The 131,810-nt window shown below is 52.9% G+C and overlaps 53 protein-coding genes across 53 annotated transcripts; 26 read left to right on the forward strand and 27 right to left on the reverse strand.

The window, feature by feature from the left end:
* Positions 1-102: 102 nt before the first annotated feature.
* On the reverse strand, positions 103-2,970 carry Z520_09393 (uncharacterized protein; the record flags this gene model as incomplete). The annotated part of the gene is made up of 1 exon (XM_016779887.1): positions 103-2,970. One exon carries the CDS (start codon positions 2,968-2,970, stop codon positions 103-105), a length of 2,868 nt encoding a protein of 955 aa, XP_016628826.1.
* Positions 2,971-3,906: 936 nt separating this feature from the next.
* On the reverse strand, positions 3,907-4,767 carry Z520_09394 (uncharacterized protein; the record flags this gene model as incomplete). Its single annotated transcript, XM_016779888.1, has 3 exons — positions 3,907-4,506; positions 4,577-4,604; positions 4,664-4,767. 3 exons carry the CDS (start codon positions 4,765-4,767, stop codon positions 3,907-3,909), a joined length of 732 nt encoding a protein of 243 aa, XP_016628827.1.
* A 1,226-nt stretch (positions 4,768-5,993) lies between these two features.
* Z520_09395 (uncharacterized protein) lies at positions 5,994-7,094 on the reverse strand (the record flags this gene model as incomplete). Its single annotated transcript, XM_016779889.1, has 1 exon — positions 5,994-7,094. One exon carries the CDS (start codon positions 7,092-7,094, stop codon positions 5,994-5,996), a length of 1,101 nt encoding a protein of 366 aa, XP_016628828.1.
* A 731-nt stretch (positions 7,095-7,825) lies between these two features.
* Z520_09396 (uncharacterized protein) lies at positions 7,826-8,185 on the reverse strand (the record flags this gene model as incomplete). Its single annotated transcript, XM_016779890.1, has 1 exon — positions 7,826-8,185. The coding sequence occupies one exon, from the start codon at positions 8,183-8,185 to the stop codon at positions 7,826-7,828; it is 360 nt and encodes a 119-aa protein (XP_016628829.1).
* A 2,314-nt stretch (positions 8,186-10,499) lies between these two features.
* Z520_09397 (uncharacterized protein) lies at positions 10,500-11,447 on the forward strand (the record flags this gene model as incomplete). Its single annotated transcript, XM_016779891.1, has 1 exon — positions 10,500-11,447. One exon carries the CDS (start codon positions 10,500-10,502, stop codon positions 11,445-11,447), a length of 948 nt encoding a protein of 315 aa, XP_016628830.1.
* Positions 11,448-11,757: 310 nt separating this feature from the next.
* On the reverse strand, positions 11,758-13,736 carry Z520_09398 (uncharacterized protein; the record flags this gene model as incomplete). Its single annotated transcript, XM_016779892.1, has 8 exons — positions 11,758-11,913; positions 11,978-12,156; positions 12,235-12,324; positions 12,384-12,450; positions 12,511-12,641; positions 12,711-13,180; positions 13,258-13,525; positions 13,592-13,736. The coding sequence occupies 8 exons, from the start codon at positions 13,734-13,736 to the stop codon at positions 11,758-11,760; spliced, it is 1,506 nt and encodes a 501-aa protein (XP_016628831.1).
* Positions 13,737-14,567: 831 nt separating this feature from the next.
* Positions 14,568-16,483, forward strand: Z520_09399 (uncharacterized protein; the record flags this gene model as incomplete). The annotated part of the gene is made up of 2 exons (XM_016779893.1): positions 14,568-16,035; positions 16,125-16,483. The coding sequence occupies 2 exons, from the start codon at positions 14,568-14,570 to the stop codon at positions 16,481-16,483; spliced, it is 1,827 nt and encodes a 608-aa protein (XP_016628832.1).
* Positions 16,484-16,862: 379 nt separating this feature from the next.
* Positions 16,863-18,714, reverse strand: Z520_09400 (uncharacterized protein; the record flags this gene model as incomplete). The annotated part of the gene is made up of 5 exons (XM_016779894.1): positions 16,863-17,377; positions 17,433-17,825; positions 17,905-18,159; positions 18,230-18,557; positions 18,655-18,714. 5 exons carry the CDS (start codon positions 18,712-18,714, stop codon positions 16,863-16,865), a joined length of 1,551 nt encoding a protein of 516 aa, XP_016628833.1.
* Positions 18,715-19,521: 807 nt separating this feature from the next.
* On the reverse strand, positions 19,522-20,412 carry Z520_09401 (uncharacterized protein; the record flags this gene model as incomplete). Its single annotated transcript, XM_016779895.1, has 3 exons — positions 19,522-19,705; positions 19,773-20,059; positions 20,131-20,412. 3 exons carry the CDS (start codon positions 20,410-20,412, stop codon positions 19,522-19,524), a joined length of 753 nt encoding a protein of 250 aa, XP_016628834.1.
* Positions 20,413-21,516: 1,104 nt separating this feature from the next.
* Positions 21,517-23,978, forward strand: Z520_09402 (uncharacterized protein; the record flags this gene model as incomplete). The annotated part of the gene is made up of 6 exons (XM_016779896.1): positions 21,517-22,216; positions 22,288-22,613; positions 22,691-22,773; positions 22,824-23,524; positions 23,641-23,832; positions 23,899-23,978. 6 exons carry the CDS (start codon positions 21,517-21,519, stop codon positions 23,976-23,978), a joined length of 2,082 nt encoding a protein of 693 aa, XP_016628835.1.
* A 606-nt stretch (positions 23,979-24,584) lies between these two features.
* Positions 24,585-25,760, forward strand: Z520_09403 (uncharacterized protein; the record flags this gene model as incomplete). Its single annotated transcript, XM_016779897.1, has 1 exon — positions 24,585-25,760. The coding sequence occupies one exon, from the start codon at positions 24,585-24,587 to the stop codon at positions 25,758-25,760; it is 1,176 nt and encodes a 391-aa protein (XP_016628836.1).
* A 1,563-nt stretch (positions 25,761-27,323) lies between these two features.
* On the forward strand, positions 27,324-29,406 carry Z520_09404 (uncharacterized protein; the record flags this gene model as incomplete). The annotated part of the gene is made up of 2 exons (XM_016779898.1): positions 27,324-27,590; positions 27,700-29,406. 2 exons carry the CDS (start codon positions 27,324-27,326, stop codon positions 29,404-29,406), a joined length of 1,974 nt encoding a protein of 657 aa, XP_016628837.1.
* A 757-nt stretch (positions 29,407-30,163) lies between these two features.
* Z520_09405 (uncharacterized protein) lies at positions 30,164-33,778 on the reverse strand (the record flags this gene model as incomplete). The annotated part of the gene is made up of 3 exons (XM_016779899.1): positions 30,164-30,536; positions 30,581-31,919; positions 31,963-33,778. 3 exons carry the CDS (start codon positions 33,776-33,778, stop codon positions 30,164-30,166), a joined length of 3,528 nt encoding a protein of 1,175 aa, XP_016628838.1.
* A 728-nt stretch (positions 33,779-34,506) lies between these two features.
* On the forward strand, positions 34,507-35,835 carry Z520_09406 (uncharacterized protein; the record flags this gene model as incomplete). Its single annotated transcript, XM_016779900.1, has 1 exon — positions 34,507-35,835. One exon carries the CDS (start codon positions 34,507-34,509, stop codon positions 35,833-35,835), a length of 1,329 nt encoding a protein of 442 aa, XP_016628839.1.
* Positions 35,836-35,883: 48 nt separating this feature from the next.
* Positions 35,884-37,059, reverse strand: Z520_09407 (uncharacterized protein; the record flags this gene model as incomplete). The annotated part of the gene is made up of 1 exon (XM_016779901.1): positions 35,884-37,059. The coding sequence occupies one exon, from the start codon at positions 37,057-37,059 to the stop codon at positions 35,884-35,886; it is 1,176 nt and encodes a 391-aa protein (XP_016628840.1).
* Positions 37,060-37,837: 778 nt separating this feature from the next.
* Z520_09408 (uncharacterized protein) lies at positions 37,838-38,365 on the forward strand (the record flags this gene model as incomplete). The annotated part of the gene is made up of 1 exon (XM_016779902.1): positions 37,838-38,365. One exon carries the CDS (start codon positions 37,838-37,840, stop codon positions 38,363-38,365), a length of 528 nt encoding a protein of 175 aa, XP_016628841.1.
* Positions 38,366-38,664: 299 nt separating this feature from the next.
* Z520_09409 (uncharacterized protein) lies at positions 38,665-39,316 on the reverse strand (the record flags this gene model as incomplete). The annotated part of the gene is made up of 2 exons (XM_016779903.1): positions 38,665-38,951; positions 39,037-39,316. 2 exons carry the CDS (start codon positions 39,314-39,316, stop codon positions 38,665-38,667), a joined length of 567 nt encoding a protein of 188 aa, XP_016628842.1.
* Positions 39,317-40,844: 1,528 nt separating this feature from the next.
* On the forward strand, positions 40,845-42,881 carry Z520_09410 (uncharacterized protein; the record flags this gene model as incomplete). Its single annotated transcript, XM_016779904.1, has 6 exons — positions 40,845-41,130; positions 41,187-41,472; positions 41,527-41,855; positions 41,916-42,147; positions 42,197-42,265; positions 42,320-42,881. 6 exons carry the CDS (start codon positions 40,845-40,847, stop codon positions 42,879-42,881), a joined length of 1,764 nt encoding a protein of 587 aa, XP_016628843.1.
* Positions 42,882-43,450: 569 nt separating this feature from the next.
* Z520_09411 (uncharacterized protein) lies at positions 43,451-44,791 on the forward strand (the record flags this gene model as incomplete). Its single annotated transcript, XM_016779905.1, has 1 exon — positions 43,451-44,791. One exon carries the CDS (start codon positions 43,451-43,453, stop codon positions 44,789-44,791), a length of 1,341 nt encoding a protein of 446 aa, XP_016628844.1.
* Positions 44,792-45,065: 274 nt separating this feature from the next.
* Z520_09412 (uncharacterized protein) lies at positions 45,066-45,853 on the reverse strand (the record flags this gene model as incomplete). Its single annotated transcript, XM_016779906.1, has 2 exons — positions 45,066-45,624; positions 45,684-45,853. 2 exons carry the CDS (start codon positions 45,851-45,853, stop codon positions 45,066-45,068), a joined length of 729 nt encoding a protein of 242 aa, XP_016628845.1.
* Positions 45,854-46,555: 702 nt separating this feature from the next.
* On the forward strand, positions 46,556-48,622 carry Z520_09413 (uncharacterized protein; the record flags this gene model as incomplete). The annotated part of the gene is made up of 3 exons (XM_016779907.1): positions 46,556-46,936; positions 47,028-47,138; positions 47,219-48,622. 3 exons carry the CDS (start codon positions 46,556-46,558, stop codon positions 48,620-48,622), a joined length of 1,896 nt encoding a protein of 631 aa, XP_016628846.1.
* A 736-nt stretch (positions 48,623-49,358) lies between these two features.
* Z520_09414 (uncharacterized protein) lies at positions 49,359-51,090 on the forward strand (the record flags this gene model as incomplete). The annotated part of the gene is made up of 4 exons (XM_016779908.1): positions 49,359-49,797; positions 49,903-50,165; positions 50,222-50,343; positions 50,394-51,090. 4 exons carry the CDS (start codon positions 49,359-49,361, stop codon positions 51,088-51,090), a joined length of 1,521 nt encoding a protein of 506 aa, XP_016628847.1.
* Positions 51,091-52,153: 1,063 nt separating this feature from the next.
* Positions 52,154-52,502, forward strand: Z520_09415 (uncharacterized protein; the record flags this gene model as incomplete). The annotated part of the gene is made up of 2 exons (XM_016779909.1): positions 52,154-52,287; positions 52,349-52,502. 2 exons carry the CDS (start codon positions 52,154-52,156, stop codon positions 52,500-52,502), a joined length of 288 nt encoding a protein of 95 aa, XP_016628848.1.
* Positions 52,503-54,104: 1,602 nt separating this feature from the next.
* Positions 54,105-54,799, reverse strand: Z520_09416 (uncharacterized protein; the record flags this gene model as incomplete). The annotated part of the gene is made up of 2 exons (XM_016779910.1): positions 54,105-54,689; positions 54,755-54,799. 2 exons carry the CDS (start codon positions 54,797-54,799, stop codon positions 54,105-54,107), a joined length of 630 nt encoding a protein of 209 aa, XP_016628849.1.
* Positions 54,800-57,301: 2,502 nt separating this feature from the next.
* Z520_09417 (uncharacterized protein) lies at positions 57,302-58,505 on the reverse strand (the record flags this gene model as incomplete). The annotated part of the gene is made up of 2 exons (XM_016779911.1): positions 57,302-57,733; positions 57,801-58,505. 2 exons carry the CDS (start codon positions 58,503-58,505, stop codon positions 57,302-57,304), a joined length of 1,137 nt encoding a protein of 378 aa, XP_016628850.1.
* A 1,353-nt stretch (positions 58,506-59,858) lies between these two features.
* Positions 59,859-60,980, forward strand: Z520_09418 (uncharacterized protein; the record flags this gene model as incomplete). Its single annotated transcript, XM_016779912.1, has 1 exon — positions 59,859-60,980. The coding sequence occupies one exon, from the start codon at positions 59,859-59,861 to the stop codon at positions 60,978-60,980; it is 1,122 nt and encodes a 373-aa protein (XP_016628851.1).
* A 386-nt stretch (positions 60,981-61,366) lies between these two features.
* On the forward strand, positions 61,367-63,350 carry Z520_09419 (uncharacterized protein; the record flags this gene model as incomplete). The annotated part of the gene is made up of 2 exons (XM_016779913.1): positions 61,367-61,727; positions 61,822-63,350. The coding sequence occupies 2 exons, from the start codon at positions 61,367-61,369 to the stop codon at positions 63,348-63,350; spliced, it is 1,890 nt and encodes a 629-aa protein (XP_016628852.1).
* Positions 63,351-63,664: 314 nt separating this feature from the next.
* On the reverse strand, positions 63,665-65,985 carry Z520_09420 (uncharacterized protein; the record flags this gene model as incomplete). The annotated part of the gene is made up of 10 exons (XM_016779914.1): positions 63,665-63,775; positions 63,841-64,116; positions 64,200-64,360; positions 64,421-64,927; positions 64,980-65,044; positions 65,146-65,176; positions 65,238-65,412; positions 65,469-65,520; positions 65,579-65,655; positions 65,716-65,985. 10 exons carry the CDS (start codon positions 65,983-65,985, stop codon positions 63,665-63,667), a joined length of 1,725 nt encoding a protein of 574 aa, XP_016628853.1.
* A 432-nt stretch (positions 65,986-66,417) lies between these two features.
* Positions 66,418-68,439, forward strand: Z520_09421 (uncharacterized protein; the record flags this gene model as incomplete). Its single annotated transcript, XM_016779915.1, has 6 exons — positions 66,418-66,539; positions 66,597-66,665; positions 66,730-67,155; positions 67,206-67,418; positions 67,479-67,759; positions 67,811-68,439. 6 exons carry the CDS (start codon positions 66,418-66,420, stop codon positions 68,437-68,439), a joined length of 1,740 nt encoding a protein of 579 aa, XP_016628854.1.
* A 1,053-nt stretch (positions 68,440-69,492) lies between these two features.
* Positions 69,493-71,060, forward strand: Z520_09422 (uncharacterized protein; the record flags this gene model as incomplete). The annotated part of the gene is made up of 4 exons (XM_016779916.1): positions 69,493-69,708; positions 69,788-69,942; positions 70,066-70,193; positions 70,252-71,060. The coding sequence occupies 4 exons, from the start codon at positions 69,493-69,495 to the stop codon at positions 71,058-71,060; spliced, it is 1,308 nt and encodes a 435-aa protein (XP_016628855.1).
* A 1,365-nt stretch (positions 71,061-72,425) lies between these two features.
* Z520_09423 (uncharacterized protein) lies at positions 72,426-74,133 on the forward strand (the record flags this gene model as incomplete). Its single annotated transcript, XM_016779917.1, has 2 exons — positions 72,426-73,264; positions 73,323-74,133. 2 exons carry the CDS (start codon positions 72,426-72,428, stop codon positions 74,131-74,133), a joined length of 1,650 nt encoding a protein of 549 aa, XP_016628856.1.
* A 400-nt stretch (positions 74,134-74,533) lies between these two features.
* On the reverse strand, positions 74,534-75,160 carry Z520_09424 (uncharacterized protein; the record flags this gene model as incomplete). The annotated part of the gene is made up of 1 exon (XM_016779918.1): positions 74,534-75,160. One exon carries the CDS (start codon positions 75,158-75,160, stop codon positions 74,534-74,536), a length of 627 nt encoding a protein of 208 aa, XP_016628857.1.
* A 437-nt stretch (positions 75,161-75,597) lies between these two features.
* On the reverse strand, positions 75,598-77,948 carry Z520_09425 (uncharacterized protein; the record flags this gene model as incomplete). Its single annotated transcript, XM_016779919.1, has 2 exons — positions 75,598-76,294; positions 76,357-77,948. The coding sequence occupies 2 exons, from the start codon at positions 77,946-77,948 to the stop codon at positions 75,598-75,600; spliced, it is 2,289 nt and encodes a 762-aa protein (XP_016628858.1).
* A 2,954-nt stretch (positions 77,949-80,902) lies between these two features.
* Z520_09426 (uncharacterized protein) lies at positions 80,903-81,817 on the forward strand (the record flags this gene model as incomplete). The annotated part of the gene is made up of 2 exons (XM_016779920.1): positions 80,903-81,025; positions 81,098-81,817. The coding sequence occupies 2 exons, from the start codon at positions 80,903-80,905 to the stop codon at positions 81,815-81,817; spliced, it is 843 nt and encodes a 280-aa protein (XP_016628859.1).
* A 557-nt stretch (positions 81,818-82,374) lies between these two features.
* Positions 82,375-83,297, reverse strand: Z520_09427 (uncharacterized protein; the record flags this gene model as incomplete). Its single annotated transcript, XM_016779921.1, has 2 exons — positions 82,375-82,900; positions 82,957-83,297. The coding sequence occupies 2 exons, from the start codon at positions 83,295-83,297 to the stop codon at positions 82,375-82,377; spliced, it is 867 nt and encodes a 288-aa protein (XP_016628860.1).
* Positions 83,298-83,763: 466 nt separating this feature from the next.
* Positions 83,764-86,636, reverse strand: Z520_09428 (uncharacterized protein; the record flags this gene model as incomplete). The annotated part of the gene is made up of 12 exons (XM_016779922.1): positions 83,764-83,856; positions 83,938-84,176; positions 84,283-84,383; positions 84,463-84,962; positions 85,013-85,219; positions 85,276-85,571; positions 85,599-85,823; positions 85,871-85,889; positions 85,941-86,129; positions 86,252-86,289; positions 86,347-86,475; positions 86,537-86,636. The coding sequence occupies 12 exons, from the start codon at positions 86,634-86,636 to the stop codon at positions 83,764-83,766; spliced, it is 2,136 nt and encodes a 711-aa protein (XP_016628861.1).
* A 1,364-nt stretch (positions 86,637-88,000) lies between these two features.
* On the forward strand, positions 88,001-89,017 carry Z520_09429 (uncharacterized protein; the record flags this gene model as incomplete). Its single annotated transcript, XM_016779923.1, has 1 exon — positions 88,001-89,017. The coding sequence occupies one exon, from the start codon at positions 88,001-88,003 to the stop codon at positions 89,015-89,017; it is 1,017 nt and encodes a 338-aa protein (XP_016628862.1).
* A 317-nt stretch (positions 89,018-89,334) lies between these two features.
* Z520_09430 (uncharacterized protein) lies at positions 89,335-90,174 on the reverse strand (the record flags this gene model as incomplete). Its single annotated transcript, XM_016779924.1, has 1 exon — positions 89,335-90,174. The coding sequence occupies one exon, from the start codon at positions 90,172-90,174 to the stop codon at positions 89,335-89,337; it is 840 nt and encodes a 279-aa protein (XP_016628863.1).
* Positions 90,175-91,352: 1,178 nt separating this feature from the next.
* Z520_09431 (uncharacterized protein) lies at positions 91,353-92,962 on the reverse strand (the record flags this gene model as incomplete). Its single annotated transcript, XM_016779925.1, has 3 exons — positions 91,353-92,481; positions 92,540-92,689; positions 92,739-92,962. The coding sequence occupies 3 exons, from the start codon at positions 92,960-92,962 to the stop codon at positions 91,353-91,355; spliced, it is 1,503 nt and encodes a 500-aa protein (XP_016628864.1).
* Positions 92,963-94,326: 1,364 nt separating this feature from the next.
* Positions 94,327-95,636, forward strand: Z520_09432 (uncharacterized protein; the record flags this gene model as incomplete). Its single annotated transcript, XM_016779926.1, has 4 exons — positions 94,327-94,368; positions 94,427-94,574; positions 94,662-94,806; positions 94,853-95,636. 4 exons carry the CDS (start codon positions 94,327-94,329, stop codon positions 95,634-95,636), a joined length of 1,119 nt encoding a protein of 372 aa, XP_016628865.1.
* A 1,431-nt stretch (positions 95,637-97,067) lies between these two features.
* Positions 97,068-98,644, forward strand: Z520_09433 (uncharacterized protein; the record flags this gene model as incomplete). The annotated part of the gene is made up of 5 exons (XM_016779927.1): positions 97,068-97,107; positions 97,158-97,314; positions 97,424-97,803; positions 97,852-98,134; positions 98,209-98,644. The coding sequence occupies 5 exons, from the start codon at positions 97,068-97,070 to the stop codon at positions 98,642-98,644; spliced, it is 1,296 nt and encodes a 431-aa protein (XP_016628866.1).
* Positions 98,645-99,063: 419 nt separating this feature from the next.
* Positions 99,064-101,304, reverse strand: Z520_09434 (uncharacterized protein; the record flags this gene model as incomplete). Its single annotated transcript, XM_016779928.1, has 1 exon — positions 99,064-101,304. The coding sequence occupies one exon, from the start codon at positions 101,302-101,304 to the stop codon at positions 99,064-99,066; it is 2,241 nt and encodes a 746-aa protein (XP_016628867.1).
* Positions 101,305-102,701: 1,397 nt separating this feature from the next.
* Positions 102,702-104,662, reverse strand: Z520_09435 (uncharacterized protein; the record flags this gene model as incomplete). Its single annotated transcript, XM_016779929.1, has 5 exons — positions 102,702-103,346; positions 103,412-104,007; positions 104,058-104,170; positions 104,241-104,459; positions 104,523-104,662. The coding sequence occupies 5 exons, from the start codon at positions 104,660-104,662 to the stop codon at positions 102,702-102,704; spliced, it is 1,713 nt and encodes a 570-aa protein (XP_016628868.1).
* Positions 104,663-105,946: 1,284 nt separating this feature from the next.
* On the reverse strand, positions 105,947-108,410 carry Z520_09436 (uncharacterized protein; the record flags this gene model as incomplete). The annotated part of the gene is made up of 2 exons (XM_016779930.1): positions 105,947-107,539; positions 107,601-108,410. The coding sequence occupies 2 exons, from the start codon at positions 108,408-108,410 to the stop codon at positions 105,947-105,949; spliced, it is 2,403 nt and encodes an 800-aa protein (XP_016628869.1).
* Positions 108,411-110,807: 2,397 nt separating this feature from the next.
* Positions 110,808-115,070, forward strand: Z520_09437 (uncharacterized protein; the record flags this gene model as incomplete). Its single annotated transcript, XM_016779931.1, has 1 exon — positions 110,808-115,070. The coding sequence occupies one exon, from the start codon at positions 110,808-110,810 to the stop codon at positions 115,068-115,070; it is 4,263 nt and encodes a 1,420-aa protein (XP_016628870.1).
* Positions 115,071-117,443: 2,373 nt separating this feature from the next.
* Positions 117,444-119,036, forward strand: Z520_09438 (uncharacterized protein; the record flags this gene model as incomplete). The annotated part of the gene is made up of 2 exons (XM_016779932.1): positions 117,444-117,507; positions 117,592-119,036. The coding sequence occupies 2 exons, from the start codon at positions 117,444-117,446 to the stop codon at positions 119,034-119,036; spliced, it is 1,509 nt and encodes a 502-aa protein (XP_016628871.1).
* Positions 119,037-119,150: 114 nt separating this feature from the next.
* On the reverse strand, positions 119,151-120,125 carry Z520_09439 (uncharacterized protein; the record flags this gene model as incomplete). Its single annotated transcript, XM_016779933.1, has 1 exon — positions 119,151-120,125. The coding sequence occupies one exon, from the start codon at positions 120,123-120,125 to the stop codon at positions 119,151-119,153; it is 975 nt and encodes a 324-aa protein (XP_016628872.1).
* Positions 120,126-121,051: 926 nt separating this feature from the next.
* Z520_09440 (uncharacterized protein) lies at positions 121,052-121,723 on the forward strand (the record flags this gene model as incomplete). Its single annotated transcript, XM_016779934.1, has 2 exons — positions 121,052-121,472; positions 121,503-121,723. 2 exons carry the CDS (start codon positions 121,052-121,054, stop codon positions 121,721-121,723), a joined length of 642 nt encoding a protein of 213 aa, XP_016628873.1.
* A 262-nt stretch (positions 121,724-121,985) lies between these two features.
* Positions 121,986-123,322, reverse strand: Z520_09441 (uncharacterized protein; the record flags this gene model as incomplete). The annotated part of the gene is made up of 2 exons (XM_016779935.1): positions 121,986-123,123; positions 123,174-123,322. 2 exons carry the CDS (start codon positions 123,320-123,322, stop codon positions 121,986-121,988), a joined length of 1,287 nt encoding a protein of 428 aa, XP_016628874.1.
* A 1,201-nt stretch (positions 123,323-124,523) lies between these two features.
* Z520_09442 (uncharacterized protein) lies at positions 124,524-124,904 on the reverse strand (the record flags this gene model as incomplete). The annotated part of the gene is made up of 1 exon (XM_016779936.1): positions 124,524-124,904. The coding sequence occupies one exon, from the start codon at positions 124,902-124,904 to the stop codon at positions 124,524-124,526; it is 381 nt and encodes a 126-aa protein (XP_016628875.1).
* A 914-nt stretch (positions 124,905-125,818) lies between these two features.
* On the forward strand, positions 125,819-126,807 carry Z520_09443 (uncharacterized protein; the record flags this gene model as incomplete). The annotated part of the gene is made up of 3 exons (XM_016779937.1): positions 125,819-126,371; positions 126,430-126,520; positions 126,582-126,807. The coding sequence occupies 3 exons, from the start codon at positions 125,819-125,821 to the stop codon at positions 126,805-126,807; spliced, it is 870 nt and encodes a 289-aa protein (XP_016628876.1).
* A 662-nt stretch (positions 126,808-127,469) lies between these two features.
* On the reverse strand, positions 127,470-128,939 carry Z520_09444 (uncharacterized protein; the record flags this gene model as incomplete). Its single annotated transcript, XM_016779938.1, has 2 exons — positions 127,470-128,408; positions 128,547-128,939. 2 exons carry the CDS (start codon positions 128,937-128,939, stop codon positions 127,470-127,472), a joined length of 1,332 nt encoding a protein of 443 aa, XP_016628877.1.
* Positions 128,940-130,182: 1,243 nt separating this feature from the next.
* Z520_09445 (uncharacterized protein) lies at positions 130,183-131,793 on the forward strand (the record flags this gene model as incomplete). Its single annotated transcript, XM_016779939.1, has 3 exons — positions 130,183-130,597; positions 130,657-130,962; positions 131,018-131,793. 3 exons carry the CDS (start codon positions 130,183-130,185, stop codon positions 131,791-131,793), a joined length of 1,497 nt encoding a protein of 498 aa, XP_016628878.1.
* Between the last annotated feature and the right edge of the window lie 17 nt (positions 131,794-131,810).

Consider the following 131,810-nt stretch of genomic DNA (forward strand, 5'->3'; position numbering starts at 1 on the left):
CCCCCCCCTCCCCCTCCCTTCTTCGAGATTCCCTTTCCAGTTCGAACATACCTTTGATGCGATCTTCTAATATGTGCTAACGTGATTTGATAGGAATGTTTTTCAAACGGTTGGTGGTATCGGCGGTGGTGGTGGCGGAGGATTCACACCGGCTGGAAGAGGCGGAACCGCGAGCTCGAACGGCCTGATCTCTCTCCAGGTATACATCTGATTGTTTCCGCCATAGGCCCAGCCGTAGACAATCAGTTGGAATTTCTGGGTGATGCCCGTCCCCGTCGTCCTGTCACCTTTCAGATCGTCGTCGACGAAGAAGAGCTGTTCGGTCTGCAGGTCGATCGTCGTGGCGCCGACTAGCGTGTTGCTGCTGAAGTCGAAGCGGTACATGGCGTCCTGCACGAAGCCGTACATGGAGCTCATGTCCGTGACCTTGACCGCGGGCACCTCGGTGGTCTTGCTGGAGGAGAAACTCGCGCTGCCGCTTATGCTGCCGGTTCCTGAGGCGTCGAAGAATCCCCAGTTGCCGGTCACGCTGTAGTCGACGCCCGTGGTGAGCTGCGTGGTTTCCTGCGTCGTCTGCGGGGACGAGCTCTGCACGATAAAAGTCCGCGGCCCGTTGAAGATGTTGCGCACCTGCAGGCCCGGGTAGCAGAAGAACCGCTCGTTGAGGTCCATGACGGCCAAAAAGTCCTGGTCCGTGCCACTGAACCCCGTGCTCGACTCCACCATTGCCGGGTATATGTCGTTCGCGGTGCAGATGTATGGGTCTGGCGCTGCGGGATCGATGATGGACGTGCGCAGCACGTACCCGCCCATGGTTAGCTGCGGGTTCGGCGCCAGCTCGACGGCATGGCTGACGTAGTAGATGTCCTTGACGTTCGTCGAAATGCTCGCGGGCGTCCACGTCACGCCGAAGCCGATGGTCGTGACGGCGATCTTGCCGAATCGGATGCCATTCTGGTTGGAATTGGGGTTTGTGATGTCGATGAGTTGCCCCATGGGCGCGATGTCGGGCCACAGGTCGCTGAACTGCGAGACAATGTTCATCAGATCCGTCGGCGTGTCGTCGTCGGCTTGCACAGTGCCTTGGACCTGGGCTGTCCCCTTAACCTGGGCTTCCGGCGCGTCGCGATAGTACAACGGAATGACCTGTGGCGTTGTGCTAGTGTCGAAGGCGCGCTTGCTGTGCTTACTGAGAGGATGCCAGCCGTAGTTGAAGTGCAGCAGCCACCTGTGCAGGCGATCCCGTTCTGTTCGCAATTTCGCTTCCTCACTGGCCGCATCCGTGGTGTTGCACCGATCAGTATAGATCACTGTGCCCTTGTACGGCTTGACGTTTCGGTCCTCGTAGAAGCGATTCGGGGGCTTCACGTAGTGGTAGTAGGACACGCGGCTGATAGTCTCCGCCGGTGCGCTGCTCAGACGACGTGTTCCGATGAGCGCCTCGACGTCGGTGAGTGTTTTCGCGTCGGCCGGCGTCAGCACGGAGACGGTGCAAGGTCCCGTGCGGAATTGCTGGCTCAGCTCGTCCTTTTCTTCCTTGCTCAAGCTGGCGATCCCGCTGGACCCAAGGACATAGTGCTGAACTGGCTGGTAGTGAAGTCTCTGCTTCCTCCTCTGCAAGGCAGGACTCCTTTCCTTCAGAATCTTGGCTTCGGTTGCTCCAAGCCCACTAGTCAGCGTGAGTGCAAGGTTCTGGTCATTCGCCTTGCTCGCAGGATCCACTGGCTCTTCCGGCGGCAGGCCAGTGTCCGGGTCGTCGGCCCATACTCCGTCAGCAAAGCCTTCAGCATCAATGACCGACGAGGTACCGCCCATCAAACTGTTGAGGCTGGCCACCGTTGCCGGCATCTCCGGTCTCGTCGGGATGCTCGCTGTGGCGGTTTCAATCACGCTTGTGGTGGCACCGGTCTCTTCGTCTTTCATGGTGATGACTTGGCTCCCGGGGACGCGCGTGAACGTCTCAGCCAGCAGAGCCCCTTGCGCGAACCCGTGAGCTTGCAACAAGTTTTCTCCCAGGATCTGCGAAGCCTGGGTGGCCTGCTGGGTATCGATGTAGCTGTAGTGGCTGAGAGGGGCGAAATTATCGACTTTCTGCCAGGTGCCTGTGCCACCCTTCATGACCTGTGTGATGTGTTGATCTGCCGTGTCGGCCACCATGACGACGGAGCTCAGTCCATTGGACCAACTCTCTCTGGCTGGGGCGCCCAGCGCCGGACAGAGAACGATATCAGGAGGGCGCAACTCGGTCGCTTGGTCAAAGGGCGTGTCCTGTGTCGCGTCCAAGCAGATGCGGATCGAGAGCATGACGGATTTGCTGTCGGTTGCGCCGCCGCCGAGGATGTCGCTGACGGAAAATACCTTGGTCGTCTGTGCTGAGCCCGTCGTGTCCACCATCACCCAATTGTCGTAGCCGTCAATCTGACTCGGAATGCCCTTGTCGACCGACCATGCCTCGTTATTCTCGGAACACACCAGGATGGAAGTATTCGACAGGGTCGGCTTTCCGTTGGCATCATTGACGCCTAGGTCGTAGGTCGTCGTCATCGAGCAGCCGATGGTCTCGTGCGTGTACATGGCGATGTACTGTGCGCAGTCGAGCAGCGTTTCGCGGATCGCGGGCTGCCAGCTGAGCGGGACCGTGTTCTTGCCTGGGAACTCCCACGTCGTCCCGTCGGCCATGGTTTGGCCACAGAGGGCGTTTTCGCCCGTCATGAAGATGGTCAGCCGCCCGCTGTCGGCCGTGTTGAAAACTGCCTTGAGCATGTCCGGGTTGGTGAATGCCGTTTCAATTTGTGTTCGCGCGAATGCTAGCCGCTCCTCGTCGCTGTCCGTGGTGGATGGGTAGATGAAGCCCGGGATGCCAATCACGCGGACCCGCTGAACGGAACCTGTTGTGTAGGTGTATGTAGGCACGGCGCCTTGAACGATGTGGTTGAAGCGGGCGAGAAGCCCGGGATCTTGGCTGGCCATATTATTGTTCTTGCTGCTCTGGTATTAGGGATGATGGTAAGATGGTATTTCCTTACTGGGGCATGAGTCCTCAAGGGAGCCCCTGTTCGACCTTTGTTGAAGTAGCAAGCACACAAAGTAGAAGGGCTTCATGGAGTGATCACAGAAGCATTTTGTATCAACTCTCCTTGTCTAGACTCGGTATACAGACCGACATAGGAGACCAAACTAACGGGGCTGAGCTCTAGTGGAGTAGACAGCTGAACTCAGCTGAAGTACGTACCTACTAGGCACATACTTGGATCATGCTAGGTGCATACGGCTGACGTTGATTAGTTCATCTAGCATACCTTTGCCTCTCTGCTCTTCATCTTCTCGCGTCGTTCTGACGATTGAGCTTCTCTTGAGAGAAATGGAGGGGTACGTAGGAGAAGCCAGGGCAAGCTCTCCTGCCACTGGCGAATCAGAGCTGAATAATATCCACATCCTCCAGGTGCTCGGGCCTAGGAGCGCGGTCACCTGTCTGAGTATGAACAAACGCCTTCCTAAAACAGAGGTCCAGACCCTGAGTTCTGCTGAAAGTATCTGATTCTGGATTTGATCAAGATGTAAAGAGGGATAGCTGATCGATGTAGAGAAGAGGGCATGCCGCGGCAGATCCTCGGTGCCGTCAAGACACGGAAAACAAGAATGGAAGGTTGGTGAGTTGCCTCTTTTTGCAAAGGGGAATGGTACTTCTCTGGCTGTCGTGCATAGGAATTTCCCGATTTGATTTATTAATGAATTTGATAGATGAGGCAGGACGAGAGAGTGTCTATGGCAGATTTCTGCCGAGGAGACATCTTCCTTGTCTTAGCCAACAAGCTGTGCGGAATGGGCCATCGTGCCGAACAAAATCCCCCTCATAGCCATTTGTCCTACTCCTTCTTCTCCGTTCGCTGTGCCTCTCGCACTGTGTCAGAATTTCCCAGCAGGGGTCTGATGATTCCCATCCTCGCCGCTCTTTGGCCCATAGCATCTCTGTCCCGATTCTCGCTGGCTAATCAACTGTCCGGGATGCATCAAGTGCCATGCCGCACTATACAGGACCAAGGGTGCGACTACAAACCCCCAGAACCACCCCTCGTTTGTCCACAGTCGCGAAGTTGGCTTGGCGTAGATTTGGCCCGTGCGGAAGACATTCGTCAGGATGATCAATCCAAGCAGGAAAACGAGCACGGCTACCACCTTGCCCACGTCGCGCGGCAGGCCATGCATTTCCCGGGCTCGCTGACGGCGCCGGATGCATAGCCTTATCAGCCAGACCTTGAGAATTATGACGAGGAGCAGGTTGAGAAATAGCTGAAGAAAGAGGGCTGCCTTAATGAGACGCAGTCCCGAGGCGAGGTCGTCCGGTGACCGACCCTCGGGGGAGAGGTACGTCGCACAGCCCTGGGCGGTGCAAGTGATGACGGCCGAGGTGAAGATAGAAATGAGGAGAAAGTACAATGGCGGACGGATTCGGGGGATCAGGGACGGTGGCGTATCGGCGAGATTGTAATCCAGGTGAAGGATGAGCTAGGTGGCTTGTCAGACAGAGAGGCGATGCAATCGCAGGACACAACAGGTTGGGAATAGATTCGCTTACAGCATAGAGCGGAATGGTGAAGATGTATCTGTTCGAAACCCCGTCAGTCGAATGCCAGCCAGCACAGAAGCCAGAAGCTATGCTCACGTAGCAGTATAAAAGAGCCCCTCGACAGCGCTGACTTGATCGGAACCATTGAAGGCCGAAACCTCACGACAGATGAACCCACCCACCATCAGGCCGGCTGCCATGGGGAGACACAGGGTGTAGTGCCATGACTTGTACTTGCTGTACACGATTCCGCAGCGTCAGTGACGTGCGGGATGGTGCAGGTTTTCAGTGAGCAATCTCTTTGATCAGACTTGCCTGCTTTGATAAACATGTAAGAGCAACGATAAGAAGAAGAGAACGGCAAAGGCGGATGAGGCGCCCTTTGCCACATGGTGCAGGTACGGGTTGACGCTGGCTGATGCGTTTGTTAAGAGGAGAAGCAAGAATTAGTCCAGTGAACCGCGAAAACATGAGTAGTACAGAAGGAAGACATACTCTGTTCGGACATTGTGAATGATAGATCAACTTAGTGCGGAATATGGAAGGCTGTTGTAGAAAGAGAAGTGGAGAGCAGTGGGAAACATGTGGAGGGTTTGTTAAAGTCCTTGATTTTCCAATATATGTTTTCCTGGCTACTCAGAGGTGGTCGGTATATCTTGCAAGCTCTTGTCGAAGTCGCCTGACTTTCTGGACAGCCCAGGCAAGGCGGTTCGCCTTTCACACCATCAACGAGTCCGCGATGGACGTCGCGTGGACACGACAAGCGCCTCGAAATCCCCGCGTGTCAGGGATGGTTGCTGTGCATCAGGGTCGCTCTGATTTGCGGGAGGGCGCATGGCCACGTAAACACGAATCCGAATACGAGATTGCGCCCAATACCTAGGTAGCCTTATCCCAGTCGCGAAGTCTGCCTTGCCGGAAGATGCGGCACCAGCAAACCCTCTATATTAATAACGGGATATATTTCGACCGATTCGATAGAAAACAGGGGAAGGCGTTGGTGGTCTCTGGGTCAGTAGGATATGAGAAGTTTGCGAGCTCTGTCCTGGGACATGCAGAGGGTGAGAAGGTGAAGTTCTGTCAGTCGAACAACCTTTAAGCTTAATTCGCCCAGTCTGTCCTTCAAGTTTCCCACAGCCTTACCCAGCTTGGCATACAACTTCCTTCACTCACCTCCTGTCAGCCTTGCAAGGGACGAATGCTCCTCTTGCTACAGCAGCCATGACGCTCTGAATAGTTCCTACACAAGACAACGGGGAGTACACTCGCATCTACGACCCGTCCATTCTTCCCGCCATGCGTGGTCCACTCACTCTGTGCCCTCAATGTTGAATCTCCAGGATATCCTACGACCATATCCAAGTAGATTTTTGGAAACTCCTTCAGTGAAGCACGACAGAACTTTCGAGTCCATCTGGGATCAGTGTTAGGGCACAGACCCATCTAGCTCCGTCAGCAGAATGCCCAGCAGCCGTCCAGCCATCACAGCAAGGATTATCCACACCACCCTGGGGATCTTCCAGAAGAGTCTCCCGAGTATTGAGACCGGTGGCATGAATACTCTTGGCTCTGTGATTTTCCTCCCTGTAGCGATGTTTGGAGTCGGGACAGCCATGAAACTGATCTTGGAATCTAGTTGACCTTCTGGACCTGCCAGATCTTCGGAACATGTAGGGTTGTCGCTGTTCAATAGTTTCATCCCGGATTCTTGGCTCAGAGTCCCGCCATAGCTTTCCTGGGCGTCGTGGTAGACATCTTCGCTCTGGACATGCGTACCGCCTACTTGTGCGACAACGGTTTCATGAGGACTGTCTCCGAAGACGTCATCTTGATCCCCACTCCAGGACAGAAGGCCTTGGCCAGCAATTTGACTGTGAGTGCTTTCTGTCCCGTCATCTGACTCTGCTTCCAAATTGTTAGTGGCTATATCCATCAAGTGCGTGGGTTTAGGTGTCTCATCACGATCCGAAAGGGCACTGCACAGCTTGTCTCCACTGAAGACTGTCGTTGGGACGGAAGAGAAGAAAGCGTGGATTTCTTCGTCCAGAACGCTGGGAGCATCTCTGGCCGATACACCGAAGCTCGCCATGTATTGAATCAACTCGTTCGGATCCATGTCCATGTCTTTCGCGATCTGGGCCGCGTCCACTCCGTTTGCAACTATCCTGGAGATGATGTCGAGAATTGCATGCTGGTGGGACCGAGGTCGATCGCGGAAGTGATGGGTGGGATATTTGCCTCCGTCTCTCGTCTCATTACAACGCTCGGCTTGCCAGGTGTCAAGGGTGGCACTCCCAAGGGCAGCAGGAGCTGAGACGTTTCTAGTCTGCTTCCGGATGGTAAGCGGTCTCGGCACGAGGGATGGATCTGGTGCAAGGTCGTATATGTATTTCGTTGTCAGCAATTTGAGAAACGGTCTCGGAGCAGTCTTCCCTTGCCCAAAGACGAATGTGGAAGTGCCAGGTTGAGTAGGTGTTACCACAGGACTGATAGTTGGCGGATTTGGATGGGTCTGCTCCGTGGTCATGACTTCAATTGATAGTGGCTTCCGGCAATACTGGTCAAAGAACGCCACTCAATCCTCTTCACCTTTGATGGATTCAGAAACTTGCCGAGAGTTTTCTGTCAGCGATAACCCCTATTCATATACTTGACTTTCAGTCCTCGAAAATATGAAACGAACCTGGAGAGTAGACCGTGTGGTTTGGTGGAACCGCAGTAACTGCAACGCGTATCTTCTGGACAGAGTTCAGTTTTCAGCGGTGGGAACAGAAGAAATGTGACTGTTGGAGTGATCTGGGTGAGATAGAGTTATTTTTTTTAGGTGCGATGAGAGACGAAGATCTTGGGTTTATAAAAGATGGAGAAAAGAGATCCAGCGAGGCAGCGGACGCGTACTGCCTCGCAGCTAGGCAGGCACTCCATCCTTCGTGGAGCTGTGGCAGTTGAAATTGCGTGGAGAAATAAGGACTCAGGATGGAAGTAGCAAAGGGTATTGTTATTGGTCATCGAGACTTTGATGTTGAGATACATGACATATCTCCCGAACAATGAAATTTATTTTTCGTATGCAGCAAGGGTTCAAAGAAGTCAGCATTGTAACAAAGTCACTCAAATATGGGATCCTCATTGTTAGACTTGACGGAGTTTACCTCCTTGGATTGCTGTGGGACAATGGATGTATTGTATGCAGGATTTCCCTTTCTCGTACTCCTCTTTGTTCTGGATCTTCGCGTAGCTGTCTAGCGTTCTCCCAGATCAAGCTGTACTATGTAGTCTGTAGATCGCAATGACGAGCACGACCACGAAGGCAGTAGCAACGACATCCCACACGTTCAGCGAATGCACCTCTTGCTGTGATCCGTTCCGAGATAGATCTTGAGCAACTCCCTCACCAGGCCTGGCAATCACTTCATCGAGGTCGCCGAGGTTCATTCGTTCAACATCCACCAGAGCCATCAGCAAGTTGTGATACTCAGCGAGTTGTTGTATCAGATGGGCACCGTCGGTGTTCAGCTCACGACTCACCCGCTCCAGGCTCAAACCATCCCCGAGATCATCGAAAGCATCCTCCAGCCCAGGATTGTTGCGACGGTATGCAAAGAATATGTCAGCCATCGCCGTGTTCAACATAATGTTGCCTCCCGTCTTATTCTGCTTTCGGTGTGTGAGAGACCAAGTTTCGAGAGTGAGGATTCAGACTGTTTTGTTCTGTTTTTGCGGTGTATGAGAGAAAATACTTGACTTCGAGACTTTAGGAGAGACATTTTATGTCATAACATGTACGCCACTCTTCTGACGCAGTGTAGCTTGCTTATCAGTAAGGCAGTTCCCTATTGCCTTCACCTGTTTTCCTTCCTGCCTCAGCGACACAGCACAGGCGCCACTGCCTACTCAACGGTTACAAGTACAAGTCGAAGAAGAACAAAGGATACAAAGGAGCATAGACAAAGAACGCCAGGTATTTGGCACTCCCTAGGGAGACTCAGCAGGAGTGAATCATATTCAGAACCGGCAGTAGCGTGCAGAAGCGTGAGCTGTCCCAACTACACATTGGCCACCTCACAGCGCGACGCTGTCTCGAGGAGCCGCCTTTTAGTGAAGCCAATAGATTTCGCGCGGGAGGATTATTCACTCCAGGTATAGCAAATAGAACGGCTGCTATGGGCGCGAGAAAAAGAAGTAACTACATACTACAACATCAGTGAAGAAAATATACCTAGTGAAGTCCGCGGTTACGCGCCAAAGCTGTTATACAGTCCTCTGCACTTAAAAGGAAACCTCAGAAGGCTCTTGACTCAGAAAGCTCATGACCACAGTCGCACACCCCTAGTTCTGTGAGACGCATCAGTCAATGACTTCTTATGCCCGAAAACAACATGGATTCAAACAAGGCTTTGTCCACCACTGAAAAGGTACCTATTTCAAAAAGGACCCTCCGTTTTCATTGTGCGCGCAGGATGCTGACTCTTGCGTCGACACAAAGAGTGCCAACACAACGAACAACACCAATGTGCCCGACATGATCAACAAAAGCTTTGCGGCCCGTACCAAGCTTGCTCAGTCGCTGGCGGAGCGAGTGGCGAACGGAGCAAGTTTGCAACAGGTCGCCTTCCAGAACAATATGACGGCGGACCAGGCAGGGCGGCTAATCTCTGAATTTGCGGTCCGGAAATCTGGGTGAAGCAATTCAGATGTTGATCTGCAAACTGCAAAGTAAACCTCGGCCATCGAGGTCGCTCTTTCGACGAGGTGACCACTGCAAAACTTCAACGCCAACGATATCCTTCCATGAGTGTGCACATGGGCTTGCGAGAGAATAAAAAGCATATCTTTGTCCTGGCAATCACTAAACAGAGGAGGTGAAAAACAAGAAAGCATCATTACTCACACGGACTCATCACCAGCACCACTGTCTCCTCAGGAATGAGATGATTAGCAGGGAGTAAAGGGGCTGGCTGACTGAGCAGAGGGGTATTGCACGATTACGATAAATGTGATCCGGCACATTTGCCGACTTCGCTCGTGATCAGGTGTCCCCTACAGGCTGCGGACGCTCCTAGGTAGCAAGGAATGTTGAATACCTAGATAATGCCATGCTTTGACACACCGAGTTCTCCTTTTCTCATGAGGTCGTGACATTCAATGGCCACCACCAAAGATAGCCCGAAAAGGTTTGATATCACGAGGTCTGATATTGTCAAGCTTCTTTCGTTGTCCGCTTTCCGTTTCCAGGCAAGGCAAGGCTTCCATAAGCAAAACTACGAGCCTCTGTCACGGGCAGAGGGCACCAAGTTGGGTGCAGCTGGTCCATTTTCGACGAGGTTACGAACCTCCGATCGGCAGTCCTCTATGTGCTTCGCGCCTCACCTAGAGGAGGCCAGGCCCGAGATCGCAGGTATTCATCCGTATTCGCACCCTCCGATCGCTCGTCCGTCGATCTTCAGTCACCGGTACCCGGGGGAGAGGTCGAGGCGCCGGGAATCGAAATCCTCAAGGCAATTCCGCGCCGCGAAGTACCTTGTGCTATGCTCATAGCGAGATCTGTGGCTTCGATTGGTTCACAACCACAAACCCCACTGAACTCCACCTTCACCCACCCGGTGGGGAAATCAACTTCTTCAGTTCGTCCTGCGGTAAGCGGAGCTTTGGAGACGATGATATTGGTGCAAGTTGCATAAAATCAATCCCTCACAGTGGTGGTGGTTGTTTGTTGCCCTCAGGTGATTGCCGCTCGGTCCTCGTATGCGTGTTTCGGACTCGTGCAGCCTAGCGGCCCATGCCTACACCAACGAAAGCATTCTTTCTGAGGCACTAATATAAATTTCAATGAGCTTCGATTAACGACGAGAGGCTGCTTGGTGTGGACATTGTAAAACGTGCAAGCAGGACCTTTTCCTTTTGGCTCCGCTCACATATACAAGCACGCATTATGACGACGAGAACCGCCCAGCAGAATGGCGAGGGCAAAAAGCCGTGGCGACAAGCCGCAACCATCCTGCGCGAGATGATCAACGACCCGGAGAAAATCGTCGTTTGCCCCGGTGTATACGACGGCTACACAGCGCGCATAGCCCTGGATATGGGCTTTGACGCGCTGTACATGACGGGCGCGGGGACGGCAGCGTCTCGGATAGGAGCACCGGACTTGGGAATCATCAACATGATCGAAATGGCCGGCAACGCCAGCATGATCGCCGGTTTAGACTGGAGAGTGCCCGTGATCGCTGACGCCGACACCGGGTTTGGCTCGTCGTTATCCGCAGCGCGGACGGCAAAGACCTACATCGAGGGAAACGTAGCGGCGCTGCACATCGAAGACCAGGCGTTCATCAAGCGCTGCGGCCACCTGCGCAACAAAGAACTCGTCTCCCTGGACACCTACCTGACGCGCATCCGCGCCGCCAGCATGGCGCGCGAGGCCTCGGGCCGCGACCTCGTCATTATTGCGCGCACCGACTCTCTCCAGTCACTGGGCTTCGACGAGGCGATTCGCCGATTAAAGGCCGCCCACGAGGCCGGCGCCGACGTCGCGTTCTTCGAGGGCCTTGTGTCCAAAGAACAGGCTCGCGAGGCGGTGAAAGCCCTGCACCCGATCCCCTGTCTGCTGAACATTGTTACCGGCGGGGTCACGCCGGTCATGAGCGCGCAGGAGGCCAAAGAAATCGGCTTCAAGATCGTCATTTGGTCCATTCTGTCCCTTACTGAGGTCTATAATTCGACGCGGCGCGCGATGAAGGAGCTTCGCGATACCGGCATCGTGACCGAGAGGGAAGACAAAGCGGGGGGTATCTATGACATCTTTAAAGTTGTGGGGATCAACGAAAGCGCAGAGTTTGATGCTGCCGCCGGAGGTGTTACTCTCAAAGGCGGGTTTTGAGTGGAAATGAGTGGATGCGCCGATGCTGCTTTATTGCAACTCAGGGCATGGTGTAGCTAGAGGGAAGGATTGCATGGAGAGAGAGACACACAGAGAGAGAGCGCTCTGGTCGTACAGCACTAACGCCATTAGTTGGTAGTTTAAAGTAGCAACCTTTAGAAAACTGTGCTACCTGCTTCCTCGCCAAACCATGGACTCTGGAACAACGGTCGCAGCAGAGTATAGCTCTTGTATACTTGCTACATCTGTTCTGTCATACAGCTCAACAGAATCTCCCACAGCTGTCTCCATCGCCTTCTTCTTATTCAAATCAACCACTCGCAACGTTTAAGAACATGCTCTTGAGAATGAGGTACTCATTGATACCTTCACGTCCACCTTCCCTGCCGAAGCCGGATTGCTTCACGCCACCGAAGGGATTCTCCGCGGCTGAAAGAAGGCCAATGTTCACGCCAACGACGCCAACCTAAGTCATTCGTGGTCAGCAAAAATCTCCACTGGGCGAAGTCTGCACAGGGTGGAAAACTTACCTCCAGAGCTTCGGTAACACGCCACTGTCTGGGCATGCTGGACGTAATGACAAAGGCTCCGAGCCCTACGTCGACATTGTTCGCGAGTTCGATGACTTCCTCCTCGGTATGAAATCTATACAGGGGAAGGACGGGACCAAAGACTTCGTCTTGCTCCGTGATAGTACCGCGCGGCATATCTGTTCACAGTATGTGGTTTGGTTAACAGCTTGTGAGACGGAATGACAGCGAGTAGGTGGTTCCGGGGCAAAACAGACCTGCTATAATAGTCGGCTGAACATAATAACCTTTGGTTCCGTCAACCCGATTGCCGCCCAAGATGATCTTGCCTCCGTTGCTCTTTGCCTCTGAAATTATGTCAGTATCGATCTGGGCGGTCGCGAGGCTTTACGGAATGAATCCAGACCTTCGATATGGGTCAACACCTTTGACAGAACGTTTTCATGAGTCAAAGGTCCAACGAAGACGCCATCCTGTAATCATCATGAGTATACAAGTTCTTTGCTCAGAATCGTCACAGAGGGGTATGGTACCTGGGTTCCTGGACCAATCTTGAATGTCGAGATCGTGTTGGACAAAGCTTTGGCAAACTTGTCATAGATTCCATCTTGGACGAAGATGCGGTTGGCGGCCACGCACGTCTGACCAGTATTTCTGAACTTTGCTGTCATATCGGTCAGCAAATGAGGGATTCCACACCCCTTGGCAGACACCTTCCGAGAACACTACTGACCCATAACGGCCGCCTCGACAGCCACGTCAACATCTGCGTCGTCAAAGACGATGAAAGGACTGTTTCCACCGAGTTCCAAGCTAAGTTTCTTCACTGTCGGGGCACATTGTTCCATCAATAGCCTACCGACTCTCGTACTGCCCGTAAAGCTGACTTTCTTCACCAGCTTGTTGGTGCAGATCTCCTTGCCTACCTCGGCGACAGTTGTCAAGCTGGTGATGATTTGAATCACCCCAGCGGGAATGCCCGCCTCCATAGCAAGGACAGCCATAGCGCCAGCAGAGAGAGGGGTCTCGCCGGCCGGCTTCCAGATAGTGGTACAGCCTGCAGCAATGGCAGCACTAGCCTTGCGGGTGATCATAGCCATCGGATAGTTCCAGGGCATCAGACATCCAACCACTCCGATCGGCTGCTTCATGGTGACGAGTCTCTGATTTCTGTTGGCGGTATAGATGTTTTCACCGTGAGTCCTGAGTTTGATCAGAGTTGTCAGCATGACTTAACGTGCATTGGGGTTTGCCGCGAAATGAAGCAGAGCAAGTCGCACCTCTCAGCCTCGCCTGCAAACCACTCAAGAAAGCTGCAGGCGTAGATTACTTCGGCTCTCGCTTCGTAAAGCGGCTTGCCTGTCTCCAAGGTGATGATCAAGGCGAAGTCCTCTGTGTTTTCCAAGCACAGATCATTCCACTTCCTCAGCATCCGCGCACGCTCCCGCCCTGAGGTATTCTTCCATGTTTTAAATTCTTTGGAAGCACTCTCAATAGCTCGGGCCGTATCTTTCGCCCCCATTTCAGGGAAAGTGGCGAGTTTTTCACCTTTCAGTGTAATTGGTTAGATCTGCATGTTCTTCCACGCCGCAAGAAAAGTTTCGTTCATGTTACCTGTGCCTGGGTCGATTAAATCGAAGGTCTTGCCAGAAGCTGCATCGGCCCATTGTCCATCAATGAAGCCTTTATAATGCAGCAGCTTCTTGTTTTTCACATCGGAAAGCGTCTTGGTCTGCTGAAAAGAACCGAGAGAACCCATGGTTGACGAAAGTAGACGATAAATTGAGCTGATGTCGAGTATTGGAAAGTAAGAGCTATTAGGAGACGAACAATATTAACCCTGAGGATGAATATTTGTGCAAACAAGAAGCGGAGGCAGGACAAGTATCAGTCACATCTATGGGTTCAGAGCCTGTTGACTCGTGCCGCCAAAACCCCCACCGGTGTGGCAGGCCTGGCCATTGTCGAGACCTATCGAGGTCCACCCAGTCTCGAACCGCGGTCGACTTGAGGGGAATTTTCCCCAAGCCGCTTCTAGCTGTGGAACACAAGGAACAAGGTCACATGCTGACACCTCTGTTGCTTGGTGTCTCGGTACATTCGAGCGGAGGGTCGGACCCGGGGTACGAATTCTGGGGTTGATACAAGCTTCAACTTTCCCAGTGGGAGGTTGGAGTGGGGAAGGCTGGGGAACATGGTGGTGAGATGCGAGGACCACGGAACAGCCCAGTGGGGAGACCAAGTAAATCGCATAGAAATGAGCTTTGGTGTTGAACCTGCTCTCCGAACCTATCCCGATCGACACGAGTAAGGTGAAGGTTGCCCTCTCTGCCTAGACCGGTGTCGGGGAACGCAAGGCTGAGGCCGTCCGATCTCGAACGGCGCTGATCCATAGACACTCATCGGCACCCTTTTTCAATCTCTCCGACAGCGGAGGGAGAGCGGCCCGAAAGCGCCACGGATGGGTCTGCCGTATTGATACGTCCCTTCAATTCGAGCCTTACAAACACTCGAAAGCAGGAACATATGGGAGTACCATCGTCGTTTCCTTTGTGAACAGAGAAGGCGACTTTGACAAGCGACCGTCAGAATGATTGCCAAATCTTATCCCGTCAAAATCTTCGCGCCGGTGCCCATGCTGGGCTATGGCTACGACCACGTCGACTTCTGGACAACCATCATGGATGAGAGCACCCGTCCCGACGCCATCATCATGGACAGCGGCTCCACCGACCCGGGTCCGTACATGCTTGGTAGTGGCCGGACAATTGTCAGCAAGCAAGCCTTTACGCATGATCTTACCCCTGTACTTGAGGCATGCGCCGAATTTGGCATCAAAGTGCTTATTAGCAGTGCCGGTGGCGCGGGGACCAACGAGCAAGTTGACTTCATGGTCGGAGTTGTACGCGAGATCAGTGAGAAAAAGGGATGCAGATTCAAGGTCTCTACTATCAAGTTCAAGGACGATCGACAGGCCATTTTGAAACAACTCCAGGCAGGCGCTGTAACGCCCTGTGGACCAGGTCCCGCGTTAAAAGAGGGAGATGTATCGGACGCTGTCGCTGTCGTCGCGCAGATGGGGGCAGAACCATTTATGAAAGCATTGGAAGATCCGGAAGTTGACATCATCATCGCCGGACGATCGTATGATCCAGCACCTCTGGCAGCATACAGCATGCACCGCGGCGTACATCGAGATCCGGCGTGGCATATGGGCAAGATTGTCGAGTGTGGCGGACAGTGCGCGGTCCCGAAGGGTCGTTCGATCCTGGCAACCATGTATCAGGATAGCTTCGTGCTCACACCCGTCACTCCAGGCCAGAGATGCATCCCTCGTTCCGTCGCCGCACACACTATGTATGAGAAGACTCGACCAGACAGACTTCCTGGGCCGGGCGGTGTCCTCCATCTGGACAACGTGGAGTTCAAGCAGCTAGAGGACAATAAGTCGATCCTCATCCAAGGGGCCAACTTCGTCCCTACCCCAACATATCAGATCAAACTCGAGGGGGCCACACAGATCGGCTTCCGTTCCGCCTTCATCGGAGGGATCCGGGATCCGATTCTTATTCGAGGCATTGATGACTTTCTCGAACAGACGGTCCGGGCCAGGACAAAAGCAGCTTTTCCATCCCTCGGGGAACCGGGGGGCCCACAACTGATATATCACATATATGGAAGAAATGCTGTTATGGGTCGACTGGAACCGGCCACCACAATCCCTCATGAAATTGGTATCTTGGGTGAGGTGGTTGCTGATACCCAAGACGAGGCCGACGCAATAGCAGGTCTTGCCAGAGTGATGGTTCTCCATGCTGAATATCCAGGACAGCTGGCAACCGCGGGCAACTTTGCTTCTCCATTGACACCTTTGGAGCAGTCCGTGGGACCAGTATACAAGTTCAGCATCTATCATCTTATGGACGTGGAAGATCCGCTCAGCTTCTTCCCGATCGAGACTTTCTCTATTGGCAACCCAGATGCTGCGAAGACAAAGCCGATCCCCTCTGCACGACCAGTCCGTCGGGCTGAAGACTCGATCGTCACATATCCAGAAGGTAAGCTCAGAGCTTGTTGCGTGGCAGTGGAAAAGACGTCAACCCAGAAATGAACTTTAAAGCTAATGGAGCATCATTGCATTTCACAGCTCCGAGACACAACGTGATGAGTTCGAAACCCAGGATCTCTGACCTCGCAGCGGTCGTCCGGTCAAAGAACTCCGGTCCGTACGAGATCACGCTCGACATTTTATTCGACGATGCCGCGCTCTGGAAGCATGTCCGTGACAGCAACGTGCTCACCCCAAATGTGATGAAGACGCTGTACGGTTTGACTGACGACGACATTTTGACGTGTATGTTTTTTGAACCGGCTCTTGGATGGAAATGCACTTTTAAACGGCCCATCAACCAGTTGCAGGGCAGTGTTGGCGAGAGGGATACTTTCGGGACACAGCAGCATGCACCCTTGTTGGACATTGAGGTTCCGGCTTTGAATGCCACCTAAGCATGGTCGATAAGTAGATACTTTGCGCGAAATGGGTTTTTGACAGCTTCGAAGTTTGAGGATATGACCACAAGGCGGACACAAGCTCGCTTCAAATGTAACTTCCACCTGCCTTTTTCTGTGTTGTAATTAAAAGTGGAAGAGTAGAAGGAGGAAAACCAAGGAAAAAGAAGACAAAGACTTTTGAAATTGTAATGGGCCAACCCAGTGCCTTTCTTGGCATGCCGGCTTCCCATATGACAATTTCCCATCGAAATATCTATCATGCCTTTCACAATGTTTCCCCTTGGGTCCATCCCATCCACACTACCAATTCCAGAACTCTAGTTATCAGATGTAACATTCTGGGTTTGGGCACGTTGTAGGAAGAGGCAGACCTTTAGGCCTTCTCAGGCGGGGCAACACTGGCGCCCTCGATCTGCTGCGCAAAGATCTTCTCGTCGAGCGCCTCCCTCTGCTCCTTTGTCATGTGTGCAACATCGACTGCGACCTCGTCGCCGAACAGCGCGTTGATCTCCTCGAGGGACAGACCTTTGGTCTCTGGCCACCAGAGCACGACCGCGACGATGGTCATGGCGGTCGTAACGGCAAAGACAATGTAATACCTCCAGCCGATATTGGCGAAGGCGGTGGGCGCGGCGCAGGTGTAAATGACGGTGGCGAAGAAGAGGCCGCTCACTGAAATGGACGTACCCCTGGCGCGGAGGTGGTTGGGGAAGATCTCGGTGCAGTAGATGTAGGTCACGGCGTCGACGCAGGAGCTGTAGAAGGCCACGTGGATGAAGAGGAAGGATACCGCTGCGGCAAGCCCGGCCTTGTTGGTCGTGCCCTTGTAGGTTGCCAACAGTGCCATCTCGACGATGAGAGCCATGAGGCACCCGGAGAAACCGATTACTGTTGTTATCAATGGTAAGCAGAAGAAATGTTCTTTTTGCAAGGAAATACTCACTCAACAGCCTCACACGTCCCACTCGATCAACAATCAGCGCGGAGAGAGCATTTCCACCGACTCCCACTGTAACCCAGCCGGCTGTGAACGCAAGAGTGGTCGGTGCCACATACCCCAGGGCCGTGTACAAAATGACACCGTAGTTGTTAATGACAATGGTAGCGGTGCACTGGCCGCCGAAGACGGTGAAGAAGCCCAAGAGCAGACGCTTTCGATTCGGCCAGCCGGTGAACAACTCCTTGTATCCTCCAGCACCGCGCAGTTTCTCGAGTTCGAGCTGTTTCAGCAGGGCGTACCACTCTTCCTTGACGAGGATGCCTTCTGGATCAAGAGGGTCGCGGTGGAGCCACTCCATGACTTTGTAGGCTCGATCGTGCTTGTCGTGGAGGACCACTGTGCGACACACATACTTGGTTAGGCCCATAAAGTGTCCCGTGCTCCAATCTTCTTGGGTGAAAGAGCCAAAACTTACGCCAACGAGGACTTTCTGGAATAAAGAACAATCCACACAGCACCATCAAGGGCGCAAAACACTGCACAGCAAGCGGGAAACGCCACTGGAACTGTCCCGTGTAGCTGAAACAGCCATAGCCGACCCAGCCAGCGACTGAATAGCCGGTGCAGAGCAAGGCGCCGTGAACGCCAACAACGAGTCCACGGGTATGAGGTGGAGCGACCTCGCTTTGGTAGAGCGGCACTCCACACACGATCATGCCAGTTCCAATACCTACCACAGAGTTAGCCGCTCTGCTCACTTTGACAGTCCTTATGTACGTGGTGGATTGGTGTGGTCACACCTGTCAAGAATCTTGCAAATAAGAACATGCCGACGTCGACAGATCCGCATTGCAGAGCTCCGCCGACCAAACAGGTCGCAGCTGCAATGCCAATGCCGCCTCGTCGTGAGAAATAGTCGCAGAGTGGGCCGATAGAGAGCGATCCGAACAAGCCACCGGCCTGAAAGAGACCGTTCATAGCACCAGTTATGGCATTGGTATGAGACAAGCCGGGGCCTTCAGTAGCAAGGTTCAGGTAATTGAAGAAATCAGGTTGGCCCAAGGTGGTAGCGATGATAGAACTACAGTAGCCATAGGTGAAAGACCCCAGTGAAACGAAGATGGTGATCTGTCCGAATGAAATGTTAAACCACTGGAGCCCATGTACTTCTTGGAAGTCCACCATCCGACTGTTTGAACCTGGCTTTGGGATTTGTCTCACATACCCCAATGGTCACGAGTCTGAGCTGGTCCTTGAACCAGCCCTTGTGCTCCCCTGCCGCCATCTTGTTGAGAAGATAGGTGCACGGCGTCAATCGAGTATGAGAGTGTAGGAGATCGTTCCCCAGCAGCGAGCTGACACTACCAGGTAGAAGTGATCATATAGAAAAGCACGGTATAGTCGGCACAAGCCCACGCACGCCGCCAACAGAGTCCGGAACGTGAAGGAGAGATAGGAGGAAGGGCTTCCTTGCGAGACATATTTCTATCCTGGCAGTCGGGCAATATGCCTCCATTGGACCCACTTGTATCAACCAAGCAGCGCCGATCGGCATTGCGAAAAGTCCGCTACATGTTCACAGCCAAGCTTCCAGCCACTCACCGGTAGCTCCTCTGTGCTCTGGATGTACTCATGATTCTGAATGTACACCGTTCTTATCACCTCATACCGCGGTGGTGATGTGTTCGAGTGGGGAAAAGAGGGAGGCGGAGCGGAAAGTGGCCGGAAACTGCACAAATCAGAAGAAAGACCACCATGCCATGTGCCAGTTGCGCCAGTTGTGCCTTGGTGTCTTGGTGCCTTGGTTCCTTTTGGGAAGCAGTCAGAGACCACTAAGTTTCTGCAGAAAGACAGTCGTGGACAGAGCTTGCCATGTGCGCAGATGTTTTATGCCCATTAGGCATTCGGGAGTCTGTTGGTCCGCCGTAAGAGCTCAACTTTCAAGCGGTCTGCGGCCATTTCCTGCTATGAAGTGAAGTAGGACAGATCATACACATAGTCAAATAGACAAGTCAATTTCGGCACCTCCGTTGGAAGGTCATCATTTTATCTCAACATTTTGTTTGTGTATATTGTGCACAGTCCAGTGCCTCTAGGCACTTCGACCACCGTCGATGATCAACTCGGTTCCGGTAATGAAGCTCGCCTCATCACTTGCCAGATAGCAGCAACCATTGGCAATGTCCGTCACGTCAGTCAATCTTCCCAAGGGAATCAAGGATACGAAATAGGCGCGGTTTTCGGGGGTATTTTCCTTTCCGAGGAATTTGTGAGACCTGTATGTTTTAGAGGATGTATGTTAGCCAGAATGGTCAACCACAGCTGGGAGTCTACCGTCCTTACAGTCCTGTGCTGGCGAATTGCGGGCATATCGAATTGAATCGGATGTTGTTAGGGGCATATTCCTGTGCCAGCGACCTGGTGGCACAACAAACTGCAGCCTTGGTCCCATTGTACCATGTGAGCCGTGGTTTTGGTCTGGTGGCCCCCGTGGATGCGATATTGATGAATGAACCGCCGCTCTTGTGCTCCTTCATCCACGGTATAATCACAGCGACTGACAGATAGATCGACTTGAAATTGACGGCGCAGACGAGATCAAACTCTTCATCGGGAACCCCTTCGGATGGCTAGCAATCTCACTGTCAGAATGGCCTTGCCAACAGCGCTATGCCGTTTGACTGTCTCTTGACGCGCTTACCTGGTTCGAGTAGCTTGTTCCGGCATTATTGACGACAATATCAGGGCCACCATATAGCTCAACGCACTTCTCCAAGACCTTCTTCCAATCTTCGCGACTAGTTACGTTGGCCTTCACCGACTCGCACCCGAGCTCTTTAGCGACTGCCTGACCGCTCTGCTCGTTCATTTCCGCGATGAGGACTTTCGCGCCTTCATGGATAAACTTGGTCGAGATGGCCTTTCCGAACCCGCTTCCACCACCGGTGACAATCGCAACTTTACCTTCGAGTCGGCCGGGCATCTTGGACAGAAACACAATGAAGAGCTTGAGAATTTGACTTTATCGAGCGCGCGGCAATGGACTGTCTAGTAGACACGTACCTGGCGGTCAAGTCTGTGAAGAAATGGATGTCTGCCACTCTCAGGGAAAGTCTCCTAGTAATATGCCCTGGATCTTCAACCTTCTATCAACAAACGCGACCCCTCCTCGTGTTAACCGACAGGATACCCCTCGACCCCAAGGGTCTTGGTGGGGGAAGCCTTGAGCATGAGAGAGTTTCTTGTGAGCTCCAAGCAGCCGACCGGAGCAGCAGCAGCAGCGACGACGGAGGAGGAGGATCCACCTGGCAAGCACGAGTCAGCCAAATACGAGTTACTATTGCATGACATCTCTTCGATTTCGGTACAATTGACACACCAACCTCCACAGAATGCAAACGGCGCGCCAACATGAAAATATCCCCCACTCGGCAAACTCCAGGGTCCAAGTTTCCCCCGCAAAAAAGGGTCCGCTACTCCATGTCTACTCCGAGCAGGGCGATGAACTAACACCAAATAGGGACTGGGTTATCACTGTCACAGGGCCACTCTAGCCTGCCCAGCCCTGTCCGTGCTTGCGTGCTTCTCCAGCTCTTGATCTCCTTTGGGAGAATGGGCGGCCTGGCCTCCCTGCAACGGAACCCGAATCCCGAGGCAAGCAACTTGTTTCTCCTCCTCCGCGGCGAGCAATTTGATATTTGCTTTCCCCCAGTCTCGCACCCACTCAAATTGAGCTACCTAAGAAGATTCAGCTATCATGACAACAGGAGCTGTGTCGGCCTTTCCCACTGCTTGGGCCCCACTGGCAGAGGAAGTGAGGTTTTTCAAGCCGCGAAGGAACGGGGTGACGCGAAGCCAAAAAGAACGTCGTTATCTCTGCAACGTCTGTGGCGAATCATTCACGCGAAAGGAGCATTGTCGGCGCCATGAACTTGGTCGTAAGCAATTCTTTCATGCATAGATGTCAGTGTTGGCAAGTTGCCGAGCTGACCAGTTGAATGGTATATGAGCAGATCGGTGGCAAAGACCACATGCTTGCCCAATATGTGGTCTCACGTCCGCACGCAAGGATGTCATCTCGAGGCATATGAGAGTCCTTCATCGTGGAGCCGGGAAGTCAGCCGGCTCACAGGAAATACCTTGCATTAACACCGATACATCATCCGACGACTCCAACTTCGACCTCAGTGGCCAGATTGTGCAAGTACATCAACCAGACAATCCCAACGGTGGGAACACGGACAGCTTAGCGAATGGGCAGGTCATCCCAGAGGCTCTTCCTTCATTGTCGACCCTTCTGAACACACAAGGTGCTGGAGTTGGCGCCAACGCCCACGCCAACGCCCACGCCTTCGAGCTTGGTCTAGATAGAGGATGGAAAGTCCCAACTTTGGACCGTGTGCAAGCTTCTACAGCAAATGCAGAAGCCACAGCAAGGCCTCAGATGGACTTCCAGCTCCTGGACGATGCCTTTGTCCAGTGGCCGTGGGAGGAGCCGTTTTACGCCCTTCCATGGTCCGAGGATGTAGCCAAGAACATGACAGCAAAGAATGCTGATCCTGACAATGGAGAGTACCAATCGTCTGGTTTGTTCCTGGGATTGATCCCATCGGAAATCGAACAAGCGAAAGTCAACCTGCAGCTCTTCGATGTCGAGAATCGACTCTGTGACTTTGTGTTCCCCACAAACTATATGGTGATCCGGCTTGTGAGAGGCTTCTTCAAGCACTTTGCGCCACATTGTCCCATCGTCCATCCGCAGACCTTCTCCATCGGCACAATTCAAGGTAGGACAAGCGCCCGTCCGACCCAAGCTCGGTGGCCTTGACCTTAGCACTGACTTAACCTGCCATTTTAGCACCGCTCCTGCTTGCTGTCATGGCGTGCGGGGCTGTCTACTTGAATGAGCAAGAGGTTAGCATCAGGTTATACTACGCGGTCCTGAAGCTGCTGAGCGAGGTATGCAGAGAATCGTCTCCAGCCTTCGACTTCGAAGAACGTCATGACCCAAGGTCTAACCTGGCTGTGTTGCAGAATGAAGATTTAGTGATCGCCGGACAAAGAGACTCGGGATTCCAGCTCTGGGAATTACAAACAAGGCTGCTTACCTGCCAGTACGGACTCTTTGGTGGCGACAGTCGAATCCAACGACAGGCCAGACTGTCCTTCACACGGCTTCACGTGGTACGTTGCTTGCATCTGAGGTCATCAGGGGTCGCAAACTTGCAAATTGAGATGCACCAGCTAATCTATCACCCTAGCTTTGCCGGGAAGCCTCTGTCGAGGCGACAAAAGTCTCTGTGAATGACTGGGCCGGCTGGGTCTTTCGCGAGAGCATGATCAGGTGAGTAACATAGACTCCTTTCGAGTCCGCTGCTGACCTTTTGGCGCCAGGTGCGTGTCCTGGACCACGGTCCTCCGAGCAGTCTTGCTCTGCAACGAGGACAATGCGGTTCTGAGGAGCTCCAACACCGAGTTCGACGGGATGCTACCCTGCTCGGAGGAACTATGGTCGGCCGGCGGCCTCAGCTGGCAGAACTCACCACGAGTCACGACGACGCCTACGGTTGTGTGTTTCCGTCAACTTCTTTCCGGCGCGCCGCTCGACGACACGATGATCAGTCCTTTCGGTCTGCTGACCCTGATCAGCGTCATTCTCTCGCACATCTGCACACTTCGCCTCGGCAACATTGAGACGACGACACCGACGTGCCCGGACGAGGAATCCCTGCGCCTGGCGTTGCACACGTGGGAAGAAGCCTGGAGGACGCATCCGCACGCCACGACGGTGCCGGATGCGCCTCAGGGTCCACTGATGGCCGACGCACTGGTCGTCCTCAACGCCGCGTACTACCGCCTGTATGCCAACGTGCAGATGAATGAAATGAAGGCTATCGCCCGACTTCCCATCGACCAGGTGTCTCGAAGCCGGGTTGCGAAGCTCTATCAGCTCGACAATGCCCCTGATCTGATGAAAGCGATCGTCCGAGCCTGCAGGTGCCTGCTGGTCCGCGTCCGCTTGGGCCTGGGATACCTGCTCAAGACTTCGTGTTTGAACTATCCGTGCTATGCTCCACTGGCCGCTTATGAAGGCAGTAAGTAAAGCTTCGCCGTTTGAAAAAGACAAGCGGTCCCCAGGCCCCCCAACTACGAAACCCCCTTGTGTATATTTCAACAAGTGTACGAGATAATTAACGCCCTCAAAATATAGGTCTACTGATGTGCTGGTACCTTCTCGGTCGACACCTCTCGGAGATCCCAGGTCCAGAAGACCACGTCATCACCGCCATGATGGACGAGATCGTGGCGGAAAGCGAATACAAATACGAGCAGCCTATCCAAAGAGAGCTGCTGCCCATCATGATCTATCGGGACATGATCAGGGAGCGATGGGTCTGGCCTGGTATGTGCTCCGGGAGATCCACTGATGAGGTATTATTACCTGCTAACCTTCTCCCTCGTCTTCTAGCAACTTGTAATGTATTATCAAACAACCTTGATGGAATGATCAAGCGGCTGAAACCGCTGCTCGAAGGACAACGCCAATAATGAGGGTAGCAAAGCTGTTGCTTTTTACTATGAAAAAAGGAGGGACGGCCACAGTTCCCGACTCTTGGGGATAGCTGACCTATGTTTTCCCCTGCATCGTTTGGTGGTCATGTAAAAGTATTCTCTGCTTGTTAATGCTGTGGAATGCTCCCAAATTATTCCCGCGTCCATCTTCCCGAGCCCAACAGTGAGATCATACTGAGATGTCCATTGGCCCTCCATTTAGGTACCTCGACTCGTGACCTCGATAACTCTCTTAGTAACCGGCTCCAGTGGGGAAATGGAGAGGGAAAATCACGCTCGGCGCGCGGGGATTCTGAGTTTCTTTGGAACAGATACGAAGAGTTTCCTGTGCCGAAGGGCGGGTCAGAGGAGAGCACTCGGTATGCGTAGATGGTATTACCCCAAGAACAGAGTTTCGCTGTCCCGGTTATTCGGCATAGTCGTATAAAGTAGGTTGTCTTTTTGGAAACTCCCCGAGGACAATAATTTGAGCACCACAACTTAGACAGTTAGAAAGAAAGAGTGACCGTAATAGAATTGAAAAAGATTCGTCACATTGTGAACAGTCGGGAACCAAGAAAAAAAGAAAAAAAAAAAAGAAAAATGCCTTCTGCCCAGAATATTGACGAGTACATGGTGCTGCCCAAGGAGCCTCCGGCGCTCAACATCCCGTCCTCCAACTCGACCGTGTCGGTCAAGATCATCGACAGCACGTCGTGGATCGAAGCGACGTTGGGATCCTTGTTCGGCCCCACGATACCAGGCCACGACAAGCTCGCGTGCCCGGCGTTCGCGTTCTTGATCGAGCATGAACACTTGAACCGCAAGATCCTGTTCGATCTGGGCACGAGGAAGGACTGGGAGAACCTGGCGCCCAGCATCGTCAACACGATCAAGGCCCACAAATGGGGTGTGGCGGCGGAGAAGAACGTGTCGGAAATTCTGAGCGAGAATGGCGTGGCGCTCGAGAGTATCGAGGGCATTATCTGGAGTCACTGGCACTATGACCACACGGGCGACCCGAGCACGTTTCCGCCCTCGACAAAATTGATCGTCGGTCCCGGGTTCAAGGAAGCGCTCATGCCCGGGTATCCCGTGAACCCAAATAGCCAGGTGCTGGAGACGGACTGGAAAGGGCGCGAAGTTGTCGAAGTTGATTTCTCCGCGTCAGGCGACCTGATGGTGGGCAACTTCAAGGCCATGGACTATTTCGGCGATGGATCCTTCTACATCGTCGACGCGCCGGGTCACGCCGTCGGCCATGTCTGCGGCCTCGCGCGCGTGACGCCTGACACTTTCGTCTTCATGGGCGGCGATGCCTGCCACCACGGCGGAGAGTATCGTCCCACCGAGTACCTGCCTCTTCCTAAGCAGATCCCTCTCGACATCCCCAGCGCGACGAGCAGGATCAAGTCAAAGGGCGGGTTTTGTCCCGGTGCCGCCTTCTGCGACGTCTTCCACCACGGCAAACCCAACAAGGAAGTCTACATGCTCACCAAAAACTTTTCCCACGACACCGACCGGGCCAACTTGACCATCAAGTACCTCGAGGAGTTTGATGCCGCGGACAACGTCTTTGTCATCATTGCCCACGACACGGATCTCCTCTCCAAGGAAGCCGAGATTGTCTTCTATCCAAATGGCACGCTGAATGATTGGAAAGCGAAGCGTCTGGACGAGAAAGCAAGATGGCTCTTTTTGAGGGATTTTGCCGAGGCGGCTGACAAGGGTCTGAAGCAGGAGTCGGAAGTAGGCGAGGGTATCGTTCTCAAGCCTTGAGGGTCAAAGGGGAAATAACTTTTGGGTTGCTGCCGTGCTTCCACTTGTCCAGCGTGACATTGCTGATTCGGCCGCTGTTGCGGGAACAACCTTTCTCTAGTGAATTCAGAAGTTGCACAAGTGTTTTTTGCGCGCTCAGACTTTCTCTTCCACCACAATTTGAAGCCTTGAGTGCCTCTTGGATGAGGTTTTTTGGCTTTGCAGTAGCGACCGTAGCCCCAGCTGTTTCGGATCGAACGTACGGATATTGTGGCTCCATTTCCGGAGTCATTCTTCGAGTAGGGTAGCACCAATGCTTTTGACTATTTCATAAGCCCGTCTCGGGTCTGGGGTCATCAGCCTCACAGAGAATCCAACCCGTCTTTCTGCTGCGCCCATCGATCTCCGAAGTGTATACCATACCGTTCTGTGATAGCATTAAGGACGTGGCTGACTGTCTTCCGATTTTAGAAGAAACGTGGGCAAGCACCCAATCTATGACGTGCTAGAGGTCAGTATCAAATAACTCCCGTCGTAATCCCGTAAACGCATAGGCTTAATAATGCAGATGCTTGGAGAGGGAACCGGCCCCAGCTTACAATGTGGAGCCCGCCCAGGGTACCGAACGAGGAAAGTGGACGAACCGGATCCAGGAGCCTCAACCCATTGCATATCTGATTCTATTTTCTACCAGAAGGCTTGGAATTGCCGATCTTGGATCGGTGAGCCTGGCATTGTGCGAAGGATATCATACTTAGCCAGCGGGGCCGGATTGAGGATTGTGGTGAGTACGAATGAAATGTCGTAAATGGGACGGGCCGTAGGGACAAAAGACACGGCGAGGACTGCATGGCACGCCTGGTAAGGATTCCTACCTAGGTCCTCGAGAGACTAGATGTAGTGTGACACTCCTGGCTACTAGTATCCTGTACCTGCCTCGTACTTGAAGGTAGGCAAACCTAGTGCCTTGGCACTTCCGTCCCTTTAGATAACTACCAGGTAACTAGTAACTAAGTAGGGGATAGCTGCACGCTCTCTGGTAAAAGTTGAGCAAGCATTCAGAGTTCTCTATACATGTTGCCACATCTATAATGGAATCTCACTGTGTTTGCAGCACTCGCTCCCTTGACCCGCGGGTCGCCTGCCTGGGCCGCCAAAGCAATAAAGAGTCTAGCATCTGACGGAGAAAGAGAAAGCTCCCCCCGGAGACAACTTGAGTCAGACTCGGCACAAATTTGCTCTGTCCCTGCCTGGTGAGATCCCAAATAGTCACAATGTTACAGTCTAAACGAGGAGGCATGTCGCCGTCCAATCAACATAGCGATCAAGCCATCCTTACTCCACAGCATCTCATCGCTGAAATGCTTACCTGATGCGCTGCTTACCTACCAGTCATAAGATGGCTATACCATGCTGAAATGGGCTAGTTGCTGCCCCTGACTGACCTCTACACAGCCCTGCCCAACTCTATGACGGTATCCGATGGCGGAGGAGATTTGCCGCTATAAGAACAGCTCACGCTTGCTCGCTGGGCCAAGCGATCTTCAAGCATAGCAGCCGGAAGACTTGACAGGACATGCAACGATGGGATCCGAACAACCCACCAGCTCCGGAGGAGTCTTTTGCTCTCTCGAGGCCTTTCTCGAGGACAACTTCGACTACGTCGTCGTGGGTGGCGGAACTGCCGGCTTGGTCGTGGCAGCCCGGTTGAGCGAGGACCCCAGTGTGCGCGTGGGACTCCTTGAAGCCGGCCAGAACCGTCTCGGGGATCCTCTAGTAGAGACCCCAGGCACGCTCGCGTTTCTTCTGCGGAATCCGGAGTATGCCTGGGACTTTACGACACTACCTCAGGTATGTACATATGTCTCTGGATCTCAAACCACACGGACGGGAACCTTGGGTGTTTCAATGCCTATACAGGAAAAGAAAAAAGCCTAACACCTGAACACGACTCATATAGGAAGCCAACAAGAACAAAACCCATCATGTAACGCGCGGCAAAGTCCTCGGGGGATCCAGCGCGATCAATTTCATGGCGTACGGCTATCCCTCAGCTCGCGATCTGGACGACTTGAAAGAGTTGGGCATCTCGTCGGGCTGGTCGTGGGACGAGATGGCGCCATACTACCGCAAAGTCGAGCACTATGATCCTCCAACGAGGCCAGAACCAGACATCTACCCCATCGATGGGGCGAATCATGGCACGCAGGGCGCGATCCACACCTCGTACGCGACCACGAGATTCCCCGCCGAGGACGCCCTTCTCGAAGCGCTGAAGGAGACGTCCGGCCTCACGCTGGCCACGGAACCGTACTACTCGGGCGAACACCAGGGCTGGTACGGAGGTCTGAGCACGATTGACCGCAGCAGCGTCAACAGGGGGACACGCAGCTACGCAGCCACGGGGTACGTTGCGCCGACGCTCCTTAATCAGCGGCCAAACCTCAAAATCTTGACCGAAGCCACGGCCACCAAAGTCATCCTCGTCGACGACGACGACGACGACTCCTCCAGAACTGCTGCTGTTGCTGCTCGAGGGGTGGCTTTTGCGCACGGCGGCAGGCGAGACCGGTTGCACACCGTCCATGTCAGAGCGGAGGTCATCCTCAGTGCTGGCACCATCCAAACACCGCAACTGCTGGAGCTCTCGGGGATAGGGGATCCGTCGATCCTCCGTGCCGCAGGGATTGAACCACGAGTTGAAAACCCACATGTCGGCTCCAATGCCCAGGAGCAGATCATGACCAACGTGAGCTACGAGCTCGCGGACGGCGAAACCAGCCTGGATAGCATCTACCTCGATCCTGCATTCCTTCCGGCCCAACAGCGCCTCTACGCAGAGTCGCGTGAAGGGGTTCTGGCCAACGCGCCGGGCTTGAATGGCTTCACATCCTACAGCTCGCTCGTGGACGCTAGCACACTCGCACGGACCGTCTACTCTCTCCTCACCTCTCCTCCTCCTCCTGCTGCTGCTCCCTCTTCGGCGTCTTCGTCGGCACAGCAGCCGTCACCAAAACTCGACAGCCCACAAGCCGCGATACTGGCTTCACGTCTGGCCTCGCCCAGCACCTCGGCGATCCAGTACGTCGTCATCCCGGCCTACTGCGACACGCTCAACACGCACGCCGACATGTCCAAGTTCATGCCTGGGCCCCCACCTTCCGACCCTCCCAGAAACCCATGCATCTCACTCCAAGTCGTCCTAATGTACCCATGCTCACGGGGCTCCGTCCACATCACCTCCGCCGACCCCTTGGCCCCACCCGGAATCGACTTCGCGCTGCTCTCTCACCCAGCCGACGTCGACGTCCTAGCCGCAGGACTCGCCTTTGCAGATCGCGCTTTCCGCTCCCCGCACATCACATCCCGGGTGAAAAGCCGCCTGTACCCTCCTGAAGGTGTCGATGTGCAGGATCTGAACACCGCCAGGGACACCGTGCGCGAGGCCGTCACGCTGATCAATCATCCCGTGGGAACCTGTGCGCTGGGCAAAGTGGTCGACGAGCGGTTGCGAGTCATCGGCGTCAAAGGTCTAAGAGTCGTTGATGCGAGCGTGCTGCCCATGGAGCTTAGTGCCTTTCCCATGGCCACGGTCTATGCCATCGGGGAAAAGGGGGCCGTTATGATCAACGAGGACCGTGTCGTTGCCCGCAGCCGCATAGGATGATGAAGATTCCGAAAGAAGTAAAGACGATGGATGGATGTATCTCTTTGGTTAATAACAGTAGGTGTTGCTTCGATGAGACTTGACAGGGCTGTCAGCTAAAGGGGGTTTGGGTTAGACAATATATATCCCGTAACGATATAAGACTACTGTGGTGATGCCAGTCTACGCATTATATATCTCCACGCTCGATGGTGTGATGCTTCCTAAATATGTCAGTGTGAAGTGAGCCGAACTAGAAGCCCACCTATACCTTCCTGTCTCATCGCCAACACTCCAGAGAACACCTGGGGTCTCCCTGTCCCAGAGACACCGACCGCCGGTCTAGAAAGTATGCCCAACCCGTCCCCGTCCGATTATTTCTTTCTTTCAGAAGAGAGCACATGGAGTCCAGTTGAAGTGTGAAGCATCTCTGAGGATTGAACAGCTGTCTGAGTAAAGTAGCCCGTCCTAAAATCAACAACTTGCCAAAGAGTCTGCATCATTGCCTTCTGCTTATTTAATGCTTGACTGAATTATCGTCTATCTGTCGTACAAGGTCATCATAGTCTTTAGTAGAACCGAATGTCCGCCCACACGAGCATAAAAGGTCGCTGAATAGCATCCCAAATCATCCTCGCTCAGACCAAGCGCAATTAGAGCTAGGTTAGACGAAGCTCTTTTTCTGCTAGTGGTGCAAACACATTAATTGTTTTCAGCCATATCATATCATCATACCCATAATTCATCAGACGTTCGGGATCGACAACACCCACTGCCGTCATGCACTGAAGATACTTCCTTCTTCTTGTTTCACGATATCAGGGACACATAAGCCTGCAGCAAACCATCCGAAGCTGCTCAATTGGACATTAAAATTGCTGGGCTCACACACAGCCACATGGAGGCAGGCAGCAGCGAGGCAAAGGAAGCCTTCATCGCCATCCTCCGTCGTCAAATATTCCATCCGTGATTTGATTTCTCGAAGTTCGTAATTGAACTGAGACTTCATGTAGTCTGATTGTTCTCGTTGATGTTTGCTTCCTGCGCCCGAACGACCCAAGATCGTGCCGATGAAGACTTCTTTTTCAGTGAGTCGCTCCGTCCGGCGGACTGCATAAAGAGACATTATCTCCAGCAGACTCGATTCATAGCTGCTCATGTTAGCTCCTCCCAGTGTCGTTTCTATAAAACTTACTAGTCTCTGACTTCCCTCGCCTGCGTAAGAAAAGCTTGAACGCGCGGGTGGCCGAGGTGGGACACCACCCAATCGCAGATGTCCCTCAGCACATCGTTAGTAGGCTCCTTGCTGAATAGCGATGAAGTATCGTCCTCGAGGTCATCAAAAAAGGTATCTTCGTTCACAGCCCGATACAGGCGACCTAGGATACGATCGGACTCGTAGTATCGGTACCGCTGGCGGCCGTCAGGTAAGGCAGCCTCTTCAGGTCTCTTGATACCTTTCTCGACTATGGTACTCGCACTTGGCGCCATGAAGTCAGGTCTATACCCGGGAGCCCTCGGGATCCGCTTGTGGTCGACGGGGACGCCACTTTTAGAAAAGTCCACAGCAGTTGAATGCAATTCCGCGAGCAAGAGACAATTGGCTGAAGAGGTGCCATCAAGGTCAGCGAAGACTTGGTGGAGATTGGCGATCCTGCCCAGTTGGTCATTTTGCATAAAGTCCACGAAGAACCCTGCCATGTCATCAGCAGTGACTGGGCGGCCGATATCCATAGGCACGGCTGGGAGATATGCTGCTGGAGTTACAGTCTTCTTTGGCAAGAGTTCATCGTCGTAGATGACGTTGTAGAGATCGCCATCTAGGTCGCCACCACTCAGCATGCTGGGTATGTCGCGAGCACCATGCTGGCTAAAGGCGATGCAGTTGCGGAGGTCCCAGAGAGGAGAACTCTTTGGTGGTGCTACGGCTTGAACAAGCTGCACATCGCCGGGATGGAGGGCAGGAGACCGGGTGACGGCCACGCGTCCGTCCAAGCAGGAATGGGTTCCAGTCTTTTTGTCAACAAAAGTAACAAAGACTTCATCTTCCTTCAGCCAACCAGTCTCATCGCTGATTCCGTAGAGTGTGAGAGCTTCTGGAACTAGAATGCGACTTCGATATTTGATCTCTCGAAGTTGAACCTGCAGTAATGCTCCAAGTACTTCCCTCAAAAAGCTGTCCTCCGTAGCATCGACACCAATGTGCTGCAGATGCTTGAGAAGTGTAGGCAAGCCGCTGCTACCATCCGAGAGGTGTTCGTTGATGAAATTGAGCGCAACGGATCTTGAGGTCGCGCTGAGACGTAGTCGCTGGATGGCTTGTTCTTGTAACCTTTCGAATGTCGAGTCAGGGACCCCAAGGTCTTCGAGTATTTTGATGAGCGGGCGATTCAGCTTGAAAGGCAGCGGCCGGATATTTGAACCACACATTTCGATCTCGTCGGACGGGCTTCTTTCGAACTTTACCATTGACTCCCGAAGACGTATTTGGTCTCCTTCAAGGCGCGTGTCAAGCGTGAGCATTCCTTTGGCACCTGCAAGACAGTCAGCAAAGGCCATCCAACAACTTACTCTCACCTTTATAGCGGATCTGGTAGGAGGTAGGCTGGTCCTTGGCACGCACGCTTCCCCTGAGGCGTTTCCAGGTCGACCTTGACACGGTGCCACAACCATCAGTGAACAAATATCGTCCAATCTTGACGTCAGGATACACCTTGACGATGCTCGGATCCACCCATACAGGAGATGAGGTCTCAGAGAAAGCCTGACCAATCCGGGCTGCACATTTGGCCGGACACCTGATCGCGCTGAAGTCACCAAGCTTGCTGATGAGGTCTCTTGCGAACAACAATGAGCCATCGTGAACAAAAGGTCGCATGAACCAACATGTTTGGGACCTCAGGGACGAGTGTGAGAACCCGAGGAAGTCAAAGTGTTCGTTTGCAATGTCCAAGCCGTTACGGAGAATTGACAGGAAACGACCCTGCAGGACTCGCTCATTGGAAGTATCCCTATCAAACTCGATCCGCGTTTCATCCTCCTCGGAAAAAAGAACCCGCAGAAAGCAGTCAGCATGTGCACGGTACTGTCGCAAGACACGGTTCAATGCGGTGAGTTCTGGACCAGTGAGATATATGCCAGTAGGGGTTACAGTGACGTGGTGAATTGAGACCACGTCTTGTGAGGTGTGTGAGCTGTCACATTCGAGTAAAATATTCGCATCTTGTTCGAGACTGTTTATCGCATTTTGCATAGCACCCTGTTCACGATCGGTGGTAGCATCATTATGAGACAGTTGCAAATTGAGCCGCCGCAAGACCGCAATAAGTGTTGATTCGCCTGATCGAGCGAGTAGGTCACTCATGGCCGGCAGGAGAGACTGGACTTCCACAGGAGATAGGACACCATTGGCCCACAACCCATGTATCTGAAACCTCCATGCAAAGGAACATTTCAACGCTGCAACCTTAGCATTCAGTTTGGACACCTGTTTTGAAAGCCCAACTCGTGGTTGAGGGGCAAACATGGCCGGAAGCATTGTGATGGGAAAGCGGTTATAAGTCATGGCCTTTATGCGGTGTTGCAGGTTGGCAGCTCCTGTTGAGAGGACCATGCTGTATGTCAAGCAGCTGCCAACGACACCAGTATCGGATCCTGGTAATGTGCACTCACGAAACCTCTTGACTGTCTGCGGGCCTAGGTGTAAAGCTGCGAGCAACTCGGGCAGTCCAGAATCCGCCGCAGGCACCTCATTCTCGTAGATTCTTGGTGCAGTGACAAGTGTGATTGTCAAAGTACTGCTGCCTTTTCCCCGTGATATAACAAAAGCCAGTATGGAGGATAGATCTATGACAAGATCGTGGCGCTTAGAAGGAGAGATTCTGATTTGTATCACCAAGGCTCGTGCATCTCTTGTCAGCCTGCCTTCTGCCGAGACCTCAAAGTAGGGCACGAATGCAGTCTTTTCAGTCTTTCCAGTCCATGTTTCCCAACGACCGCACTGTAGTGCCGTAATCTTCAATTCAGTCTCCTTTTCGGCAGCTTGAGCTTTCAACTCTAGCTGCAAAGACTTCTCCCATGCTTTGGAATTCAGTCGGTCCTTGTCTTCCTTGCGCAGTACACGCAACCAATGAGGATCCGGCGGGTTACGACTCACGTTGAACACCGCATATCGCCCTGATGGAGACTTGAGGAGGTTTGGGTAAGCACGCGATCTGGACAAGAGGCTTTGAGCTGTGGAAGTATCTGCAATTGTGAGCGTTGCAACCGTCTTGCCGACCGCTTTTCGGACTTCGAAGACATGGATCTGAGACGCGGAGAGGATGGGGGTCAGGGAATCTTTCAACTTGTCCTTGGTAAATCTTGAGTCGAGGTTCGTAATAAACAACTCCATTGAAACAACGATGCTTGAGGATGACAAGAAATGTTCTGTACGAGGCAACAAAGAGGGACGTTCTTGCACGGCGTGCTGGGACATACGAGGATGGGATCATTGACCAATCTGCACGTCTCGTGGACCATGGTTTGTTGGCATCGGCATAGTGAAACGAGTGGACAAGCTTGCTGGAAGATAATGTCGTGTAACACAACGATTGGCAGTTACGAGTGTTGAGTACCTACCTAGTAGGTAGGTAGTCGTGGATGGGAGAGGCTGACATACCTAGGTACCTAGCTAGATACCTAGCTAGGTAGATACCATCAGCCATTTGTACCTGCCAGGGAGCAGTTAGTGAGGCGTGCGAGGTCCACCATTCGCGTCGTTCCTGGCGATCGATGGATGGCACAAAGCCCCGCGTATAAGGTTTGCGTCAATTCGTAAATGGTATTCAGGGCGCCAGACGTCGCTGGGAGGGGTAAGTTAGTAGCTGCTAATGCCGCTCCGGCGCAGGTGTCCAGAGGCACACGGGCTTCCCCACGACTGCCACCAGTGGCAACCAGCGAGCAGCTGGCAGCCCTGCATCAAGCACGCAATCCACAAAATACCAGGCAATCATTGCAAGGTTAATATGTCAATGGCAGGGCGTCGACTCTAGTCTTTTATTTAACCTGAACGTTCCAGCTTGCTCTTCTGGAGATTCTCCCTGACTTTACTTCATCTCATCTCACAGACGTCCTGCCGGTATGGCCACCACCAACGGGACTCTGCCTCATCATGGGGATACTTCTTCCGAAACCCCTCAACCTGCGCCCTCCTCCGCCGATGAGCAACATATCGAAGAACTCTCCCAGCACTTAGACCTGACTTCCCTCTCTCCGTCCACCCTAGCCATCCACGCCGATGACCCTCTCAACGTCGTCAGTGATGTCGCCCCTCCTATCCATGTCTCCACTACCTTTCGTTACGACAAAGACCCCGCCCAACTGCGCCCATATCATGAACGAGAGGAACCCATCTTTGCGCCCACCGAACACAACTACTCCCGCCACACAACACACAGTACATCACGCCTGGAGATGATCCTGGCTGTGCTGCTGAAAACCCCTTGCTTGACATATTCCTCCGGGCTCGCGGCATTCAATGCATTGATAACGTTCTTGGCTCCCAAGAGAGTGGCCATTGGCGCTGGCTATCACGGATGTCATGGCGTGTTGAGAATCCACCAGCGGCTTTCCGGGCTGCAGCTCCTGCCGCTAGACTGCAAGCCGGAGGATCTGCAAGAGGGGGATCTTCTGCACCTGGAAACCCCTGTGAACCCGACAGGACTGGCCTTCGACATACAGCATTACGCCGACGTTGCCCATTCACGAGGTGCATACCTCAGCGTGGACGCCACGTTTGCGCCGCCACCCCTGCAGGATCCCTTCAAGCACGGTGCAGATATTGTCATGCATTCAGGCACAAAGTATATTGGAGGTCACTCGGACATGCTCTGTGGTGTTTTGGCGGTCAAACAGAAAGACTGGATTCCCAAGATGCTGCAAGATCGCGTGTATCTGGGCTCCGTGATGGGTGGTTTGGAAGGCTGGCTTGGTGTGAGGAGTATTCGAACTCTGGAGCTCCGAATCATGAAGCAGAGTGAATCAGCGAGAAGGATAGTTGATGCCCTCGATGGTGCTTTGACGGGTCACACTGTCGGCACGGGCCTGTCCCTTTCCGATACAGAGATCATCAAGTCCGTCGTCAAACAGGTGCATCATGCGAGTCTGCAAACCAAAGACTACAAGACGTGGTTGAAGAAACAAATGCCCAACGGCTATGGCCCAGTATTTGCTATCGTTATGAAATCGCAAGATTTCGCCAGGGCATTGCCCAGCAAGCTCCATCTCTTCCACCACGCAACCAGTTTAGGTGGGATTGAGAGCTTGATTGAGTGGAGGACAATGACCGATTCAACGGTGGAGAAGGATCTCCTGAGGGTCAGCATCGGCATTGAAGACGAGAAGGATCTGCTCGATGACCTGATCCAGGGCTTCAAGGCACTGAACGCGGTCAATGGAACGTCCAGCTAGATCACTTCATAGATGTAGATCTTTTCAGAAAGCCAACAAGGACTACTTTCATATCCTGTTGAAAGCTTCTTTCTCGGCTGAGGTGCTTTCACTCTTCACCAACCCGTCGGCGGCGATTCCATCGACAATTTCTGGTGCTTCTTTATCGAGGTGCATACGCAAGGCGTCCCCTTCTCTGAATTGTTTGCGCAAGTCTGTACTCGGGACCTGGTTTTTGACCACATGTGACTGTGCAGGTTCTTCCAATACTGGCGGAGGCGGATGCACGACCCGTACCGGTTTCGGAGCCAGGAGCTCTGGAGTATGAGGTGATCCTCCCGGGCTGACCGGCGAGTTGAGCGCATTTGGCCCCAGTCGAAGAGTCATTTCGAACTCTTTATCCAAGGCGGATGCCCCCATCGTCCCGCCTGAGAAGTTCCCTGTTTGCACTCTCTGCAGCATTCTAGGCCGCAGGACGTCTGGGGGTGCGTGGGCCTGAGGCCGTGACGGGGGAGGGATCGGAGGGTTTCGATGGCCGTAAGCCCCATTCATAGGACTTCCCGAGTGGTGGTCACGCGGTTGAGACTGGCCACCACGGCTGGGCATTGGCGAGGCAGATCTAGCTCTTTGTCTCGCCTTTGAGATCTCGACTGGGGGTGTGGGCGCATCGTCCCCGCCTTCGCCAATAATGACTGGAGGAGCTTCGATGAAAGAGACACTTAGGCCTCTCCCACGTCCCTTCCGCTTTGGCTTGTTGGAGAATGAGCTGACCGATTGACTGCGCCCTTGGTACTCTGGGCGCAGGAAGTCGTTGATATCCTGTTCCGACGTACCGATAGGTTGAGCTCGGGGCCAACGTTGAGAGCTGGACACGTCTATTCGCGGGATTGGAACCTTTTTCGGTGAACGTTGAGGGGCAGAGGGGTGGGTGAATGACTCCGAAGTGGATGGCCTTGTAGAAGCCGGAGAGCTCTGGTCAAGGCTGGTGGCATTAGTGTTCGTGCGGATAGGATGTGGTGGAAGGCTGTCTCCGTGCCATGGTCCGCTCGACGAGGTCGATGTCCTGCCCGCAGCCAAAAACTCATTCACATCATCAGGAAGATCCCTCTCTTCATTGGTGTCACTGGTGTTCTTTTTGAACTTGCTCTTTGTACGGGCGAGTGCTCCCTTGAGCCGCTCCCGCCTTGATTGCCTGTTGTGGTTCTCGGGAGAGGTAGCATTATCGACATTGTCGTCCTCGTCCATCGTCTTGACACTGACACCACCGTTCCAACGACACCATATTCAAAGGAAGAGGGGTTTCAGGATAGTGTCGACGGTCGGCGGAGAGGTTGAAACAAGACGGACCGAAGGAGTGGATATGGAGGAGGAGAGGCAACGTTGGCAATAATGTTGACAGTGACGGGGACTGGAATGCGCATCAGCCTCACTTCTCCTCAGGTTAAGTCTGGGTCCAAGACGCGCCCTCAAATGCATTGCAGTCAAACTCGATTGGTTGGCACTGGCAATCCACCGTTTGGGATCGACTGCATCGTCAGAGGCCAATGGCTGTCTGATTCGCCGATGCTTCAATTGAGCCCGGAGGGGAAGCAGTGGGAGGCTGACTGCGCCATGGCCGGAGCCCGAATTACTCGGGACTGCTAGTAGCCTTCCCCTTATCGTTATCACCACGTGAGACGGCTTACTGGCGGGCAGGCTGTCAGGCTGTCAGGCTGAGGCAAAATGAACCTCCGTGCCTCGGTACGACGGTAACTGAAGACAACCTTGGAAATCTCATTGATTATTATATTATGCGAACGTCCTCGCCGAGACTGATCAACTTTCTATTAGACAGCCCGAGAAAATCATCAACCGGAATTCTGTGAGGCTGAAGACCCTGCTTATCAATTCTCAGACGAGCTTTGAGAAATAGAGAACGTTACGGCTTTACTTGCGACTCTTCCAGGGCATCAGCGGCGAGTCAAGGTCCATCGGAATAAACAAGAACCAAATTGAAAGGGGATACCTCTCTCCTCTCGCCAGCATGTCAGAAACAAGCAGAATAAACCCGCACAGGAAAGTCTTTCAAACCAAGAACTTCCTCTCACTACCGCTCCGCGAGCGCGTCCTGGGCCTCGAGGCGGAAATCCTCAGCGACCCAAAATACTTTGGCTTCGACACGCACGCGCTTCAACACTGCAACCCGAAACTGCTCGACGCGCAACCCAATTCCGTGAAATGGAGTCTCGACATCGGGTCGGAGCTATGCAACAAATCCGGCAACCTGCACGGCGGCGCCGCGGCGACCTTGCTGGATAACCTGACGAGTACGGCGTTGCTGACGATAGCGAGGGAAGGGTTCTTGGATGGCGGACATGTGAGCAGGACCATCACCATGACCTATCTGCGGCCGGTGCCGATGGGGAGCAAGGCGACTGTAGACTGTGAGGTTCAAGCGGCCGGCAGGAATACCGCGAATATTGTGGGCAAGGTCTATGTCAATGGGAAGCTGTGTGTTACGTGCGTTCATGACAAGGCAGTCTTTTCGTCTCAGAAACAGGCAAAGTTATAGAACAGCATGGGGGGCTTCGGAATCAAAGTGGTAGAGGCCGCAGGATTGTCCTTTCGAAGGGATAGACTCCATACCTGGGACCTGGATGGGATGATAGAATAGAGCTCTCGGTATTTTGCCACATCCTGATCTTCGTCTTCTTTGCTTTCATGCTCAGCGCCTTACATTTTCACCCACCGAATGTGGTACTTGAGCTCCCAATGCGCAACTTCACTGTACCGGCATCTGATATTTTGTAACATAGCCAATCCAGCACAGCGAATTAAGAAGGCCTTTTCAAGCCACCAGAAACCCATGGCTCACGCAGAACGCAAGAGTTGAGTTGCTTCATCGATCTTTTCCCTCATCGCTTGATTCTCAGCTCTCAACCTCATAACTTCATCGTGACTGGCCCCGTTCGCCCCAGGTTGCTTGCTCTTACTTTGCCGCTCCATCATCCGGCAGATGGCCTTGTACATTCTTCCAACAGGAGTAATCCCTCCTTCTGCGTCAACTCGCTGCAGGATATCGTCGTCGATAAGGGCACAGACTTTCTTTCTGTAGGATTCTTCCGCTTCTCTGCGGTTTCGAAAGTCGACTGCAGTTTCTTGGAGTTGATGTATGTTAGTAGTTTTCAACACGTCTCACATCCGAGCCTTCCGAGAGCGTGAGGAAATCAACTGGAGACATACTTGACTGAGACGGCTTCTTGGCTTCTGCTCCCTTTGGCTTGTAGATTTTGTTGAATCGAGGTCCTTTGCTTGTGACTAGCCTTTTCTTCGGTGGGCTGTTGGTCATGCCCAAGCTGAAGTATCTGCTGCCCTTGAGATTCGGGACGGTAGCATTATTGCCTTCCCCCTCGTCACTGCTGTCCTGCCATTCATCCTTTCGTGCCGTAGGCACTGGTCTCTTTCGCACATTTCCAGCATCAGGAAGTGAGTGGTTTGCAGATTTGGATTGACGTGTCTGCATAGGATCACTCTCTTCATGTACAATGTCTCCCAGAATCTCCGTATCCGATTTAGAATAACCCTGGAGAGGACTGCCTGGGGACGCTAGCCTAGGAGGAATTATTACCCAGGGGATCGGCTTCGGTTGTGGTGTTTGTGGTGGCCCATGCTGTGCGAGGTTTTGCACCCCCATTTCAATAACCGATGATGATGTCTCAAGACGGTTGCGAAGCGACCATTAAGGATGTGATGAGCAAGAATCTTTGAAAATTCTGGAGTCGTTGACACAGGATCGAGCAGCAGTTGTCGATTGGTTTGATGAAACTTGTTAGATGAGGTTCAGCCTTTAGATAGGCCTAAGGAGACCATGAAAGTGAAGTGAAAACCCCGAAGTGAAGCGCTGTGCAGAGCTTCCGTTCTCACCGTTGCCATCGCCATTGCAGTCGAGTTCCTACCATTCATCAGGGAGTCAAAGCTAACTCACTGCAAGCACGAGTGTACTTCAAGCTCCGTGGCATCATGCCATTCTCATGGTCATCAATGACTCCGACGAATAGAGCAGCCTTCATCTAATTGATGTGGTGCTGGATGTTGCCACGCCTTTCTCTCGTACCAGAGAGAATGAAAGCCAGACAACCAGACACCATGTTAAGGGCGTCCTTTGCTCACAGTCACACTCCCAATCCGTCAGCCGGGACGGCTCCTGCGATATTTTTACAACCATATTCACCCGCAGATCTCGTAGCCGCGGATGTCTGATGTCAAACAACTTGGATTAGTCAATGCGGCCAGCAGAAGGCATTCCAGATAGGGAATCCCTTCCGGCGACCGAATTGTGGTACAATGATAGCACGGAGAACAAGCGAACTTTGACGCCACGAGGGTTTTTGGTCAAATCCTTCGAGAGGCGCGGGCGACTGATGTCGTCGTCGTCGAAATTAGGAGACGGAAAACCCCACAACCTTGGATGCCGCTCCAGCTTCTCCGCAACATGGCAGAATCCCACCACCAGCCTCCATTTCCATTCCTTCGTATCGCTGGCTTTTACCCACTTTCTCAGTTCTCCGTCCTCGGTGACTGCTCCCACCAGTCCAAGGTTTCAATCACCCTCTGCTTGCCCCCGGACACTCAGAAAATGCCGAATGATCGCCACGTGCGGGTCTCGACGCACTTCCGGAAAATACCCCCATGCATCCCAACGAGCTGGTGGACGATTGGCACTTAGCTTGTCCCTTCTGGAGCATCATTTTCCACAAGATTGGTTATCGTGCCCCATCCTGAGCCCGACGATGCCTGAAATTTGCTCCTTGTTGTGGAGGAGCTATACGGAGTCTGGCCGGTGTATGGCTCATGATCAACTGCCGTGGCAAAAAAAACGGTGGCCAGAACGTGGATGAAGCATGTCTACCACGATATGCACCGGTCCGTGGACAGCCTATAACTCTTTGGAGACGACTTCCAGGAAATTAGTCCTCCGACCAACATCGCCCCCCGTCTCCTTTTGTCGCTCTTCACAGCCTTGACATACAAGGGTACTCGAGTCCGACAAGATGGCGACCGAGAAGGACGTCTCCCAGACGACCGAAGTCATCGAAAATGCGCCTCAGACGCAAGAGCGTGAGAGACAGCGGGCAGCCGAGTTTGAGGCTCCTATGCAACATCTTCAAGAGCTCAACGAGGCTGAGCACGTCAACCTGAGTTGGCGATCATGGCTCGTCGTCTTTGTCACCTGTTTTGCCATCATGGCTCAGGTCTTCGTCGTCGTGGCTGCCGGATCTGTCATTGCCTTTATCATTCGAGATCTGGGCGATGCACCAATCGCTGGCTGGATCATCCGTAAGTGATAGGATACCCTCGACCATTCCTTCCTGTGGCTAACTAGGTGGTCACAGAGGGGCCATTGCTCATGCAGAGCGTGCTGTCTCCCATTGTCGGTCGTCTAAGTGATGTCCTGGATCGAAAATGGCTGGCTTCAATACCACCACTGATCGCTTTCGGAGGTGCGGTCATGTCAGCCAAAGCAACATCAATGTCCATGCTCATTGGGGGTGGTATTCTGATTGGTGTGACTTTGAGCACCATTGCAATTGTTCAAGCGATTCCCAGCGAGGTCCTGCCGCTCAAATACAGAGCCCTCGCCAATGGATTCGCCTTCCTTGGAGGTGCAGTGGGTGGACTGTATGTTGCTAACCCAGAAGAAATGCTCTAGACTTTGCTAACCGAATTCTTCAGCGTCGGGATTCTCGGCTCAGGTGGTGTCACCAACCAAAGCCCGTCAGGCTGGCGAGACATCTTCTGGATGCAAGCGGCCTTCCACTTAGCTACGTTTGTCGGGCTCGTCCTCTTCTACCATCCTACTCGACGATCCGACTACCCTAAGATGACGTTGAAACAATACATCTGGGCGATCGACCCCATCGGATCATTTGTGTTCATCGTGGCTTGTACATTACTTTTGCTGGCTTTGGACTGGGCAGGTGGAGCCTACGCATGGTCAGACGTCCATGTTGCTGCTCCGCTGGGCATTGGGCTCGGATTCTTGGCTGTATTTTGCGTTTATGGTTCGTACCACCATGAAGATGGCCTTCTCTTGCGTTCAATTTTGCTAACATTGTTTGCAGAATGGAAAGGCCGGTCCGATGGCATTGTTGCTCACGTCTTCTTCAAGGGCTCGCCCAATTTCGCCCTCTCGGTATTTGCCTTTGCTGTTGAGGGATGGATCTTCTACAGCGCAGTCAACAGTGTCACACCTCAAATCGTCCTCAATCTCGGATTCCAGACCAATGCGTGGAAGATTTCCATCCGACAACTGTCTTACAACCTCGTGACATTGTTCACATCCATCCCGTTAACGTGAGTGTGCGACACTTGGATCCGTTGCAGCTGCTAATGAAATGGACAGGCTGTACGCTACCAAGTACAAGGATTTGAAGTCCCCACTAATTGCGACATTCATCATTTTCCTCGTCGTGTAAGTGCTTGTCGTCGGTTGAACAAACCTCGGACTAATTGATGTGATTACCAGCTGCATCTGCTATGCTGTCATCACACCCAACATGAACAATGCTCAAATTGGCTTCAATGTTCTGTCCGGCATTGGTCAATCCGGTCCTTTGACACTCATCGTCGCCTTGATCCAATTCACCGCCCCCCATGCTTTCCTCTCCACGGCAACTGGTCTTGGGTTTTCTGCCCGCGCGATCGGAGGAGCATTTGGCTCGGCGGTGCTCGACGCCATCATCAACGGCAAACTCAAATCCTATGCGACCGATGTCGGCAATGCCGCAGTCGGAGCCGGCTTGCCCAAGTCATCCGTGCCTGCCCTTATAACAGCTCTCTCTGCAGGCACTGGCCTCTCTACGGTTCCGGGAATGAACGAGACCATTCAGGCCGCTACACTAGACGCCAGCCATTCGGCATATGCTCACGCATATAGACTTGCATGGGCGAGTATCATCCCCTTTGTTGTCCTGGCCTTGGCCGGCATTTGGTTCCTCAAGGGCGTGAAGGAGTTGATGACGGAGAAGGTTGAGGCAACTGTGGAACATGTAACCACAGAGGATAAAATCAAGGCTAGCGAGGCTTGAGCAAGGTGTATCTATGGGATTGAGCCTCATGTTCCCAGACAGGGACTGATTGGCAAGATTTCTGGCCGCTCAAATCCCAAAGACGGTGATAGGTTGTGGTTGTAGCTTCAAGCTGAACATGACATCTCGTCAACGGACGTCTTGACCACCGAATTATCATTATCCTACAGTATATGTACCTAGCTATGTAGGTCAGCATCATAGTAACTCTGACAGCCATCCAGTACGCCCTATCATCATGATGTCGTCGTTTGTGCCAGTGCGGTGCTTATCTTGTATGTCCCCCGGAACGGAAAAATGTGCCACCGAGCACCGCATCCACAATTGGCCAATGACGTAAGGTTTAAACGTAATCAGACCACGAGCCCAAAACATTCAACCATCCCGCAGCTTCAATTGTCAAACTAATGAAATTTTTCCTTTCCAAGCCTGTGGTCAGTTACTAGGTACGCTTCTTGGAGTCTGGGCAGCTGCGCCATCCACAAACGACTCTTGGCTTCTGAGCTCGTTGCGTTGGTTCCTTGCCTACCAACACTGAGCCCGGCAATACCCCTCAAGCCTCGATCACCATGAGTGTTCCCAAGCTCACCGAATTTGGCATTCGCCATGTAGCCAAGGGCATTGGGCGGCTCTCTACAGAGGTCATTGAGAGCGGCTCAGGGAGCTACGTGACCATGGCATCCGGGAGGAAGATGCTTGACTTCACCTGTGGCATTGGCGTGGCCAACCTAGGGCACTGCCATCCCGCCGTCACCAAGGCGGCTCAAGCTCAGGCGGCCAAAATCGTGCATGCACAAGTCAACATCGCGTTTCAAAAGCCCTATCTCGAGCTCATCGAGTCGCTTTTGCCGCTGATGCCGCACAAATCCCTCGACACGTTCTTCTTCTGGAACTCTGGCTCAGAAGCGGTGGAAGCGGCGGTCAAGTTGGCCCGCCATGCGACCAAAAAGCAGAACATCATCGTCATGCAAGGGTCTTACCACGGACGGACCTTTGGAACGATGGCGATGACGCGCTCAAAGACCATCTATGCCGAGAACTATGCACCCTTGATGCCGGGCGTGTTCTCTGTGCCGTTCCCTTACTGCGCGCAGTGTTCGATCGCTTCACATACCGGGGGTAAATACGGCTTTGACAACTGCTGCATGGATCCCATAACTCAACTGGAGCTCCTTCTCAAGAGGGAATCGGCGCCCTCGGATACCGCAGCCATATTCATCGAGCCTGTTCTCGGAGAGGGCGGATACGTGCCCCCACCACCAGGCTATCTCGCCCGCGTCCGGGAAATCTGCGACAAGAACAACATCCTCCTGGTGGCCGACGAAGTGCAATGTGGATTTGGCCGAACTGGCAAGATGTTCGCCATCGAGCACTGGGGCGTCCGCCCGGACATCCTGGTCATGGCCAAGGGGATTGCCAACGGATTCCCGCTGTCCGGAATCGTGTCGCGGAAGGAACTGATGGACACGCAGAAACCGGGTTCGATGGGCGGCACATATGCCGGCAACGCGGTCTCCTGCGCCGCGGGAGTTGCCGTGGCCAAGGCCTTCCAGGAAGAAAAGATCTTGGAAAATGTGAATGCCCGCGGCAAAGAAATGGCCGCGATGCTACAAAAGGCCAAAGCCGATTTCGGGCACATGATTCACGACGTGAGAGGTCTCGGGTTGATGCAAGCGGTGGAATTTGTGACCGGTAGAGGAATCGCCTCCAAAGTACAGGCCAAGTGCATGGAGAAGGGCATGTTGATCCTCACCACCTCAATTTACGATACCTTGCGGTTCATCCCGCCTTTGAACATCACAAAGGACGACATGGCGAAAGGGTTGGGTATTCTCCGCGAGGCGATTGAAGAGGTGGCCGCTGGCGAGAAGCCTCAGGAAACTGGGACAAAGGGCCAGGCCCCGGAGTAGTTACTAGCAGCCCACAGAACAGAGTTGGACACGAAGTGAAGGCAAGGAGTTATGGAGAGGCAGCGTTGGGCGGGACAACATCTTGTCGTCTCGAGAGAGATGCAGACTGGACGAAGCGATTGTCGGCAATATATCGGAAATTGTACAGTGGAGTATTCGGACAGATTAAAGACCTGCAGAATTCAAAAATCTACTTAATCATGAGCATGCTTCGTAACCTTGATACGGCGATAACAATAAGATCTAGGGGAGGGTCCGGCTGTCTCTATTTTCCCTAAGGCCCGAAAATGACATATCGCATCATCCCAAACGCATTCCCAAGCAATGTCAAGACGGTCCTCGGTGTTGGATTCTCGAGGATAATCTCCGGAAATCTCTCCTCGGCGAAAACAGCATGCAACACTTCTTTGGTCAAGATGCCACCAGTTTGAGCCGTGTTCATCACCCCAACTGACTGCAAGACTCGCACAAACCACAGATTCAACGGCAATTTTGGAGCTCCCGCAGCCCGGCTCTCCTTGTCACGACGGATGAATGTCTTGGCCAACGACCGCAGGGTCACCGGTCCGCCGTCCGCGTCATCGATCATGGCCTGCAGCATGTCCGGCTGGAAGGTGTAGTTGTCGCCCTGGTGGAAGTCAAGTCGGGTGAAGGAGGAGTCGTGCTCGATCACATTGTGGCGCCGTGTGTCTACAAGGTCGAATGTGCCGTCCTTGCGCAGCAGAGGGGGGAGAGAGCTGCACAGCGAGGCGGCGGCCAGCGGAGACATGTGCAAGGCGGTCTCGAGAGCGTGTTGGACTTGAGGAATAGTGAGGTTCTTCCCATCTCGTGGTCTGCTTAGGGGTCAGCACAGGTCACTTTCGGTGAGAAGAGGCAGGAGGATGCTAATTACAGGTAGCCCTGGTTCGCCAACGCATTCAACCCGGGACATGGGCCGCGAGTTTCGATGTCGCCGCGAATGTATCTGTGATCTTCCTCGTCATGGCGAGCGGTCGCTGCAGACTTGTCGCGGTACCCTCCGGTGAAGGCGGTCTTCGCAATGTTGGTAAGGGTCAAGTGCATCCTGGCAATTGCTGTGATGGTTCTGGTGTCGTGGAACACAATCAACTCAGCGATGATGGAAAGGCTATCATCCGAGGAGGATCAGAGGGATTGAATATTGCTCTGCAAAGCACATGTCAACCTCAAGGCTGGCAGCTGGCTTGCAGCGTGGCGATACGAGCGTTGAGGCGTCGGTTACACGAGCTGAGGATCAGAGTCACGAGAACCAAGTCAGAGCTCGGTCTGGCCAACTCTCGTGTTTTAGCTGGATAAGCTGAGGGAAGCTTGCGTGAGCTTGCGTGAGAGCTGAAAGCCTGGCGGCTCAACCGAACCAGTCAGCCTTGTAACTTGTTGATGGCGCCTTGGCGAACGCCCTTGTTACAAGAATCGGTGAAAGCTTGAACCCAACGACGCGAAGAGGTTGTGAGATGAGTTGCAGCAAGTTGCAGCAAGTTGCAGCTTCAGGCAGCCAGTCTCTACCAAAAAGGCGTCCAGGACGATGGCGGAAAGAGCGTTGGCTGGTCTTCTGTGTGACACGCTTGACCTGCGCATGCGGGTAGGAGCAGCTGAGGTTCATGGCTTGCGCAGCGTCGCTCCCAACCTGAACTTCCATCCCAGCGTCTTAAGACGCACCTACAACCTACAACCTCCTACAGTCTTCCTCCCCATGCACACTCTTTGTTCATCCTTCTGCCTCGAATATTCTCAGCCGCCACTGCCAGCATGGACGAAGCCGTGAGACCCAGCTACAAGCCCAGCTTTGGTGATCGTTTGCTGGTGGGTTTCTTCCATATCGTCAACAAGTTCATCCCATGGCACAAGCTCCCCAGCTTGGTCGGCGCCATCAACTTGGAGGCCTTACGCGTCGAACTTCGCCAGTACAACTTGTATGATGTCTATCCTTCCGGAGCTGCCCAAGGTACCCAGTCCACCGTGCCCATGACCGACAAACGATTCGAAACTGCCCGCAACTCGGATGGCAAGTTCAACTCTACCGAGATGCCACTCATGGGATGTACTGGGATGCGTTTGGGACGCAATTTCCCACGAGCCTTTTGCCCCAAGCCATACGAGGAGGATCTGTGGAATCCAAATCCAAGAATGGTGAGTTTCCTCAAATCGGCATTGACGGCATATGTACCTACCGTCTCGACAAAGGGAACCCTGCTGACAAGTCTCTTTTGCATCATCCTAGTTAAGCGACCGCTTCATGGCACGAAAATCCTTCATTCCAGCCACAACCCTGAACCTCCTTGCCGCAGCCTGGATTCAATTCCAAACCCATGACTGGTTCTTCCATCAGGATGTAAGTGATAAAAGCCCGGTTGACGAAGTCGTGAACAACCTTTCCACGGAGAAACGCAATGCTAACAAACGCCCGTCCAGAGCGACAAGAACTACGACATCCCTTTGCCTCATGGAGACAAGTGGCCGTATGGCAAAATGGAACTGCCCCAGACGGAGCCGGATGAGATCCTCAGCGAGACTGACCGCAAGTGCCCCGGCTACAAGAACGTCAATACGGCATGGTGGGACAGCTCGCAAATCTACGGCTCCGATGAGAGCGTGACGCAGACACTCCGAAACATGCATAGCGATGGGAAGCTGTTGCTCACCAAGGAATACCACGCACAGTTCCTGCCGCGTGATGCCCAGGGCAACCCGCTGACGGGGTTCAACAACAACTGGTGGATTGGCATGGAGATGTTGCACACTCTTTTCGCATTGGAACACAACTCGATCTGCGACATGTTGCGGCGAAACTACCCTGATTGGAAGGGCGATCAGATCTTCGACAAGGCTCGGCTTGTCAACTGTGCGCTGATGGCCAAGATCCACACAGTGGAATGGACCCCAGCCATTCTCGCCCACCCGACGCTCAAGATCGGCATGAACGCGAATTGGTGGGGGCTTGTCGGCGAGTCCTTGACAAAGTTGTTGGGTCGTATCTCCAAGACAAGTGAAGTCATCAGCGGCATTCCAGGCTCAGGAGTTGACCAATTTGGCGTGCCGTATTCCCTCACCGAGGAGTTTGTCTCAGTTTACCGTATGCACTCTCTCATCCCGGACTCCATTGCCTTCTTCGACGCGCATGACGGCGAACTTAAGCTCCACAAGCAGGTTGAGGACATGCTCTTCACTAACGCTCAGAAACCGCTCGACGGTGATATCACCTTTGCTGACGCTTTCTACTCCTTTGGCATCAACTACCCCGGCGCCATCACCAACTCCAACTACCCAGACTTCCTCCGCAATCTGACCACCCCCGACGGGCTACATCGAGATATGGGGACCGTGGACATCCTTCGAGACCGCGAGCGTGGGGTGCCACGATACAACCAATTCCGACGGCTGCTGCGCATGCCACCGGCCAAAACCTTTGAGGAGTTGACGGGCGGCGACAAAGAATTGGCTGCAGCGCTCTCAGACGCGTACGGCGGCGATATCGAGCTGGTGGACACGCTGATTGGGTCACACAGCGAGCCTTTGCCGGCTGGGTTCGGGTTCAGCGACACGGCGTTCCGCATCTTCATCCTCATGGCGTCGCGCCGGCTGAAGAGCGACCGCTTTATCGCGGGCCAGTGGAACGCCGCAACGTACACAAAGGAAGGCCTGAATTGGGTGCAGAACACGGGTATGAAAGATGTCCTCATCAGACATTTCCCCGAGCTGAAACCGGTGTTGGACAACAAGAGCGTCAAGAATGTCTTTGCTCCGTGGGCAAAGTTGCCTGGGTCTGTGTCGTACAAGGGAATTGAGACCAACCCGCCACCCAAGAAGAAGAAGTAAGGAAGCAACCTGCCACGGCTGTGGTGAAGTGGCTGTGAATGGTGGATACTCGTACCTTGAGAGTTGGTAATCCCAATGGAGCTTTTACTGCTGGGGTTTGATACATTAGAGGACTCATGCTTGACGCGCAGATTAGCTTTTCAAGATTAGGTCTTGTTGTCCATGACTATGCGGCCATTGCAAGCAATATTTTACTCTCAACCTTTGATTTCGACCAGGCGTAGATCTCAGGAGGGGAAAGAGACAGCTGATAACAGAAGCACTCGGTCTGAGAGGCAAGAGAGGTTATGTGGCATGTCGAAAGAGGTTCCATTGTGTAAAGCCGTTGAGTATTGCGACCCCTACACCGTTGTATTTCTGCAGTCTCGGTGAGAAACGGGGCGTGACGAAATGGTTCGAGCGGGTTGCTTACAATCATCTTGGAAACACAGATATGGCGAGTAGGTGGAGAGTATTATTTCCTCGGAGTCGTTGTAGTACATAAGGCGGACCACCACCACAACCCCAAATCGCTACCATAAATATTCACCCGCGAACCCAAAGATTACTTGGTTCTATCACACAATATCCACGCTGACCCACAACCATTTCATCATTAGCGGTGGTGATCACTGCAGGTACCCAGATCAGGGTCGCTTGATTGGGAGCCACTGTTGAATACCTACCTACCTACCTAGGTATGCAAAAGGGAAACATCTCACCATCTCGCCATCTCCTACGATCTCGTGAACAACACATGGCGCAAGGGCCGTCACCACAAGACAAAGACCCGGTGGCCTCCCAGGCTGGTGCTGAGCAACAAGAACAACAACAACAGTACCAATTCATCGCAGTGAGTCCAGGACGAGAGACCCGACCGAGCGCCGAGACTCGAAGGCTCGTCCACAGCCATGCGCAGGCCAACTATCGACGCCGCCAGGGCCCTCACCACCTGCAACGACGACAGCGCCAGACGACCTGGGAAGTGGATGTGAGTCCCCTGTTGTCGAAAGACGATTCGACAGCGGCACAGAATACTAGTGGTGGTATTACATCGAGCACGGCGACCACGGCCGGCCAGTCTACAGGTGCTGTCGCTATCAGCCCGGTGAGCCTGCTGGCCGCGAACCGGTCGGATCCGTTTCAATCGTTCGGCATCGAGGCTGGTTCGAGGGCACATCGTCTCTGGGACCATGGTAAGTGTCACCCCAGGATGGCATGCATTGTCCGTGATCTACACTTTGGCCTGTTTCAATTTTGTTATGTTTTTTTTTTCTAAAGAAGAAGCCAATGTTATGTAGTGTACGACGGAACATGTGCCAAATTCCGCACCCTCATCGACATTGGATTCATCGATCTTGTTCGAGAAACAATCGCCGTCTCACAGATGTTGTCTGCGTCCGCGTGGCATCTGGTCCACTGGTGCCGAACTGAGGATGACTCGGGGGAAGACGCGAGATACGCATTGATTACGACACGGTCGCTGCAGCAGAGATTGAACAATCTGGCCACGGGCACGAGTGATGAAGTGATCACTACCGTTTTGGCCGCTGCTGCATACGCGGTACGTCTGTACTTCGGTAGCTTCGCTCTTGGGGAGAGAATCTAATGAACTGGCAGAACTTGATCAAGCAGACCCAAATCTTTCAAGTGCATATGGATGGTCTTGCAAAGATCCTCCACCATCGCGGCGGAGAACAAACTTTGGATTCTACCGCCGGCCTTAGGCTGTCGATGTTCTGGTATGCTTCCCTCCACACTGACCCTTGTGCCCCAGGCCAATAGCATCTAGGATAGAAACCAATGGACGTTTTCTTCAGGATGCCGCGCCACGGTACCGTCCACCATACCGTCTCCTCGCTAGAAGAAGTAGACTCGACCTTGACATGACTGACGTAAGCCTACTCTCGCATGGAGAGAATTTCGACACGCTCGAACAAAGCGAAGCGGTCCGGCACATCTGTCAACAGTTGAGGCGACTGAACCACATCATGGACGAGGAGTGCACGAGGCGAGATCTGTGGCACGATAGTCCATTTGCAGTCTTCCACGTTTCTCCCATTTTGCACGACTGCCTCTCCATCGCCCATGGCACGTTGCGAGATGAAATCCAGCTACGTCAACGGGAGTGCTTTCGACTCGCCAGTATTTTGTATCTGTGTGAGATTCGAGCCAAGTTTGACTTTGAACCTGGCGCCGGGATGCTTTATGGAACCAAGTTGCAGTTGATGATGGGAACAGAAGGCCTGCTCCCCCGATGGGAAAGGTCCAATAACGTGTTTCTTCTCTGGATCCTCACCGTGGCCGCCTGCTCAGCGACTCTGTTTGACGATCTGCGCACCCAATTCGTTTCTCGGCTTGCGGAGTGCATTCACGCGGCTGGTATCGCCAACGTTGACGACTTCTGCAGCATCATCTATGATTTCACCTGGAGCCGCGGTGCTTTTGGACCGGCATTGAGTTCGTTAGCTGGCACAATAAGACTTTGAAGTAGGCAACGGGCTGTTTGCAGACTGCCACCTATCATCCCTGACTGATAACGATGACGACGTTGGCGCGTCTGGCGTACGCTGCGTAGGTACGTGTCGAGGGTGTTTCGCAGGCATGATTGAGGCGTCGGCAGTTCCAAGGACCGACGTTCAACTTCCTTTTAATCTCCCACTTTCTCCACCATCCCTCACCATTCCTTCATTTCTCCCAAACCATTGCGGTTTCTCCTCCCTCAGCTGCCACCCCCGTTAGCCCAATCAATAGCGCGATCGTGTGCCCCTCCGTGTGATCACCTTCCTGGAACAAGTGGCTTTCTTGATCTGGGCACGAAATTGGTGCTTCTGGGTATCTTCTGGCGCTCCATCACCGTGATTGGCGCACCCGAGCTCCTCTAACGCGACGCCAGCCGTTTTCTGCCCAGGGAAAGGCTGGCCATCCATAGGCGATTGCCACATGGCCACGCGACACGACCGGGGTCTTGGGTGATCAATCTGTGCGAGGCTGTTGGAAGGGGAGAAAAAAAGGTGAACGAGGGCAAACAACAAACAGCGATGCTTTATTAAAAAGGCAAATTCGTTTGTGGAACCTCACGGGTCCTTGAACCGGGAAAATGCATCGAAGACCTGGACCTGGCTCGCTGGGTGCGGACCAAGTTCTGGTTGGTGCTGTCAGCTCTATCTGCTATACTCCGTGCAAGCTTGTTCCTTCCCAGCTCTTGTTGTTGAATCCTTCTTGCTTCTCGAGGATGTGATCAAGGCTTGCTCCTGCACCAACTGCGCGTTTCCTTGAGCGTCTTTCATAGTTTCGTCGTCTTTCCAGATCTGTGGCACTTCATTCCTTCGTGCCTCAGTATCGACCACTCATTTGTACCACCTTTTGTGCCCTCTTTTGGTTTGTGTCGCTCTATCTCGAAACGTTCTGCAGCTATCCTTCAATCTCTGCACCGCCAGCTCTCCGACATCCGAGTCTTCTCGAACCCTTGCACGAGCGCAAGTTCAAACAAAAGCCCTGGTATACTACACGAGGGTCTGTCGCTAAATCGTCAATCCTCAATCGTCAACCATGGCAGCAGGTGTTCGAGATCCGGCATTCTGGCGGCGGTTTTCAATGGCTGTACATTTGGATGAAGAGAAGGCAAACATTTCGGACACCAGGTCAATGTCAACTGCGTCTTCAACGGCACCCTTGAGACATACGTAGGTTGATCGCGGTGAGACATGGTTGTGGGAACGCAGACGGACTAATTATCGTTCACAGGGAGACATGGCTTGAGCGGAACCGGAGGAAACAACGTCGGACCCGAATCATAGGCTGCATCATCGCCCTCGGCTTTGTAGCTGTCATTGTGGCCATCGTCCTTGTGCTGCTGTGGTTTGCAAAAGTTGGGCCGTTTAAGGACAAGTCGCCGTGAGACCAATACCGATCATCGTTCTCTCATCAGGAACGACAAATGTCGGAAAAGCCAAACCGTCACGACACAGAAAGATCTAGATTACCAGCAATGCCTCCGAGCTCGAGGATATTACCGGCTACTATCTATCTCACATCTACTCCGGAATGAGGCTGAACCTCTGACTAACGGCAGAGACCGGCCGCTTGAAGTCTGGGGCTTTAGAGAAGGCTGTATGCTCAGTTCGGTTGTATTCACCATTCGGAAGCGGGGTTGGGAGGACCAGCCTGGATGCTCGAAGACCAGGGCCGAGCACTATGGCGACACGGCTGGATTCGATACATGTGGACAACATGGGTTAGGAACAGTAAGAGTTGGCGAAAGGAGCAGTACAGCACGGATCATCACGACTTAACGAAGAATATGGATATCCCGTTACCGGCGAACGGGCAGGTTGCCCTCGCCGTTGTAAGCTACGTCCCATAGAGCAATTGCTAGAAAGATTATTAGCAGAAGAGTACACATCCATGAGCCGGGCGATGAGTAGACTGATTATGACCGAAGCCTCTAAAAGTCGAAATACCACTGTCGAGATTACGAGGAAGCCGTGGAGGCCCAGACTAGGAAGAGCGAAACCCCAGAAATCCAGACGTTAAAGATAAAATTCTCCCGCATTCTCTAGCAATTCTTGCACCATTCGTGCGGTCCATGCTCTGGAACTACCTACTTGTGTGATCCATGCTGATATCAACTTGCAATCCATACGAAGAAACGACCCCTGCACACCTGCTGTGGGCGGTCCATGCATGCTTTTCATCTCGAGGTCCTCCCAGCTCATCTCATCCCGCACGGCACACGTCCTGCACACACAGGGCCCATGGTCGAATAAACGACTCACGAATAGTACTCGTTCGTTGCGACGGTTGTCAGGCCCCCCAGTCACTGCAAGGTTACAGTAGATTGGGGTTGTTGATTCGGCTCTGCACTGACAGAGGGTGTTTTCTTGCTGGAGCGGTCGAACGGGGTGGTCGATCACTCACTAGCCCGTCCTGTGTCGGTAGAGGCACACACGGTGTTTTCTGTTCTTTCGCCCTCATACTCTGACATACTAGATCGGAGAGCGTGAGGAGATGTTCTTGTGAGGGGTTCGAGTGCTGTGCATGTAATGCTGGGCTCCGGCCATGGTTTGTGTGGTCTGTGCTCAGACCTGCCGCATACGGCGAGGAGGACTTTGATCCGAGAACATGAGGTTCTGGCTGCCAGGTGGTGAACCGTTGCCAGTGGATGATATGAGAATCGATTCGTCCATGGAAGGGCGCATCAGGAACGGACGTGTGCTTCTTCGGATAGGTTGTCGGGTCACGACCATGTTTTGTTGTTGGTCTGATCGGAATTTGCAAACGTCTTGCTGATGCGGTGTCCCCGATCCAAAGTGCCTGTCTTCGAGTGTTTCTTTCACAACGTAGAGGTAAGCACAGACGTGGCCTTTGTTGAGGCAGTGATCGCAGAAAATGATCCACTCCATCTCCGTGTCTCAATTGCCTCCACGAGGTTACTGGAGATGTGACATGCGGCGATCAAGCGGTATGGCCAGAAAGGTCGATCATATTTCGCTCGAGCTTCTCAGTATCTCTTCCTCGTCGGTTCCGGGCTCGGACTCCTCGTCACACTCCTCTCGTCGCGACCCCTCATCTTCAGCCACTTCTTGGTGCTCAGCTCCAATTCCCTTTCCAACTCCGGGCTCGGCTCTTTTCTGTGGATGAAATTGCAAAATCCACCCCTGACGCACCCTTCGCCGGAGTTCAACCGACAACAAGCTTCCCGGAAATCCGTGACAGGTGATAGCTCGCAGTAGATCGGACGTGCCGCATACCATCTGCTGTTGAGCGCGTCGCAGGCCGCCTGCGCCGAGTCTTCATACTTGAAGCGCGCGTAGACATTGCCGATCAGGTGGTCGTTGTTGTTGTCGCAGACAACGACCTCCTCGACCTCGCCGTACTTGCACATCTCGCACCAAAAATCTTCGTAGAAGGCGTCAAAGTGGTTCTGGAGTTGGGAGGCGTTCATCTTGTTTTTCGGGTCGTAGGCAGGGTTCTGGTAGAGATTGGGGAGGAGGATGGTCTGTGAGTATGATGGCTTGACATGCTTGCGCGAGCAGCGGTCGCCGTGTCTACAAGCTCCTATTTTGTAGTAGAATGAGCAGTTGACCTGTTGTAAGGTATTGTTAGTCCTTGTTCCTTCTTTGCAACTAGAGACTTGTTCGGGGAACCTACTTTGTCTTGTTCTGTACCAAAGATGGACGCGAGGTAGTTTGCCATGGCTAATATTGATGGGGTTGCTTATGTTTTTCTTGCGATATCCTCAATTGTGAGTGAAATGTCAGTATGCGCTGAAGTTTATGTGGCGTCGAGAAGTATGGCAGAGATGAAAACGTGCTGTAGGTGCCTCAGAAATTAAGGACGCGCTGAATGAAAAGTACCCTCACGTGATAAACAAGTGGCAGAAGCACGTGACCGATTGGAAATACGCCACGCCTTCTAGAAATTTCTTGGCGCTGCGTGCAGCTCAGGGGCTTTGCTGTCGCCTTATCACGGAGCATGTACCGAGTACTCGGTGGGTACCGTCTAAGACGTCTGCTGAGCTCGAACCAAAGGGAGAAGAAAAGCACAACCAACATTGTTGGCAAGGTCTCAAATCTCTGTATTTGCCTTTGCCTTCACATGAAGCGCTCGAATTTCTGTCCCGAGAAAGCCATGTATTGAGGTCGCACTGTATGTTTTACTCAACTCGATGGAAACCATTGCATCGAATGTCGCAGCAGAATTGGACTTGTCCAGCTGTGAATGCTGCCCCAGTAATTTCCTCATGTCAAGAAATGCAACGCGATTGGCTTTCCCGCGACCATGATGGAAAAGGTATCGAATCCTCATGGCAAGCACAGACCGATCAAGGGCAGCAATTCCCGAACACTGCCAAAAAGCTCCACAATAGTTGCAAATCCACCATATCCTCGAATTCACCATTGGCAGTTGTTTTGACAGCAGCCACGAACCATTGGAAAGCTGAGTTCTTCTTCCGCACCTTGATAGCTATGCTCACTGCCTGTAATCATGTGTAGCCGTGAAGGCAACGGGTAGCGACGAGATAAATGGTGGTTTTTCATCATTGATGTGTGTCCAATATACGAGTCAGCAAGCAAGAGATGAAGTGCGGATAGACCAAACCGGTCCAGCTCCGAACTGCCGTTGGAAATTGGCTATGGGAGGGCGGCGGAAAGTGACTGACGGGTACTTCGTCCCTAGGCAGCGATTTCCCATAGGTGTAAGAGATTTAGAAGTTCGTGTCAACAAGGAAGTAGCTGGACGCGAGGGTTTTCAACGGATACCGTGTGGGAAAGGTTGCTGACGATCGCCATCATGATCAAGACATAATAATGACCTGATCCACTACCTGTAGCTTATTCGCGGCTTGAGCCACCAACCCGGAGAACGTGGACAGTTGGTGATGATGAGCATGTGATGAATATGTGAGCTCCCCTGGTGGAGGAGGTGCGGTACAACCTCAAAAGAGTGCGCACACAACCGCACATTCACGTCGCCCTCGAAAATATTTTGTGCGGTGAGAAAAAAACACACAGGTAGTAAAGTGTCTGAACTCCTTCCTCCGCCAACCTAGATCAAAAAAGAATACAAAAAGAATCAAAAAATTCGGGCCTCCAACCACGCCAGATTACCGGGAGCGGCCAATCTGTATCTCCTCGCAACCATTGTTGCACATTCAGGAGCCGAAGCCGTTGTACCATGCATTTTATGTATGGTAGCCCGTCCCCAAGGATGTTTTACATCCTTAGTACTTCGTGCGTTCACTGAGTGTGGAACTTTGGTGGCTCAGAGTCAGATCGGGGGGTCCTTTCACCCTACTGATGTCATCCTTGGCCTCGAGATCAAATTCCGAGAAACAAAAATATATATGAATATTTTCGGAGGGTGAAGTCAACAGGAGTGGGGCCAACTCAAGTGTCAACGGGGAGGTCCCCCAGTCACTCACTCGCCCATGTGACTTTGGCCCTTCGCATCACGACGTGGAGGTTTTCTCTTCTTACCCAAATCTCACCTTTGACACGCAGTTGGGCTCACCTTGGTTCTTGAAGAAACAACCTTCTCCTTCATCAGGCTCTACCACAAGCTGCAGAGACGGCAAGAGCGAAAAAGGTCTTCTTTTCTCGAGTATGCCACTGAGAATGGAGGGGGAGATCTGGTAGGTACCTGGAAACCCCAGCAACACCGAACAGTGATGAGCACTTCGAGGTCGAGGAATCCAGGTCCGAGATGGAATCGAAGAAGAGAAAAGATTCTGCAATTTCTCCAACTTTGAAGACAGGAAGCCCTATTGTCACTATTGTTGACTGGACGCTGTCACTGGCTCTTCCTTCTTGTTCGTTGTGAATGATGTGGCACCAGAATGAGTGACTGAAGTGAAGACAAGGTTTAAGAGGTGACAATCAACATTGCCTCTCAGGAGAGAAAGAAAGACGAAAATGGTGGTGCCAAGATCCCAAGGCTTGGACTACGTCAGAGGACAACAAGCTCCGAGATTCCTCCACATCCGCTGCAGTAACACGCTGATACTATCAGAGCAATCAGACCTCAGATGCTTTGTGGGTACAGTCTGCTGAAAAGCAACTTTTGAAAGTCGGGCTCGACAGTGCAGGGTTGCGGAGCACTAGGCTGCGGATGAGGAGGTTTATATCAAGGCAAGTCTCCTGGAAGCCGCGAACGAGAATCAAAGGTTGTCGTGCTGCCCGGTCTACCTATCTACAACTAAACTTCCTCTATCTCATTCTTAGTGATGTTGTCATCCTCAGTGACCGGTCTCATCTCGAACATGGTTCGTCTCATGTATCTCATTTGCTTTTCCATCCATTTTTCCAGGTTCTCCACGTCGACCACGTCTACCTTACAATCTCCTGGCCTGCCTTGGTCGGTGTCCTCAACTGCTTTGCGATATGCAGCATCAAGCTTCTCGGCTTCGAGCCGGAATCTTTCAGCGAGCAAATGCAGGCGGTAGCTGGTCCATTGGTAATACATCTCCGACAGTCGAGACTTGTTTCGAACATTCATCAGTGAAGAGTCGTCCAGCAGCACAGAGTACCGTGGCCGAAAAGATGCCACAATGGTAATTCTCTCGGGCATGTTGTCGACCGGTCTAGCTATGTGAGACACGTGTCTGCCTTGAAGGACCATCGCGCCGCCCTGACGTGGTTACCTCTGTCAGTGGCCAACATCTCAAATCTTACCGGGGGCTTGGCAACCAACTCACCATCTGTGGAGATCGGACTTTGATTGTCCTACCATCACCTCTTTGGATCTCGGTCTCCCCCCCTTCCATATGCCTTGCGTCGGACAACATAACAACACAGACAAAAGGATATGAGTCGCGATGCCAAGGGACGATGGATTTTTTGGTGACCACTGGACTCTCTCGGGGCTCTGCGTGAACCGCTGACCTCGTGTCTTGCTCGGGAGCCCCGGGAGGGATAATGGGAATGTTTCTGACTCCTGACAGACCATCCGGCCCCAATTGGACGTTTGTGTGGCAAATTTCAAAGTCCATGACAGGTACCAAGTCGACTCCTGCGAGCTCACTGACTATCTTGAGAACTTCTGGGGAGGTCCAGAACTGATGAATGAAAGGGGCATATCTGGGGGCCATCCCGCGGAGTTGCACCGACTGCTCTCTCGTGCTATACATGCAGTTGTTGAGGACCTCATCGGACAGCAGCTCCCGGCGATGCTCGAGAAGAGCCTCTTCAGACAGCAGGGGGAATGGATCGGTCGAAGCAATTGGCGAAATTGGCGAAGGGGGAAGGCAAAGATCTTCCAAAGTATGGATCTTTTTTGGTGGCACATACGCAAGATGTTTCACAGGATCGAACTTCTGAAAGTATGATTTTTTGGTGATTGACTCCACAGACTGTGTTGCCAACAGATCTGCTGCCGGGTATTCAAGAATTCCAGGAGCCATATCGTCTGTCGTGGTGTGTCTCCTTGCCCCGAGGTCAGTATAAGTTGAAGAGAGACCAGAGAAGAATTTTTGGGAGCACAGACTGATCTGGATAGAAGGCACCAGCTCTGTCGTATATGTACTTTTCGGAGCACCAATACCTTCGAGCATCATTATATGACCCGATTGGGAAGAGGAGCTATGCCATTTTGGGGGTATACCAGCCGCCGACAGCCACCAAGATCCACCAAAGGTATTGAAATCCCTCCCTTGGTATATTATACTTTCGACTGATATGCATCTAACCAATCAACCCGCCTTGATTTCAGCATTGCCCGTGAAGTGGTCCAGTTATTGATCACGGGCTGATGTGCTGCCAAGCTGATTCAATGATCAAATGCCCAAAAGGGCTCACCTGTCCTCCAAAACTTTGCTGCACGAGATAGCGCCCTGCAACATTATCTCGACACTCCCTGTTCGAAAAGGAGAACCTCTTGGTTAGCATACCTTTTGGTTAGCATATTGGGACAGCCTTCTCCGTTGGGAGTTGAAAACAGCTCTGTGCAATTATTTGCGGCCATCTCCATGATGTCAATGACGGCTTTATCCGGGTACTCGGTACAGAAACGTCCTTCACAGATAAGCAACCATACAGCATGAACAGTGCTGCTATCATCTATTTGGAAACAAGCAACGACCATACCATCTACCAATCTCACATTCCTCGGGCGCTCGACAAAAGCCTTTCTTCACAGATATGGTGCGACAGCTACGCGAAAGAGGTGGGTGTTTGACGTGCAAACGGAGGTAGGTGCCGCTGACAGGCGATGAATCCGGCTCTCGTGCACGTACAACGGCCGAACTTCCTCTGACTTGACCAGAAAAAAGAAATGCGATCTGGGGAGTCCTTCATGCGAGAATTGCAAACGCTTGAACATCCTATGCGGAGGCTACCGGCAGCGACTTCTTTGGGAAGACGACCAGATACGAGAAGGCATAAGGCGCAGGGGTCCTGTGTCATCACTCCGGACTTCTATGCGCCGGAGTGCCTGTGCCCACCGTCGAATCACTCGCACGCCGAATTACGAGGAAGCAAGGCCAGGAGAAGATGGGCTGGTCCCACATGTCGACCTTGTGGCCTCCACATCATCGCAACTCAAGCAAAGTCAACTTTCACGTGGCTGGCAGGTTCCTGTTCCGATACCATATCTTCCTTGTGCTGTGACTACCAACTCTTTTCTCGAGCGTGTCCTCTGGGACCATTACATCAATTGCTTTGCAAGGACTTATCCAACGCACTCAGATACAGACAATCCGTTCCTCTCATGCCTCGCTCCTGTCGCCCTCCAACATGAGCCCGTCCGCTGGACTCTGATGGCTATTGCAGGACTGCACGCCAAGTCGAGGAATTTGCCATCTTTAGACAGCGAGATCTTCCGCTTGCGACTTCGTGCACTGAAGCACTGCCATCAGATTTCCCGCAGGACTTGGAGACCACGTGCCTCCGAATCGGAGTCCGAGAACTCTGGGATCACAAATGCCAGCTTCTGCTTCCAGATCACAAATCTCGAATCTGATGATATATGCCTGGTCACCACTGCCGTCTTAATGGTGGTCTTTGGGAAACTGTCTGGCGAAGTCTACGGCAACATCCGACCCTATCTGGAATTTGCGCATGACTTCTTGCGCCATGAGAGGGTAGCTCAATATAACGTGCGGCTCTCTACAACGCCATTTTACCTATTTCTTTACAACCTCGTTTCATACAATCAACTCCTGGCGCTCGTGGCTGACACAAGTCTGACCTCAACTTCCTGCGGTGTTTACGATGGATCCGTGCTTGCAGATGCGTTCCATCAGACCAGGCCGAATTTCCCGGCTTTACTCTGCCGTATTAGCGATAATGTCCAACAATTCTCGTCATTCGACATCGATTACTGGGATGGTAACTTGGACTTCCTCCCAAGTTTCAGTATGAAGAGGAAAACGGCAGAGCACGTTGGAGACGCCGACATCTATGTTACAAAGGAATTCACCTTCGTTACGGCTGACGGGGGAAATGATGCAAAGAAGGATGAAAAATTCATAATAGGTGAAATTTACCGCATCTCGAGCCGAATTCACTTCTTCAAGCAGCTCAGAGATCGCGATGGGCTATCAGATACTCCGACGACTCTTGCGTTCCCGCCGTTCATGGCCCACAAACAGATCAAAAAGTATTCAAAACGGGCCATTGACCTTTTCCGCCTGCTGTCTGACCATTCACAATTCAATACGGCCATATTGCTACCTCTTGGAATCATTGCCCCTGAGCTTACTTCCAAGCGAGATCAGACGTTTGTCATCGAAAAACTGAAAATGCTCGAAAGGACTCAATGCTTCGATGTATTTAGAATATTCAGCCAGGATCTTCAAGACACATGGGCTCGTGTCCATGCTTCGCAATCGGCTCTCTTGGCCGATTTTTCTGAAAGACCTGTGAGATTACTCGGTTGAAGTCGAGTCTATGCTCACCACCTTCGGGCGATGGGCACGCCTAGGGCTGGCCTTCTTCGCCACTTGTTACCGATCGTCCTCTGAGACATGGCACATAGCTCCTCTGGTTGAGCTGTTGGGCTCAAAACGCGCCACGATAATTTCTTCAGCATTTAGCGTCTCCAATCTGAGCTACACTCCTACGGAGTGAGGGCAGACACGCATGTGCCTGCATAAGCGATCCAATCACGAACCGAAGCGTCACGAGTTTTCGATGCCAGTTGGCGATGCCTTACTGGTCGTCGAATGCCACATGAACTTCAAGCTGGGCATTCATGTACCTGAATCCCTAGCATGTGAGTGCTTCTTCGACCAGATAATTCATCGTCAGGATTACCGTGTTGATTATGTCTGTTGCACAAGCAATTCAGACTGCTAAACCGGAAAATTCGATATGGCACGATGTACCAGAAGACGCTTTCCGTCGACGCATCACTGCCCTCTCCGCGGCGACTAATGGCGTTCCGGGTGATTTGAAATACTCGATGTCACGGTCAACTAGTACCCAAGAGCTGCCACCCTCGACTGGTTCCTTGAATTTGTCCTTCAAGATCGAGCAGCGCCTTGCAGACGATTTTGCATTTATCTTCGCGGCCGCCCAAGAAGATGGAGAGAGTGTTACTGCAGTTTGTATTGAGGAGATTTTAGAACCTCCGGCCCTTGTTATACGCGTTGCTGCAAATGAAGGAGTGCCAGAAGAGGTCAAGAGTGCGATGGAAAAAATATCTGAATGTCTAATGTCCTGCGCAAGTGGCGGTTAGTATAGACTTCCTCACTGTTATGCGTTCTAACGACCTCAAAGGTATGAAGCTTGAGCAATGTACTTCGACACTATCACAACTGATATTGAGTCTTTCGCGGGAGCGCATTTTGTCTCGCATGAGATTGTTCCTTGGGCAGCTTCCTTCATCATCAGTTCCACACAGGAGGCGATCCACAGGCTCGTCGATGGCCGGCCCTGAAAGGGCGTTGGCCCGAATGCAAGCTGCCGCTTCTACACCCGCTGCCAACGACCTCGTCAGAAGATATTCCGAGCTGAGGAGGGTATTCGAAAGCGCCCTACGCTCGGGCAATTCGCAGCTGGAATGGGACCTACAGGAAGTTGTGAAGGAGAGTTTCGCCATCGCCACTTCCGAGGGACAAATGCCATTCCGCCTCAATCTCGAGAACGCTGGTCTGGGTGGTCAAAAATCGTTCCAAAACAACTACATTATGCAGATCGACAAGCTTGGCGCCTATCACAGAATCCCACAGACCTTGGCTAGAGAAGCTTGCAGGAGGAAGACTAGGCATCTATTCTCAAACATCAAGCCACAATACATCCACCCTTACGAAGCTCGAATAAGCTCAATATCCCTCACCGGAACGAAGACCCCTTGCTATGTCCACGCAGAAATACAGTTGATCGTACACCATCTACTCTCGCAGACTCCGATGCTGCCCCGAGTGATAGGTACCAGCGAGGAAACGTGCTTCCTATGCCACCTGTTCATCAAAAGACTGGGTTCCTTCGTCGTCACGGCTACACACGGACGACTATTTGACCAATGGACGATTCCAGATCTAGCAGAGTACTCGCCGGGACAGGTTCTGGCGCTAAGGACGGTTATACGAAGAATGAATCGCGACTGTTCACTCTTGGGAAGGAGGAAAGACCCATGGCGTGGTCACCATCCTCTCACGAAGAGACAGAACTTATACAACATGCCAACCTTATCGCCACTATCTACGCTGTTGAGTGCGAAGTTCGACACGGAGTCAAGTCTGCGGCCAGTCGTAGATGAGAATGACGAAGGGCCCCGGGGCTTTTCCGCTCGGCACTCGAGAACTTCGATAGCATCTGCAATCATGAACCCTAGCAATGACGGGCTCCCGCCTCTCACAGACGGAGGGACAACTACAACTACAGACTCCTGGTGGAACTCGAGTCTGAAGACAGAAACCCGAACCCACAGCGCAAGCGGCACGGCAAGCAATCCAGAGCCCCAAGAGCCAGTCTTGAGCGACACGCATTCCGAAAGCACGGCCACCAGCTCGACTCTCACGTCAAAAAGCCGCGTGCCCATCCGCGTCAGCCCAGACAGACCATATCATATCAAAATTGCGGACCTGGACATCGTGATAGAGATCCAGCCACCGCGCGATGGAACGGTAACTTTGAGGACAGGCAGTGAAACCGACACGAGCACTTCGAGTCGCCTTATCAATCTTGAGGACCTTCGGCCAGGAGATGAGGTGGACTTCCAGCGATTCGAGAATGAGACCTCTGTGGTGCTTCGTCTGCAGCAAGGCGGTGGCGATTTGTGCTGCCTCGCCCTGGAGTGGACATGAACGACATATGCTATGCCGGGAGCATGCATGGAATGAGGCTGGAGATGATACTGAGATTCGGCCACACCTGAATGACTTTCCATACTTACAATGAGTTATTAACCCCCAAATTGTTGGTTTTCCAAAGTTTCAATCCGATCGGGCCAGTCCTTGACCTGTGCCAGAATCAGAATTCGAGTTTCTAAACCAGCCGTCTTGATTTATTTTACATCAACTATCGAATGATTCTGACATCCCTCCATTTGACTGCGCACACCGCAGATAGTCTGATGGGTCAATCTGATTCTGGTGGCAGACTACAGCGTCGGGGAAGACTATGCCTCGTTCGCTTTTGGTTTCTGCTTACTCTCTTTCTTAGGCAGCCTCTGGAATCCCATGCCAAAGCTGGTGAGGAATGCCGCTGAAGAGGCACCCACTGCAAGATACTGCTCCCAAGATTCAGTCCAAAGATGCATCATCAAAACAAGGGGCTAGGAGGGTCGCAACTTACGAAAGTCGAGACGATGGCGTGGTTATACGCGCGAAGGACACCTGGGAGCTGACCACTGGACACGCTTGATCTCACTGCAGCAGCGCCGACGTCGATGATGGTGTCAGGATTGACGCCTGGAGCGTAGGTCCTCAACGACGAGCGCAGGGAGTTTGTGAAGATCGTCTCGGCGACGGCGAGGAAGACGGCTCCGCCGAGGTACTGCCAGAAGAAGATCTGGGAAGTGGCGATGGAGACTTCCTTTGGCGGCAGGAGGTTCTGTATTGCAGTGATTGGCTAAAAGCAACACCGGACATTGCGGTCAGCCCAGCGCTACACCCCCGAAAGTTTGAACGCTATCTCAGAGCTGGGAGCCTTACCATTTGCACCACGGAGCCTCGTCCCGTCCCGGCAAGTATCTGGTACCCGATCCAGGGTCCCGCGCCGGTGGAAGGGGTGAATGTGGTCATGAGCCCGGATCCGATGGAGGTCAGGACACAGCCGAAGAGTGCCCATGGAGTGCAATAGCCAATAACTTGGACTTTGGTAAAAGTGAGCTCGACAATTCTACCAGGTGTGAAGCTAAGGGCCCACAACTCACCCAACTTCCCCGCCGCTATACTGCCAATAGCCTGCGCAATGGCGGTCGGAAGTACCATGACTCCGCTCATGACCGGACTCTCGTCCTTGACGACCTGGAACCACACCGGGAGATAGTAACTGAGCGACAACAACGCCCCAATCTGCAGGAACGATGTGAAACAGCCAAAGATGACAAGTCGATTCCGGGCAATGGCTGGCGGGATCATGGCCCTTTCTCCCCTGAAAATCTCCCAGGCGGCGAAGGCGGCGAAGGCACCAAAAGCGCCACAGAAAAGACCGATAATGACGGAAGAGTCCCACCGGTACTGGTTGCCGCCCCAGATCATGGCGAGCAGAAACATGATGCAGGCCGGGGCGAAGATTGCGAAGCCCACGAGATCGAGCTCCTTCGTGACTATGGCTCGAAGATTTGGAAGCACGGGTTTCTTCTTGATTTGTTCCGGAATTGGCAACAAGAGGAGGATGCACAACACGAGGCCGCTAGGGGGCAGATTGATGTAGAAGCCTGTGAGTGTCAGCAGATCCGAGGTAAGTTAACAACAAGGGGAATCACCAACACCATCTCCAAGAGACATCTTGCGTCAAAGCGCCGCCGATCAGGGGTCCGATGATAGTCCCGATCCTAGAAACAGGCCCAGGTCAATGTCATGGCCAGACAAAGCGGATACACACGCTGTGACCCCCTCGATAATGTCAGAGATAATCACAGCCAGGGCGACTTACGACGTCAGGCTGACAGCGATACCGATGAGCACTGAGATCATTATCAGTTACAATCACACTGTTTTCGGGGCAACCATTGACCGCGGTCTTACATGGCCGATCTTCCTTGGAGGCTGATGCAGCGATCACAGCAAAGGCTCCATTGAGAACGCCAGCACCGCCGCAGCCTTGGACTGCTCTGCCGATTATAAGAGCCATGGACGAAGGGGCTGTGGCGCAGACAAGCGAGCCGATCGAGAAGATGGAGGCGAATGTGAGATAGGTGTACTGGAGATCTGGTGAGCGGCGAGCAGCTTTGTCAAAGAAGGCATCTTTTCTCTCACTTTTGTAGGAAAGTGGGTATATATCCTGCCGACGAGAGGCTGCATAGCACACCTGCAAAGTAGATGAATCAGAAGTCTTGTCCCCCGAGAGTGCAGGCGGGAGGACTCACGTTGCAACAAGATAAGCACTTCCGTACCAGCCAATGTCCTTGAGCGAGTTGAAGTGCGTTGTGATCTTCGGAATGGCCTACATCAACACCATCAGCATATGCCCGATCTTCCTCAATCGACCATGTACAAGGCTCACTGTTGCAATGATTGAACCATTCAAGGCCATGAGGAACGTCGAGACAAAGACTGCAGCAAAGAGGATGTAGACTCGACGGCCAAGAATTGTTTTAGAATCAGACTGTTTATCTTGGTCTCCATTTGCGACAGGTGATTCCTTCGTGTTCGTGTCCTCCATTTTCATTGTCTGCTGGTGAGTTGTGCTGGTGTCTTCCATGGGGTCGGCAGCCTTGCCGCTTTCCAGTTCCACGTCCTTGGTAGACATCTCTGAATTGGTTAGAGATGCCATGTTGGATTTCGTCTTATTACCTATCGAGTCTAGAAAGACAGCATAGGTCAACACTTGATTTTTAAGCTGTCGCTGTATCTGTCGGGATGTGCTCCGTGCCCGATTGAATCCATAGCCTTAACCCACTGGGGGAATACTCTGATTGGCTGAAGGCCGGGGCGAGGCTGAGGGAATTCCATCGTCTGACAACTAACTTGGCATGTCCAATCGCTGATTGGAGGCGTCAGACGGATGTCTTTACCCGAGCAACATCGATCGTCGGCGTCGGAAATTCCGTGTCTGCGTTCTGCTTGCTCCCAATCCTTCATTTCTGTCTTCATCGCCCACCTAGTCCTTTCAGAATGTAGCGTCGGAGAAGGCTTTCTATCTCGCGCTTCCGTCCGCCCTTATTTGTGCTTGACATAACAGGTAGCCGAACACGAATGCCCAGATATGCCCCAGTCACCCAGCCAGCTTGATGACCCCAGCGGCATCCGTGCTCCGAAAGCATGTGTACCTTGTGCCGCCGCCAAGGTACGATGCGAGACGGAACAGGGACAAAAGTTTTGCAAGCGGTAGGGGTGATTCTGCTCTTGCGCGGACACTGGTTAGCTGATGATCCGGTGGCTTAGTTGCCTAAGGTTGAACAAGGCATGTCGGGCACAGCCGCCTGGCGCTCACCGGCGCACGCCACGGCAGAAGTCGTAGGTGAAGGCCTTCTCGTGGTATGATGTGATCATTTTCTGACAGACTTACCTCCGATAGAGATGTAACGCGCCTTGAACAAAAGCTCGACGGAGTAACGGCAATCCTGACTGCCTCCGAGCTCGGGGCGCTGAGAGTCGCCAGCTGCCCGCTGCAACTTCCCAGTCAACCCTGCCTTTCCTTAAACGCGTACCTCGATCAGTTTATCAAAAGCGGCGATGAGACGCAGCTAATGATAGATGTGTTTCGGAATGAGCTCATGCCTTATTTTCCTTTCGTGATCATCGCGCCGGACGTGCGTCTGGACGAGCTGCGGGGAAAGAAGCCCTTCCTCCTCCTGGTGATCATGATGGTAGCCTGTCGACATGACGTACCACGACAGACAGCAATAGGAAAGGCTATCAAAGAAATCATGGGCCAGAAGATGATGACTCAGGGTGAGCAGAGCTTGGATTTACTGCAGGGACTTCTCGTCTACTTGGCGTGGTAAATTCTTCTTTCCCATTGAGGGGATTGCGGTTGAACTAACGTCAAAGGTACCATATCAATATCCACCTCGGTGGTCAACTTACAGTCATCGTCCATCTAGTCATGTCGGTGATGATTGACCTCGGTCTAAACAAGCACTATACACCTCGAAAATACGCGAAGCCCCAAAGGGAGTATTTTCGCATGGATCGACACGAGGCAGCACTGCGAACGTTAGAAGACCGTCGGACTTACCTTGGCTGCTTCTACTTGACCTCCGTGTATGTGTTCCATTGGAAGACTCTATCTAGAAATCATAAGTGTTAATGCTCGAATGCCAGGATATCCATGACAGCCCGAGATTTCGAAGCCATCCGCTACACCAAGTATACTGAAGAGTGTCTTACAACAATCTCTGAATCAGTCGAGTATCCAACGGACATCTATCTTGTCCAACTAATCAAGCTGAGCTATATCAGTGACAAAATAAGCCGCACAATCATCCAAAGAGAGTGGGACTTGTGCTCAGGCTTGTCTGCACCGATAGGAGCTTATGTGAAGTCAATAGATGCTGAGCTACGCAAATGCAAGGCATCCATGTCCTTTGACATTCCTCAAAGCGGTGAGCTTCTTGCACCATGGGCGAATGCCATGACATGCTGATGAAAGGCAGTGCCACTCCTCATGAACTACTATGCGGTCGAGACATTCTTGACAGAAATCGCTCTGGATGACAATATTCCTGCCTCGAGGTATGGATCTTTCTCCGTCACGCGCCTCGACATGCTGTTCGCTTGTCTCACGTCTGCGAAACACTTCTTCGAAATCTTCCAGTCTTTGCCTGCTTCCATACATTTCGACCTACCATATTCGACATTTACGATCGTCAGCCATCTCTACGTCCTCCTCTCGAAGCTGTCTCTATGTATCCACGATGGGTGGGACCAGAACTACGTTGCGACGTACTTGAACTTCAGCGATGTATTGGACCAGTTGTCGAAAAAGGCTGAAGAAGCCAGGGAGCTGGTTATGCAAACCAATCAATTGGCCGAGCCCACTTCTCTCTCGCATACTCTGCCACGCAGTGTGCCACTGATCTGGATGACGGTGGCGGCGAAGATCCAAGACATCAAGACTGTGCACGAAGCGAGAAAAGCAGAGCAGTCGAGGAGAGCGCAACCGGAGAACCCGACATCTGATCTTGGGACTGAACTGCCCGGGCTGCCGAGTGAGTGTGCAGTGCCAGATTCGTTTAGCGTCTTTGAGTTCCTCGACGAGCCACTGTGGCAGAACTGGGCATGAAAATAGTTGGATCAGCCGACTTCTTGTCTCTCAGCTTAGTGACGAAGCAATGGCCTTCGCCGGATGAGAAGTGTGTCTTGACTCGAATCAATGGGGGAATAGAATCGAAGCCAGCCGCGAAGCTGGGTTGTACTTCTTGAGACGGGGCGTGCGCTCGTCAAAAGGCCGGATCAGGACTTTGAAAGAGAGTGGTACGTCACGTTGCCTTTCAAGCCAAGCGCTAAGTGAGCCAGTGTTGGCCATAACCTTCTGTCACTCCTTTTGACCGGGCTGAAACGCTGGTACTTCTCCCACCGAGCAGAGAAAGAAGCCTACACGGCTGCGAGGGTGACCGAATACAGCATTTAGGCCAGCACCTGCAATAGTATGCACAAGGCAGGGCTATAACCACCAAGGCTCTCGCAACGCAGGGGCTAGAATGAAGGGTGGGACACCGCACGTACCTCGTAGAGGGGTAGGATGCCCTCCATACAGTCTCTTCTGTACGAACCACGAGACTGACGGGTCCCGGACCCAAAAAGAGCCGGCATGCATTTACGAGCTGTCGAAGGTGAGACTCCTCCCCACAACATCTTAGTTCCCAATCTCCTTGTCTGCCCCCTCTAGTCACGCACATGCTGACGTCGACGCACAATTTCTCCCTCTAGAGAAGGGAGACAAATCTCCTCCTCGGTACCATCCAATACTTTACCAAGAACGGTCACGCTTCCGATTGGTCCGAGTTCCGTTCCGGTAATTATTGTCACCGTGGCGTTAAACGACCCACCCCCGCAACCTCGATGGTGGAGGCCCAATTACTATAAACTAGTATACGATTACGAGGACGAGAGATGTATGTTCAGGCCGACCTTCCGGGAGTAAATGCACAAAGAGCCTCCTGCCCAGTTTTCACTGCAGATAATGCATAGATCTGCTATTGCCTGACATATGTCGTTATAAAGCCCCTCCTTCCCCCTTTCCCTCCAGCCCCAGACCACACAGTGGAAGAGGAGCCCCGGCCGGCCATACGTTCTAACACTTCAAAACCTTGAACAATCTAAGAGAGCAAGAACCATGTCCAACACCGTAACAACCACCGTCTCCACCGGCGAGGCCGTGCGCCTCCCCCCGCCGACGAACAAGACCTCCTTAGAGCCAGCGCCCGTCTACGACGTCTCCAAGCTGTCCGATGACCGCACGCAGACACTCCGCCGATTACTCGAGCAAGGCCACGCGGCTGTAGCGCCGCTGCGCAATCCGCAGCTCATCCTGCACAGCCACCTGCCACATGTACGTAATCTGCGCCCCCGGCTTGACAAAACCATTGTGGAGAATATATTATTATTTGGCTAACTGCTGGTAATGATAGCTTCTGGGCTCAGCGTACGCGCTGGGCGCCGATGCCGAGCAGCTGACCAGGACGTACAAGCACGACATCGAGACCTTGGTCAAGATCGACGAGAGTTTCATACGCGGCGACAAGGTCACCAGGGAGAACTGGAGGGAGTTCCTGGGGAATAAGGAGTAAGTGGCCTTGCCCCCTCCTTTTTTCGGTCGCGGGCTGGGGCGCGTGTGGTCTGTCCTTGGGAAAGTCTAGGTTGTAATAGTACTACTGACTCAACACCCTGCTGTTTTGTTTTGCCCCAGGTATACGGTGGCGTACGTCGACTTTTTCGACGATGAGGTGCGCAGAAACGGTGGGGATTGGGAGAAGGTCGTCCACGAGTACCTCTACTCCGGAGCCGAGCCGCTCATCAATGGCTTTTGTGGCGGTCGTAAGTGCTCCCCTCCCCAAAATATTTTGTGACGAACAATGACAAAACGAAACAAAAGTCGGCCATCCGTTCATTCACCTCGCCTATGGCTACGAGTTCCGCATCCCCGAGGTCGTCACGCAGGCCTTGAGTCTCGGATGCACCGAGTACGTCGTGTGCCACGGCCTGCTCGACAATCCGCCTCCGATCCCATCGCCATACAAGACCCGCAGCCTCGCCGAGGTCATCCGGCGCGTGCAGAAGGACCCGCGCTTCGACGGCATCGTCGAATTCCCTGGCACCGTCAACTTCGGCACCGTGCTGCAGCACCGCTTCGAGGCCTTCATGGAGCATTGGAACGCCTGGGAAGTCACCGATCCCGTCCAGCAGTTCGAGCAGTGCTGCGACCTGTCGGTTGTCTTGGCCATCAGCCCCACCGAGTACGGCCCGGGGAAGTACGACTTCTTCTACGCCCACATCATGACTGTGGCCCACGCGCTGCGCATCCTGTTCCACGAGTTCCCCGCCGACAGGCGCGTCTCGATCCTGCGACAGTACGCCTTCTTCACCATCCTGATCTACATCCTCCAGAACAGACTCTCCTTTGGGATCGAGCGCATCGAGTCCGTCGTCGTCGACACGGGCAGCGGAGGCCCCGGAAACTGGGACGCAATCACCCAGCGCGCGCTCAAACACCGCTGGGCGCTGGACGACCACTTCTTCAAGGTCGTGCGAGCCATCAAGGCGTTTGCCGAGACTTACGGCGACAAGGACGGCTTCTATCTCAAGGCCGCCACCAAATACGTGACGGACTTCAACGGCTGGGAGGGGTTTGGCGAGGGCATCATGGGCTTTCTGCCCAGTCGGGATGGCTATATTCCTGCGTAATTTTTGTGGCGCCCCGCCCCCTCATCTGGGCAGCTTTTCGTATGGATAATCCCAAAAAGTAGTATTCGACTAATTATGTCTTGCGTACGTCTTCGTGTCGATCGGGTACTCTGCACGGGTCCGCCTATGGATGTAAGCTTCGGGGATTCTGGAGTGCCCGAGCACCTTTGTATTCGTCATGCGATGTGAACGGTTTTTCTGCCATAGTATCAAATCGTGTCGGCGGGAGAGACTCTCTCAATCGCGTGAACAAGCATAAGCATCTCGGAAGAAAGCCTCAGGATCAAAGACATCGTTTGGCCCTGCCATGGTCTTCGAAGCGAACGTCAACCCCCAAGGATTTATGAAGTCAGCCGTGGACATTTGTATCTCCGTGAAACAGCGGCGCCTCTGGGCGCATGTCCCGCCAACAGCGACACATTGTCTGAACGATTGTATTTTCAGAGATCAAGCCGTAAAACACAGAAAAACGCCCATTTCTGGCGTACGAGTAGCCCAATACGAGTCAGCCTTCTCTCCATCGTGCTAGATCTGCGGCTAGCGAGTCTCTCTGCCTCGTACTCGTAGGGCTGTACCTAGTGGCCCTGAATGAAGGAAAAAAAACCCAGCAAATCCGGCCTAGAGAAATATTTGACTTTTGTCACATTTTGGGGAGAAAGTTGGGCTTCTATTACTCTTCTGATTGCAGTCCTGGTAAAAGTTGGCGATCCTCGGCTGTCCTCGAAGCAGCTAGCGGAGGGCGTTTAGTCTGAACTTACAGCATCGCTTACCTGCACATGGGCCTGGCTCTCCTCATTGATTTTCTCTTCAACAGCCTTCGAGCAGCAGCAATGTTGAACCTCACTTGAGAAGCCAATGGCGGTTTCGCTTGAGGCGTCTGGCCTGCGAGGGTGTGTGAATGGATCGTTCTCCAGCGCTCCCGATATTTTAATGCACGCAACCAAGGCACATTTGCAAGAGGAACTCTTGGGGCTCGCCAGGTCAGCGGTGTGGCTTGAATTTCATGAGCTGAACCACTTGTCGCTGGCGCACAGACCACTGGATTCTCAGCCGGAGGAAATAACCTTTGAGCGAAGCAGAAAGGCGCAAGGTTTCTCGGTTCCAGACCGCTCAACACGGGGTTCACCCAATTATTGTCCTTTCCAAACAACGGCATCGCAGGCTGGCCATTCCTGTTTCGCTCAGGCGGAAGAGCGGCATACTTGGACCTGGACACGTGGTGCGTCCACCTTGGGCGGTTATCAGGGCGTCTTCTCGTGAAGGACGGGACTAGCTGCTCAAACCATCAACCCTGCGTCTGTGAACACTTGCCTTTAACAAACACACAAAGCCACAGCATCGTTTTCGGACCATCCGCCCACCACGATGAAAGTGCTGTTCATCGAATGCAATGCCGATGGCCGGGCCCAGAAGGCTGTCTCTGACGAAGGCGTGACGCGGACGCAGCACGCTGCGCGCGAATACCATAAAAAGGCCAAATTGCGCAGAGCCAAAGCGAAGGGTGACAGTCGCAAGCCGCCGCCGACTAAGAAGGCCAGCAGCTCCGAGATAACTTGGACAGATGAGTCAGCGCTCCAGGAGCAGCGAGCCAAGCGCGATGAGTCGCCCGTCAAAATCCTGCTGGGAGCCAGTCGCTCCGACCCCTTCCATACCATCGGCGAGAAAGATGGGGTTGTCCCGCTCTACGTGCACGAGATGCTGGACCATGCCATCTCGTGCCACTGGCTAGAACTGTGTCTGTCCGACGGTGGAGGAGGGCACAACGCCGCCAGGGCCGAGATCATGACCTCCGTCATCCACAGCCCGGTGACATGGTACACCATCGTCTTTGCCGGCGCGACTCACAACGCCTACCAGTACGGCGGCCGGGGGACGACCAAGCAGAATGAGCAGCTCCGGCTGGCGTACAAGACCAAGGCCATCAGGTCGCTGCTCGATTACATCCAGGAAAACGGGGACAACGTCTCCGAGGAGGCCCTCATGGGCATAATAACCTTGGCATCCCACGGCACCGGCGAGGTTTTGAAGGGCCATGACTCGTATAAGCGCCAGACCTTGCCCTTCCTGTCCCATCTCCATGACGTCGACTACTACGCGAGCATGGATACTGGCATGGAACATCTGAACGCTGTGTATGCCATCGTGGGCCGGTGGGGAGGACTTCGGAAGCTGCAGCGGAGGAGCTTGGCCGTCATTATTCAAGTGTGAGTGGGCTCTCGAGATTTTCTTAAATTCGTCGGCTGATGGTGGAACCAAAAAAAGGTGCGACATTCTCACATCTTGGAGGGAGTTGAAGCATCCCCACTTTGATCTCCTGATGCCGACAACGTTCCACATTAATAACAGGAGCCATCAGCCGGATGCGGCCGCAGAAGCCATGCTTGAAACTCTGACCACAGGCTTCCACAACTTGATCAACGATGGTTACACCAGCCTTGACCCCCTCGTGGAGATCGCCGACCGCGTGGCCATCTTCTCGGCCGACTTTGATCAATTGCTGAGGTCCTATGATCTCCCCAAAGATCAACAACCGCTGCATACTCCCAACATGGCCCTTGTCAGGTACATGCGGTGGTGCGTGCTTCACGATTGCCTATCGCTACCGGAGCAGGACACCGACGAAGACGGCAGGAAAACTGGGCAAGAGAAGGTCATTTACGAGATCTGCCGACACATCCTGTTCGCATATGCGGTATTTGTCGTGGTACCCGTGCCGCCCCGGACCAAGCTGCAAGCAAAGATCGCCGAACGACTCGGACGGCTTCTGATCAAAGCGGTCAAGGTGGGCATCCCCAGGGAACAACCCGATCTGTTCTTGTGCGCGGTCGCATGGGGCTGGATGTGCACCGAACAAGCGGTCGGGTATCGTAAGCTCGACAAGCTGTTGGGCAGCTTCGCCACTTTGCTGGAGTTCGCAGTGGTCCCGCGGAAGCCAGAGTCATGGCCGAAAGTTGAGGATTCGATGAAGTCCTTCCTCTGGTTCGAGACTTACTGTGAAGAGCCGGCACGGAAGTTCTGGGCTGCAGCTTGTGAGCTTGCAAACGAGGACATCAAAGAAGAAGAGTTTTCTTGAGGGGCCATGTCAGATCTGGCAATGGTGCTTTGGGACTCGCTGGATTGAGAGGAGGTGTTTGTGCAGCGAAACAAAAAGAGTGATCTCGTATCGCGAAGACATCCATCATCCTTGCCTGTGATGGTAAGTGCGTCGGTGGAGCATTTACGGGTTAAAGGACAGAGGAGTGGACGCACCTCACATGGCCCTTGCTCAGTGATTGCTTATGGCGGTCCTTTGTGGTCCGCAGCTTGTACACTCTAGCAACAAGTCCGAACTTTATTCAATGAACAATCAGCGAGAATAGGCCCTTGTTCATCGTATATCCACCAATTATGAAGGGTCAAAGATCGAGCAGAGTCATTGAGCTAACGAGTACATGGAAGGATCGCCTGTGAGCTGCAACAAATTGCTTCAACCATCATGCTAGCATGGCAACGGCGCCCAGAATGCTTCCTGCCAATGGCAAAAGGCTCCGGATCAAGTTCAGAGTGGTCCACTGGGCTATGAGACTGTCTACCTCCTCATCGCTCGGCTGCTGCAGTGGCGTACTGGGACTCTTTGGCACTGCATTCGAATGTTGAATCAACTTGTTATTTGTAGAGGACATTGCAATCAGGGTGAAAGGCACAATACCCAGAGTCAGCATGGCTGCCGACCCATAGCAAAGTGGCAGTTGACCCAGTGGCGCGACCCGGTGGGCAGACCACGCAAGGTAAAGATACGCTGCGGCAGTGATCGCAGCGATTGGCGGGTTCTGGGATTTTCCGGAATCGTAAATGTACCTCCACTGCTTCGAAATAATGCTTGATGGCACACCGTCATTGGCGTTGGAACGGCGCAGACCCGGCGTTGCTAGAAGAGAAAGCGCTGCAATGTTGCCTTTTCCGACGCCAGTCAGCATACTGTTCTTCTCCAACTTCAAGTCTTGCAAAACACCTTGACGGCTAATATAATGTTGGGACCTGGGTGTGTACTCACCACCGAGCCATGCTGCTCCAGTGACACCGATGATTTTCGCCGCGCGCACATAAATGGAGGGCTCCATGATTCGAAGCTTGGTGATAGAGGAATATACGTCTGATGTTTCTCTCAACGATCAAGGCGGAGAGTATTTGCTCTGATGGAGAAATAAATCAGGCAACAATTTATACGTGCCGCGCCTTGCGACTTCCCGGCAGCAGTGGCCGGACTCGGTCTGAATTGGCTCCGAAGCTTGGCTCATTCTCCAATCAGAACAAGTTCCGAGAAGGACGAGGCTGTTCCGGCAGCATGGGTGTAATTCCCGCTATCGAGAACGTTTACCAGATATCTTCAGGCTCGCAAGGCTGGCGAACTCCCGCAGGTCTGGTCCGAGTAATTCATACATATATCTTTAAAACCTGCATTTTGCCATCACACCAAGACCCCCTACCACAACTAGGGCCATACTATCCCCAAGCCCAATCTGGTCCCAAAACACACTTGACCCTCATAACAGTTGCCTCAACTGTCCAGCGGAATCGTCATCAGCCAGGAAAGATCGTTGGGATCAAACACCGAGTCAAAATCAAGGAAAGGGTCGTTAGAGAACAGGTAAACATCGTCTTGCGCAGCAGCGCCTGCTGTATCATCCACGGCCACTGGCGCATTGTCTACTGGCTCTGATGGCCTCCAAGGTGGCATGGATGGCGAGCGCTGGGCGAGATTCTGAGTAACTGACACTACATTCGTTGGAGGCTGTTGGGAGTTGCCTTTGAAGCGGGAATATTGTTGCGGAACGGCGTCGGAAAGGAGACGCAGAATTGTCGTAAGACGCTTGATGGATGGGCCGAAAGGGCCGTACCAGTCGAGGAGTTCCATGGCCTTGCGCCAGCCATCAAGAATCGATTCCTCAGAGACATCAACCAAGATGGTAGGACTAAGGCGAGCGGCGATGAGCACCGTTGCTGATGTGTATAGATAAAGCACGTTATACCACCATGCTGCCAGATTTCCAATATCCCCGGCATCGCGGCCTCTTTTTTGATGGATGACGTGGATAGCTTCCAGTGCGACGCGGACACAAACGATTGCACACTGTAGAAAGATTCTACGGGATAGGACACTGGCGAAGGCAATAGAGCGATCTCCATTGTAAAATTCCGTGGTGATGAAACTCGACAGCACGGGTCTTAAGAGTAACAACCGGACATGTAGTTGCCTATGACATTATCAGCAGCCGCCAGACATGAGTAGAACATCAAGATTTATTCGGAAGCGGACCTTTGATGTAAGATTACGGCCTGGCGATATAGCTGGGATCGTATGCTATCGACTTGCGGCCTCGAAGCCATCTTCAAGTGATCGGGGATGCTGTTTTCCCATTTGAACAGTCGATGTTCAATCTCAAATACCGAGGATTGTCCTTCACTTAAGGAGCCGAAGTATTTGTCGGCGTCCAGGGGACGAGTTTGTTGAAAGTTGACAGAATAGAAATTGAACAATACATCGTGCAAAATTGTGTACAGTTGAAGTGAATGGACGTAGAACTCAACTGCCGACGATCGCTGCAATTCGACGACTTGTTCCCGGGAAGTGCTGCGCATAAGATCCTCCTCCTCGATCGCCAGAGGAAGGGGCACCGTAACGGCGGCTTTCGGACCTACCATGCAAGGACGACCGTAAGTCATGCAGATGACCCTATCCATGAGGATACACCCATGCCAAACCTTGCGCAGGAGCTCTCGTGTACGGACATCGGCGGCACGTTCACTAGTCTCCGGCAAATGAAGCCCCAGGCTCTGTGCGGTGCGTATACCAAGCCCAACAAACATCCAACATGGATGGGGTTGATTAGTACTTTGGAAGTATTGCGCCAGAAGCAAGAAAGCCTGTACCGAGCGTACTGATCCGCCCTCGACGATATCCAGCAAGCCTCGAGCTCTGGTGTAGTAAGCTTGAGCAAGCTGCTCTCGCTCTTCAATCGGGGTTGACTCATCCAATTGACTGGACAGTGCAAACATGGTGTTAAGTAAGCACAGGAAAGACCGCTCATCTTCATTCGGTCCAGCATCGCCTTTCCATAGTTTCTCATAATCCTCTTGAACCTGGAGTTTGTCCAGGTACGGGTACAGGACATGGACGAATTCCCAGTAAACAGACATCAAATGGTCTGCCCTCCGTCGAGAGGGTAGGACATAGTCAAAGTGTTTCTGCGTGATTTGGGGATTGCCGGAGGCCGGTAAGTGTCGAAGTTGTGGGTTTTCGTTCAAGGGCTGGTCTTCCGGTTGTGTGGCACCACTGACTTTTTGCTGAATCATTTTCTTGACACTTTGCATAAAAGTGCCCGCGCTGGAGCTGCCAAAAAAGCCTGCTCCATTGTCTTCTTCCAGAGCGGCGCCAATAATGGCATGGACAGACTGCTCCGAAGGAGACACATGTTGTGGTACCAGTGCAGAACCCTGACCCTCGCGGAGTCCTGCAAAGGTACGCTCGCCGGCATCGCGCGGCTGAGAACCCGGCACAAGGGGGGACTGAGGTGGGTGAGTAAAAGTGGGTTGATAGACAGTGGGCTGTATCCGGCCGGAAGGTGACTCTCGAGGAGCGAGCGCGGCCGGTGGCTGAGAACCCTCAAGCGAAGTGGCGGGAGGTGGGAGCGGAGCCTGTGCTCCGGCTGCTTGGATACGTTCTGTGTTCGTAGATGAGGGTGCAGGCGGAGGCGCCGTGCTGAGCTTCCAGGTACACTTCAGGCCAGTTCCGGCTTTTTTCTGGCAGGGTTGACACACTGGTCCGCGGCCATCGCACTTGGTCTTCCGGAGGCGGCACGGTTGGCATGCGACGCTCACCTTCTGCCTCTTGACCCTTGCGGCTTGCATAACTCCATGCGTAAGATGCATGCAGTTGACATGAAGATGGAGTCTCGATGCGTAGGGACCTTTGATATATCCACCTTTGATTCGGTTCAGAACTTGAGTTGTCGCCGCCGCCACTTCGGGGGAAGTTTGTCTCAGGCTTGGCAACGTGCCACGGTTACAGCATACCTAGTAACGGCCATCACAACGTCGTTCAAGTGTCTGTCTCTCGAGCTGCGCTTCATTTCAAAAGCTTCAAAATCAAGTCCGAGAAGAGTTTCTCGGCGCTGACCATCTGCTCTGTTCATGCTGCATCTTTGAGCGAGACTTGTGGGACGTCAGAAACGGCTGTCAAATATGAAGAATACACGCAAAGATACCCGCACAATGTGGGACCTGTGTAGTGCTCTATGTTCGCGCTGACGAGCCATGCCATGATGGAATGACCATGTGCTTCTGGATTCTTGCTAGAGATTCCAGCCCTTTGGCAGCTTAAAGACGTCCGGGCTTGGGGGCCAGCCACTTGGAGTAGACAGGGTGGGAAAGACGCAGATGGGATCCCTGAGCTATCAAGACTCAGCTGCACCCCTTCTAATTCCTCACGTTTGATCTTATTACCTTGTATCTCCTCTAGCGTAGATGTCACAGCCCTTGGAAGTATCCATGTACATCTTCAGAGACAACTGTCCAGACCCGCCCCGACTGTGTGGCCTAATCAGGCGGCCCACCTCCAGTTTGCACGTCATTGACATCTAACCTTTTCCATCAGTTCAAAGAATTCAGTCATGGTCGTCTCAGTTAAGACTCCGCCGTCGCCGCCTTTCGTTTCTGCTTCCGCCTCGATCCCCAGCACCGGGAAATCGCTGAGAATTCGTTTATACTCCCTTTCTCCCAGTCTGTCGTCTCAAAGTGTTGGAAGAGTTTCTCGGTCTCCAGAGGCAACTGTTTGCCCAGCTGCCGGGTAAATAGCTGTAACATCCGGAAAGCCGCCATCGTGAAGGGAAAACGTCGACCCATAGCGCGAAAGAAGACGCGGATATCGAGAATCTCTGTGTGGTACTGAGAGGTTGAGTTCGTGCAGCAATTCATTGCCGAGTTCTGGCTCTTCAATGTGGCGCTTCCGCCCTTCCCGGTGACGCCTATCTTGGTCGATCTGATCAACGCACTCCAGCTGACGGGCAACGCACGGGGGGCAAGGCCGTTCGACACTGCACTGTGTCTTGCGTTAGATCTTTACCGCGTCGTTGCTCTCTCTCTCTCTCTCTCTCTCTCTCTACATCTGCATACCTTGATTCGGCTCCGCTGACACGCCTGACAAGCCACAGATACGTTGGAGCCCCGCTTGGTGAGGAGAAGTCTCGATGTTGGTAGGGGAGCTGCTCCAGAATGTCCTCGACCAGGCAGAGGTTGAGATGCGGACGGCGGCGCGGGTGCTATTGATTTGAAACCCGACATATCGAGTACACTGTCCAGCCCAGGAAGGAAATTCCGACGTCAAGCCACAATCTTTTGCGGTTCCCAAACCCTGCGATAGGAGTTCGAAGCCTGTAGATGATACTTCTCCAGCCACCTATAGACCTAGCGGCTGGTTTTGGCCATAAATATACAGGCATCGGAAGACTTTTCCTGCTTCTATCAACTGGTTTCCCTCATTGTCGCGCCAACAGATCGCATTCTCGCACATGACAGATATGCGATTGGACATACGAGACTTAGATTTCGTTTGGAAATTGATCTCCGAATCTTCACTCGACAAGCCCGCCGTCCACACCCGTCCACAAGATCAACAGAGCCTTACCGTACACAACGCACAACGTTCTAGCCGAGCAGAATACCAGGCAAGCTGGGTAGGTACATAACAGTAAATATGACGAATGAAGCATGGACTAGCCGAAACTATTACAAACGACCAGAGAAAAGCCATTTGTGGCCGGCAGAAAAAGCTCCGGTGATGACGTAGTCGCGTAACCTTCCAAACGAGGCTATGGAGGGGTATGAGGAAAGGCTCCCCGCACTTAGAGGTGCCAAGAGTACTAGCTACTTTAGGTAAGGCTTGCCCCCTGAGCAGGGCTCGCGCCGCTTCTGAAGCTCCTCGTACCAAGTACAAAAGCATTCTTCCCACCCCCAACGCCCTGAGCCTGCAAGTGTACGAGATGTTCTGCTACTGGTCGGCAAGACATGCTGGGTGCTAAGGTTTGGCTCTTCTGGGTTACAAGCACGCCTGACGAACTACTCCGATGAGTGGGTTTACGGCTGCCTATTCTCCACTTCGAACCTCCAAAACCTATATGTGATCAAGTCCTGCACTTTGGCACGTCCTCTGCTAGGAGTTCGGGCTATTGTCCGGCCCATGGCGTTTGAACACGTAACAAGGGGTATCAATTGAAGTGGCTGAGGCTTCGTCCTAACCGAGGACACCACAACGAACCCATGAATGGCTGGATATAAAACATAGCAGAAGACCTGTATCGCAAGCAGAGTCCGGCGCTTACATGGCAGTGATCTCTCTTCCGTGACAGTGATTGCAAGATCAGCATTCTACGGCTTCCTTATCTCTATGTGTCGAGGGAGGCCCTGGCAAGAGAGAAAGGATCCACACCATCGACGCTCTATGGCGCCGGCGACCGTCGCTTGACCACCGTGGTTCTAAAGTACACAGATTTCACGGGTTACGGATAGATTATATGTCCGACTACCTAGGTACATACTATGAGGATGACTTGACGGAGGAACTTGATTCCATGAATGGGTCAGTTATGGCTCTTCTCGGGCTCTCCTAATCCGATCACTCCTTTCCTTGAGTCGACATGGGCATGAAAGCTATAAAATGCTCAATTCTGTCTCATGCCTGCTTTCCACTACCTCCATATTTGCTTCTTAAATCCAGAATTTTACGAGTTCCTTTGCCCTTCAACCCCGAACAGAAACTACCTAGGACATTTCATTCATCCTCAAACTCACGCTGACCCTTGCAAACCATGATGGATCTTCTGCCGCGGGAGGTTGTCGACATCAATCCCCCGACTGGAGTTGATCTGGTTCTTTCCGAGCAGGGTTCTGACTGGCTATGGGCCGTCACGGCAATCTACATACTCTCTTTTGTAAGCATTCCCACCCGCCTGGATTACAAACAACTTCCCCCCGACATGCGTATACTAACACTTCCTGCTCAGTTTGTCTGCCTGGTCCCCTCCTTCACGGCGCCTGAGAACAAAAGAGTCTTCAACTACACTCTGTCCATGGCGCTGCTGGTCGGGGCAGTGACATATTTTGCTCAAGCCTCTGACCTGGGCTGGTCGGCCGTCGAAGAAGCCAACGGCCTCACGCGCCAGTTGTTCTACGCACGGTACATCAACTGGGCGGTGTCGTTCCCGGCGTTGCTCCTGTCACTCGGTCTCCTATCGGGCGTCTCGTGGACCACCATCATCCTCAACATCTTCATCTCATGGTTCTGGATCCTCAGCTATCTCGCCGCCGCGTACACCGTCAGCAGCTACAAATGGGGCTTCTTCGCCTTCGGCACATTCGCCTATGTCATTCTCGTAATGAGCACCCTCAACGAGAGTCGCGGGTCCGCTCAAGCCTTGGGAATTGGTCGCGACTACATGATCCTCTCCTGCTGGGTGAATCTGCTGTGGCTGCTATATCCTGTGGCGTTCGGGTTGAGTGATGGCGGCCACGTCATTGGCGTCACTGGCGGTTTCATCTTCTTCGGTGCCCTGGATGTGCTCCTTTTGCCAGTCGCAGCGGTTGGTTTCCTGGTCCTGTCACGTAACTGGGATTTTGCCAGGCTGCAGCTTGACTTCAGTGATTACCGAGGCTTCCGCCGTGGTGATGGCTTGCCGGACAAGGGCAATTTGCCTGCTGGTGGAGAAGCTGGGACCCGCGGCTGAGCTGCTCAGTGTGTTCAATCCATAAGATTTAGCTAGGCGAGGACTGTGAGAGAGAGGGGGTGGAGGATTTGGATAGCCAGAAGGCTAGGAGAGAGCACACAAACTATTGTTGTTTTACCGAACGTATCGGGAATGGTGAAATATAGAGGTACTTCTAGGTTCGAGCGAAGAACAAATGAAATCAGTTGTGGCTTAGAGCCGCTCTGCTCTGCCTACCGAGCCTATTTCCTACGTACGACGTGATTTTACACGCATGTCCAACTTCCTCGACACATACGAAGTCTCTTTCGGGGTCGGAAATCTCGTACAAATATCGATTGGCATCATCCCTCCTTTTTGTTCGAGCGTCACGTTGCGAGGGATGTTACACAAGTGTTCTCCGGTGCCATCATTGGCTCGGACCAACGATTTGTGGAGCAGGGATAGCGCCACAGAAATACCGACCCAGAACGGTAATTCCGAAAGAGTTTCATCCTGTGTCCACATTCTGCTGCAACGCGTCTTTCCCGTTCCTGAGAAAGCTCTGCGTTTCTCGGACAGTAAAAGTGCCCGTCATCTCATATCGCAACCTTCTCAGCTCTCTCCTTGTACGCCTCTGCGGCAGCCAGAACGCCGGTCTCCCGCACAAACTTACCACCCTTCGGCTCCGGCGGGTGGTGCCAGATCAGTTCCTCCCCGTTGCCTTCCACGGTCTGACCCGTCTTCCCTCGCTGGACCCAGTCGTCGTCGCCAGCACGGGCAAAATCCACCAGCGCATCGAAACATTGGATGATGGTGCTCATCGGTGTGATCTGGTCGGGTGGAAGTTTACTCACCAAGCCCGGCGGGAGGCCTGGGGTATCGACAATGGCCGGACAGACCGTGTTGATGCGTACGTTGGCCTTCGAAGACGCTTCGTTTCTCGCCAGAGCTCGAACCAGCCCCACCAGGGCATGCTTGCTGGCCGTGTACTGAGGGAGAATCGGGATGGGGAATATTCCTCCCCCGGATGCCGTGATGGCTATCTTGCCACCAGGATGAGGCTTACCGGCCTCTGTGCTTGGGACGGTCATGTAGTGTGCAGCAAGTTTGATGCCGTAGTATCTTAAACCCAGACAGTCAGTGCGACAAGAAGAAGCCGTTTTATTCAATAGACTTACGTCCCGGTGATGTTCACATCAAACGATCTCGTGTTCGGCCGTGATGGTGGCTTGTCCACTTTGTTGGAGAGCGAACCAAATATCTCGTCTCCATCTTCGACACCAGCATTAAGAGCAACAAAGTCGAGACGCCCGCTCCAGGCGTAGGCTTGCTTGAACATCTCGGCTTGGTCATTCCAGGAAGAAATGTCGGTTTGGATAAATAATGTTTCTGGTAGGGACTCTTTTGGAGGATTGATGTCGGCTATGACGGCCCTCCATTTCAAGGAGACAAGATGCCGTACGAGCGCGTTCCCTATACCAGATGAGCCACCGGTAACGATTGCGGTTGGAGGACCCATGGGAAGGAGAGTCCGCTTAAGTTCAAGGGAAAAGTCTCTCTCACAACAAGAGTTGAATATGTACGAGTTTTATGGTTAGGCCGGGGTACCTTCAGCGAGTTGATCTGCTGGGGAACTTATAGGATGTGGTCAAAGACGACCGACCCAACATGAAATTCTGATCCAGATCAGGCATCAGACTTGTAGCCTGTCAAGAAGGTTTGCCTGTGTAAAAGTCCGCCGCATTCGTCCGTTAAAGACAAGCATATTTATCGAGCGGCTATCCAAGAGGAAGGTAGCATTTTGCCGAACGTTTTGGGAAATCCCGATGAAAAAGGGGGGGCAATTCCTTTAGGTCTCTAATCTCCTCATGACACCGACTCTCAACCAGCTGCGAACTCGGACCGCCGGATTGAAGACACCGATTGAGTAACTTGAGATAGGTCCTCTCATGCCGACATGTAAGCCTTGATTCCTTGATAGAAATTCAAAACATTAGACCGGACACCTCCTCGAGCGGGATAAGCGTGCTCCACGCTTCAAGATCTTCATCCAAAAGAAAGCCAGAGAAATCCTGCTCCTGTAGATATTGCATCAGCATCGTGCATAGTTGGGGAAATTGTGCTGGCCTGGGAGCGACAGATACCATGGGACAACTTACGGATAAAGGAAGAGTACTTGTGTAGTATTGGTCTACCGAGACAGTCGTTAGACTTGCATCTTGGGGAGCATCATTGGCCTCGTTGTCCCCATTGATTGTTTGCTCAAGATTGCCCTCTCGGCTGTCGCCCTTGTGCTCTACAGCAAGGCGGGCAAAGTGGCACATCTCTCGCACAAAAAGTCGTGGCAGCCGGAGACTGGTAACAAATTCGAGGTTTGAGAAGTAACCCAATGCAACATCTACACAGGCTGCTCGTCAGCCGGGTTTCTCGTTGGAGTGGGGGGAAGATAGACATTGGCATGCCTCCTAAGAAACACCAGTCAAAAGCTAGATCCGATCACATACCTAACAACAATAAATCTGATTGAACAGTGGGCAGATTAGTACCCCTTAAAATGTGAATGAAGAGGTTGACGAAACTGTATAATGGTGCGTATCGTGCAATTCTAAGTTAGAGTTAGCATTCACTAGATTACAACCGTCTCGACTGAGCGACGTTGACGGCCCAGAGGACAGGAATCTTACAAGGCAGAGCAGCCGCCGTCGACATTTATCTGTCTGGTGGCCAGGATAGCAGAACGCGAAACCCTGGCCACATCGTCATAGGCCGCATGCACCTGGGAAGCAACTTCCATATTATCCTCTAGGTAGGCAGAGATTCCTAGCCACGGATAGGTTAAAGGGGTGTTAATGTCTAGCACCAGACAGAAATAATGGGATTGAAGTGATTGTGCCTGGCGTAAGGTAAGACCACCGGGTAGTCGAGTGACATCGATCGCGCTGTCAAGAAAAATATTCTGCTTCACCGAGCGCTTGAGTTCTGAGAGATCCTGCTTCAGATTGCGAACGGTTTGAAGTAGCTGCTCGGTCGGCTGCCGGAGAGCACGCGCACTCGCAAGCCGCTTTTTGACAGTTGATGCCATTTGCATCATTTTGATTAGCGTGTGGCAGTATAGAGTATCGTTTGGCTGTTCGCTGAGAACAGTTTGAGGTACGTGACAACTTATCTCATCATCATCCATGATCTAATAGGGTGAGACATGCTGAGCAACTTGATAAGGAAAGAGAGACATACCGATGGGCGACCCGAACGGGAGCATATTTGTTTCTCCAGACAATAAATGGACCAGAATATCCAGTTTCTATGCTTGACTTCATGTGGCGGAATCTTCCAAGAGTGCGAGGGCTGTCTGTGGAGACCTTTCGAGCACGCAAGTCGTAGAGCGTCTGTACATAATGTATACTGTAAAGATACTTCACCTATACCCTCACTGAAGTATGCCTGTCAATAGGAGTTAGACTCATTGTTATAGTCCCGAGTATGCTAAAAGCAGTTACCATTGATATGAGGGCCTGTACACCAATCAACGATGTATGTAAGAACAGGATCTCAGTATGCACAGAAAGTGCGTTTTGGAAGAAAGCCCACGAGGTCTGTAACGCCTCGTGGAAGGTCCTAGTCTTGGAAAGAACAATCTGGCACCCGTGCGCCCAGATGATGTTGCGTAGCGCGTACCAGCCCTTGTCGTCTGTGACCGGATTATTGGTCCCACTGAAATGTGCCCGAAGCCGGGATTCAAATAAAGTGCGCTCCACAAGGCCCCAAGGGAGGTCCAGTCCCTCTGCAAAGTAAGCTGCGCCACATGTCAGCTTGGCTTAACAATAGAGGACATTAAACGAAGACTTGCCATTTGTGTATTGCCACGCAACTTCCGCGGCGGGCTCCGGCTCTCTGCATGATGACAAGGCATCGCGGCTCATTTTGAGCATTCGAGCCGACTCCCGAACGAGACGTCTCACAGTGCTGGAATAGTCTGCCGTCTTTATCTTCGAATCTACCCAGTCCACAGCAGGCTGGGAGTAGAAAGACATCATACAGCGAGGGCCTGTCATGTATCAGTGCTATGCTTTTGATTTGAGCATACCGACCGACCATAGTACTCAAAATTGAGCTATGCGGACAATTAGTATTGTGGCGGAGATTCGGTCGGTGATTGCCTTACCGTGTCTGTCGCGTAGAGGCTGTTATCCTCTTGCCCAACATCTTGGTTGGTGAAGACATCGATCGGTGGCTCACTCTGCTCCTGTGTTGTTGTTGTAGAGTATTGGGGTTCTTGAGGAGTTGAGATCAGTAGTTGCGAGTGCGAAATCGTCTGGTTTTCCTGCTCTGAAGGAGGTGCCAACACATGATCCTAAGGAGCATCAGTCCGGATCTCGACGCGTGTCTTCGTAGTTCTCTGCGACGGATGTGTTGGGTCGGCGGACGGAGCCTTGCCTAGTCCTGCATACGTGCGTTGACGTGCCCGATACTTACATTTGACTCAGAGTATGGGTCTGGATTACTGTGTTGCTCTTTGTATTACGCGACTTTGAGTGATGACCAGACACTGGCAGAATGGTATGACATACTGCTGTTTCCTTGCACAACCATAATCTCAGCAGGGTTGGGGGTGTTCTGGAGGCGCGGACGTCGTCTGTGTGTGATGACACATTCTTCGGCTCGATCCAGGCAGTTGTCGCATGGAATGTCACCATTGCCTATCGAACGGTTAGCGACATTGTTCTTCGGCAAGCGGAAGTTATGGCAAATTGGCAGTACACCGGATCTTCTTTGCCCTGCATTGGTTGCAGGCTACGGATCGTCGAGACTTTCCCGACACCTGCACAAGTTTAAGCCGGGCTCGGGGTGCCGATGCCATTGCTCTCAGGTGTGAAGATGAAGGGGGGACGCAACACAGAAGTGGGACGAAGCCCAATGTTGCTGTCGCTGCTGCTAGACAGACGTTGCGAGCCGAATGATTCTAAGCAGCTTTGCCGAGCGGCTCTCAGTTGGCGCTATTCCTATTCCGTTCGGCTGTGCTGACTCCACACAAACATCCCTAGGTATCCATCCTCCCTATGCCCCTGAAGTCACTCCGAAATCACTCCAGACCGACTCTTGAACATGTTGATGATTTTAAAATATGCATAACTTGCAGGAAACAGTAGCAGCCTGCTAACAGCCCTGTCACAGGGTAGAAAAAAAGGGTTCAATATCTCCACGCCCAGCGAAACACCAACACAGAATCTCTCCTTTCCGCTCACCCACGTCCTTTCCATTATTCCGTTGCACACGGCGGCGGATGGCAGTCCTCTCCCAGATTTAGCGATAGCTCGGTAGCAGTTGAAGCGCGAAAGGGACTAGACGCAAACTCGCCAACTCGACCATGTCAATGCGACGGTAGAGCTTTTACTCGCAACCTACCTGCTCGGAGCTTACGGAACCCTTGGATCCGCGAGGTCGGAAGATCCTGTCTGACTTGACCGACTGGTGTCACAGATCTACTTGGATGCACTCGTTGATTTGACTCTTCTTCGGTATACACGATCTGGGGCAAGTTATCCTCTGAAGGTGGGACAGCCGGACGTGGTTCCGACTGGATGAACTTACCTCCCCGCAGCCTGTGTCCATTGCCAAAGCACCGCAAAAGCAGACACAGAGCCCGGAACGGGCATTTCTGGAGCCGACTGAACCGCAAGAGTCCCTGTGGGAACATTCCAGGTCTCCAGATACACGCACAGCTTTCTAGGACAAACAACTATGAGAGGTAATAGTATCCAGTTGAGTTGTGGGACTTGGGAAGAACTGTGCTGGCCAAACGCAGTTTGATACTAACAGAACTTATTGCTTGGCATATAATGTCTTTCTTCCACTTCTTGGATCCAAAGGGACCCCGCGAGACGAGACTTTGCCTGTTTGCCAAGTCCCTTCAGTCTCATTCTCCGTCGATTTTTTTCCGCAACGCGTACGGAGTATAATTCGTCTTCGCAATAGGCGAACACTGGGTTGCCTCCCAATCCAGATCCTCATTGCGATCGGCTCCCACTCTCCACACTCTCCCCGGAATCGGAACTCATTGCTACCTGTATTACTGTGTGACGCTCTTTGTCACTTCCCCGCGGATGTTGAGTGCTTGTGGCCTTGATTCTTCATAAAGCAAACGAATCTGCTGCATTTATTATCTCTCTTTCCTATTCCCTGAGTTGGCGACCAGATTCAGAGACACAAGATAAGGAAGGTGCCATGTCTTCATCCTCCAAGCCCGACATGGAAGGACTCGCAAGGAACGAAAAGGGCGAACCCCGACTCGTCCGGTCCTACACGCTTCGCTTTGTCGGCGACTGGGGCGGCGCCAACTTCCACCGGATCTGCGCGTGGCTGACTCAGGAGTTCTGCGACCGCGCCGGCGCCGGCAGCCGGACGTCGATCTGGAGCCTGCGCGACGGCGGTCTGGACGCGCTGCAGCAGCTGCACGATGGCGCCGCAGATCTGGCCATCGCGACGCCCGCGGCGCTGTTGAAAAGGGCTCTCACAGGCGAACGGCCCTTTACGAACGCCATACCGCACCTGCGCGCCCTGGGCGTGCTGCCGCAGAACGACCGGATGGTGCTGGCCGTGGCCCCAAAGCACGGAGTCCGGACGTACGCGGAGCTGCGGGAGCGGAAGCCCGCGCTGCGGCTCGCGACGTCGGTCAATGACGGGACCAACTTTATCGGCTTCGTGGCCGACGAGTTTCTCACCGCCCACGGCGTGTCCAAGGCCACGGTGGTGGACAAGTGGGGCGGAACCGTTCTGACGGCGCAGCGGCCAGAGCAATGCGTGGCGCTGGTCGAGGAGGGCAAAGCCGACGCCCTGCTCCAAGAAGCCATCATGACGCCCTGGTGGAGCGGGCTGATCGAGAGCGGCAGACTGGTCCCCCTCCCCGCCGAGCGCGATGCCTTGTCGGCCCTCCACCGATCGCTGGGGCTAGGGATGAACGTCCTCCCCGCTGGGTTCTGGAAGAATGTGACCCACGAGCTTCCGGCGCTGGACTTTTCGGACTTCGTGATCCTTGTCCGGGACGACATGCCGGCCGAAGTGGCGTATCTTCTGGCCTGGTGCCTGGTCGAGACGAGGCACATGATCGAAGCACAATACAAGCATCTCGCTCCTGAGAAGAGCCCGTTGAGTTATCCCCTGGAGCCCAAGAAGATGGCGCAGCCTCCGTTCCCGCTCCACGATGGTGCCAAGGAGTTTTACTCCAGGGCTGGCTACTTATAGTTCCGGAAGGAGGTGGGGGGCAGCCTCTCATCAACAAGACAAGTGGTTTTAAATATCGTTGTCTATGAAAGGAAACTTTGAGGATCAATATATGCCGCACAAGCTGCGCTAAGATCATCGTGATAGTGAAAATGGGTTTAGAGTAGCTGTGACTTTGATTATTCAACACCAACCTGGATGTGCGTCAGGAAACGTCTCCTTCCAACTGGTCTGAATCCTCAAATACTAGCATATCATTCCAATACACAGAGCTGGTTCCACAGCGCAAAGCAAATCGCCCCGTGATGTAGTAGGCTGGAGAGGAACACCATATACTATCACTGCACCTTCTTTTTGAAGGACAGAGTTGCGACAACCGACATCGCAAGCCTGTGCATGTGCCAAAATCCAGGGATGTAGGTGGCACATAGACCTCTCACGATCCTGTATCCAAGAATGGGGCCGTACTTCAGCCCGTTGTCGCCGTTTTTGCTCGAGACGCCGACCGCCGGCAGGTCATCGAACTCCCTCATGCAAGCCAAATCGACAAACGCGGCGCCCAAGTCTCCATACGTCACGCTGAAGGTAGCATGGTCGACGCTGATCTCGTGCCCGCTGGGCTCATCCTCGATGAGACCGTTGGGCTGCACTAGCAGGACACTGACCAGCGACGAGGCGGCGGCGGCGGCGGTGAGGAAGACCTCCTGGCCGCGACGTAGATCCGCGTACGGGTGGACGAATGCGGTTTTGATAGCCCAGTGGATCAAAGCTGGCCGGACAGCGGCCAAAGTGGGGTTCCAGGTCGCGGACGACAGCAACAAGACCCGCGGGCGCCGCCAATCTCCCACTTGATCGTCGCGCAACGCCTCCAGCGCCGCAACGACGGTCCTTGCCCCGTCCTCGATCACGCTGACGCCCGGGAGATTGTCGTTCTCGCCGAGGGTGAAAACGATCTGCTCGGCGCCGTTCAGGCATTTGCGCATGTTCTCGACGTCGCCGAGCGGTCCCTGGAAGATGGAAACCCGCGGGTTGGAGGGCAGCGATGGGAAGAGAGCGACAAGCTTTGAGGTCGACCGGACGTAGATTTGGATGTTCACATCTTGCCGGTGGAGGAGTCGCTGTAACACCTCACGGCCGGTCTTGCCCGTCGCCCCGAGGATGGCAATAGTCTGAGCCATGGGGTTTTATCGATGCGGCAGAGAGCAGTTGTTGAGCCAAAAGTATCATGGACAAGGAATGTAGGAAGGCGAGGTCTGAGGCGTGAGCTATTCCTCTCGCGCGTCGACTTGAGCCAATATATCTCCATCGGTCCGGTCGAAGCTAGAAGCATGAACGCAACACAGGCGGTCACACTGCCCTGGCACTTTCAGAGCCGGCATTGCTCCTCAGCATTCGGATCGGTGACCTGTACAACACAGGGCACATCTCTCGTGGAGGACCTGTCAAGAGCTTCCCCACCGGGCCACGAAACAGGAACGTCTGGGGAAGCTGGGGACAGTGACCAATGCAATCCAGATCGCACAGGAGCCTCTCGGGACCAAACAGTGCCGAAGCAAAAGCGATCAAAAAGGAGTCATTTACTACATGGTGTCTGTGTGACATAACGACTCCGGGGACGGAGCAATAACCTCGAGGTCATCCATCGTTCCGGCACCCCACAAGTCAAAATATCGGAGCATGCCTCGGAAGCCATCCTGTGTGGCCAGCCAAGTACTGTAGGTATCCTTCCGCTTCCGAGCGATGACCGTAGATATCTGCGTCATTTGTGTCATTTCAAGATATAACTCCATCACGCAAGGAGGACAATCTTGGAACTTCCTTCCTGCACTCGTCGTTTGTTAGCGGCCGATTATTCATCCTCTTCCCTTGCGCACTGCATTGCGCTCATCTCATCTCTATACCGCTGGGCTGTGCGTGTCAGAGCATGTGAGGAAGGCTCGTGCAGAAGAACGATGCGCGCTGTGTGTTGAAGCCCACCATGTCGCACCTGCTTCGAGCACTGTATTCTGCACGTTGGGCGGGGCGTCAAGCCTGGGAGCTTTCAGAGCTATTGACGATATCGAGATCAATGGGCGCCATGGGAGAGACTGTAGTGTTAGAGAACTACTCACGTTGAGATAACGCAGAAGATATAGCGGTAGGTATGGGACTAGGACGACCAGGCAGGATACGGCCAGTCTAACAAACGAAGTGAGAGTAAGGCCAACTATTAGAATCACTACGTGTGTTTTCCTCGCTAGTCTTGGAATATCCTCGCCCACAGGAGACCGCGCCCTCCCCCGTTCACAAATGAAACCAGAAAACCCGTTCAATCTTGCTTTTCTTAATGTTTTGAAACCAAATCACGAAACACGGCTCACGCTTCGCCAGTGACATCTGCCGCCGTCTTGCTGCTTGCAGCACGTCTTCCGAGCCAAATGGTTGCTCCGATGAGAATGACGGCGCACACAGCCACGACAGCAGCCTGTGTCGCGAAGACCGCAGCCACGCCATCCTTCGCAATCCAACTGGGCTGGAAATATCCAACTGCGAACCCGCCACAGGTGCGCCACATGTTGATGATGGCCGACACAACCGCAGAGTGCGTGGGGTATTTCTCGAGCGCAAAGGCAGTGATGGCGACCATGGTGCCGACTAGTCCGATGTTCACCATGACCCAGCCAAATGCAAGTCCAACCCAGCTTTTTCCGTAGTTGAGCGTGAGACCATAGGTCAGCAAGCCACACACCATGCTGCCGATCGGGAACCACACGCCATGCAATCTGTACTCACTTCGCCAGTGCGCCTTTCGTTTCCCACCAGATCCGTTGTAGATCCATTCGTTGAAGAAGTATCCAAAGCAGAAGCCCAAAAGAGCCCCGATGACACCGGCAAAGCGGATGGAGGCATCGGCCACGTTGCCGAAGAGATACGGCGGTGCTCGAACAAATGCGTCAACGGTCGTGGTGATTCCAATGGGCCACGTGAAGTTGATCATGGTGGAAAGTCCGACAAGGAGGATTGGGAGGGTGAAGGTTAGTTTGACGATATTGATAGTCGACTCCGCGAGCGTCTGCGCCTTTGGCAAGTTGGTGTTACCGATACCAAAGAACGACTTGATCCGGTTGGTCTGCTGGACGCCCGTTGACCTGTTGTAGTATGTCTCGTAACCGAAGGCCAGGATCAGCATCGTAGAAAATCCATAGAAACCTGTGAGGACTTTGAAGCAGTCACGCCAGGAGCCGGTGCCTTGCAAAATGTACCCAGCTAGAGCAGGAAAGAGGAAAGGCCCGACCAGGAAGGTTGTTCCCCAGATGTTGATGTATCGTGGCCATTCGTGCGGAGCGTACATGTCGTGAATAATTGGCAAACCAATCACTTGAGGCACTGTTCCAAAGAGGCCCTGGAGGGCACGCAAAGCCGTGAAAACAGACCATGACTGAGCATAAACGCAGCCGAGTACGACAAAGAGGGTGACGACCTGGGGAAAGAGCCAGACGGGGAGGCTGTAAGAAAGAATCAGCAATGTGAAGCCTCGAGTGTCACAGTTTTCGAATAACTAACCGGCCGTATGCGTCGATAAAAGGCACCGCAAAGATGCCGCCAAAGCCCTGAAGCAGGATACCGTAGTTGAGCGAAGTAGCCGAATGCGTGATGGAGGTGTGCCATTCAATTGCTTGGGGAGCCACGAGAGTTGCACCCCAGGTCATGCCTCTTACAGAAGAGTCAGCTTTTACATTTCGACCACGGACAAGAGACATACCCGTCGGCAAGTATTGAGCTGGACATCAGTGCGAGAAACACAAGTCGCTTCTTCCACGGACTCCAATTTTGGGGACTTTGGCTGTCATCTGAACCCAACCCGTCGAGGATGCTGGGCTGATCGTTTTCATTGCTCAGAGCGACGACCGTGCTCTCCGCATTCACGTTCTTCTCGGATACAGGAGGCTTGTCCCCAACGCCGGACGAAGAAGAAGGAGCACTCATGATTGCTACAGAGTGCAAAGAAGGAAAACAGCCTGGTCCGATTGAAAGATGAAACTGTGGTAAGTAGCTTAAGTACTGGAAGGAGGCAGGATATAATGAAGGGGAGATTTTCAAGAAGTCGAGAATTCCAGGCACGGTTCTCGACACTCAGTGAGCCACGAGCCCGTCTACAACGTGGTCAGCTAGTGCTCCACGCAAAGCAGGAGACGAGGACAGGTCGAGACTCGGAAAGGGCTCGATCTCCTTCTGGAGGCATCAGGTTGGGCCTCACCTCCCCCACCTCGCGTAGAGAAAAGACATGACCGTCTTTCTTAGGGGTAACAGTGGCTACGGGGCTCATCCCCAACCGGGACATGTGTTGGACGCACAGGATACGAAAGGGGCACGAACCGTCTTGAAGCGATCCTGGGGCCATGGTCGTTTCAAGGCAAACTGATGCAGATCCGGCCAACAGCCCGTCCTGGAGCCCTGGGCTCGTGCATATGAATGCAGCGTTAGGGGAAATGGAATGCGCCAAGGTAGTCGAGGAGGCTGATAAGACAAAGGGAATACATGAACCCACAGGCTACGAGGTAGACGTCTAGGGTCTGCAACGCGAGATAAAGCATAGTGCGCCCCAGGTGGCATGGATAGTCCCAATGAGAAGTCGTGCTAGCTGGGCACTTAAGACGATAGTCGGCTGCTCGCCAAGAGGCCCGCAAGGATATGTAAAGCCGGGCAAGGATGCCACCTGGTCGCCCTCGGAGAACCAGGGCGTCTCTTCTGGGACGTTGCTCACCAGCTCAATTCTGAAGGTTCCCATCCAATTAGTGACTCGGAGAAAAGAAGGAATGCTGACCCGGAAAGACAGCCATAACAGTCCCTTCGTCAACACACAGAGTGTGTTTACTCTTGTGCTGTGATAGACTTAAAGGTCGGGCAAACTTTGGAGACTGAGGGGATAAGCGAGGATGATCAGCCCACCGCCCGCCCGCCCGCGGTACTTACTCGTAGTCTCCTCCTTCATGCCACCTGCTATCTCCACAACCCTTTTGTATGGTGGAGCCACCGGCAGCTTCCGACAGTGGCGTGCGGAACATGCAGCACCGCTCCCCCGGTGGAGATAATCCTAACGACCCAATTAACCTGGGGAGCTATTCAAGCAACAAGGACGAGGGGTTGACGAACCGTGGCCGTGATCAACATAAACGCAATTCCATCACGCCCCCGGCAAAACTTTGCATGACCTGCTTCTGGAAGAGTGGCGCGCCCAGCCTCGCAAGACACCGCTGCTGTTCCTCGACTTCATTGGGAGTTCTGTTGTAATATTTGATCGGATTCCAGTTTGACTATCTGTGTCAGTGCTCTCATCGAGATCAGGGAAAATGAGCGAGCCAGGGGCGGTTCTGGCCTCTACTGTAACCGGAGTAAGTGCACCTACATCCCAGATAGCTCCATGAATCAGAATAACTCGCAAAATCTCAGATCGCAGCCCTTGGGTTCGTGCCAGTAGCGATCCATTTCGATTTCTTTCCCTTGCTCAATCGAATTGGGCCCATTGCAACAGCGGAAGAATTGACCAAAGCATCCGACGCTGAGAGGAGTGATGAAGACAAACAGTCCTCCCCACTATGTACGATATTTGCCACAATGACGAGCTCTTGCTGACGATGAACTCAGGTTTGCGGCTAACAGGTCTGGATAATGTCGAACACTAGAGCTCATCTGACGTCTGTAGAGGACACCATGTACGCGATGGCTGGTCTAGGCCTAGTCGATCTGGTCGATGATACAACATACCAGGTGAACCCCATCACAGCCCATATGGTGGCAGTACCATCTTCTCTTCATGGCATGCTGCATTTGTGAGTGAGACAGCCCGGGAAAGCCATTGAGTACTGAGCCTGGAAGCACGACAGAGCCCCTCTGGTCGGCAGCTTTCTTGATGAGACAACTCCGAGACACAAATTTCGAGTATCCATTCCAGGAGAACAAAACACCCACGCAATACGGATATAAAATGATTGGCGAGGAGAGATTTGTCAACGAGCACACTTATTCCATCATGCATATGCAAGGACGGATGCCGAGCTTCTCATCCTTCATGGAGGGCAAATTTGGCCGCTTTGGGACAATGCCAGACCGGATGAAATCCTTTGGTTATGATCTGGGCTCTGTTCTGAAGAGCGACGCAAACAACATCGCCATTGTCGACATTGGAGGCGGACGAGGAGAGATGCTCCTGGAAGTGAAGGAAGCATACCCGCATCTGAAGAAAGAGAATCTTGTTTTGCAGGAATATCACCCTGACCCAAAAAATGGTGACCAGCTGACAATTCAGCATTGGGACTTCAAGGATGAGTCTCCCGAGCCCGTCAAAGGGGCTCTCGTCTACAGCCTGACACACATCTACCACAATATGTCAGACCTCGAGGCTATGCGACTGATGAAGAAGGTTTCAGATGCAATGGCGCCGTACTCCCGCATGTTGATTCACGAGTTCGCCAAAAATCCCACCTATGGAAAGATGCACGCAACGATGATTCAATTGTACGCCGGGAGAATCAGGAGTAGTCGCGAGTGGAAGACGATGGCGGCTTTGACAGGCTTGGAAGTAACATTCGAAGTTTATCCAGTCGCTGGGGAGGGCCTTGTTGAGATGAGAAAGCTGATCTCGTCCGATGCGGTAGCCTAGATCGCCAGGGTAATAGTTCGTGCGTGTCTCGCCCTGGGATGAGCATCGCCTCTTACTCTAGGCGTATTCCTCGATCAGTGGCTGGCACTTTTCTGAGAAATTCACCGCGCCGAATGTGATTGAATGCGGCCCCACTCGTCTGAGCGTGCCGTTGTGGGTGAAGTGTTGCCCATGTCTCTTATTATCCTCGTCGCTTTGCAGTCTGGACAAGACAATTGTAACTGAACTCTCTGTCTCTTTTCGAAGAAGCAAGGGTCCGTTGTCGTTTCGCTTGTCTGGATGGCACTTTCCGCATGTGAACGACATACGGAGGTCTTTTCTCGGCCTTCTGCCTTGACTGAAGCACTTGGCACAATCGGGGCAGGAACTGTCAAATTGAAGCCCGGCCTGCATGCTTCAACTAGTCCCTCGCAGACCCGTTAGCTTGAGAAGCTCAGACTTTGAGTACTTAGCGAGCAGCCCAAGCAGCGGGGCGCAGTGGTGCGATCGACGGCCGACGGGTTGAGCGGGCCGTGGGAAACCCTTGCAAGGGTATCAGCCTAGTTACTTTCAACACTAAGACGTCGCGTGTTGATTAACGAGTTTTATGTCAAAGGAACAGCACACCCGGGTTGGTCAGTCATGCCCGCTCGTAAGCGGCCATGGCTGATAGCTGCAAACCTAGCGCGGCGCAATCTTCCTGGTATAGCCCATGGAAGGAATGATCGCTGCGAATCCATGCTGCACAGTCTGCTAAGCAAGTGTGGGCAGCAAAGAGGCGGTAAGTGACTTCGTCCAATCGTGTAAATACACTGATTTCCCAAGTCAGGAACCAGTAGCATTGTGCCCGACCCTCTTATCTCTGGCCCCTTCAACTATTGCTCTGCCGGCCGAGGGAGGCAGGGGTCTAGTGCTGAGCACAAAATATACTTGTTTAGGGAATTCTGCGACCTCTAGGGTCTCATTCGTCAATGATTCGGCCTTCTCAGGAACGCTAGAATGCGCAAAGGGGTTGGGGAAAGAGACACTTCCTAGGCGTTCTCCATGCACGATGGACGGCCTCCGTCAGGCTAGCCATGTGGCGCAAGAGCCACGCAGTGTGAATGATCAAGGACAAGGCCGATACCCTCGCGTGTTTGAGGCTCAATCCCTTCCCCGACGGAGCCGTGACAAGCCCCTGAGGTGGTTTGGTCTAGGTACCTACTGGAAGAAGCTCGATTCGGTCCCGAGGAAAGGAGGTTTCGTCAATGCTGTGTGGGGAGGTTCGTCGAGCGTGCAAGGTACACGCAACCGGAGCTTGTCCGTCCGTACTTTTGCTGGTCAAACCACATCTGCAAGGGACGGCCGAGACCCGTAGGAGTATGAGTCCAAAGAACTCGACGGGATAAGATGAGCCGCCCTCTCCCAAACGCACAGCACTGGACCATCTAACAAGCTTTCACGAGCAACAACATGGAAGTTCCAAGACCAGACGGTCCCGATGTCAACAGAGGTATGGGCGTCGAATATCCCAATACTCCAGGTGGCTCTGACATCGACCAGGGACGAACATCTTCGTCGGATGCTGGGTGTTGACCGGCTTTGTATTCTTCGTGCTCTTGTTTCGATTCGGTGTCAAATTCTGGATTTCGTGGCTTCTCCCAAATGTCTCGAGGCCCCAACGAGTATGGGGTCTAGAGGACTTCTTCCTCGCCTTTGGGTATGCATTTGATCTTGGTCATATGGCAATGATATGGAAGAGGCAAGTGGCAGACCATTTCACTGTTGTTCTTCTTCCTTTTCTGCCTCTGGTACTGACCACCACGTAGCTGGGAATGGGGGTTAGGGAGGCACTTCTTCTACCTAACACCGATACAGAGAAATCGAGCTATGAAATGGGACTTTGTCTCTCAACCTTTGGCCGTGGCGGCGTCGATGTGGTCACGAACGGGTGTGATCCTCTTTCTATACACATGCTTCGCACAGAACCGGAGGAGTCTCCGTATCATCGTCATCGTCTGTCTGGTGGTGCAGATCGTCGCAAACCTCTTCACGATTCTGCAAATATTCTTGCAATGCGGGCCCAATCCATATCGGCTGGTAAATCGGGCGGCTTACTTCCACTACATGTGGGATCCGTTGCCAGCAGACGGTTCAGTTGCTTGCCAGGCACCGACAGTACAAGCAACAGTGGGATACGTTCAAGGCGGTAGGTGAATGTTGTTTTCGTGTTGAGGACCAGATCTGACCACACTAGCCTTCAACTGCATCATCGACTTTGCGCTGACATACCTGGCCGGGTTCGAGCTCTGGCAATTCATGTTTCGTGGAGCCCAAAACAGCAGCGAGAATTCTTTCCTCACCAGGTTCAAGAGACTGGATCGCGGGATCAGAACCCAACGGCTATGGCAGACACTGCTGATCTGCGGCCCACTACTGTTGTCAGGAGTAGCATCTATAGTCAAGACGTATCTTCTCTCCGCCTTGGGCAGCCGACTCGACTTTACATGGAACATAGTTCCGTTCGTTCTGTGGGTCAAGTAAGTTCAAAGACAGATACAGCACACTGGGAAGACAACGGACAGGAGAAAGGGCTAACATGACCTGTTCCCAGAATCGAGAATTACTGCATCCCAATCGCGTCGACGGCGCCGATCCTCCGACTCTTCATCCGCACCTTCATCGACCAACGCGGCACGGACAAGGACTACAGCCTCAGCCGGAGCGGAGGCGGCCGCAGTGGTGGTGTCGGGATCCGGTCCAAACTGACAGGGACTGGCGGCCACACGATAGAGCTCAGTAGCACCATATCTCACACGCGATCGCATATCCGGCGGGACAGCAAAGGGTTCGTGCACATGCAAGAGACGGATGAAGGAGGCAGCGAGACGGCGCGGGGGCCGAGTAGGCAAGGCTCTGAAAACGAGCTGATTGTCAACGAGCACGAGATTCGCATCAAACATGAGTACGAGGTGCGGGTTGAAGACAAGGAAGATATACTGCCGTCCAATGCTGGAGGAAAGAAGAGCAGTGGAAATGCTTGGGATTGAGAAGTTTGAGAAAGCTTCATTGCCTCTATCCAATCCCGGGCCATGAAGGAAAGGGAGGAGTCAGAAAGAGAGGGCGCAATGAATTGACTTTGTGGTCACGGAGCATTCAAGTCCTTCTGTGTATGAATAGATCAGTCCAAAGAAAAGAAAAAAAAGGGTGGGAAAAAGAATTAAATCAAGCAAAAAATTCCACGTTTATCGTTCAATCTAACTTGTCCTTGTCCTCGTTCAGCTCAATAACCTGCTTCTCTTCAGTGCTTCTCACCAGGAGTCGTACTCTGCCGATCCATAATTACAGTACATTCGTGCCTTCCAGTTCCAGACTAGCGCTGATTCACTCGGGTTCTCCATCCACTTTTCACTTTCACTCTTCTTTGATCCATGCCATCTCTAAGGACTTGCTGTCTCCATCCCTCTCTCTAATTTCGCTGCACTGCTGCTGCTGCCGCCGCCGCCGCCGCTCTGGTCCTGCCTCTGGTCCAGATGATGCTGGCCAGGGCCTGTTGTCGCGCCATGCTTCTGGTCGTGACCCTGCTTGGCGGTGGCGGGGCACGCGGTCTTCTGGCGGCAGGATGGCTTCTTGCAGCCGGCGGGTCTGTCGCCGTAACACCTTTGGCTTGGCCTATGGCCCCTTTTCTCCCTCCCTTGGTCGTGTTCTTGACCACCCGGTTGGCTGGGGCGGGAGCGGGAGCGCTCACTGGCGCTGCTGCAGCTGGTTGTGCTGCTGGACGAGGCGGTGGTGGTGATGGTGGAGGTGGCGTCAAGGGAGAAAAGGAAGGGCGAGGAGGTGAGGCCTGTTTGTGAGCCAGAGGAGTTTTTGGTGCTGGCGGAGGTGGTGGTGATGGTGTCAGAGGAGAATAAGAAGGACGGGAGGGAGAGGCCTGTTGCTGGGCCGGAGGAGTTTGTGGTGCAGGCGGAGATGGGGACGGAGGCGTCTGCTGCTGCTGCTGCTGCTGCTGCTGAGCCGCTGGAGGATCCCGTTGCAAAGCCTCTGGGGCTTGCTTCGTCTCTGGCGGGGTCTGTGCCTCCGCGAAGGCGTCTTCCAGGGCCTGTGCCTCCTCTGACAACGTTGGTGACGGTCGACGTGGCGTCGACGGACCAGCCGCTGGAGCTGGGAGAGGCGTCTGCGGAGCGGGCGGCGACGGCTGCGGCGGTGGCACAAGTGCCGTTGCGCGCAGCGTCAACTGACCCTGCTTCGAGAGCCTCTCCTGGCTCCACGCCCGGTCCACGTTGAAGAACGGGTGGTGGCTGTGTCCGGAGACACTGCCCACGGCAGCGGCGGTGATGTTTGGCATGCCAATGCGATCAACCTCAGTGGCAACCAGCTGGTCTGCCATGAGGACGTCGTCCTGGTTCATCGGACGACCGCTGGACGAGAGCGGCAAGTTGTCCTTGACCGACGGCACATGCAGGCCGAAGGTCAACAGCTCGACGGCCAGCACCTGGAGCGTGCCTGGGGCGACACGAGCGATTCTCCAGGGACCTGGGACGGCAGCCGAGAGGTGCAGGAGCTCGTGGCGGCTATTGAAAAGCCGTATCTCTGGCACAGGCGTGTACTGCCACACTTTTGTAAGCCGACCTCTGAGTTGGGCATGGACGGCGTGGTGTTGACTGTACGTCGTCCATGGAAAGGGTGGGCGGAATACTCCTGGTGGGAAATCGTCTCTGTATCGGTCTTGACGAGTCCATTGGAAATCTGGCAAGACGCCCGTGTTCTCTCGGGCGCTCCGGGCAAGCTGCCTGATCACTTGACGGAATCCGACGAATGCATTGTAGTCATTCGGGTTGGCCATCATGATGTCGTTGACCACGTTGCCGGCTCTAAATGGAGCGTACTTCATGTTTTGCGGGTTTTGACCATGGCCTTGGAGAAGTGTTTTCAAAGCGGTGCGGACGTTCTTGAGATCGTCGACCATCGATACAATCTGATCGGTACGGGATGGCGGTGGTTGCGCTGGCAGACCCTGAGCAGCGACGCCGCCGACCTCTTTCATGATGCGGTATTCTCGCTGGGCCTGTTCATCTTCGGACCTGATGATGTTGACGTCTCTCAGTTGACGCGTGGGCGGGTTTCCTGCAAGCTCCCAAACGCTCGGATCGACCGGTCTCGCATAGCCGAGATCTCCAACGAAGAATTCTGGGAGCTTGCTGTCTGGAGTCGGATAGTGGAGGTAGATGTTTCCTTCGTGCAGATCGCCATGGGAGACAGGGCTGCTGCCTTTGTGGAGGTGCTCAATGACTTCGAAGACGTTGTCAAGCAGGTGCCAAAAGAGAACTTCGGGGGCCAGGATCCTTTCACGCCCGAGAATATTCATAAACCGCTCAAGGGTTCCGCCATTGCAATATTGGAAGAGCATTGACGTAGACTTGAAATGGTTGACGCGTGGATGATCCGGAGGAAGGACTCGGAAATCCTGGGAGTGGACGAGAGCTGGGATCCGTGGATGTGGACGGTAGAAGCTGACTTCGGCATTGTATACGCCGCCCTTCTGGCTTGACGACGCTGAGGTCGGCTTTGTCTTCTTTCTGACATAGTCCTGGTTGTCGACGATCGAGCGCACGATTGAGGTGTTTCCTTCGGAGCCCATGCCCAGGTGTCCGCAGAAGAGGTAGCCATCGGCTTCGGGGAAGAAGATTGCGTATTTGTCAACAGGAGCCATTGTTGCGGTGTTGAACTTGAACAGGGAGGACTGGAGTCCGTGGAAGTGAACAAAAGGGCTTTGATGCTTTGGAACCGGTCTTGATCAACAAGAGCAGGGAAGTTCGGAGTCCAAGGAAGTAAACAAGAGGGCTTGGAGCTTGGAGCTTTAAGAACTGGGTTGATCGGCAAGTCCAGGGGGAAGATAATAAAGAATAGAGCTTGAATTTCTGACAATTGATCTTGATCAACAAGAGCAGGAGAAGAAGAATAAGAATGCCTGATGCTTTGAGAACTGACTTGACCGGCAAGAGCAGAGTGGAGAAGAGAAGATGAAGAAGAAGATGAAGATTCGATTGCTTCTCGTGTTTGCGTTGGATCTCGAAGTTTGAGCAGGAAAGAAATGCTGTTCTTTACAAGAGAAGAGCAAGACGAAGAGAGACACGCACAGGTTCAAGTTCAATCGACGAAGGAGAATGAGTCGAGTTCACACACGATACTTGAGCAACTATGTGTAGGTACCGAACGGAATTCTTCAATGATATATCCCAATGGGAATCTGAAGACGACAATCACAATCCACCCATTGCCATTGATTGTCCTGGCTCTAAATTTGGTTCACAATAGCACATTTCCTTCAATAGAACAAAAAACTTTTCTTTGGCTGGGGGGAAGAGGAGCTATTCTGGAACAATGAACAGCAACCGCACCCCTATTGTTCACCCGAAAAAGAAATCCATTGTCTGTGTGTCGCGAGTGAATTGGCACCCATTGGGAAATTGTTTTTTTTACAACGCCTGCGAATTCACTCTCTCGCGTGGCCCAGCCGCTGATGAATAGGAATAGTGAATACGTGCAAGGCTCGATGGGAAAAGGGGGTGAGGCAGAATGCTTGCGGCACGTGACCCGTCCTTTGGCAAAGGTTGCGAATTTCATTGTATGGTCCAGTCGATGGTAAATGATAATACTGACAGGGGAGGTGTAGGCTGTCGGTTACGCGCATATGTGGTTGACAGGGCGATTATTTGGCATCATTGAGCAGGCTTCAGGTCGAATGTTGGATGGTGAAGAGGTGGACTCGGTGAGTCGGTCCAGAGCCGGAGATAGGTAGGTGCCTCAGTCCTGCAGAGAACACACCCACCCACCCGGTACGAGTTCACGGGGTATGAAAGGAGTTAATCACGTAAAATTGATAAAGCCCGCCGGTCCAGATTGTGCGAATCTTTTCCTTGCTTGGACGCTCGTGTGATTTCTCGGATAAGTTCAGTCATGATCCGGACCCCCCTGTGTACACTGATTGAGGACAGCTGCATAAAGCAGTCGGTGTGGCATATCCTGGTTGTCGTCTACGTACCTAGGTAGATGGCTGCCCATTGCTAAAGTTCCCTACCCAATATCCCCACGGCCTAGTCTTCCCTCTCAGCTATCCTTCATATCGACAGAAACGCTTTTACTCCCCCCACTACCGATCACCGCATGCCCGGTCCCCTCTTCCTCCTTGAGTCCTTCCTCCCTCAGCGCCTCCGCCTGCTCTTCTGTAAGCTGGCTCAGATCGATCGTGATCTGCGGTCCGCGGAACCACTTGCGCGCGTCAATGTAATAGTAAAGCAACGCGCCTCCCCACACCGCCGAGTTGATCACGCAGGTGTAATTCATGCTGTCGGCGGTCGGATTGGGGCCGCCCACGGGGAACATGCACAACAGGATCCCAAAGACCAGGAAAGTGACGGCCGCCCAGGCCAAGGGCGTTGACGCTCGGCCCGTGTATATGGGCCCCGGGCTGAACTTCTTTTGACCCCAGACGACGCGGCAGAGGATCGGAATTCCCCATGCGAGATTGTTGCCCGCGACGGCAAGAGAGAAGAGCGCTGCCGCGGCGGCTGGGGCGATCAGACACAAAAGACCGAGGACGGCTGCTAGTGTGGCGCAACCGAGCGTCGTGCGCACGGGGATATAGCCGAATTTCTTGGAGATGTGGCGGAAGAATCGGGAAAAGGGCAACGCTCCATCACGAGAGAACGCCCATGCTTGACGAGAGGCGGCGACCAGGATGGAAACACCCATCTAAGCAGAGCATGTCAGTCGAACAGAATTCTCTTCACCGCGATACCTAGTAATAAAATACTCACCAAGAACTGGACAATCATCAATAAAGCCATGAAACCCAGAGCTCCATTTTTGCCAAGGGCATCGTAGTAGATCTGGGCCATTGGCTGTCCAAAGGGCGAGCCCAAGATGCTCTCCAGATCCTGCGACATACACGCCGCGATGACAATGCAACAGATCCATCCGAACAGCCAGCACGAACCGATAGAAAACAGAATGCCTAGCGGTGCCGCCTTGGTGGCATTCGTGGCCTCTTCGCTGATGTGGACCGCCGAGTCAAACCCGCCAATAGTCCAGATGGGACTGAGCCAAGAGAGCATAAAGGTCCAGCCCGAGGGCCACTCGGTCAAGTTCGAGACATGTGTAAAGATGTAGGAGGCGCTGTTCCGCTTGCTCGCCGTTCCAATTGGCAAGGCGATGATGGTTGCGAATATCAGGATGAAATTCATGGCCACGAACACGGTCTGCATTTTGCCCATGACACGGGCCATGGTCGAAGCGATGAGACCATGGCAGGCGACAGTGGCGATGAAGACTCCGTAGATAGTGCCGTTGTTTGGTGTCCAATTTCCATCACGGGCTATCACGATGACGGAGAGAAACATCAGGGAGAATCCGTCTGTTATTGAGTCAGTGGCTCGCTGGGAATGGAGACTCGGGCACACCAACAATCGATTGAACATAGACCACCCACCAATCCGAGGGTGTTGCTGTATCCGACAAGGAAACTCAGCGGGTTCCTCCATTTTGGTGATGCATAATAGTGAGTCCAGTAGTAAAGCCTAGAGATACGTTGATTGTCAGAGCAAGGAGGCCCGAAAGGATTTAGGCAGCTTCGATGTAACCACATACCCGCCACTCGTCGGCATCGAGCTTGCAAGATCGCTCATGGCTAGACCGACGATGAAGATCCAGCCCGAAGCTAGAAACCACCCCCAAACCAAGCCCACGGGTCCGGCGGGGATGGAGTAGGAGAGTGTACTCGCGATGGATGGAAGCAAGCCCATGATGGCAAAGGCAATTCCGAACACCTCGAGCATACTGAAATTCCGGCGGAGTTCTTGTTTGTACCTATTCTACCATCAGTCTCCGTTTATCGGGCCTTGTCGAGACGATCGTGAAGTTGTGACGAACCCCATCTTTGCTAGAACCGCGGCGTCTTCTTCGCTTGCGAGCGTGGTATCGACGATAAGGGACCCCCGGCGCTCGGAGGGAGGGTTGATGTCCGTCGCATTGTGGCTTTGGCCTTTTGTGTCCGGGCGTGCAGAGGCCATGGTTCAATAACAAAACTGACGTCTTTCCGCTGCGCTCAAACCCCGTTCTTTAGGGACCGAGAGAAGTCTCCCAATATGCAAAACTAAGTTCGGGAACATGGAAGTATTTAAACCCTTTTATGCAACTTGTCGCTGGGCGGGGGAAGCTTGTGCTCAACCAAGCTCCGAAGCCAGCTTTTCGCCTCCAGATCTTCGCCGTGCGAGGAAGTAAACTGGAACTCGTATGGTGCCATGGTGCCATCTTCCACGAGCGAGGAGAGACATTGAGCCTCGGAGTTCTGCGCGACACGAGCCGATAGACGGTCGAAGGGACGCCAGTCCAGGGTAGCTGCAGGATGTTCGTATCACTCTTAAAGCCAACTGGTTAGAGGAACGACGGACATCAGTAGCTGCCACTCACAGAGGACGATGGTGATAAGAACCAGGAAGATGTCATGATAAGCATTTCTCGGGCCTCCACGGCGTGCTCCGAGTTACCCAACGGCGAAGATTAAAGGTGCTAAAGGGTGAGGCCAACCATACCTGAAGTGCGGATAGCTGCGGGCTTGTGGAGCTTCATCCCACGTTGTGACTACATGGAAAACCCCTTGTCCTGGTATCAGAACTGGCCAAAGCAGTAAACGTATCCGAAGCAGTTGACCTTTCTGGCGTATTTCTTGCGTATTGTAGCTGGGGACATAATATGCAGAAACCAGAGAGGGTAAAAGCATCAGGGTCCGTGAGCTGAACATTTGATCTTGGATGATTTTGACAGGTTGCGCAGAACGAGGCCCGCTCCATCTTATGGCTATGGGCGGCCTTAGACCTTACCTCGTTTACTAAAAGGACATCCTCAGGTGTGACAGACAGGGATTACAGGTGCCCGGTACAAGGGGAGTCAAGGCATAGATCGAAGCAGATTCAAGATGAAGGTGAAAATGTAAGTTCAGGTCGTGTGCCCCGAACCTTACCAGCCATATTCTGTATGAGTTAGTCAAATATGATCACAAAGTGGTGATCCGTCCTGTAAATCGCAAGCACATGCAAGCGACAGCAGAAGAACCGCAGCGAGCGCGCCGGCAAGCTGATCATGTCTCATTTTCCCAAGCAAAGAATGTGTCGAATGAATAGTAACCCTCAACCTCCGTCAACGTATACCACAACCTGTCACTCCAAGCCCGCTTGTCCCCCCAATTCCCCGAGAGCCAGTCTAAACGAACGTAGTTGGACAAGTAGGTCTCCGATACTTTGTCTGTTTTCACTCAGTCCTACTCAAAAGATGACCTGTCGTCCTTACGTGCCATTTTAGCACCCCGGATTGGTGCCGTCGAGTGCACCGCTCGCGGAGCTCAGATCACAACTGGGATAGAAGAACGCCGCTACAGCAATGATAATATATGCTGCAATGAGCAACGCTCCTTCCAGGTAGTTGCTTCGGCCATCAATCATCAGGAAGCTGACAATAAAGGCACTGGCAAACAAGCTGACGGTTTCGAAAAGGCTGAAATACAGACTCATATCTGTCTTGATGATCCACCCCAGAATGACCATCAGAGGAGTGACAAAGAGCGCAATTTGAATGCTGCTACCCAAGGCAATATTAATCGCCAGGTCCATCTTGTTTTTGGCTGCAACTGTCACAGCCGTCACATGCTCCGCGGCATTGCCGACAATGGGCAGAATGATCAGACCGATAAATTCTTGACTGACACCGCTGTTGGCGATCAAATAATCAATGCTGCCGACCAAGAACTCGGCACATAACGCGACAAGCCCTGTCGTCGCCAGCAGCAGGACAATAGCAGACGTGCGGGATAGGTGGGTCTGGGGTTCCACGACATCATCCGCTTGGACCTCAATTGCACCTTCCGACGACGGTGCATCATGTTGGGCCGGTGCAGACATCGTAGGCACCAACCGGTTGCTGGAGATCGTGGGGTGAAAAATGTCCGGCATTGAAGCAGTTCGACGTACAGGTCGAGGGGCAGGTCGCGGCTGCGAAGTGGGACGAATAGGGATTGCAAGAGGCCTTCCGGTGGCTTGATGATGGGGGAAATTTGCTGATGTGAATGCAGGCTTGACAGCTTCAGAGATGTTCCGAATATTAAACGTTCGCTTCACATTGGCATCGTTGGGAATCTCTTGGATATCCGACGCAAATCCAACTTGTGGTTGTACTGTGTCCGCAGTCGAGAAAGAGCTCTCCTGGGTCACCGTCTCCACGATGGGCTCCTTTTCCTTTTCCTTTTCCGGTTCTTTGCTCTTTCCCTTGTGTTTATCCTTCCTGGCACGTTTGGACTTCTTTGATTTTCGGTGGCGTTTCAGGGATTTCTCTGAGGCCTGGTCGGCCTGCATGGCGCCTTCAAAGTCGCGAGAGTGAACAGTATGTGTACGAGAGCGATGGCCACCTGCTCTTCCTTCTCCGTCGACGTCAGCCTCGTCCCCGCTAAAGACGGGTTCTAGTTCTGCCGAAGTGAGAGATGTAGGTTGGATCATTGAGCCGCCGTGGCCGGTGAGCATGGATGAGCTTCTGGTGAATGCCAGAACGGAGGAGTTTTCCTTGGTGCTTGAGGTTGACTTGCGTCGCTTGCGGCGGAGTGCGCGCTTGATGCGTTTAGTGGTCGTGTTCGAGTTGGAACTAGAATCCGTGTCACTGTCACTTGAACTCGATGAGTCACTCGAAGAGCTGGAGTTGAGAATGTCGGCGAGGACTCCCGGATGCGACTCCTCGTCAATGAGATGTTGAGGAGTGCTCTGGTACATAAAGGCGTGGGACTTGAGCGAGAACAGTAGGTAAAGTAAGTAGACCAACAAGAGCACCACGCTGGTGCCCCGTGAGACCTTCAATACCACGTGATCCGCCTTCGCTGTGCTCGAGAATGAAGCATGAAAGGCTGTCTGCACACATATTAGTTGGGAGTGCCAAAGATACGTGGCTGGTTTCCTTCCCGACACTTACCGGTAAGAGGAGACTGATGACGCTCAGACATAACAGGCACGCGCTCATCTGAGACACAGTTGAATTGTATAGTTGCTCTCGAAACCGAAGACCGCCGGCCACGAAGCACATGCCCAAGATCAAAAGAAGATTGGACAAGATCGAACCTAGGGCGGCGGCCTGAACCACGCGCACTTCTTTTGCTGCTAGAGCAATGATGAAGATGATCAATTCGACGGCATTTCCAAAGGTGACATTCAGAAGAGCACCGATGGTATCGCCCAGTTTGATGGCAACACTCTCGGTTGCATACGCCAGAAGGGAGGCCAAGGGGATAATGGCGACTGCGTTGATGGCAAATACTGCGCTAGGGCTCACAATTCGGCTATCCAACCAGTCGACAATAATCCCGAGTATAATGCCAACTGGGACAAAGACGAGGAGCCAATTGACCCAACTGGAAAAGAGGATGCGCTTGACATCGCGGAAGAAACGGTTGACCAAGGGCGCTTTGTCCTTGGGAGGCACATTTCCTAGGGCGGAAGATTGCGTTCCATCTCCTTTCTCGTCCACAATCGGTGGATTTTGTTGCTCTTTATCCGTTCTTCCAGCAGTGGAATGGTCTGTGGTTGTTGCAGGACCAGCTGCAGAGGGGCTACTCCCAGCATCTTGTCGGCGGGTGTCTGGACTGTATCGCGCGGAAGGAGATTGGTCCGAAGGGTCGGGGGGATTTCGATGGGGAGTAGGCGAGGATGGCGCTGAGGGAGTCTTGGTCTTAGCCCATGAGATTAGACGACTTGACAGCGGAGGCTCGTCGGCGGAGTCGACCATCGGCGTATGAGTGGGCGTGGAAGAAAATAATGAACGAGGTGTAACAGACTTGCTGTCAAAGCAGGGTGACCGAAAGGGGGATGGATGTTGGAAGGTTTGAGAGGGAAAGGCGCAAGTGAGGCGGGGAGGAGGACTTGGACCTAAAAGGCAGCAAGTACGCAGAGTAGGCAGGCGTGGCCAGTCGTGGGATAAGCGTGGGAGGGACCTCGTGTGTTCGGTGGCCAACAGTTGGTAACGGGGCTTGGTTTTCTAGGCGTGGCAGGCGTGCGTGAGCCTTGAGGATGGTCGTCAGCCCTGGGGAGGAATCCTCCAGTTAAGACGTGGCCAGGGAGTGGCTGTTCGGGCAGTGGAGCTTCCGTTCGGCGTCGCTGTTTTGGTTGGTCAAGTCACGCCTCCTTCGCCCGCACTTTGCTCTTTTCCTCGTTCGCCGTTGGCTGCTCGCGGTTCGCGCTTTGGAGATGGAGACGTGTTACTGCTTGCTGCAACTCGTAGATGAGGTATGCCGAGATCTTAGTTCTTGCAGCGATAAGAGGGACGTGGCGGATGATGGTTTCAAAGTGAGCTTTGGAGGCACAGCCTTTATATTGAATGTTAAAGGGCAGTATACCGAGTACTGTTTGCTTGATTGCCAGAACAAACTGTTTGGTGATTCTTGGTTCTTGGGGTTATTGAGATCACAATGATGATTGCCAGTTGAAGAATGATCGCAGCCTGGCGTGGGCGTCGGATCGGATCATCTTGATATGTGGCCGCTAAGCCCTTTTTGGTGGCTTATCACTGAAAGAAAGCTTGGCTATGCGGAACGGGGAAAATATACGACCGGGCTCCAGAGTCCCTTCACAAATACTCATAATGGCACATGACGCTTTCTATACAACAACGCGCTCAATACTATCTAGGTAGCAATGAGGTGGCTGCTATCAGATACAGGCAATACTGATAAAAGGAAAGAACACCAGGGCTACTGTAGGACCCTTTGCTTGTCCGACCGTGCGACTTCTCTAGGTACCCCTCCGTACGAGGTAATACTTTAGTAGCTTATTCTTATCATTTTCGCGTATCCATGGCTTTCACTAGTCCTCGGATTTTGTTCCCAAACTTTTATACTGGAAAACCAGAGGGGATGTGAGGTATCGCAGTGTGGAGGTCAACTCTGTCCAGGATGAGGGTCAGCCTTTGCAATCCAATCGTCTCCCAGACTATTGTCTCCCTGGTCTTGCATGGACACAGTTCGAATTGGAAAGGCCAGTCCAATGATTCCGGGTTGTCCTGGCCCACTTGCATAGTCATACCGGTTGTCTTCCGCCGTTGTCCACCTTGACCTGGCGTTCAACACAAGATTTACAGTGTAAGGCACACAAATCTGAACAAGGAACCGCATGGGCTCAAAAGTGGTGACGTCCGCGGGAGTTAGGGTTATTCAGGGTTTGATCTAGGGGGTCATTTTTGGGTCAAGCGCAGGCGGTAGAGAGGATAAGATTCAGCATCGCGGCTCAAGGTGGAGGAGGGTTGCATGATCGGAATGTGCAAGAATACCATGTTGTGTTAAAGCAGAAAGTGGTGAACGACGGCAGGAAAACGGGCAAAGGTTGACTGATCGTGACGTTGACCCAACGCTGGAGTCGACGATCTGTCCAGATGCGCAGCTGCGCCAAACTTGCACAAACACACGACTGGCATCACTTGTAGCACGAGTCTCCCAGAGTCTTTTTGCTTTCAGGTTCCTACGAGTACCAAGTACCTCGTACACCAATTCAATCGAGTCTCCATCGAGATCTCTTTTCCCGCTGATTCGACCTAATTGGCAAAATCCTCCTTGAATGCCTGTCGCTGTCACCTGCACATCCACACCGTCTTTCATCCCCTTGGCCTCCCTTGGCCTCCGCCTTCCACCATCCTTATTGCGCTGAAACTCTACGAGTATCCAGATCCAGATCCAGATTGCCCTGCCCGATGAACACGGTCCCTGAAAAGCTGCACTCGGACCATCGTCCCGCGTCCAATACCGCCAACTGCCCGCTGTGGATGGGCTGGAGTCCGCTCTCGAACTAGCCTCCCACTCCGACCAAACACTCGATGTCCTTACGGGTAGTGACACTTGTACCTCCTCCTCCTCCTCCATTCCAAGTCGCCAACCCTACTGCTAGCCTTGTCGCTCAAACCTTGCTTCTAGCTCCAGCCTGCTTACCTTCTTTGGACCCCTGGGCGTGATGCGTGTGGGTTGGTAACGGCTCCTGTGTCATTTACTTGCCCTAGATTCCATTTCTCAACCTGCGAACCCTCCCTGCGCTCATGCTCTCGCTCGTTCGTTCGCCCTCCCCACTCGGCCACACCTTTTCAGCCTCTGCCCGGGTGATCTGATTTTAGGCACGATTGGTCCAAGAATGCGTCTTCTGAATGACCGTCCCACCAGATACCCACGACATTCCAACATGTCTTCCTTCCCGCGACCCCCTCACCGCTGCCGAAACCCTCATTCCTCCATCATTGAAACGTCCTCATGATACCGCCCTCAGTTCCTCTTCTTCTGATCAACCAGCCTTGAAGTACGCGAAGTTATCTTCTTCCAATGGATCAGCGCCCCCGAGACATGGTCACCTGAAAGAGGAGCGGCGTGGTCGACGAGGTGGGCAGGAGGACGACGAGGATACCAATTCTACCGGTCCGGACATGCAGGCTACCTCGGCGCAAAATATATCCCTTCTGGAGGCGGCTGCGACAGCCCTCAGCCAAGGAGAAGAGATGCCTTCCAGAATACCACCGTCGGCAAGGGGGACGGTTGCAAGTTCAATGCCTGTCAGGACGTCCACCGAGGCTAGCCGTGCCGGGAGTCAACATGGGCGCCGCGCAACTTCAGATCCCAAAAGATCGAACGAGGCCCAACTGTTTCATTCGATCCCCCTTGTCGAGTATCTGCAATTAGACGAGCGGCCAACATTTGTAGTTGACATTGCCGATGCTGTCAATGTCAACTCTTCTCGCCTCAATTTGATATTTGCAAACACGGCGCTCAAGAATCGCATTCCTCTTTTCGAACATGTCCAAGGCCGGTCTGAGGACCCTACTCTGCTGCTTGATGTGGGAACTCCATTCTCTGATTTCAAGGCCTGGGCTCTCAGCTCTCTAACAGAACCCGACATCGTCCCCACGTTTCCTTTTGCAGGATGGCTGTGGCAAGGCGCCCTAATACGGAAAAAATTGAAGGTTATTCATGGCCGCCAGCATCCATTTTCACCTCCTTTAATGGCCGATGGTGGTGGTCGGCCCGGTATGCAGCAATATCAGGGACTTGGGTCCGTGTCTACGTCCACCAGCGGAGGCGCTCGCGGGGACACAGCACTGCAAGGTTATTTCGACATTCCCCCGCGCACCAGCGGCGACGTGCCACGCACGCTGAACCGCTTGGTGACGGAACAATTACCAGACGTCTCACCAGATAATCTCGTTCCAACGTCACTCGTACCGAGCCCAGATCTGGCATCCTCGGAGCTTTCATCTGGGTCTGCCCCCCCAAACTCTGACTCGAGAGCAATCCCCGCCAGCCCTCGCGTCAATCTGGACACCGGCTTGTCCACCACCGACGAGAAAGGCTATTTTGATTGGACACGATTGCCATTGTCACCCTCACTCCCCGTGCACATACAGTTTGCGAGACGCATTGACTGGGCTTCCACCAGTCTAGGCCCCATTGAAGACTGGTCTGTCGAACTTCGGGGGATGTGTAACTTGATCATGGCCAGTCCACATCCTTCAGCTATGTACTGGGGACCAGATCATGTAGCCATATATAACGAAGCCTATGTTCTGCTGGCAGGCCAAAAGCATCCGACCCTGATGGGCGCACGTTATAGCGATGCGTGGTCTGAGATCTGGGATGCGTTGAAAGAAGTCTTCGACAATGCCTTCAAAAACGCTCAAGCGACAATGAAAGATGACGACTGCCTGTTCATCATGCGCAATGGCTTCTTGGAAGAGACATATTTCTCTTGGTCCATCATTCCGCTAATTGGTGCCGATGGCGACGTGGTCGGGCTGTACAACCCGGCGTTTGAGAAGACGCGCCGCAAAATTGCCGAAAGGCGCATGTTGACACTGCGTGAGATTGGTGAGCGGACGGCTGCGGCTCGTCAAATTTCTGATTTCTGGGGTTTGCTGCTCCAAGGCATGGAATACAATGAATACGATGCTCCCATGGTTTTGGTCTATTCTCTTAACGAGGACTTGGCGGAAAGCGATGTTGCTTCCTCGGGCTCCAGCGGTGCGGCCTCCAACAAAGTATGCTATCTGGAAGGCAGCTTGGGCATTCCTACCGGGCACCGGGCAGCGCCTCCTGTTATCGACATGAAGACGGGCACTAAGGGTTTCGCCGCTTCGTTCAGACAAGCACTTACAACCGACAGGCCGATCGTTCTACGGGTCGACGATGGTAGCCTTGATCCCGGAATGCTTGAAAATATTGAATGGAGAGGATTTGGCGATCCCTCAAGAATTGTGGTCATATCACCGATCCATCCTACCACGGGCGAATCAACTTTGGGGTTTCTGGTGATGGCTACAAATCCAAGACGTCCGTACGATGAAGATTACGATTTGTTTGTTCAGCTTCTAGGCCGCCAGCTTGCCACGTCCATTGCGTCAGTGGTCTTGTTTGAGGATGAAATTAAGAAAGGCGAAAGAGCAGCTCAGCTGGCTGCCCAAGACCGCATTGAGCTCAGCAACCAACTGTTGGTCAGGACGCAACAAGCAGTCGAGGCCGAAAACAAATTCACGAGAATGGCCGAACTTGCCCCAGTCGGGATCTTCATTGGCGACCTCGATGGCAAGATCAACTTCGTCAACGATGCATGGTATAATATCTCTTCGTATCCTCGAGATGTGCCGGTCGGTAACGAGTGGATTAAATATGTTCTGGATGAAGACCAAGCGAAAGTTCGGGAGCTCTGGAACACGATGCTGGAGAAGAGATGTGCCATCTCGCTAGAATTTCGCTTCAAAGTGCCGTGGGGAGACAAACTGGGAAACAAGGGACAAACGTGGGTTCTCACCAGTGCTTCACCTGAGCGAGATGACGATGGGCGAATCCGGCAAATTTTTGGATCCATGACGGATATCAGTGCACAAAAGTTCGCCGAAAGTTTACAAACCCGTAGAATGGAGGAAGCGGTCGAACTCAAACGAAAGCAAGAGCGCTACATTGATACTACCTCTCACGAGATGCGCAACCCCTTGTCTGCCATACTCCAATGTGCCGATTCTATTACAGGCTCTCTGAGTGAGATGCGGGATGCAAACGGGTTGACACAGCCTCAGCAGGAAATTCTCGACCTCACCATTGACTCTGCTCAAACAATAACATTGTGTGCTCAACACCAGAAAAGGATTGTGGATGACGTCTTGACTCTGTCGAAGTTGGATTCAGCCATGATGGCAGTCACTCCTGTCGATACACGACCCATCGCCGTTGTGAATAAGGTGCTGAAGATGTTTGACGCTGAATTGAAGACGGCGGATATTCGGTTGGACTTGATGATCGACTCGTCTTTCACAGCCCATCAAATCGACTGGGTCCGAATAGATCCGCATCGTCTATCACAAGTGCTGATCAACTTGATGACCAATGCGATCAAATTCACGACTACGCAAGAGAATCGGGTCATTCGGATGCACATTGCCGCTTCAGACGAGAAGCCGTCTCAGGAAGACAAATGGAGGCTTACGTATATTCCTTCTCGAACTCCCAGGGACAAAGATGTCACTGCCGCCGCCGAGTGGGGGTTGGGTGAGACGGTGTATCTGCACTTTGCCGTGCAAGATACCGGACGTGGTCTGGACGAACTTGAGAAAAAGCAACTCTTCCAGCGATTCTCTCAGGCTAGTCCCCGCACGCATGTCACCTATGGTGGCTCCGGTCTTGGTCTCTTCATTTCCAGAGAATTGGTCGAACTCCAGGGGGGTGAAATCGGTGTGGCTTCCGAGAGTGGGAAAGGCAGTATCTTTGCATTCTACATCAAAGCTCGCCGCAGTGAAGGTGATGTCAGCAATCTTGATGACAACCCCAGCTCCTCGGGACCACACAGTAGGAAAGGTTCCAAGACAACGCCGCTGACGGGCTTGACCATGCAAGTGCTCCAACCACCGTCCGGAGTCTCATCTACCGCTCCGAAGTCGCCTGCCTCACCGAGAACGATGTCCACCAGCCTGAGCACACGGACTAACCCTGTCCACGTTCTCATCGTCGAAGACAATTTGATCAACCAAAAGGTACTTGCAGCACAGCTTCGTAAGATCGGCTGTGTCGTCAACGTGGCAAACCATGGAGGCGAGGCCATCGATCAGATTTGCAAGTCCAAGTTTCATCGCGACCATGCACTAGATGGGGCGAAGATCGATGTGGTACTCATGGATCTGGAAATGCCCATCATGGACGGACAGACCTGCGCACGGAAACTCCGAGAGATGCAAGATACTCGAGAGTTGGTTGCGCACGTCCCCGTCATAGCAGTGACGGCGAATGCGCGAGCCGAACAGATTGAGATGACCCTGCAGAGCGGAATCGACGATGTCGTGAGCAAGCCATTTCGGCTGCCGGAGCTGGTGCCCAAGATAAAGGATGTTCTCACAAAGTTTAAGCGAGATGATGGAAGAGGGCAGGCCGTTTGAGCAGTCCTATTCAAAATGGAGCGCTGTGTAAGACTATAGGTGGCGCAGCCCGAGGCAGTTCTCAGTGGGCTACCAACGGTACAGGTCACCCCGAAAACTGGCATTAGAGAGTATAGAGTTCATGCGAGAGGAACTCATGGCTGGTCTTCAGCAGTCAACATCTCACCCTTTTCGATGCACAAGCCGGATACGAAAGGAGATGTTGGCCGACCGTACTTTACTGGATTTTATGGACATGTGGAAGCAGATATGACGTTGCTTCCCCCAAAGGATATACGAGGAGGCTTTACATGGTTCTGTTGCAATGGAGGAAATGAACACTTTCCTCGGCTCGACACAGAACGGGTGTTCCGTTCTAGCTCCGAGGAGCAGAACAGGGATCCAGATGCTCGACTTTGTCAGATGTGGCATTTGACATGTCGTTACGAGGCTTATACCTGACGTCCAAGTTGCGATGATGGCACGAACGGATATGAAAATGAACCTAGACAGTACAATACCCATTGTAATTTACTAGCTGTACACAAGTTTTGTGCAAAGAGGCTGCCGACTCTGATACGTACCATTTGTACGAGGCCGAGCGAGCCATGTATGCTCTCCAGTTTCAGCACGCACAGTTCCGGTGGATAGACACATAAGCACCATGATCACGAACTCACGACGATCATGGGATGGAAATTATACGAAAATTCCAAAAACCCCCCTTTTTTTGTTTTCTCATTATGCCCATCCTCTCGGGAATAGCGCAGTAGGGTACTTGGTACCTACCTAGGTAGGGTACACAGTATCTCGGTAAGATACCACCTGTAGGTACCTAGGTACCCTTGTTCCTGTCCCGCTACGGAACGGTGGGCTGTGTAACTAAAACAATTAATATAGCATATTATGAACTGATAAAATAACCGGATTAGGTAGTCGAGTGGGGGCGTAATATATACTCGAGGTACAAGGTACCCTACCGCGTAGGTACCCAGGTATTGAGCAACGAGATCATCTTATTACCCTACCTACCTAGGTAGCTGTAGATACCTGGAGATACCTACCGGCCGAGTCAGCACGTGTGAGAAAAATACGAGGATAGATCACGAAGAAGGGGGGGCCCGAGAGTTCGCCGCCGTTTAGGTACAGTACCTCAACGCACACACCCTCACACCTCAGCCTCAGCCTCAGCCTCGCTCAATTCTATTTCGCGTGCCCTCTGTCGACCTAGGTATTTCGGGGGGGGGGGGGGGGGGTAAATTTAATTAAAGTGTCCATCGTCGCGAAAGATGGAAGGAAGGCGGAAGATGTGATGATTGAATAATAGAAAAAAGGTTCCACCGGGTCCCCGGATATACTATGGCAAACCAATGTTCCTGTGATAGTCCTGTCCTGTGACTTTGCATGTAGACCTAGGCAGGTAGGTACCCTTGGATGTTGTTTGACTGCAGGTTGGTGTGGGGGATTTCCGATTCTCGCGAGGCTTTTGTTATGCTCGCTGCCATCGCTGTGTCCTGAGTAGTTTTCTTGAAAGGATACCCACGTTACCTCTCAAGCAAGCGCCCTCAAGCACAACACCCCAGGACACCAACAAATGGGATTTCATCACCATCCTGTTCGCCGTGTTTTCTCCGCATACGAATGTCCTGGTACCTACCTACCTACCTACTGATGGTCCGCATCGATCCACCCCCGTCCCCCCGACTGCCGGAATTGCCGAAAGATGGAGAAAAATGGGGGCGCGCAGGGGGGAACTAAAAGACGCCCTTCGCCCGGGATGACATCGAATTTCCATTTGGGGAATTTGACCGGCTGGCGCTACGGCTGTCGGCCTTTGGGAACTGGAGTGGAAAAGGGCCAAGAAAGGTGATGCTGGCGAAGGGCTTCTGCTGTATTGGTTAATTAGTGGGTTGGGAATGTTGGTAATAGCGGTCCAAGGGAAATGCGCGGGCGGATGTCGGGGTCTTCCTGTCGTGAATCGGGATTTGCAGTGTCTACCTAGGTATGGATGGTATAGTATAGTATACTCCCATGTGACATGTATGCATAGACATACAGAGACATTACGGGCATGTATATATAGTTTCCAGAGACAAAGGTCGGTGGTCGATGCATCTCTTCGACATACGGGACGTTGATTGATTGATCTTTGGACTTGGATTTTCTCTCATCTTCTCCAAATACTTCGACCAAAAAGAAGAATCGGCCGAGCCTAAGAGGTGTATATACACGGAGGAGGTTCCAGGAGGTCAGTACGGGACATCCAAACGAGGTGCACCAGCCCTCAGACCTGTCTTGCCGAGTTGCTGCGCACCTGGTCCGGCTTGTCCATGGCCGATCGGTGGTAACGAGAAAAGAACATTGCTGCGCGGTCTGGGGCTGCTGGGTGACACCATGACGACTGCTCTCTCTATCGAGGCTATTGGTCAGCCTGGAGGAATGGAAAATCAGCACGGAGGTATGTTCTCACAAAGCTGCCTTTATTTGTCTTTATTGTCGAGTCAAAGGCTTCTAGTTTAACACACTGACTCACCACGTGAAGTGCCGGTGTCCATCGAGAACGAAGGTCGAAACAAAGCCATCACTCTGAGACCATCGTCTCCCAACGCTTCATGCACAAGCCACCGTGACGAAAAACATGCCTTGGGAGAAGGAGCTGGAATGAACCCTTCAACAAAAGAGGTACAAAATGACCCTCCAGAACAAGTACCGCAACACGTCGATGTTGGTACTGCGCCGATACCTCCTCCTGACGTCGGTCTCCAACCGTGGCTTCAAGTCATAGCAGGGCACTTCCTCATGTTCAACAGCTGGGGCCTGGTAGTCTCGTTCGGCTCCTTTCAGACATACTACACCACACCGATAGCCCACAGCAACAGTTATCCACTGCAAAGTGCATCCAAGAACGCCTCGGCCATTGCCTGGATCGGATCCATCCAAACCACCCTCTTGCTGGTCGGCGGAGCACTTGGGGGCAAGTACTTCGACGCCGGATACTTTCGCCAGATGCTCATCCTGGGCACGTTTCTCGTCGTCTTCGGAACGCTGATGACCAGTCTGGTCAAGGAGTACTATCAAGCCGTCTTGGCGCAGGGAGTCTGTGTTGGACTGGGCATGGGGATGCTGTTGGTCCCGAGCGTGGCGTTGCCGAGCACTTGGTTTTCCAAACGCAGAGGTCTGGCCATTGGAATCGTGAGCTCTGGGGCGTCGTTAGGCGGCATTGTCATCCCCATCGGATTGAGGCACAGTATCTCGTCCGTGGGGTTCGGGTGGGCGGTGCGAATCCTTGCATTGATATCGCTGGTTACACTGCTGGTCAGCAACCTGTTGATTCGGCAACGCCTTCCACCTCGACCGAGGAAGGGTGCGCGCTTCATTGAGTACCAGGCGCTGCGGGAACAAAGAGAATTCGCCCTCTGGATCGCAGGCCAGTTCGTCACATACTTTGGCTTCTTTGGCTTCTACAACTATGTCGAAGCCTGGGCCGAGTCGATTGGCCTGGACCGGCACTCCGGGTTCCCGCTCGAGTACCTACTGCCTGTGCTGAATGCGGCGAGCATCCTGGGACGTCTGATCCCTTGCTTCTTCGCGGACTACACTGGACCGTTGAACATACAGGGGCCCTCGCTCTTCGTCACTGCCCTGCTCGTCTTCGTCTGGATCCCGTGCCGGACAATCGGCGGCTTGCTCGCCATCACCGTCCTGTACGGGTTCTTCTCTGGCGCGGTCATCGCCACGCCTCCTGCAATAGTGGCCAGTATGACTGAAGACTTGCGTCGGTTTGGAGGAAGGATGGGCGTCTTATTTTTGGTGATGGCCTGTTCAGCGCTCGTAGGGCCACCTGTCATGGGTGCCATCATCGAAATGCACGGCGGGTCGTACGATGCTGCAAAAGTGTATGCGGGGACTATGGTTATGGGCGGAGCGGTGCTTGTATGGGTGTCGAGGGTGGCTAAGACTGGGTTTAGAGTAGCCGTCAAAGCTTGAGTTGGAGGATACCAGATTCATTTCCTGTTTCTGATCCTGTGGTTCCCAAACGTCCGAACGCGTCACAAGTCAGTGGCGGACGAGACGGCAGATATCCATCGCTAGGAGATCTGCCTAGTGAGCTCTCTGTAGCTCAATATCAACTAGCCATGGTTTCTGCGTCAAGCAACCATCAGTGTCTGCGATAGACGCATTAATGAAGAGAGTTTTCTCTCTGTCGAGCGGAATCTCATCTCCCAAACAGTGGCTGGTCTTGCAATACCCAGCCTGCTTATAGCGGTCCAACTTTTCCTGCTTTTGAGCGGTTTCCTCTGGTGTGTCGAATCTAGAGGGGTAGAGAGTTGCAAGCCCTTCGATCATATGGGATTTATTGTTGTCGATTGCGGTAAAATGAGTTGGTCGTTCGCTGTGTGTATGCAGCCAGGAAACCAACCTTGCACCCCAGCCTTCGTGGATATGACCAAAGCAGTGTACTCGTGGCCGGATTCTGGCAACAGTTGCGAATAGATCCGCGCTTACAGCTCGTTCTCGTTGGTGGGTGTAGTCCATAATGCCCTTTGGTGGGCCATGGGTGACAACTAGATCGACTCCTTCAGGGATGGCAAAGTTGTGACCACGGTCTGGGTGGTATTGAAATCCCCACGCACCTAACGCTGGTGTACAGGGACTGGCATAAACAGTCAGACGTGCCCCGTTTTGGAGGGTGAAGTGATGGGTGCCCTCATCCAGGAGTATAATACCTACGTCGATGGCATCTTTAAACAACTGCTTGGCCTCTCCCATCGCACCATATTCTTTCTCCACGAGCTCGGGCTCGGGCGCGGGCGTCGCTTCCTCAATTTTGGTCTGAAATGCGACGTCATCCAGTGTGAAATCGTGGTTTCCTGGGATGGCAAGCTTTAGGGGCGCATCGATAGCTTGCAAGAGGCTAATGGTGGTTCGGAACTCCTCTAGCTTTGAGCCGTCAGTAAGATCGCCGCAGTGGATCGCGACATCAGCACGGAGAAAGGGTTTGTCGGCGGAGGTGAAATCCATGCCATGTGTGTCTGACATGATCAACATGCGAGTCTTCACTGTGGCTGTATCCATATTGTGAGGTCCGTTATGTGACAAAGATGCGTCGGTCGCACAGACAAAATGTCATCAGTCATAGAAGCTCAGTAATTTCGTGTTGGAAATGCCGTTCTGCGACGCCACTAGAAATGATATGCGAAAGACAACTTGGAAATATCTCTGCCTTGAATGTACAGGTTTAAATATGGCTTGGGTTCGAGAGACTTCTTGGAAACTTTTTCTACCATGGTTCAGATGTAAATGTGGTACCCCAATTAAATCCCAGATATCGAGAGGCAAAGCCTGTTAGAGTTTGGATTCCACTTTGATGCCTAGGCAGCTTTGGCCTTCTTCGGTGCCTGAATGGTAGGAAGGAGTGCCTCATTAAGCCTTCTTCTTTGTCGCGAGGGTGGCATCTCTTGAAATATGGAGACAGATTCTGACTGTGGCCTGTGGTTTGCGTTGAACAGGAGTAGGATCCCAACCTGGTGGCAGTCGGATCCTCGGGGTCTGCCGCTTCCATAGCACCAAGCACCAAATGCATCTAGACGAGCTTTGAAGATGGGAGGAATGGCAAATATGCTGGGGCCATGGAGGGCCGCGAAACACTGGCGAAGGTGGTGAATGAAGCGAAGAACGAAAGCGCCTTGTCGTAGATGCTGAGAGACTGCCAAGCCGTTCGGCCGCTTCTTCTCTCAACTCGGAGCCTCGCATGACTTCTGTCCAACAGGAACATTCTCACCGGCTGTTTTTGAAGTTGTCGTTTGAAAACACAGAGATCCGGGAGTTACTAGAGGTAGTCAAGAGCCGCCAATACATCCACCTCATCTGAACCTCAGATCCTGACCAGTCGGCTTGTCAAGTAAGCACCGCAAACATTCCCGCTCTAGGTGACTCGATCTTTGACACCAGCCAGCCTCGTGGATACAAGGCTGACCAAGGGGCCAGAGAAGGCGGAAAACATGGCAGCCGACTCCGCCAGTGCATGTTCGGACTTTACATTCACCTCTCACCCCTCGGTATCGCCATTCACAGTGCCGTATCAGAGATACATCACCGACGGGGCCGCACGCGCAGGAAGCCTGGACTACCAATACGTCGCTGTGGGCGCTCTCGTCTTTTCTCGCTCTCCCAGCTCGACCGCCACGGCCGCCACGGCCGAAAGCACTCCCACGGACGCGGACGAACTACGTGTCCTCCTCGTCCAGCGCGCGGCCCATGACTCGGCGCCTTTGCGCTGGGAGATCCCCGGCGGTGCGTGCGACCTCGATGATCCCAGTATCCTGCACTCGGTCGCCCGAGAGTTATGGGAAGAGACCGGACTCATCGCGAAAAGCATCGGTCCCCTCGTCGGCCAAGGGCGCTTTTTTGTCACGCGGAGTGGTAAGAAAGTATGTAAGTTCGAGTTCCTAGTGGAGGTGGAGGGAGGAGGAAATCCCGCTGGCACGCCCCAGGTTAGGCTAGATCCGAATGAGCATGCGAATTATGTATGGGCAACAGAGGAAGAGTGTCGGGATCGCAGGACGAAAGGGGCGAGTCTTGAGTTGATATTTACAACGTCTCAGCAGCAGGCGACGCTGCTTGAAGGGTTTGAGATACGAAAGGAATTCGATAGAACGAAGATAATGCCCTGACACCACGCATCGACAGAAGAAAGGGGCGAACAAAGAAACCGAAATCTACAGACATAAGACGACTAAGCCGTCCTCGTCGCATTGCTGGGTGCCGTTTTTTTCATATTATTACATGCCTCAGTAGGAGTCAAGTTTTGTAATTCCCTGACTGCAACTGTTTGGAAGTCCCCATCCTAGAATCTTCCACCAGTACTCCAATGCACCACTTCTAATGCATCTAACGTGGCATCCATCGTATATCGTTGGTCCGTTTATTCATAAATCATGCTGAAGTAGGGACAGGTTTGCGCTCCAAGCTCTTCCGGCCGTAGCTATTCGTACCATTGGTCACGGCAGCCGGAGGATCTCTCACAGATGAAGTGCCATTCCCATAGCCATTCGTGGTGCCGGTCGTGTGATGGAGACCAGCGTCTCGCTCCACATCTCCTTCGCTCTTGTTAAGGTAACGATCGTGATGGACTGCGCCAGTGTTGAACCCAGCCGCCTGCCCTCTAAGACCATGGGCAGCATCAAAGGGTGCACCGCCATAATGCTCTCCGTATCCCCACCCAGCCTGCCTGGTGAAGACCGCACTTTCAAACCCTCCCGCGCCAGCAGCACCTGCTCCGTAGGAGAATGGAGTATGACGAGTCAAGGGAATGTGGTTGAATCTGAAGTCCCAGACAGAGGCATAGACCATGCGATAGCTTGAAATAGCGAAGACAGATCCAATAACAGCGCCGGCGAAGACATCGTACCAATTGTGATATTCGTCAATTGTAAGGGCGCCGCCGATCAGACAAGCACCGAGCAATGGAGCATAGGTTGCAATGAGTTTCCAGAATGCTGGTTGGTGGTTGCTGAAGACCTTCAATTTGGCGTTGAGGTAAAAGTAGAGGTAGAGAAAGCCACCAAATGCGGCGGTGGTGTGGCCGGATGGCATGGACTCGAGCGAGTCATCAATCTGGTCGGGGTCTCCCCGGCAGATGTTTCTCTGGAACATGATATCTTCGAAGCCTCGGCCAGGGTGAGAAGCCATCAACGCCGGATCTGGATCACAGACGCTCAAGAAATGGGGTCGCAATCCGCCAATGAGCCATTTGATGAACACTTGAAATACTGCCGCTCCGATGAGAGAGTACAAGAGACCGATGATTGCATTGTTGGCATCCCAGAAAGAGCGAATGCGAATCTGCATGCACAGGATGATGAAGATTGGGATCAAAGAGGCAAGAAGAGCGGCAAGCCAAATCGGAACGATTTCATGGCGCAGGGGATAGGCGAACTCGGGATAGACGATTTCTCCATCTGAAAAGGTCACTGGAAAGGATCGGCTAGGGGCAGGTTTGGCTTCATAGACTCCGAGGCCGATGGCGCCCATTGCGGCCATGGTCAAGATATCCAACCATGTGAACTTGAGCCTTCCTCTTCGTTAGATATTTCGCCATGGGCAGGAAAAGGGAAGGCTTACCATTGCCCGAAGCTCGGTCTGCGGTTGAAGTCGCCCGAGTCAATGTCAAAAGCTGGCCCACGGTTTCGATTTCCACGACGATGAGTATGACCGTTGGTAGTCTGGCCATTTGTTGCTGGCCCGTGAGTGCGTCGTGAAAAAAGGCCCATTTTGATGGTTGAGATGGATATCAGATGCGAAAGAAAGGAGAATGATCACTTAAGAGGAGCAGAGAGCAGAAGTGAACGGCTAAAGAAGAGACTTGAAGGGGAAGTCAGAGCAGGGCGAGAGTACCTCTCTTGACGTCGGGCAACTGCGAAGGTTCACTGCTGTACCTGCTCGATCTCAATGAAACTAAAGTGACAGGAAGCAGCGAGGCGAAGGTGAAGTATTTGAACTCCCCTCTCATACTCTCGTGCCACAAGGCCGTGAATGACGCAGCGAGAACTGTGGTAGCATGTTGGTGGATGTGATTTCCATACCCAAGTGAGATGCCCTTGCCTTGTTTTCGGACAGTTAGACGCCGTCGCTTGCACGAAAACGGGCGACGGTGAGCACCGGGGCTGAAGTTTGGCATTCGGATCGCCAGAGAACAAGTGCAAACTGGGAAATCTGGTGTCACGCCAATTGACGCCAAGGCACCAATATGGCTTGGCTGACGTTCAGTGTGGCTAGAGAGGCTCCAAGAGTCTCCATGACGGCAGGGGATCAGCTGCTGTCGATTCCGCTGATCGAGATGAGGATGAGACCTGGAACCAGCAGCATCGGAGCCATCACTGGCATTGGCTAATGGTGACGAGGTAGAACGTCGAGTTACGAGACAATTCTGCCCAAGAGGGATGTGCAACACCAAGCTCGGTCAAGCTCCAGTCAAGATTCCACCGTGAACCCACCTGGTGTGGCGTCGGATGGGCCAACAGCCACACTCCAGAAGCAAGAAGTAGCGAATGAGAGGTGAACGCTATTGATATTACCTATGTGAGTTGAGACATCATGGAATACGAGGTACATATGTAAATAGTAGGACGAGTGGATAGATTCTCCGTCTCGCGTCCACAAACGCACCGATCTTTGCGGCAACGAGCTCAAGCGCGGGTGTAAAGACATGCATATCCTTCCCTTCGATGAATGCGCGAGCACCAGTCACCACTTCTCAACGGATACATCCTCCTCAGCAGTGACGGGTTCAAGCATAAATGGGCCAATCCAGCCACTCCGGTTTCGGGTCAGAAGGCCTTCATTGCTACAAGCCGAACTTGAGCTGTGTCCGTTCCCGTGAGTCGATTTTCAATCCCGTCTCGACAGAGACGATGCTCTGCTCTTCGAGATCTCAATGCCTTTCTCTTTCTTCTTCTGTTTTTGGGACCTCGTCTAGTCCAGCGTATCGATCCAATTCATGCCTGCAAACACTTCCATCATTTTGTAGCAGAGTCCGACATCATCTCCCGGATAACCTCCAAACAGTTTGATCTGTTCAGCCTCGATCTTCGCAGCTTCTCGTCTTTGAGCTTTGTCGCGGTTTTGCCAGGCAACATATCGATTATACCAATGCCTCGAGGCAACGCTAGGATTCGTAGCGCGCGGTCTCTGGGGAAGTATAGATTGTTCTGGGTCGGGGCTTGCTGAGGGCAGGAACAGAGCAGAAGAATCTGACGGTGCTAAGAGCTCGTCGGGCATCTCCAAAATGGGGTGTAGAGAGGTATGGTTGCGATTGCGAGGGCGGACCCGCCTGCGATTGTGTTTGTGTGCCATTGTAGACTATCCCGGGTAGGAAGATTAGACGAACGAGGGAAGTGCTGTCGTGAGATCAAGTGAGTGCCAGCTGTAGAGCTTAGATGGGAAATTCAAATAAAAGCATGGGAAAATGGTTTCAAGCATGAGGGCGAGGTATATATGCCCGATCCATCCATGAGTCTTGTGGATGGCAACATAGGTAGCGTGAGTCACATGAGACACGCCTACCTACATGTGAGCCAAAAGTGAACCAGCACCAAGCAGCTAAGAAGTCAGAACGAGTGTAGCATGACGACTTGTTGGGTATGCCTGCGTTTGGTCCTTGTCCAAACAGGCACAACTGCCCTTGTGGTGTGAGAGTCATAAACAGAGTGGCGTGTACCTACCGGTTGAGAAGGCCGGCCAGGCGCCCATGAGTCATGACACTTGAGGCCTAGTACCATGAGTTCCCAGCGACCTGCATCTCGTGACTCGTGGTGACTGCTGAATGGTGGAGGAGAAAAACCTTGGAGGCTTGCTGAGTCTAGACCACGAAGAGGATCTGTACAAAGGATCGAGGCGATCTGGAACCCGTCGAAACGTGGCTTGGGAATCAGCTGTTTTTGGGGGAAAGAGACAAACAAGGAGGGAAAAGCTCTTTCGCCACCTGCAAGGAAAAACGGTCTTGGCACTTGATACGGCGAAACCTTTCTAACAAAGGCGCAATGCGGTCCCGGATGCCAAGAAACTGGGGAAGCACTGCAACAACCGAGGCTTCTGGTTGGCACTCCAAGAATGGCCTTTTGCCGCGGGATCAACACCACCTGCTAACATCTCTCCTCAGTACTGTTGGATCTGACTTCTACTCTTCCAGAGATACCTCAAATCTCAAAAGCATCCGAGACCAGTGGCAAGCAAGGGCCTGAGACGACGGAAAGGACTAGGGAGCAGCTATGACTTCGACAGACGATCTCCGAATCTCCACACTCTTCGGTGTTAGCAACCATGTAGTGCTGGTGACCGGTGGAGCGACGGGGCTGGGTGAGATGGCAGCTCAAGGATTCATCCAGAACGGTGCCCGAGTCTTCATTGCCAGTCGGAAAGAATCCGAGTTGAAGAAGACATCGGACCGATTGAACTCCCTGGGACCAGGCAAGTGCGAGTACATCGTCGCCGACTTGAAGGACAAGGCTGGCTGCGACGGGCTGGTCAATGAGGTGAAGAAGCGAACGGATCGTCTGACGGTGTTGATCAACAACACGGGTGCTACGTGGGGAGCTCCATATGACGACTTCCCAGAGAGTGGATGGGATAAGTTGATGGCCCTGAATGTCAAGTCCATCTTCTACATGACGGTCGGATTGCACGACCTGCTGCTCAAGGGGACCAACGCCGACATGCCCTCGCGGGTCATCAACATTGCTTCCATGGCCGGGATCCAGACGACCGACGTCACCACAACGGGAGATGGGGGCCTTTCCGCACCGGGTCATGGCACCTTCAGCTGTATGACTGTCCTGTCCATTTGCCTCTGGGAACATCCATGCTGACAACCTCAATACAGATGGCCCATCAAAGGCTGCGTGCATCCACCTCAGCAAGATGCAAGCGTCCAAATTGGCCCCATTGAACATCATGGTCAACTGCATCTGCCCGTAAGTTTGCACTCTAATGCTTCAACATTGCGAAGGCCATTATGCTAAACCACGACTGCAGTGGCGTCTTCCCGTCTCGAATGACAAACTTTGGCATTCAAAAGTACATGGATACACTGCTGGAGCGACAGCCTACCGGACGAGTGGGCAAGGCTTCTGACTTTGCAGGATTGGTCATTTTCCTCAGCAGCAAAGCATCGGCCCATATGACAGGCAATGTGATTGAGATTGATGGCGGCAGCACGCTCTCTGGCTGGAGAGCGAAGAAGCGGGACAGCAAGATCTAGGACGATAGAATCTTAGAATGGACGACGGTGGAGTGGCAGCTAGTCAGCCTCGTCGGCTGGGCACAGCCGCACAGTTCGCGCGTCACCATAGCCCTGCGTGCCGTGCTAGGCTGATTCAACATCCTACTCACCAAACGGAAGAGAAGGACTTTGAAAAGCTTTTCAAGATATACTATACGAAATCAATCATAACTTGTTTCATATGCCACAAGTTAGTAGCACGATTGAGGGCCATGATTTCCAGATTGGGAAAGATGTATGATATATTATATTAAAAGGCTGTGGCTGCTGGTGGTTCTTTAATCGTCAATTTGCGTAGTTTCGAACTTCGAGATCTGTGCCTTACACGTTGCCCTGGTGGTAGTCATCCAAATGGAGAAGCCCTTATTCCACGTGAGTCGCACAATGTCGTTCGTCATTGGTGCTGATGGACCAGTGCTTCTTGCGGAACTTGAGGCTCTTATCTTTCTAAGTGTCCTTTTGATCTCCTTCAAATCGACTTCCATCAGAACGAAATCACATTTTACGAATGCTGCTATATACCTTGAAGGACGGAAAGGTGCCAGGGAGGATGGTAACAGATCACTGCGACAATGTCAATGTCGTTTGAACGTATCTGCCCTTTCCCATTCCGGCCCATGCTTCAAAGTCTGATCCAAGTCTCACTTAGGTTTGATCAGCCTTTTGACCCTCAGTCCCGTGCCTTTACTGCCATATTCCAATTCGGCAACGAACATAGCTCGGACCCTACAGGTGGGACATACTTTACCCTCATACCAATCCCGGCTGATGTCTGCATGGAAAGCCATGTATCGTCCATCTTGAATCACTGCAGGGCCCCCAGGTGCATATAGCTGCACGCCAACTCCGTCAGGCTGCCGGAATACACCAGATTTCAAGATCAAGTCGTAGTGATTGTCAATATTGTCCCTAAATCCTAGGAACGCCTGGCCCCAAGATTTATAGCTTTCGGGTTGCATGGCGCCAAACGAGCAATCCCGGAAGAACGGAACATATGTGGGATCATGGTGAGTCCACTGTGTGGACACCGCGTTCAGTTGAGTTGCTCGGCAGACAATATGTTCGATGCGATAAGACTCATCTGCGAAACAGCCCGCGTTGTAGATCAGATGGTAAGCCGAGAGGTCTCCAGCTAGGGCGAATCTGCCCTGGGCATCGCCCCTGTAGAATATCTGTGGACTTTCCACGTTTGGCCCATCGCTACGTTCGCTGAACAAAATCCAAGTGGCATTGCCAACGGGAGTCCAGGTATCGTTTCCAATGCGTGTTGTATAGTCCTCGTTGTCGACGATGTTGAATTGGAACGAAGTGGGCGTGTTGGGCCAGTTGCTATTACTGCAAGCTCCGCCGGTGCCAATTGCGTTGCCATCGTTCTTGTAGACGACAAACGACATGTTCTTTCGTCGGTCGTAGATGAAAGTCGGGTCGATTGCGCCACCTTGGTCGAAGGGACAGGTAAGTGGCTCTTCCATTGGGACATATGGGCCTGTGACATTGGGAGATGTTGCGGCGCCGACACAGTGAAAGCGACTGTTGGCATGCCATGATGCCGAGAAGTAGAGAACAAAGCTCCCGTCGGGCTTGCGCTCAGATCGTCAGCAAAATTAACCACCGAGAGAGCTTTTCAGAAGCAGCGATAAACCACGGGAGATCGGTAGCGCTCCTGGCAAGCGAGCCGCGTCTCGAACCACCACCCCATTGGGATGATGCGTACTTACCCGTTGCACAACCTCTGGCGCCCACACTGCAGCATCGCCATCTTGGACAGCCCATTTCGGTAGTTTGGGCATGGCATCATATCCCTCATGCAATGTCCAATCCGATATATCCTTCGCACTTGCAACTTGGACATGTAACGAAGGATCTGGTCGCGTCGCAAACGCATAGAACATCCCATCCACACTCAGCAGGCATGGATCGGCAAAATTGGACTTGATCACAGCATAGTGAGACGGTGATACTGTCTCAACATTTGAGGTCGAGTACGCAATGGCTGTCGCTGTGGAGAGAACCGTCAAGAGAAATAAGATGATACCGATACCTCTCACCCAAGTAGCTCGAGGCTGGTTGGTAAAGAACATCGAGAGACGTCGCCATAACGTGGAAACCATTTTGATCGTAATTCAGGCAGCGAGGACCAGGGACTGCCTTCGTCTCCAGCCACCAAACAGCAGAGCTGGCAATTGCTGTTGCAAAAGTAATCTCTGGTCATTCGGGTTTCTTGGTGCCATATAAGGCATCTTCGACGGAAAATGGCCGTGCCGGCTGTGTAAGGTGACGCGCGGCATCCGGAGTCGCGGATGACCAGGTTGTGGTAGACGTGGAGCACTAAAGTAGACTGTGAGAATCTCAATTCCCCAAGGCGCCAGCGGAGCGAGAGAAATTCGAGAGGCTGTTTGCAGACCAATTTGACGTTACGGACTCCCAGATCGGAGGCTGTTTTGAGGCTGATGAGCTTGTTGATGGTGGAAAGGCAGATGCCGCAGGGGGTGTTGGGAGCGGAACAACTAATATCCGGCTCGTCGGCTTCAGGTTAAGTTGGCTGTGTTTGCATCGACCAACCGATAAGCGCGGATAAGTGACGACCAATTACAGGCGTCATGACAGTGGCTGTTTGGTCGGCTTTTGCCGCTTAGAACCAGGCGAAGCGTAGCTGAGCTGGAAAAGGCTGTGGCTGGTGGTGGTTGTTCGTCGCTGATGTCTACCAGGTAAGCCCTCAAGCGGCAGGGCCCTTAACTGCCAGTGAAGCTATGCTGCTTGGCGTCCCTGGACCCCTTGGACTCTTCGAGGTCAGCAACCAATTGTTGGTGAGCGGGGGGCCTTCTAGGTGCAGGTTGTCCCCCCAAAGACTCCCGGGTGACGGCACCAACGAAGCCAAATGTTCTCCAGGCCCTGCTGCAGGCAGTGTTTGAAGCACCAGAAGCAGTGCCCTTGTGTCTCGACCCTTCCACCTCCATCTCCTTCTCCATCCCCAAATCGACTCCTAAAACATTCTGGACCAACAAGTCTTCAAACCCCCAAGACCCAAGATGGTGGTATTTTGCCTCTCGTGCTTTTGGAGGCATTGCACTTGATAGCATTGATTTTCACCTGTTGATTTGACGGCAAATCCCAAAAGATCACAGCGAACCTCGCAACCAGCCCGCTCAACTCTTGCGATCGATTAGCCTAACCGCATCCCCGCCTGCGCCATTTGGCTCTGGCTACTTCGCTCTTCCACTGCCGCACATCACCCTCTCGCCACCTCTTGACGTCTTCTTACGTCCCTGCTCTGCCTTCCTTCTTTCCATCGTTGAGCTCATTCTCTGAGCGATGCGTCCTGGCGGTGAACCGCTACAACATGACAGACTCACGATGACCTTTCAAACCTCCCTCCATCCGTCCACCGCGCCATTACACTCCGATCCGACCTCCGTTCCCTTCTCATCGTCCTTCGCCGAGCACGATGGCTGGCGAGAAGGCCCTTCACTTCCTTTCAGACCCCATCACGATGGCTCACCTACCTCGATTGTCATAAATATCAGTGATGGCGGCGCAACTGGCCGTGGCATTCTTATCGGGTTATTGTCTGCGTTTGGTTCCGCCGGTGTTGCAGTGCTTGTTCTTGCGATTTTCTTTTTCTTCAAATATACCTCTCGTGGCCGTATTCTGTTAGACCGGATAGGCCGGCCCGGCGAGTTTGACGATGAGCAAGCCTTTGCGCAGGAAGAGGCCGAGGCCTTGGAGACGATGGACGAGTTGCAAAGGACCGAGTATCTAAGGGCAAAAGGTACGGGTCAATCACATTATACACCGGTCATGCTCATTCGAGTTCTAACGGCGACACAGCATTTATACAAGCGAATCCGCCAGAATCTGTACAAACTGATATATCGCTATCGCAGTTCTTAGCGATCCAAGAGAAAGGCGTCTCTGCATGGGAATTCGAACCGGAACTGGAAATCGCCAATTGTTTTGTCGAAGCGAGGACCGAAATCGAGTTTTTCGATTCAGAGTGCAGTGTACAGAGCAATTTGCCGGTGCCCAAGCAAAACGAAGTGTACTATTGGGAGGCAAAGATATACGACAAGCCAGAGAATAGCCTGATCAGTATTGGGATGACCACAAAACCATACCCTCTGTTTAGGTTGCCGGGTAAGTTCATCGTCTTTTCCAGGAGCCGCTGGAATTCTATGTGCTAACCGATCAGGTTTCCATAAAACATCGGTGGCGTATCTTTCCACGGGACATCGACGCTACAACCAACCTTTTTCCGCAAGCACATATGGTCCGCCTTATGTACAAGGAGATGTGATTGGGGTAGGATACCGACCTCGAACCGGGAGCATATTCTTCACACGCAATGGCAAGAAACTGGATGAGATTGCACACAACTTGAAGACCCAGAACTTCTTTCCAACTGTGGGCGCCAATGGACCCTGCCACGTGCATGTGAATTTTGGTCAGATGGGGTTTGTGTTCATCGAGGCGAATGTCAAGAAATGGGGATTGGCACCAATGACGGGAAGTCTCGCTCCTCCTCCACCTTATGGCAGCGAGCAAGGTAGCATCCTGCTCGAGACCGGAAGAGAAGGACCACGGCAGTCGACATATGAGCCTGGACACTCGAGAACACGCAGTGGTCTGGCAAGGCTTGGTCTCCCAGCCGGCAATCCTGGGCCTGTCCGGTCAGCCACGGATATATCATTAGCGCAACTGGCGCATGTACCGACACAAGATCTTCCCAGCCAGGGCAACGCGCTGCTGGATTTTGGAGATATACAAGATCAGCCTGTGGAGAACACGCCTGCCGGACAGCAGATTATTCCACCCCCCGAGTATAGCAGTCCCCCGGAGAGTCGAAGGTCGAGTGGTGACGGCGACGAGGACGAAAGGCAAGAATTGTTGCGTGATCGGACAGGAGGACCACCCATTCCCACCTACGATGCAGCTGTGGGCGAAGCGGCAGGACCCAGCCATACATGACGAGATACCCCTGAGCA

The sequence above is a fragment of the Fonsecaea multimorphosa genome (genome assembly GCF_000836435.1).
Source record: "Fonsecaea multimorphosa CBS 102226 unplaced genomic scaffold supercont1.24, whole genome shotgun sequence".
Classification (NCBI taxonomy): Eukaryota; Fungi; Ascomycota; class Eurotiomycetes; order Chaetothyriales; family Herpotrichiellaceae; genus Fonsecaea; species Fonsecaea multimorphosa.